This window comes from Equus quagga, chromosome 22 (assembly GCF_021613505.1).
Source record: "Equus quagga isolate Etosha38 chromosome 22, UCLA_HA_Equagga_1.0, whole genome shotgun sequence".
Taxonomy (NCBI): Eukaryota; Metazoa; Chordata; class Mammalia; order Perissodactyla; family Equidae; genus Equus; species Equus quagga.
In genome coordinates this window covers 18,841,925-18,986,103 of record NC_060288.1, presented here as the reverse complement: position 1 = coordinate 18,986,103, position 144,179 = coordinate 18,841,925, and the positions used below count along the sequence as shown (strand labels likewise).

Genomic DNA, 144,179 nt, shown 5'->3' with positions numbered 1-144,179 from the left:
TTTAATTCAGGGTATTTATTGATCCTCTTAAGCCAATTCAGGAACTCCTTAGATCAGCAATTCCTGCTTTAGAATCCCACCTTATTTAGGAGGCCAAAAAAATAATAATAAAGCTCTGATCAATTACTTCCCTTATTTACCAGCTTTAGCAGCAGGGACTTTGGAGTATTTCAAAAATTCAACTCCAACCTCAAAGAATAAAAACTTGTCAGCACTGAGAATATTCAATAGAATAGACTAAACGCTTAAAAGCAATTAATGCCAAAGGTATGGGTCTAAAAGGTACTTTGGTAATAGCAGTACTAGTACACGATAGTCTTCTAAGGTGACGCCTTCTAAGAGGACACACTTATGTTTGTTCAAGATGAGTCACCTTTTTATAAGCATATCCTGTAAAAGCCGCTCTTACAGGTTAGTAAAGAACAAACAGAGAATACGGTTCACTTGTAAGAATTCTGTAAACTTGATTTTCCAAAAAGAAAGCCACCATTAAATCAAACAGCATGCCACTCTTTCCTGTTAACCATCACAAACTGTCACCTTTTGAAAGTTCTGAACAAGCAGCACAATTGAGACAAAGAATCCAGAAACACCTGAAGTTCAATCAGCAAGAGGTCTCACTTTAGCCAAATGTATTTTGCAGTGAATTTGTCTAACAATAGAGTATCTGATTTAAAATTATTCTACACTATAACTTACTTGCTTCGGAAAAATTATTATTGTAACAGATAAAATGGACTCTAATAGTTTGGTCAACAGCAATTAATCAATTTTATCTCAGAATATACATTTTTTAAATGTATGAAAAATCCATTTTTAAAAGGGTTAGGGTTGTATGATGTTGAAATCTCTACATTCAAATACACGCTGTGACACTATTAAGAACTAAATATACTTGCATAATTCATAGAAAGAGGCAGTTCTAATTTCTGAAAATCATTAGAGGCCACAGACATCTGCAATATAAAAGGCTGCAGCAAACCAGTTTACAGTAAAAATAGTGGAAATAATTTGAATTGCAAAATATTTCTATTCTGACCATGCTGAAAATGAAAAACTCAGAGGAAGACAACAGAAGAATCAAGATGAGTATAAGTTTCCTGAGTGTGGAAACCAGAATAAAAGAGTGAGAAATATGCTGAGACTGGTAGTTGCCAGAGACGGGGAGGTTGTTGGAACAGGGTAAATCTAAAATTAGAGACTTAAGAGGATTGAGTATGTCACTCCCAGACGACAAGTCGTCACCGATGAAACCTCTGGCTTTCCTTTCCTTTGATGTTTCGTTTTTGTCAAAAATTTTCCACTCTCTGTGAAACTTGGAGATTACTCTTCGCAGTTCTTTTTCGCCAAGTACAGTATTTTAACATTTCTGCCAACACAGCGATCACGTGAAAGGGGAGTGAGGAAGAAGGGCAAAGCAATGGACGTTGGATATAGACTATGAGACAGATTACAGTCAGCAGCGATGTGTCAGGAGGGATGAGCAAGTCAGAATTAGAAGAGCTGGGCAGTGGTTGGGGCACGAGGGAGGGAGGGTGGGTCTGGAGGAAAACCCTGAACACGGGGCTGGGATGGGAGGGCAAGCGTGCGACCCAGGACGAAGGGACGTCTATCGAAAGGAGGCAGCTGGCGGGGAGTCGGCCTGCGTTGCTCTGAGTGTGGTTAGAACAGCCCGCCCTCCCGCCCTACTTTTTCCTCCTGTCGAAGAGGCAGCGACCAGTCACCTGGAGTGTGAGTTCCGGAGGGACTCGATCAGCCGCTGCTTCTGCTGCTGGAGGCTGGTGAGGCCACCGGGGGACCCAGCTGCGGAGGAGGAGGAGGCGCTCTTGGTCAGGGGAAAGAGCCAGCTCATCCTCCACGGGGCCCCGGGCCCGAGGCCCTAGAAAGCTCTGGCCTGCTTCTCCCAGTTGCTCAGCCCGGCGGTTCTCCAGCGACAGAGGAGCGGGACGGAACGCCCAGGACCCAAGTGCTGGGGGTCCGCGTCTTCTCTAAGCAAGCCCGGCCGGGGCTCCTCGGGTTCTAGGGGACATGCTCTGACTGCGGGCAGCCGGAGAGAGGAAAGTGGCCGCCCGAGACCGGCAGTCCTACCTTCACGACCCTGACGCCCAAACCAGCCAGTCAGGGAGCGGGACGGCGCAGCGCTCCACCACCCGGCCTCCGTCACCTGCGTGCCCCGCCCCCTCTGCGTGTCGCGTCATCACCTAGCGCCCCCGCCAGGACGTGCGAGAAGCGACGGCGCAGCACGGTGCGGCGCAGCTCCGGCTCCCCTTTCCCCTTTGCTGGGCGAGAGGTGTCTATGGGGCGCCCGCTGCCGCCGCCGCTGCCGCCACCGCCACCGCCGCTGGGTGCTGTCTCTATGGCGAGGAGGAGGAGGAGGAGCGCGAGCTCAGAGACACAAGTAGATCTTGCGTCCGCCGCAGCCCTGGGCGGGGGAGGGGCGGGTTGGGGAAGTAAAAAGGGGGCGGGAACGATCAACCTGAGAGGGTGCGCGATGGCGCCAGCCGGAGCGCCGCTGGCGAAGGAAGGAGCGAGGCGGCGGGTGGTGGGGGGAGGGTAACTGGGGCTGGGGGTATGTCAAGGGGATGGCGCGGAGTGATGACGTGAAGGCTTTGTACCTGGAGCTTCGCTGTTGTGGGACGGAAATTGGGAGTGGAGGGCGGTGGCCTAGATCCTCAGCTCGTGTTCCTTCACGCTGCAGTGCCTGGGAATTAATCTGGCTCCAGTAAATGGTTATTGGCACCTTGGCACTGGCTCTCTGCCAGGGAAGAGCGTTATCGATGACTTGAATACCTCTGTGCTGTTGTCTCGTTTCTTTGGAAACCTGCAGTACGGGGATGCTACCTCCAGTAATGAGAAGGCCCTTTGGTGCTTCTTCCGGGCTTCTGAAACTGTAGTAGACAGAGAGGTGGAGGAAGGCAGTGTTAAACAAAAGGGTGTTTCTGAAGTGTGTGTGTGATGTGTATGTGTTTAGCGGATTGGGGAGGGTTGTGAACGAGGGAGGCCCTGGATTTTTGGTTTTGTTCTTAGAGCCCTTGAGGCTACATTAGCGATTGCAGAATTTAGAAGGCAGGGGGTCACAATTCCCTCTTTTACCCTTGATTGTTGTGATCTTTTCAAACTTGTGTGAAAAATGAAGGAGCATTCGGAATTTCCCTGCCCAAGAATCAAAATGTTGGTCTGTACTCTTACCGTTATATACCGGGAAACCTGTGTTTATGGACCACAAACGTGAGATGTGTTTGGTGAACCAGGGAAAATGCTCTGAGTTTTAGGGAGTTAGAAAGAAACTATTGAAATGCAGACACTGTTGCTTCCCTCCCTTTTCCCTCCTGCAGTTATGGACATCCGAACAGTTGATGTGGCTGTTACTTATTTCTCAGAAAGAGCTTTTTTTTGTTTTTTAATTGGTTTACTTTTGTTTCCTCTAATCTGACTTAAGTAAATGCCAGTAAAGTAGATTTTGTAGTCAAATCAGATTTTGAATGATGTGTTAATGAGAAATAAAACCAAACACTGTCTTTATCCTAGTAACGTTTTATCTTGTCACATGTATATCAGTATTTAACGTTTCATTTTTATCGGAAATGGATGTCTTCATAAAGTTTTATTCAGAGAGTGAGTTGGGTTCAGAGCAATCATTAGTGGAAAGTTTTAGAAAATGATTAGTATATACACACAAAAAACACTAAATTTATGTAACATTGATATTAGAACTAGGAAACTTGTGTTGTCTTCTTTTTTTCCTACTGGTTAGCTGTGTGACTTTAGACAAGTCACTAAACTTTGATTTTCTCATAAATCAAGGACTTCAAATAAATAATCTCTTAGGTTTCTGTCAGTTCGGTTCTGTAATTCATATTTCTGATATAGCTGGGTTTTATTTTGGTTTTTATTTTGACAGGTACACAAATAAGGGATAAAGTATTTTATGAAACAAATCTTCAATCAAGTATAACATTTTGATGCTTGGCATCTAGACTTCTTGTGCCCTCACTATGCCAGCAGCAACTGTAGATCATAGCCAAAGAATTTGTGAAGTTTGGGCTTGCAACCTGGATGAAGAGATGAAGAAAATTCGTCAAGTTATCCGAAAATATAATTACGTTGCTATGGTATGCCTATGATCCAACCCTTAAAATCCTTCTTATAAAAGGGGAAGAGGGATTTTAAAAGTCTTCAGTTCAACCCTTCTGGTTGATCTTTTTAGGGATTAATTTAATTATGAAAAGAAAATTTCGTCAATGTGTTCCAACCAAAGACCACCAGAATACACCTGTAGTGTGACAAGTTGGATATATTACTAATTGCACTGAGGGAACATGCATACCGTTGGAACCATGGGGCATTTGAGTAAGAGAGTGTGAGAAAAAACTTTTAGGATTTGGGCCTGTGTGTGATAGTTTTAGGGAGGGATTAAGGAAGCAGAGCTTTGCTCTGGATTGGATGCTGTTGGGAGTCTGGGGTAATTCTGTGATAGGGTATTTTAAGTCTTAACTAGAGTGAATGAAGACTAGTATGAGGCTGTAGCTATAAAGAAGCAACAGTCACTCATATTAGCCAAGATAGAGGGATGTTTGGTCGTTTTTGTGGTTTGGACAATGTTTATGTTTTTGTCTGTGTCCAGTCATGGTTACAGAGTGGGCTTGTATGGTGATGAACTGTGAAATTGTTTATATTGAACAGAAGAACATTAGGACCTAGCTATGAGAGCCAGGTCAGGTCTTAGCAACACTAAGCCCTAACTAATAATACAAGATGAGCTTCTGGAAGCTAGGGAGCTCCTGGATATCTTTCTCAAACAAAAAATCATATTTCCCAGTGAAACATTGTTTATCTGCAGTGTTTGTTGTTTGTTTGTTTTAAATTATCAGTAGAGTTGCATGAACACACTGTGCTGTTAAGCATCTCTGCTTTTGCAGATACTGTTCAATCTGCCTAGACTGACTGTTTTTTTCTTTACTGTTGTACTTTGTACATCTGTTAAAGTTACTCTACTGTCTTCTAGATTATCAGCTCTGTCAAGTGAGGGGTTAGTATCTTAATCATCCTTTCTCCCCCCTGCCGACGCCTAGCGTAAAACATAGCATCCAGTAAAGTGGTTGTTGAGAAAGACTGAATTTAGAGAAGTTTTAATTTCTTTACTGTTTCACAGTGACTTGGTATTTAGGTTTTGTTCGTAGCTTTTTAGTTTGAATTTTAATACTAAACTGATGTATCACTATTTTTAATACAAATAAATAAATACACTTCTATGGGGAGGGGCAGGTTGATTGGTTACAATATGAATATTTGAGTGTCCGTAGATAATGTTCTATTTAATGAAGGTGTACTTACCCATAATTAGAATTGAAGTTATTTCTTATCCAGTAGAAATTCGTAATTGTTTATTTCTCAGATGATAAGTAGTGACAACATTAGAGATGTGATAACATTCTACAGGAATAACTGGGTGGCATGCAATTTTTGATGAGATACTGTCTCTGGAGTATAGAGAGAGTACTGTTTTAGTCCAAGAAATTAGGAGGGTTTTGGTGTTTAGATAAATCTTTTTATGAAGAAGTGATTGGAAAATATGATACATTTTCCATTTTTTTTAACCAATTCTTCATTGGTTTTAACTTTAGAATACTGGGAGCATAGTTTCACATACCTCTTGAGAAATATGAGTTTATGATTCTCCCTCTCCTTGGGAATAAAGTTCTTGGTTGCATTTATCATGTGTATCTTAGACCTAGTAATTTTTTTACTGATGATATTTAAAGTAAGAAAAAGTGATTAAGTTTGTAGAGTTTTATTTTATGGTTTGAAGAAGTAATTCTCTTCCTAGTTAAAAGTTACTTTGTTATTGAATATGAATGTGTAAAATGTCATCTGTAAGAGAATTCTTTGAGTTATACCCAAAATTATTTATTTATTCTAGGAATTTGTAGATTGTGGTTTTGATCATTTAGTAAATAATGAATCTTAAAACTATTTTACAGGACACCGAGTTTCCAGGTGTTGTTGCAAGACCCATTGGAGAATTCAGGAGCAATGCTGACTATCAGTACCAACTATTGCGATGTAATGTAGACTTGTTAAAGATAATTCAGCTAGGACTGACATTTATGAATGAGCAAGGAGAATACCCTCCAGGAACTTCAACTTGGCAGTTTAATTTTAAATTTAATTTGACGTAAGTGGGAAATAAATATAACCCAAACTTTTTTCAGTTTCATTTTAGGAATTGATTTTCCTCAAGTATGGTGAATAAAATTTGAACTGAATTTGGTGTAGTTACCCTGGAAATATTTAAAATCTAAAATTTCAAAATATTTGGTTTCTTCTTTTTATTATAAAAGGGACAAAAAATTAGGATAAAGAAGACTTACATTCAAATAATTTGAATTTTGGAGTTGTTATTTGAAAGGTATGACTGCCACTTTTTTTGAAGTTTGGAAAACTTTGGGCATTGAAAGTACTTCTTGATAAAGATAACCTTACAACATTAGTTTTACTTTCAAATGTTTTGTGCCATTTGAAATATACACATCTTTGTTGTGATAGTTACCTTTCTTGTGGAGGGTATTACAGTCATATTCCAGTTCATGAGTAGATTCCATATCAAAGGTGATAAGACATTTCTTGGAAACTTGATTGTGTTTTCCTTTCAAATCAATGTCATAAAATGGTTATATTCCCAGGTCAGCCCACAAAACTTATAACTTACATATAGGAGAAGTAATAGTATCCTTGAACCTGGTGTTTCTTTCAGAAACAATTCAGAATCTGGTAGATTCTCTTCTGGAATCTGAATTGTAACTCAAGCCCTGGGTTGAAACCCAGTTTCCTTACTTATAATACTTTTGTATCGTTGGTAGGAGTAGTTTTGATAGCTTAGGGAAGTTGAGAGTGTTTTTAGGTGAGGGCATATTCTTTACAAACTAACTGTAAGTCAGGGAAAGGTTTAATACATTCTAAATATGTTACAATATTATAGTGTCCTTGTATTTGACAGCCTCTACTTGTCTAATGTGATCTAACATCTGATTTTAAAGATAGTAAAAGAAGCTGAGGGACAAGTAATGGTAGTGCCAATGTAAGGACCTGCCATTCTCTATAGAATAATGAGATATTTAGCAAATAAGATCTAAAGAAAAGCAGGGGTGATGATTTTAGAGGGAGTATTGTCAGTGGTACAATTGAATGGCTTATGATTGCATTGTTTTAGCCTCATTCTCCATTTTACTCTGTTGGATTTAATCATGGATTCTCCAGAACCTTGTGAAAGGTAAAAAGTACTCATCTCTATTCAAACTGATGATAATCTTTTATAAGTACTCCAGCTCTGAAAAACTGAAAATTGCTCTTTATCCTTTTCCCAAAAGATAATGCTTTTTAAAATTAATTCTTTACCATTTGTTCCCTGCTACTTATTTTCCAAGCTGATCATTAGAACATTATTTTGTTTTAGTTTTATTGAGGTCATGTTGGCTTATAACATTGTGTACATTTCAGATGTACATTATTATATTTCAGCTTCTGTGTAGACAGCATTGAGTTCACCATCAGTAGTCTAGTTTTTATTCATCACCATACATAAGTTCCCCTTCACCCCTTTCACCCTCCCCTGCCTCCCCTCCTCTCTGGTAACCACCAATCTGTTCTCCTTATCGATGTGTGTGTTTGTTTATCTTCTACATTTGAGTGAAATTGTATTTATCTTTCTTTGTCTGACCTATTTCTCTTAGCATAATACCCTCAAGGTCCGTCCACGTTATCACAAATGGCAAAATTTTGTCTTTTTTTTAATGGCTGAGTAGTATTCCATTGTGTGTGTGTGTGTATGTATGTATGTATACATATATATAAATACACACCACATCTTTATCCATTCATCCATTGATAGGCTCTTGGGTTGCTTCCAAGTCTTGGCTATTGTGAATAACGCTGCAATGAATATAGGAGTGCATATTATCTTTGAATTAGTGATTTCATATTTTTTGGATAAATATCCAGTAGTGGAATAGCTGGGTCATAGGGTAATTCTATTTTTAATTTTTTGAGAAATCATACTGTTTTCCATAATGGCTGCACCAGTTTGCCTTCCCACCAGCAGTGTAGGATGGTTCCCTTTTCTCCATATCCTGTCCAATATTTGTTATTTCTTGTCTTGTTAATAATAGCCATTCTGAAGGGTGTAAGGTGATGTCTCATCGTAGTTTTGATTTGCATTTCCCTAATAATTAGTGATGTTGAACATCTTTTCATGTGCCTCTTGGCCATCTGTATATCTTCTTTGGGAAAATGTCAGGAACATTGTTTTTAACTAAAATACTATTGTAATCTCAGTACATGAGTAGGAGGTGACCCATCAGTGTCTCAGTTTTGGTAAAATTGACATTTTCCTTTTTTTTTATATAGAGAGGGCTACTGTATTTTGCTGCCAAGTTTGCTGCCATTTATATAAATGTTCATGTGTTGGGAATTATTTAATGGAAGATATACTGAAAAATATTATTTAGGTAGAAAAGGCAATTTGGCAGTTAAAACCAGTATGGTCTAATGTGGAGACAGAGCACCATGAACAGAATTTTGGATATTTTGAAGAAAGGTGAAAATTAACTTTTTTCTTGATTGCCTAGAATGAATTTGTCAGCAGCTATGCTAGGCACCAGGGATCTGTTTTGTAGATGAAAGTTGTCATGGGCATTATATCTTAGTGTTCCCATAACTCTTCTGTCTGCTCTCTATTGCCGAGGCCCAAGACTTACAATTGTTAGATACTGCTCAGTGTTATGAGAATTCTCTCCAAACTGAATTTGGAGTTGTTATGTACATGGAAGTTAAACTGGCATATTGATGAGCTATGAAGAAGAAAGCAAGCTATGGACAGAATTCCACCAAGAAGTCACAGGAGATGAGAATGAATTTTTTGAGAAGAGTCATCAATTTGATGATTGCAGTAATTCTTAATATTTGAGAGAATCATTTTAACAGTGTAGTAGAGATTACAGGGAATTGTGGATTCAGTGGTGACAGAAAGGAGGCTGATAATTCATTTAAGGAAAATGGCAGTGAAAGGGGATAGTACCATAAGTAGAAGGAGCGGCAGGAACAAAGGTGGTTTTTATTTTGTTTTACAGATAGTGCACAGGCATTTGAAGGTTAAAGGGCAGTTGTCAGCTATGGAGTTGTGGGCTGTTCATATTGTCTTTTGAAGCCTTTGCAGGTTTTTTATTTCTTCTTTGTGTTTGATTGGTTTGAGTTCATTGAATATTAAGTTTGGTTATCATCTGTGTATTTGTGACAATCTGTATTCTAGTTTGTTTGCCTTTTACCTTACTCATGATTTTAGCATAAATTTAAGTATGTAAGAGTTTACATTCTAAAAAATGTAAGATATGTGGTGAGCCAGGAGTGGTTTGAGGTTGGAGGCATTTCCAAATTGTAAGATCTTTAATCTGCATGTTTAAAAATGTGAATTTGTGTGGTAGGCTAAGTTTACATTTTTAGATGTAATTTCAATATATTTAGTGAATTTAGCATACCTAGTTGAGTTCGTTTCTGTCTTTCGGGTATTCCTTGAGATGGATAGCCTTGTATCGCTGCTCTTTTGGAAAGTCGTCTTTTTTAGAGATTTTTATATAGCTGTCATTCCTGTTCAGTTATTATAACTGGGTATTTTGCAACCTTACACTTCAGTAGTTAATTAATCTTTAGTGTTAGGAGCGATCGCGTGACTGTTCGTTGCTGTTCTAAATGTGTTGATCTAATCAATAAGTCACCCTCTGTACCTGCAGCAATTCTTATATTTTGACTAACCTATATTTTAACTACTTTTGAGATTAGCGTATTTTAATATTTTCTTACATCTGCCAGGATTTTTGAGGGTGAGGAAGGCGGGGTGGAATATTTCAAAACTTGAAATGGATACCATGGGAAAGGGACAGTCTGTTGATTTGGAGAATCGAATCATAACAATTGAGAAGTTTCCCTTACCACAGGAAGTTTTCTTCATCTTATTTGGAGATTATTTAGCTTACTTGTCTGGGGTTTCCAGCTTTCTTTTTCTAATGAGTTGGGTATTGTAAAGCATGAATTTGGTTCCAAATTTTTAAACACTAAGTCCAGTGAAATTTATATGACAGTGATTAACTTATCGGAATTTAGGTACATGAATGGTGCAGAAAAAAAAGGAAGGAAATAATCTATACACGTATTTTTGTTTGCCAAACTTAACTTGATCATGAAACACCTGACGTACTCATCTGGGTCTCTTTCCTAGGGATCGTGATTCAGTAGGTTTAGGTGTGAGACCTGGGAACCCCATATTTTTTATAAGCTTTCTGAATGATTGTTATCGTTGGGCAAGTTTGCGAAATAATGATTTAAACACCACAGCACTCACTGTTCCACTTCACATGTTTTTTTAATCTGGTGATATAACATTGAACAAAACAGACAAAAATCATTGCCCTCTTGAAGCTTAGGTTCTGCTTGAGAGAGAGAGACCATAAACTGAAAGTAAAGCGAGCATATGGCCCAGAATAATGTGAGCCTGGAGAAAGACTCTGTTCTGCCTTTGTTTGGTTATAATTGCTAAAGCATGCCTCTCAGTATGAGTGTTGGGGCCTGCTGAGTGAAATTCTACTTGTTTCAGGTACATGTTTTTCGTGTAACAAGGCCAATGATATCTGTTGTTTACTGAAAAAATTTGTAGTAGATTCATTCAGATATTCATCCTAAAGAGTTTTCTAGGGGAAATTTTGACTTAAAGTGATTATTGCAGTTCCCCTCTGATTTTAAATATTTCAGTTGCTAGTTACGTTATTTTTCAGACATTTAGAAACAGGTTGATTTTCAGAGAATAGGCCATAAAATGCTTTTTGGCCCAAGTGTAAAGTTCCTTTTCATTTTATTAGTTTTGTTAAAGCTTTTAATAGAATTTTCTTAAGCTAAGTGGTGGAAACAAGTATTCTTACAATTTGAAATAAAAGAAATATCCGATGGGCAATTCACAAAATACTTTTCGTTTATTCTCAGAAACATATACCTTAATTTTGATCACTTTTTTGATTTAATTTAATATTTTGGATGCCTGTGTGTTTGTGCTTAGAAAATAGAGATAGCTTCCTTTTTGGCTTGAGTAAAATCTTGAAGGATTAGTTTAGATTTAGATTTCCTGGCTTGGTTTTTGGAAGCTAATCTTTTAGGATTAAGATTGTTAGGAGAAGAAGTTATTGCTATTATAGCAGAGTTCTTCATTTTAAACAGTTTACTGCTTATTGGAGCCATTTGAAAGGCTTATCATTAGTGAGAGGAAGCATCTCCATTTTCTTTAAGACAGAATGTAGTTTAACTCAGCCGCATCAGATGTTTTGCACTTGGTCTCCTTCCTGGGGCTGCTGAGAGCATGGGAGCTGGACGTAGGCCCTCACTCCTGTGGCTCCAGCTCCATCTGGCAGCATTAAAATGGCTGCTGAGACTGAGAACCTCTGAAAGGAACATGTCTCTTACTTTGTGGTGGGAGTGCCTGGTGAGTAGCAGACCCTTGTTCTCAAACCCAGTTAAATTTAACTTGTATAAGGGTAATGAAATTGAGTTGATAGTAAAGATTAAAATCTCACCATTGGACTCTTGAATGATTATTTATTATATGAACACTTTACTGAAATAACAGCCTTTGTATTTAAATTGAATTTTCTTTCCATATATGCGAAGCGTTGGAATAATTGGGCCCAAGCCAGTCCTCTATCTTGTTGCTTCGGGCACTGTAGTTGTAGACGTAAGTGGGAGAAAAACTGTTTGTTTGAAGTAGGGCACTTCTGATTGTTGTCTGTCTTTCTCTCCTGCCAGGGAGGACATGTATGCCCAGGACTCTATAGAGCTGCTGACGACGTCTGGTATCCAGTTTAAAAAACATGAAGAGGAAGGAATTGAGACCCAGTACTTTGCAGAACTTCTTATGACATCGGGAGTGGTCCTCTGTGAAGGGGTCAAATGGTTATCATTTCACAGGTAAAAAGATGGCACTGAAAGTGGCATTTGTGTTACCATTTCCTAGCTGCTTCACACTTGGCTTGGGTCACTGTTTCAGCAGTTTCAGGCTTAGTTCCACAAAGGATTGGCTGCCATATAGCAGTCTCCTAACTCTTAAGAAGCTAATGTTGGTCTACTTAAAGGTTAATTTTGTAATATGGGATCCATTTTAACCTGTGAGAGAGACAGTATTGCATCATGGAAAGAGTAAGGGCTAGAAAAATAGATCTTGGTTTAAATCCAGCAATGCCATTTGGAATCTGTTTTATCTAGGGTTGTTTAACATTTCTAAGCCTTAGAATGAAACCATTCATTCATTAAAAAAATATTTATTTATTTTCTACTATATGCCAGGCACTGTGATAAGATTTTAGGAATTAAACTATGAACAGGACAGACAAAAATTCTTGTCCTCATGGAGTTTACAGTCTGGTGAGAGTAGGGGGAAATTTTTTTAAATGATGAAACTTTATTTTGGTTTGTGAGATGGTGATAAGTGCTATGGAGGGGAAAAAACAGCAAAGAGAATGTTAGGGGTGGGTGTATGTGGTGGATTTTAATTTTTTTTTTAATAGAGTGATCAGAGTGACAACACTTAGAAGAAATATCTTGCAGAATTGTTTTAATGATCAATAGTGCATGTTTAAAGCATCTGATAAAGTTCTAGGAGTCAGAGTCAACTTGATGGTAAAGTGCTTTACACACAGTAAATTCTCAGTAAGTGGTAGTTTTTAACTCTTATTATAAAATAAAAGTAGATTGTCGAAGAGAATTTCTAGAAAAGAAGTTAGTTCCATTTTGTAAAAGTAGACTTCCAGGTAAGAGAAAGTGTTTTCCTATCTAGGTAAACTAAGTTAAACTGGCAGCCCAGGGACTAAAACTGGCCCTGGGAATGATTTTATTTGGCTTTTTGTTATGTTTTTAAAAAGCATTGTATTATGCAGGTGGTAATGTTCTCATACTTGGTCCACTTCACACATCTTTTGAAAAATAAGTGTGTTCTGCATGCTTTAGACTTTCCAGCTCTAGCCTGGGGATGATTTTAATGAAGGACTGTTCATATTGTAATCTTTGATTCACTACTAAGTGTTTTGAGTTGAAAGTATTGGACATACTGCAGATGGTCCCCATCTTAGTGATGGTTTGACTTAGAATTTTTCAGCTTTACCCTAGTGCAAAAGCTATACGCATTCAGTAGAAACTGTACTTCGAATTTTGAATTCTGATCTTTTCTGGGCTAGCCACATGTGGTACAGTACTCTCTGATGATGCTGGGCAGTGGCAGCCAGCCGCGGCTCCCAATCAGGCCTGCGATCACGAGGGTAAACAGTCGGTCACTTATAATCGTTCTATACCCAGACAGCCATTGTGTTTTTCACTGTCAGTACCGTATTCAGTAAATTATGTGAGATAGTCAACACTTTATTATAAAATAGGCTTTGTGTTAGATGATTTTGCCAACTCTAGGCTAATGTAAGTCTTCTGAGCACATTTAAGGTAATCTAGGCTAAGCTGTGATGTTCGATAGGTTAGGTGTATTATATGCATTTTCCACAACTTATGATGGGTTTATTGGGACGTAACCCCAGTGTAAGTTGAGGAAGATCTGAAATTCTGACCTGTCGTCTTTTCTCTCTAGTCTCCTTTAATTGAGCATGTACCTCAGGAGACAAGACTTAAGTCTGTTAATTTGAGGAAGATTTTTTCTGTTCTTTTTCTATGTCCTGTCCTATCCTTTTACTATATTTGACATATTCTTTAATTCAAAAAATACTCTCAGCAAACACTATGTGCTAGGCACTGGGAATACTAAGATGAGCAAAAACAGAAAGGGTTCGTGTCTTAGAGTTTAGAGTCTGGGTTAGACTCTGAGATGTTTGAATATTTGTCAAGATGTGTTAAGATTTTGTTCTACTAGACGTCATTAAATTATTTTCTTCATGTTCTAATCTATTTCTAGCAGATAAGGACTAGTTTAAGAAATTTATAATCCTGAACTCTAATATAATCTTAATTTACTAGTAGTAAGCAAATGCTGTATTGACTTATATTGTAGGTAGACAGCAAAGTTACTTCCTTGCCAACTACCAGAAATTTAAAGGTTTCTGCTGTTAATTGCTTATACCTTGATATTTCTTAGTGGTCTTCAATGATAAAGCTTTTTTTTCTTTTTAAAATTACAAGTAAAATTCTGAACATTAAATAGAAATTTTGTATTTCTCTCAAAGTGTAGTACAAGAAAACAGAGTGTGTAAGAACTCTCTGAGATCCGGGCTCTTGAAGGAAAGGTAGACAGGGTGAAGAGTGGGTAATTGTGGCACGAGAGTGTAGGGAGAGAGGAAGCTGTGGAAATCCAAACAATGGAGCTAGGAGATCTTGATTTGAGAGTGTGGGAGTTGGTATTTTTCTTGACTACCTTTACTCCTTTCATATGCAACATTCCCGTTAGTATCTCTTGGGGAGCCATAATGAGAAAGAAACAGAATTCTGATGAAAGAGAGTATTATTAATGAAGTTACTTAATAGAAGTGAAAATACTGTGTTAGGGAATTACTTTTCCGATCTTTTAAATGTATGACCTCTTTATGTAAAAGAAGGGAAGACTTGCATTATTTTTACCAACTCTCCTGCTACCTTTTGACATTTTTGGCCAAGTTTTCATCCATCTTTATTTCTTCATTTTCGTGTTACTTAAATTTTTTTTGCGATGTCTACTACGAGTGGTTTAATACTCTTCTTGAAGAGCTCTCTATTCAGAGATCGGCAAAATAGTGGTTTAGTGAATGCAGGTTTGGGATGTAGCATAGATCTGTATATTGACATCTCTGAGTAATAAAGTGACAATTCTTTGCACTGTGGTAAGATGATGGCATTTTCCCACTATCGTTGTAAAGATGTTTGTTTTTTCTGTTCTTGTGTGCACTTTGTTTTTGGTTGATTCCTTTTTTGCCTACAATGTGACTCATTTAAAATTTGTGTAAGAAAAAATTTATTTTTAATCTCTCTGGTATTTATGTCTCCCTTTTCTGTATTCTTTTAATCCTTTTGTAGTGGTTATGACTTTGGCTATTTAATTAAAATCCTGACCAACTCTAACTTGCCTGAAGAAGAGCTTGACTTCTTTGAGATCCTTCGACTGTTTTTTCCTGTCATCTATGATGTGAAGTACCTCATGAAGAGCTGCAAAAATCTCAAGGTAAGGCTTCGAGTGACTGTCTGTACTCAGCACACTGTTCAGACTGAGCGACTGACAGCAGCTTCTAGGCTACGATGTTGTTTTAAACCATATTTTTAAATGTTATGTTAAATGCAGTTACATTATCTGGTAATTTGGTTCTTTTTCTTGCAAAAATAATTTATAGGAAATCCTTTTTCAGAGCTTCAATGTAGATTGATAGAATAAGTTTTCAACAAAATTTAAACCAAGAGTCAGATTTTTATCATTGCCAGATCGAATATCATAAACCTGAGCACAGAAATGTGAGGACTAATGAGGCTCTTATGCACAGAAGTTCAAGTTCTCACTCTCTCCCAACACACACATGATCTGTCCATGCGAGAGAAAATCGGAGGTGGCCAGCAGTGCCCTGATGCCGTTGGTAGTGTGACAAAAGTTTTCCTTTCAGTTTATCTTAGCTAGAGATTATTTTGTTGGTTCTAGTCAGAGGATAATGTTTCTAGGACTAAATTCACATAGTTAAAAGGTCTTTTTTGCCCCTGGCCCACAGATGTCAACTTGTTAGTAGTAGGTGCTAAAGTAAATGTATAGGTCCTGTCTAGACACTGCTGAACGTGTGTATAAGAATTTGTTACTTCTGAACATTAATTCTGCCAAAAGGAAAGTTTCTTTAATAAGGAAAAGTGCTCCTTCAGCTTGAGAAGAAATTCCCCTATGCTGGTGCTGGCTCAGACTCCTAAGGAATAGAGTGGTTTTATTTTTTTTTAGGTGTGTTTTATTTAAGAAGTAACTAAAAAAAACCCATTTTGGTAGAGTGGTTGTTTCTTAGAACCTACATAAAAGTTGATCAAGTGTTCTCACCAGGTTTTTAGAAGTGCAAGTAAAGTTGTACTTTCAGGAGATGGTAAAAACTTTAAGAGCTTTACTTTTAAGCAGAAAGAAAAAATTTTGGAATTCAATAAGGAAACTTTGCTTTTGACAAATGAACTGAAAATCATAAAATAAGTAGTCTTTTGACCAAAGTTTGCTTGCCTCGTTACAGGGTACGGCATATTACCAGGGAAATTTTTAAGAAAGGTTACTTTATGTTTGTAGCACCTAAGAGCAGCAGAATTCTGTGCGATTTGAAGAGACTTCAAGCTGTGACTCAAGTGAACCTTGCATTAGGATATTTTTGCTATTCTGGAAACTCAGTCCACCTCCTGAAAGTATCGCATGCTGAGAATCTATGGCCTAAATGTTTTAATCTGGCTTTGGAAATACTTTTTAAAATTTGACCTGTCTGTACAATGACAGTTTGCGGGAACAGAGAACCAAATTACTGCTCGTTATGTGTATGTTATTGGAAAATTTCTAAGTATATCAGATATTCTGAATATACCCCCAGTCAGCTGCTGTGTTAAAATTTAGGTTAATGACAAAGGTGCTTTTTGACCTGTAGTCACCCATACTGAATGGACCTATTCTGTTGCTCTCCTGAGCAGCTGCTAATGATACCTAATCCTCATGTTATTTTTAGCACAGTAGCAACTGGCGTGCAAAGCCCTGTTTTCAAGCTGTGGTGTAGAGAAGGGCTGGTTTGCTTGGAGAGGCCTTGGCAGTTTAGACAGGAATTTCTTTGTGTGTTTTTGTTTTGGGTTGGTCCTGATGTTCTTTCTTTACTTTCTCTCCATCATTCCCCCCACCCCCATTCCCCTTCTCTCTCTCCCTCCCTCCCTCCCTCCCTTCCTTCCTTCATCTTTTATTCTCTTTCTCTTCCTTCCTTTCACTCACATTACCTTTCCTTTTTAATCCTAGCAGTATTAACATAGGCAGATTTTTAGCAAACCCTTCTAAGGAGTTGTGTTCTTACAACAACACTTTTTAACTAACAAAACCATAGTTAAGCACTTAGTGAATTCTTAAGCATTTGAATATTTATAATAGCTTTGTTCGGTACAAATTATTTAGATGAAACTATTTACAGATAGATTGGTGGGAAGCTTAAGGAAATTTTAAAGTAACTGCCTACAGTCTGTCTTATAATATTGAATGATGGATAGATTGACTGTGAAGGTACTTGATAAAGGTTACCCTCTATACGTGTCACCTTGTTTACGATCTGCTTCCCCCATATCTTTAGGAAAGTTATTTGCCTGTCATATGCCTTAAAGCATACGATGAAGATACATTTTCCCAATTAGGATCTCATTTTCTATTAAATTTATAAACTTCTCCTTCATTCAACAAATACATTAGCAATTCACGTTCTCTTTTTTTTCCAGTCTTCATAAGGTCCATCTTTATATACTAAAATATTTTGGTCAGTGTCTAAGTTATGTAATTTGTGAATTCAGGCATGGCAGTGTTGCTCTCTTTTGACAGGCAATTTTTCTTTCTTCTAGGGTGGTTTACAGGAAGTTGCTGAACAGTTAGAGCTGGAACGGATAGGACCACAACATCAGGCAGGATCTGATTCATTGCTCACAGGAATGGCCTTTTTCAAAATGAGAGAAGTATGAAGACATCAGTACTGCCTTTTTATCAATTGGTGGTTAGATTGAGAACATTAAAAATCTTATGGCAAAAGTTTTTGGGCAGTAAGAGCTTATTAAGTGAAGATATAATTAGAGATACCATAAAAGTCATGTCTACCACACTTGAATATTCAAAAATAAGTCATTTTGAAATATAGTTCAGAAGGAAATGAAAATATAAGTTCTTTGTAGACTGAAAAATTTAAAAACTTAAACTACCTTAGACATCATGTAGGTCCAGCCGTATTATTTCTTAGGTGAGAAAACTGAGGTGAGGCCAGAGGCTAATAACTCACTCAAGGTCACACACTCGTGGGAGAGCTCCAGAGTCCTTTATACGCCACATCAGTGCTGCTTCTGCCCAGTCAGAGTCCGTGTGCTAAGTTTCCCCTGCGTTGTCTTGTCTCAGGCGTTAAACTGCTGGTAAAAATACTATTTGTTCATGCCATTTTTCAGTATCTGGGGATTTATAGATTAGGACTCGTGCTTTTTAGTAGATTGAGTCTTAGAGGTTTTGAATTATAAAGGGGTTCAATAAATCTGCAGTAGTAGTTGAATCAAAAATCATATTGGGCAGACCCTTCTTAAGCGGCAAAAAGCAGAACTAAATTCCTTAAATATAAAGAAGTTAGGTATGGAAGAATGAAATTTAATGAACCCAGGTCTACCCTTAGGGTTATGTAAATAGGTGATATGCACAGGTATACCTCACTGTAGGTAAATGTGAAGAAAAGAAAGTTGGTTGTGCAAAAAGAAAATAGAACGGACTTTTCTGCTTACAAAAACAGTTTTCCTTTTTGCAGAATATTTACTGTAGAATTCTTTTGAGTATATCCTCTTAGACATAAAGAATTGAATGAGAACTCTTCTGGGAATTTAAAGCTTTTTGTAGAAATGTATTACTAATAGAAAGCATAATAGCTGTTTTGCCAAGTGGTGTTGATTGAGAAATGATTTTGACAGTCTATTCACGACAAATAAATGTTTTGTACTTCTTCCCATTGCTACATTAGAGAATTAAAACAGCCTTTTGGATTTTCAGCTTTGCATTTTAAAAATGCCTTAATGGTTCAATTAATGGTGGATTCTCTGCTACTAATTCATCTATATTTTTCTTTTCTTCTTTAAGGATAGTAACCTACGTGAACGTTCAGATTTTACTGTCTAGAACCTGTTTAGGCTTTGATTGTCTTTAGCCAACTCAGCCTTGTACATGGACTCAAGGCTACTTAGAAACCTAAACTTTTCTGCCTTGCATTGGCTACTTTCGTTCATTCTTACTGTTGAATATTGTTAAATTAATGGAATAAAAATGTCTGCCATTTTTCCATGATACAAATTCTCATAAAAATGGTCTAAATGTTAATAGGAAAGACGTGTTTAAACATTTTTTGTAGTCTTTTTCTTCGTTTCTTTTGAGCTGTGTTTCTTGAGAACATCGGTCTTATTCACTGAATTTAAATGTGTGGCCTCAAAGGAGCAGCATAGAAAAGAGCTGTCATTATAGTTAATGAACAGTCAGTACTTACATTGCTGAAATATTACCAGTGGTACCTTTTGGTTAAAATTATCTTTTTTTTTTTTTCCAAAATTCCTTTTTAGATGTTCTTTGAAGATCATATTGATGATGCCAAATATTGTGGTCATTTGTATGGCCTTGGTTCTGGTTCATCCTATGTACAGAATGGCACAGGGAATGCATATGAAGAGGAAGCCAACAAGCAGTCATGACATGAAATAGTCCTTTTATTTTTATTTTATTTGAGCTACACACATACTTGTATATAGGTTTTATCTCTGGTTGAATCCCTTGAACAATAGACAATACTTTTTTTTTCTTTCATAGTCCATTTTATTCTCTGCCTTTGAGTACTAAGTATGACCATTCCTATCTCAGATCTTAATAAATAGAAAAGCATTCAGGTTAAATTTGGCCTTAACTTAATATACTTGTTAGCAGGCATGTGTGACAGGGAGTGGGGAAAGCTACATCATATTGCATATTTTGATAAACTTCACTTACTTGAGCTTGGTTTGTTTTTTCCTTTTCTAAATTAACTAGCACTGACTATAATTTATTTCCCTGTTTTTCATGTCTCCCTTCCATTCTGCAGGAGTTTTAGCTAATTGAGATATTGTGGACCATCAATTTTGCACTTTAGAGAGTGATTCTGACTCAAATCCTCTGTTTTATCAGAAATTTTGGCTTTTCTTGCTCTTAGCTGGAAAATGACCATCTGCCAACTTTATCCAGTATTTACTTGTTTTTGACCCACAGAATATAGCACATGCATTGTGCAAACGGTTGATTCAGCAAGACTACAAAAAAAAAAGACAAAAAACTACTGAGGAGCTTAGTAACTGCTGTTTCTGTACGTAGTGTTTAATCTTCTAAGCACATCTAGTGTCTGTCGGTTTCTAATTGGCATGTGTAGGCTGCTCTGTGACTGAAGAACTTTTCAAACCAGCTTTACACCCTTCAGGAAAAATCCCTTGTGATTGGATGTTCAGTGTCTGCCGGGAAACTGGTGTCCAAGATGTTGAAGCTGCAGTTCTTTCATGATCGCACACTTCCCTTGATCTGCTGCTTTTTATCCCGTCACTGTTGGCCCTTATTTTTAGTTTTTAAAAAATTTTATAGCCATGCTTATAATGTTCTTGATTTGTTGATTCCACAAATCAGTTTCATTAAAGTCCAAAGATAGCAGGTCTTTAGGTTATTTTGTACCCAATTAAATTAGAAGACAAAAAATTGTTCTTTCATAGTTGATACAAAGATAAATAGTGGAGAGATTTGGTGCAAAACAACAAAATACAAAAAAAATTGTGTATATATAGCATATTAGCTATATATATAGCTAATTAAATTACCTGAGGAGTGTAATGCTTGTTTATTTTTTGTGTATATCTTTGCAATCTATTTTATATATGTTGACAAAAGAGACTGTGAAATATTTAGCCATGCAGAATATGTGACCAGACCAGAGCATGTGTAGGAAGGCATTTTGGTAATCATTAACTCTACCCTGAAATGATTGACTACAAGTTATGATGTGTGTTATCTACACTTCAACCAGTAATATTAGCAAATCTCCAAATGTTAGCCACATTGGTTTGTTTCTCTTGTACATTCTTTATTCATGATATTACAGTGCTGTAACTGGGTGGTCCTTTTTAAACAAAACATTATTTGCAAAACAGAGGGTATTTGTTTTTAAAGCTTTTGTAAATAAAGGCTTCAGAAATGTTTTCTTACATTTGTTGATGACTTGTAATTTTGATTCAGAAATATTTATTTGGGTGGTATTTTGTTTTTTAAAAAATTGGGGCAACTGAACAGAACTCAGTAACTTCATTAACTGTAGCTAATGATTAGTCTCTTAATTGAAAAATCAATCTGAGCCTTTTGCATTTCAACCGTGTTGGCTTATTCTTTATGAATACCTAAATTAGATATTAAGAATTGATTCCTGGGGGCTGGCCCATTGGTGTAGGGGTTAAGTTTGCGCACTCTGCTTCGGCAGCCTGGGGTTCACCAGTTTGGATCCTGCGCCCAGACCTAGCATTGCTTAGCAAGCCATGCTGAGGCAGCATCCCACACAGGAGAACTAGAAGTACCTACAACCAGGTACTGAGGCTTTAGGGAGAAAAAAAAATTGATTTCTCTCCTTTCCAGGAATGCATTTATTCTGAAAGACTTACAAAGTAAATACACTTAGTATAACTTAACTGTTGCTTTTGTTTAAAGCTGACATAAAATAGCAGGGATCTAATTGGTTTCTTTTTCTTTGGATCTTCATTTCCTTAAAAAAATAGGAGTTATAAAGATTGCTGTCTGAATAGCCACATAGGTGCTGAAGTTCATAGTTTGTATCAATTTTGGTTTCTTCCTCTAAGAAGTAATAGATTTTATAACCTTATGTAAGAATAACATTATGACCTTTACTGAATCTCCCTTTTGGATATAAGATATCTGGCTGATAATTTTATAGTGTTCCTGAGCTATTAATTCTGGACTCAGCATCTTCTGTTAAATCTACTAGAGCAAGGCTCAGCAAACTATGGTCTGCAGGCCCAAACCAGCCTGCTCCCTGTTTTTTTTTGGCCAGTGAGATGAGAATGGTTTTTAGAGTTTAAAAATGGGAGAAAATTCAATTTTCTTTTTTCTCCTGGAGAAGATTAGCTCTGAGCCAACATCTGTGCCAGTCTTCTTCCATTTCTGTATGGGTCACTGCCACAGCATGGTTGACAAGTGGTGCAGGTCAGCACCCAGGATCCAAACCCATGAACCCAGGCCACCAAAGCAGAACATGCCAAACTTAACCACTATGCTGGGGGAGGGGCTGAAATTCAAATTTTAGTGTTAGGAATATTCATTGGAATGTAGCCACACTCATCATTTGTGTCCTGTCAATGGCTACTTTTGCACTACCATGGGAAAGTTAAGTAGCTACTGCAGAAACTGCCTACTGCATTATCATTTCACATTTCTGCTTGGTGTGCTACAAAATCAGTGGTGCACTTATGACCTGACAGCATTTGGAGTGCCATTTCTCTCTCTGTACCACAACATTTTATTATTTTTTCTGTTACCAATTCATACCCATTTTGTCAAAACAAGAAAAGTGTACTTTTAAGGCACAGTAGAGTGTGGATTATCTTATCAAAATATGTGGTAAAATACTGTGTTTATTATACAATGACACCATAACTGTGCAAAAAAATACAATATATGTTGACATAACCAGACTAAGCACTCATCACAATTTTCCCAACTCATAGATAGGAAAGCAAGAATCAGGAGAATTAGAAGTTTTAAAATGGAGTCTCTCCTCACAGCATAATTTCTTCACAAAAATAAAAAATGAAAATGAGGTTGCAACCAAAGTATGTTTACAAGTAGCCCATGTGTTAGCCAAGCAAAGCCATTTACCAATGGTGAGTTTTATCATGTTTTTTGAATGCAGTAGCCCTAAGAAATGTGTCCAGAGAAAATAAAAAGACTATTAGTCTTTTGATGAGAACAGTTGCTTGAACAGTGAGGACACTGGGCACAACATTGACAGTTAATTATAAAATAAGACTTGATTTTGAGTTTCTTTGGTTCTTAATCGGTCAGATGTTACCAGTACTGCCCAGCTGTTACTCTGTATTTGAAAAATCAATGCTGAGTTTGAAATGACTTAAGAATTAGTTTCTGCTAATAGTCTGTGTGGAACAAGTATAGGTGAGAATATTTTTAAAGAAGTTGAGAAACCACTACGTCAGTACAACCTGAAGTGGAATCTACTAAGATGTGATACAACCAACGGTGGTAAAAATATGCATGGAGCAGAAAAAGGGTTAGTTGACGGTCAAATTTAAAAACTTGTGAAGATGTAAGGTGTTTTGATTTGGCAGGGACCCATTTCACTTGTGTCATACGGCTTTGTTTTCTTTTTTTCTAGCAAGAGCTAACATTGTTCATTGTTAGCTGGTGTTACACCACTGCAAAGACCATGTAGAAAGAGAATAAACAACAAAATACTTGAGCTATACATATGCACACAGACTTCCCTTCAGTTCGTTCTTTCTAGTCATTCTGGGGCCCATCCATAGCCTCTACTTGCCTAAGTATATTTTTAAAAGAACTTTAAAACATGTTTGCATGTTACACTAAGATTAATACGTAATTAAGGTTGCTTTTTTTAAATATCCAACTTTCACAAAATAAATGTTTGATTAGGTCATTTAAGGTGCTTTTAATACTAGGCTTTAGAGGGCTGTCCATACTGACAGAAAAAGACAGGGAATCTAAACTGACAAACAGTCCTACTCCCATAGCTGAATAAAAAAAAACAACAGAAGAACTGAAGCTTTCTCTGCTATCAGTTCTTTAATTCAGCATCAACAGAATTCTTTGGAGTATTATGTTTTTTCTCAATTTAATTAAGCAACTTTATCTGTCAAACAAGAACTATTAAATATTAATAAATTCAGGGCAGGATTGAGCTCCTTACACTGATAAACCTTCCTTGAAAAATGCAACATAAATCAGTTTTCATAAATCATAAAATAGTACTGTCCTTTCTGAGCAATAAGAAGCTCCTATATGTAACATAAGCGAGTGCTTTTAAGAAACCACTTATCAGAAGGCCCTTTTGGGTTTAATTGATGCTCAGAAATAAGTCAACTCAAAAGATGAATAATATTAACATTTTTTCCCAACTGTAAACTAATAATACAGAAATACTGAATACTGGCTATGAACAAGAAGGTCAAAGATGTATCTTTGGGCATTGTCACCAGTTTTGTTTTTGCTCTCACTTTCCTGCAGTGAGAAAGGGCTGCAAGTGATTTGAAGTGGTCTCTCTTGGCATTGCCCAGACTATCATAGCTGAACGTTCTGTTGCTCTAGAACAGGTCAAGGGTGTCAGAGATTGAGCTCTTGGTAAGCTGGACTACATTATGATGGAGCATCCTCTTTACCTACATCCTCTTGTTTGAGGCCTCCTGCTACACTGAACATTGTGCTGGGAGATGCTTCATGTGCACAGTTTTTGATCCACAGATATTCAGTCTCCTCAACTTCATCCCTTCAGTGATGGCCGCCTGATACTAATCGGGACAGTACTATAAAATAATAATGAATCCATCGTGGCAAAGAGAAAAAGGACAGTGCACGGTCTGGACCATTAGAACACACTTTCCTGTGTTCTCTAACAAAATAAGATTCTTTGGTAATAAATTCTAAAGGAAATCTAGTGGGGGAATAGATTGCTCAGTTTTAAAATCAAGACTTTTCTAAAGTTGGCTGTGTTTAATGCTTTTAGTGACATGATCAAATTGCTAAAATTTCAATAAAAATTAGAATCTCCGAATTTTTATCAAGACAAGGCTAAAAAAATCCCAGTCGTTTAACAAACACATAAAAGTTTAACAAACACATAAGGTGCATAATGCAGTCTGCTTCCACCTGTAAGAGGAAATAATGGTCTAAATTGGCTAAATATGTGGAAAAGGAGCGTAGGCTGCTAAAACATTTGGGATTAAGCCGAGTAGTTTTTTACTTAGAACAGTTTTCTGCAGAAGGAACTTACCTAGAGGCATGTTGTTTGTGAAAATCCAGTCGAAATGTGTCACTTCAGACAAAACGTTAGCAGGAGACCAGAATCTGTAGTCCGTGGAGGTGGGTGAGAGGGTCGTACCGGAGGCTACATTCATCATGGTTTACAGCATAAGTGGATGTGCATGCACCATTTACGTGGTTCACATATGTGTGTGGGTTTTAAAATTCATAACAGTATTAGAACTATCACTTTTACAAGTAAATATCTGATACTATGATAAGTGTATACCAATCAGCCCAGCAAGTTTACATGTATTTCTCCAAATGGGGAAAATTGGCTGGTTTATAATAAGAGTACAAGTTTTTTCACAGGTGGTTTACTTGAAGCATGAATCACATGATTACTAGCTTAACTTTTTTATGGACATGGTTTATGAGTCCTTTGTATTTGATTTGCCATGTGAATATAGTTTTTTGTCAAATGTGCCATATTTGGTAGTTATCTGTTCCTTACAGTGTACTCGAGTTTGATAGTCTAATTGTCCTCAGAATCATTTACTGAGTAATTACCTCATCCCGTCATCCACATCTTCTCAAAAGACCTATGTTCTGACCAGGTTGTAGACATGAATTTTGCCTATAGTAGCTCTGGTAGACTATTAGGAAAAGTATATCTTTAAAGCAATTTAGATTGTCAGTGCAAAGGCGTTTTCATATAGACGGCTAATAAAGGTGATCAACCAGACTTTATTACAGTATAACAGGAGGGGGTATGTGGACAAGCACTTCCTGGAATGTCTCCTCATTGTATTTTGATGCAATTTTTCCTTAATTTGTCTTTGAAAAAAACAAACCCTCTTTCACTGCACAATGGCAAATAGTTAACTAATGTATATGAAACATTTGTACAATATTTTTTAATGAAAAACTTCTTAAATATTGATACCTATATGGTAGAATCTCTAAGAACAGGAAAAATCAAAATATCAGTGGACTATCAGGACCGGTGAAATATGTGTCTCTTTAAGTTTGTTAAGCAATTAAATTTTTTAAAGTAAAATGTTTTTAAGGTACATTTTATAAATATGTACAAAATCTAGGTCTATTTGATGCTTTATTCACTGAGATGAAATTTATACTTCATATCTAATGGGATATGCCATCATCTCCAAGAATTATAAACCCCTAGAATTAAAAACAAAACCAAACAAAAAACCCTTTAAAGATTATTCAGTTTGAAAACAAAAAGGGAACCATTACAACTTAATGAAAAAAATTTTATTTTTAAAAATGCTTTCAAATCTGATTCTAATGTGTATTGACTACGTATTTCAATAAATACATGAAAGACCTAAAGGGGGAAAAATTAACAGTACTCTAGCAAGGTAAAGAACAGAAATCTCTCTTTTTTCCCTAGCTTCTAGTTTGACATGAGGGAACACCTAACAGAATCCCGTCTGTAAAAAGAGCTGTAGTAATGTGCTTTGAAAAAACTCTTGCTGCATATAATTCTTAATACATCACGTGATGCTGTTGCCCTTAAGACTTAGAGCAACAGCTATAGGTTCCAACCTGGCACTTCAGGTAATGAAATATGATGACCAAAAAGTGCTTTAAGTTAAAACAAAAGTAAAAATGTATCATATCTTCTGAGCTTGCACGAAGCAGATTGTCAGATCAAAATCTTTAGCTTTAAAAAAAAATCTGAAAAAGACTGCCATCCTGTTGTCCAAATAACCTCACTCAAACATCTATAAAATGGACTGGGCTGACATTCGTTCTTCCATAAACTCATTTAATATAAAACTCTTTGTATTTTTAGCAAGGATGAGTAATTGCAAGGATCTTTTACTCCATTATCCTCTGGTCTTCTAGTTTATCTTGTGTTGAATTTTTGTCTAACTCGGATTTTGAAAAGTTTAACACCATCTTCTCTTTAATTAAATACTAGTTCCTTAACTGTGTAGATTTAAAAGGTGATCTACTTTAAATTCTCAAAATCAGTACCCAAAAAATGTATACAGCTTATTCTAATCACTAACATTTACAAAACTTACACTCCATCAAATTAAAAAAGAATAAAATAAAACTTTTTTTTAAATAGTGCATACAAGGCACAAGAGCTTCTTAGTATATTTACTGAAGCCGAACGTTTTGGCATCAACAAACACACCATTTTAGTTTATCTTAAACTCAATTTCCAAACAGCACACCTTTTAGTTCAGGTTGAACTAAATTTCCAAGAGTATATGATTTTTGTTTGATGATTTGCATAATTTAATCTTAATAGGTATTCGAGGACCTATATAGTTTAACTGTCATACTGTTGATGAGAAGACAAAGAATATAGATATCAATGGAGGATTAATCTATTGGCCCATCAGGAATTCTTAACAGAAATTCAATATTTTTGCTATGTTCAATAGGAGAAATAACGTAAAAAGAGATTTTTAAAAAGCTAAACCAGCAAAAGAATATCATAGACCAATCTTCATAATTGTTGTTACAGATTTTCCCCTAATTTTCAGATGATTAGAAGAGATGAAAAATATATTTCTGATGTAATAGGAATCTATTAGTTCTGACATAAATTTTCTAGCCAGTTGAGCTCAAGCCTCAATGATCATACTTCTTTTCCAGCAAGGAACAAAAGCTAGAATTAGATTAAAGTCAGGCAAAAAATGGATGGTGATCTTCAACTGTAGGCCATTTGAAATCTGTAATGAATTCATTGTACAATTCACTCAGTCTGAGGCTGAATTCACATCAGAATAAACAAGTCTCATTTGCTACCTCCACCTTCTCGTAGGCAATAGGTTTTACAAACAAAGCTTCTTATCATCATAATGTGACTTGAAATCTCTTAAATGTCAGTATCTTAATAGTGTCAATTTTCTGAGTTGGAAAATCAGATGATTAATGGGCTTTTTATGTGATAAATTGTGCTACCCAAACATTTGGGTGGAAACTGGCCCATGAGTTTATTCCCAGTTGTTATGATAGAAGATATTTTTGCCCTTGATTCATAAACCATAACTTAATATTTAACAGGAATTTGTGTTAGTTGAAACAATCTATCCTGGATTAAAAATGTTATGTTTTAAGCAACGGCTTGGAAAGAACTAATCAATTCATAGTCTGCATATCCAGCCAAAGGGAAATGGAACAGCTGGCCAGTGGTGCCTTCCTGTGGGAAGCCTCTTCCATCCATCTACAGTATTGATACCTTGAAATGAAACAGAAAACATGGAACTAGTATGTAAACAAAAAACAACAACAACAAAAGAAACTAAGCAACTCACTCAGCGTTTGTTGCAGTAACATCCCTTGTTCAAAATTAAATGTTTTCTACACTATAAGGTTCAGAAGATGAGTTCTTGGATATAGACCTCCACGTCAAAGCTTCTCAAATTATAATATGCATACACAAGACCAGAGGATCTTGTTAAAATGCAGATTCTGATTCATAGGTCTAGGGTAACCTATTTTGCATTTCTATTATGCACTTAGGTGATGCCAGTGCTGCTGGCTTGGGGCCCCGATTTGAGTGGCAGGGTTGTATGTTATTCTGCATTTGTCAGAGACCAGTAGCAGTTTAGGAATGACAACTGAGTTGGAAGGGGGATTTAGGGAAATAATTTTGAAATTTCATGTGCATAGAAGCACAGCATTTTTTATTTCTATTGTATAAGAGGGAAGGTTGAGCAAGCTAATCTTTTTTTAAAGATTGGCACCTGAGCTAACATCTGTTGCCAATCTTTTTTTTTTTTTCCTCCTCTTCTCCCCAAAGCCCCCCAGTACATAGTTGTATATTCTAGTTGTAGGTCCTTCTGGCTGTGCTTTGTGGGACACAGCCACAGCATGGCCTGATGAGCGGTGCCATGTCCATGCCAAGGATCCGAACCGGCGAAACCCTGGGCCACCAAAACGGAGCGTGTGAACTTAACCATTCGGCCATGGGGCCGGCCCCGGGCAGGCTAAATTTAATCTACACTTCAGCACTACTATGTAGGTTTAGGCACATTATAACTATCTGGAAACTATGCTGAACTAAGAAATATTTTATAAAAAAGCCACAGGTCGCTTACTAATGTAGTTCCCAAAGAGGAAAAGCAAATCTGAAGATACTGTTTAGTAATATAATTAAATTGGCATACCAATATTAGATAATATTTAATATAAATGTTATTGAATAGATTGCAAATCTAAGATGTAAAGCAGGAAAAACTATTTTAAAAACTGTTAAAAACTATTTTGACTATCTACTAGCTACCTTAGAAAAATTCAGTTTTTTAAAGAAATTTTACTGTCACTGGTTATGTCAATAGAATGAAAAACATTACATCAGAAAATCATTTTTTAAGTCAATACAGCTGATTCATGCTGCTATTTGTTTTGTATAACCACTAATGTCATATATTCAAATGTAATAAAATCAAGTTTCTGTGAGATTTTTAATTTCAAAGATGTTATTTTATCACTTAGTTACCAGATGTTTATTTAGAACCTACTATGTGCCTGGCACTGTGCAAAGTGTTGAGAATAATGATGAACAAACACAACACTGGTCTTGTGTCAAAATGCTATCACTTATCATGACTTATACATGATGTTGCTATGTAAACTTGTAAAATATTTAAGACGTATGACCTCACAAAGTATGGTTTACAACTAATTCAAAATACTGGAAAAAAATGGAAAATCCTGTGAAACTTTGTATGCTTTACAGAATTATGTTCTGTAAAATATTTTACTTGTGGTATTGTTTAGTGATTCTTTATTTGTATATTCATAGTTACACTTTGAGAATTTGTTTCCAGAAATTTAACACTGTCTCTCTGCTATTCAACCAAATTAAGAAGATTAAATTTTCACTGTCCTAACCATGGTTATGAACAACTTGATCTACAAGACCATCATGTACAGTCATCCAAAACGCAAACATCAGTCAACTGGCAAAGAGAATTACATAGCTATTCCTCAAGACCAAACCAAAACCAAACAAATAAAAAACCAGATGTCCATGGAGTACTTTAGAACAAATGATTTTGTTTTAGATGCTACTTTCTTGCTTCTCTTAGATTTTAGGATTCTAGATTGCAGTTTTGTAAGTAGAGAGTTGCGTGATAACGTTAATGTTCAACTCTTTATATTGTGTCTATTATAACAAGACATAGTCGTTAGCTTTGTTTAGATGTTTATGGCTTTGTTCCAAAGGGACTCTTTACTGTAGCTTTTGATTGACTGCAGGCTAATAAACATTGTTTCAAATAAACTGATTTGGAACGACAGGTTTAAAAAATTATGGTTTACTATTTTATTACTACAAATGGACAATTTTCAGGAAGAGCTTCCTTTTTGAGAAGGCCTCTCTCATTTCCACAGAACTGCAAGGATTTCAGTTGTGAGTAAATGTGCCAGTCAGATATTGCTCTTCATTCTGATGGGTGCACAGCAGGCACCTAATTCATCCTGGGTCACTAAATGCAGGGCAAGCATACGAACAGAGGTACATTCAAGCGTCTAAGTATTTAAAAGCTATAAATCAAGCTAACAGCTGTTAAATAAAATTTGCTTTTTCCTCCTACATTCATAAATGTACCGTCATAATGACAAAAATAAAACATGTTTAAAGTGATGGTTTTTGTATGACAAAATTATAGTTTAAAGAAAATGATTTATAATATGTATTATTTTAAGGATGACACAGGCTACGGGGTCCTACTGTGACCAAAAATAGGGATGATTTGTGCTAACAAGATATGATTATCTTGTACTTAGACCCAGTGAGATTCTGCTAATGGATGGTCAAGCATATGATCACTGTATATCCGGAAGGATAGAAAAAAAAATAAGCATGATCCTATCAAATGACAAGATAATTGTTACGTAAAGTTCAGTATTTTAGGATCAATCTTTGCCATGAATGCATTACCATAAAAAGGAATTTTTATCAAGGTATTTCTATAATTTATCTAGTTAACCCATATACTAATACTGAAGCTAATTCCATGGCCATGAATGCAATCCCAAGGGTCAGCTAAGACATCTTTTGAGTCACTTAAAAATAATTATGTTTATGGAAACTATTTATCCTAAGAGAACTGGAAAACTGTTAGAAAACAGAACAACAAAGGAAAGACGTATCTTACTTTCATAAAGTATGAATTTATTTTGTTTGAAGAGCTAAGTCTCATTCTCCATGGTTAATGCAGGATTGCTCATACCTTGAAGAGAGAACATAAATTAGCATTTTTTGTTGTTGCTTTTGGACAAAGAGGCAGAGACACTTTTATTCATCCACTAATCCCCCAGTCTACTTGCAAAGGTGGCTTGTATACAGTATGGGTGTTTATAAGATGGCTATATAGAAGCACACACACACGACACAGTGTTCACCACAACCAGTGTCACAAAAAAAGCCACTCTAAAAATAAAGCTATACACCTCAGGAACTAGGGGCGTGAACAAGAAAATGAAAGATACAACGAACCTGGCACTGCTCACATCACCTTAAATCATCGTTTCCTAATTCTTCACCTACCTACCTCATTCTAGTCAAACTAATCTGTGAGCCCTTTCTCATCTCATCCTTCTCAAGTTTCTCTTCCATCTTTTACATCATCCTTTAGACTTTATCAATTCATCTATCAAAGTAACATAAAAATTAATCTAACATGCCAAATAATTAACAGCATGTAAAAACCAAGAAATCTCTTTTATGTTAATGTAGAACTATAAGATGAAACATAAATCCCTTCTGAAAAAAAGGGAGCTCTTTGTCTTTCCATCGCCCAAAACTGACCCGCAACTATACACTGCTGCTTTGCCTCTAAGGAAGCAGATGGATTCAAGGGGCAAACAGGTGTCGCCAATGCCTCATCCTTCCCATACGTTAGAAAATGGAATGGCAGGTTTAAAGGTGAAGTGAGACCAAATTATGAATACTCAAATGATGGGGATCTTTCGAGGGTATATATATTCTTTAAGAATGAGACTCTTTAAAGAAAGCCTATATTTTATAAGAATATGACTGATTTTACATATATATATATATATATATATATATAAAAAATAATGACCTTAGAATTTTTACTCAGGACTATCCGTTTGTTTTCACTATCACCAGATCCCAAAGAGATTTCAAATAAATCAGTAAATGCTTTAAAGTGCAGTGACCCAAAGTTAGCAGCACTAGGAGGAAGTTTGAAGAGAAGACTAGAAATGAAGGAGAAAGGTTTGAGGAATTAAATTAGTCAACCTGGAGATTTTCTGGCTAATAGTGCCTTAATCATGGATGTATGGTTTTGTACTCCTTTATAGGGACGCCACACATATATACTCAGTCCTGAATGTATGACCACATGTTTTACTTTAATCCTTACTAACCCTGAGAAATAAGTAGTATTTTAAACATAAGAGAGCTAAGTCTAAAAGAGCTTAGGGAACTTAATAAATATCACACACTGACTACGTGCCCAAATTGGGATTTGAAAACAGGTCTGTCTGACTTCAGAGCCTTGCTTGTTCTTAGTCAATAAACTGTAGTGACTGAAGCAATCAAAAGATTAGAATCAACAACAATAACAAGAGAAATGTGAGTGGGACGTGAAGAAGGAACAGGTCGCTAAAGTCCTAGTAATTATGCAATTATTTTACTTCAACATTTTGAAATTGGATAGAAATCTTAGCATAAAAGAACTACACAATTTTAGATCTTTTCAGACATTTTTCAACCTTTTGTCTGAATTTATTGCATTTTTTCCATTTTTTCAAAAATTACATTTTGAGTTTATTTCTGTCATTTTATTTAATATGCAATAATAATGGTTTGGTTTTTCAAACTGGAAAAAAAGCAATGTAGCTCTTTCACCAAATTATTTCCTACAGCCAACAGACATTAATCCAAAGACTTCACAAATATAAGTTCCCGACAATAATTCTAAATTTACATGGGGCGTCCGACGCCAAAGCAAGATAAATCTTGTAGGCAATATAATAGATTTTTTCACCACTTTTACCTTTTAAAAATAAAATATATCAAAATAGCCAAACAAGCACACTCTTACCAGCTTTGTCTTTTCCTAGGTTTGTGCTGCCCTCTGTCCAAGACTGAGAATCAGTAAGAAGGTGGCTCTGGGACTCTCTCAGTGGCTTTGCAGGAAACTGATGGTTTTCAGGACTGAATAATAATCATCATCATCAGAATCATCACATGAACTCTTGATAGTACTGAGTGTTTCTCAGAATAGAACTCAAACCCCTTGTGGTGCAGGACAATCATGGGAGTTTACCCAGGAGAATTTGGGGATGGGGCACAGGCACTAAATCACACTGACCCACAACGAGAAAGGTGTTCTCTCTCCAGTGCTCTTGTCATTCTGTCCTCTACACTAAGCTGACAATCTCTGACTTTGGCAAATCTCCATTTTTAATACAGAGAATAGACCTCAGCTTCAGACTGTAGCACGTATGGGAATCCAGTTAGAACTCAACAATATTTTATTACCAACTTTATTTTTTAGAGTTATAATCTATTAATGGCAAATTATACTAGTTTCTCATTTATGACAGAGACATAAAGTTTAGTTTAAAAATAAATTTAAGTGCCAATTTAAATAAATAAAATTATTAATTTTGTAAGTGGTAGGTGGATATGGAAAAAATACATGAAGGAGATGGTAGAAAGACAAGTTTGAGAAAAACTGGCTTAGTGTTTCTAACGTGGCTTAACTGGTCTTGAACAAAGAATTCTTTATCTTCCTCTGTAAAACTGAAACAACAAATTTGAACATTATCTTGCAGGAATGTTGAAAACATCTGACATTATCAGGTCTTACAAACATGATGTTTAATTTGGGGAATGAAGAGTCTTAAAAGAAGAATTTAAGTTTTAAAATTAAAGAATACATGCCATCTATTGATATATTGGATGGTATGAAAAAATATACATAAATTAAAATAACATTTCACTTAGAAAAAATATTGGCATAGAAACTATTAGTGCATTTTTAGAACACCCTGAAATAGTAATTATAATAATGTTCAAGAGAAAAAAACCTACTTAAAATTTTTCCAAGATTAATTTCACATATTTCAGTTGACTATAACTATTTTTTTTAAAGAATATGCTTTTGCTCCTTAATAATTACCTCATATCTAAAATTTGAGAGTATTTCAATTTTGTGCAACCTTTATTAAAATTTTTGAGGTAAATCTTTTAAGGAAAAAAACCCATGTCTCCTATTTATATGGAAAATCTCTTTTACTCTAATTCTTATTATTCCTCTGGAAAGGGACCTTATACCAGATATACTAACTATTAACTAGCACACTAACTAGGTTCTGGTTTAGGGACTCCTTGCAGATTCATTACTGCTAACAGGACTCTAACAAATGCAAGGATCCATTCATTCAACGATATTCATCGAGTACCTATTACATCAATGAATAAAGTCTTTGATCTCATGGAAATTTCATTGTAATTGAGGAAGAAGAAGAAGAATAAAGAAATGAACAACTATATAATAAGTCAGGTGACAATAAGAGCTATGAAAACAGAAAAAGTGTAAGGGCAAGTGGAAGAGCTGGTTACTTTTTTATGCAGGGGTTTCAAAGATGGCCACTCTCATGAAGTTACACCTGAGCAGAATGAAGAGAAGGTACAAGACCGTTGAGATATCTAGAGGAAGAACAGTTAGGAAGAGGAATTGGCAAGTACAAAGGCACTGACTAAGGGACATGCCTGGTATGTTTGAGGACCAGCAAGATGTGTGTGTCAGGATTGTGAGTGACAGGAAGGTGATAAGGGATGACATCAGAGAAGTCTTGGTGCCCAGATGAGACATGATAAGGTAAGGACATTCATTAGCTTTTATTCTGAGTAAGATGGAAACCAATGGAGGGTTTTGAGCAGAAGAGTGACACAATCTGATTTATGTTTTAAAAGGATCACTCTGACTTCTTAATGGAGAATAGACTTGAGTAGGGCAGAAATGGAGTCAGAAAGATCAGTAAGGAAGGTATTAAAATAATCCATGTGAGAAATGATGGCTTGGACCACGAAAGCAGCCATGGAGGTGGTAAGAAAGTATTCAGATTATGGATATATTTTGAGAAGGCATCTGACAGGATTTGCAAATGGAGTAAATACAAGGTAATCGAAAAAGAGGAATGCAGGACAACTCCAAAGTTTCTGGCCTGAGCACCTGGGAGAAGGGAGGTCACTAATACTGATATATGGGAGAACGGAGGAGAATCAAGTTTAGTGTGGGGGTGAGGGTCAATGGCTGGGAATCGAGAGTTCCACTTCGCACCTGTTCAGTTGGAGTCGGCTTTTAGACACTCAGTGGGAGTGGTGAGTAGACGGTCAGATATAAAACTCTAGAGTAAAGAGGAGAGACAGCACTCACCAGAGAAATTTTATACAGGCTAATCAGGGGAAATTATAGAATTCTGTAGAAGAGACTTTAGCTGTCAAAATCCAATCTCAACATTTAAAGGAAAGCGAAGAAAAGCCTAGAGAGGTTACTTGACCTCTTCAAGGTCACTAGTTGGGTAACAGTGCCAGAACTAGGATTTCTCCCAAGGCCCATGGTACACTTAGTAGGAGAGACACTATCTATAAAACCCAAATAGTCTTAAACTACAAAAACCACTTAACAAGGGTAAAAAACATTACTGAAGACTACTATTGAATTTTATAAAAGCTTGAAAACATATTCCAAACAATTTATTACAACTAGATTTTTCTGCACTGACATATGAGAAAAACAATTAACATTTAGCTCTGTGGAATTTTCAAGCCAAAACTCACAGGGCACGACCCAGTTAGACTCTGGTGCCTTTGGATGTCTCCGTGAAACCCATCAGGATGGCCTCCTCATTAACTGGGAGAGTCTGGTCTGTACATAGCTCATGCTAGGGATGGGGTGGCAAACAAGTTTCATCTCGTGGCAATCTAAAATGATTTTGGAATGGCTGCCAGGATCACTGCCTCGAGATGGATTCTGGGGTCACACCACACTTCGCAGGAGAAAGAACTGTGATCCGTAAGAAATATGCACTAGACAGGAGGAGTGTAGGGAAAGATGCTGTGTACTTGGCATTTCGGCAAATAAGAAAATCTCTAAAATTGAATTAAGAATGATATTATGGTTATGCTTTTGCTATTGGCTTTCATTTAAAAATTAGAGGAATGGTCACGTCCAAGTAAATCTGTCTTAAAGATATAAAAAGTTAGTGTTTCAAACTTAAAAAGTCATATGTAGCCTTTTAAAAGGTTAAGCAGTTTCGCCTTTGGCCAGTTGGTAGCAAAGTCAGAATCAAATTTCAGGTCTTGCTCAAATTCTTGCTTTTGTTTGTTTGTTTCCTTTTTTTTAAAATTTATTTTTTAATTGCAGTCAAATTCTTGTTAGACTGGAACCAAAAGTGACCTAAAACAGCGGCAAAGTCTCTAGACAACGAATTTCCCAAACCCTTCCCTTCTCTCGCCACAGAAATGGCTCAGGTAATGCTTAGAGGTCTTTAAAAAGTACCAAGAACATGGCCACATTGCTAATGGAACTGTCAAGCAGGGGTCCGGGATTCCATTTGATCTCCAGAGGCCTGATCCAGGGAAGTCCTTCTGATCTCTTTATAACAGTTACCCACAAGGAGGAAGGATCTGGAGCGTCAGAGGGAGAGTTACCCAGTCTGCTCACCTCATTGCTAGGGAAGCTCATCTGGACTTACACTGTTTTCATTTAAGCACTACATTTAAAAAATCATAATATATTTCAGTCAACCAAAATGTATAGAGAACTAACACCTGTCTGCCCACCACCCAGATCGATAGCAGAATTTTATAAGTATAATTGAAGCTCCCTATGTACCCCTCCCCAATTATACTTTCCTCCTTCCCTCATTCCAAGTGGAAATCACTGTAGTAAATTATCTCACGTTCTTAAATTTTTTTCAAAGGAACATATAACTGAAGGACACAAGAGAATAAAATATATTATTTAAAAGCAAAATAGAAAAAAAGATATGGGATTACTTCTTAGATGTTGAGTTCAATCCTGCAGGAGTAGATGGTTGTTCAGGATCCTGGTTAACAAGGCAAGTTGGAAAGGAGCAGCCATCACCTAGACTATAATTAAAACAAAAACTTACAATTCAGCAGTAAAAGACACAATAGAGTGAAACTTTGTTACAGTGCTGATGTCCATGAGCAGAACACAGTAACGTCATGGACAGAACATGTATATCACGCATCAGCTTCAATACAGGATGTTTACAAAGATGAATCAATTTTTATTTCCACCCTGATACAATAGTGAATCATAAAATAATACTTCAAAAAATAGGAGTCCCTAGGCAGAATTACAGAGATCTTTTGTTGGGTTACTTTCATTAGTTTAAAACGTAAAGTTAAGTACCTTGAAAAAATGGGTAGTAACCAGTACTTCTCCTCATCACCAAAGACTTGTCGCATGTTTTTACTGAAACCCAAGCTGAAGCCATTCTTATCTGTGCCATGTCGAAACACTGGACTTCTAAATGCCTCTACAAAAGATGGGAGACCAATACTGTGAGCAAAGGACATATCAACCTAGTAACCCGTATATTTAGAGATGACGGAATTCAGAGGAGACTCTGAAAAGCCTCCTGTGAGTACTTATGTGCCTATCAACAGCCATATGATGTAGATTGCCTATTCTGTTTTTAAAATAATCATGATATAATTATATTTATTTCAACTTTTAAGTAACCCTTTTATTATTACAGCAGCACATGTGCATTGCAGAATATCAGAAAATACAAATAAGCAAATAAATTAAAACTTTACATCTTCTAGATCATTATTAGATAGATAGCTGGCTGGATGGATATGGATATAGATGCAAATCTACATAGTTTTGTTTTTGTTTTTTTTTTTTGAGGAAGATTAGCCCTGAGCTAACTACTGCCTGTCCTCCTCTTTTTTTGCTGAGGAAGACTGGCCCTGAGCTAACATCCGTGCCCATCTTCCTCTACTTTATATGTGGGATGCCTACCACAGCATGGCTTGCCAAGCGATGCCTTGTCCTCACCAATCGCACCCAGGATTGGAACCATCGAACCCCGGGCTGCCGAGAAGTAGAACGTGTGAACTTAACCGCTGCACCACTGGGCCGACCCCTACATAGTTTTTTTTAACCAAAGTGAGACTATACTTTACAAACATTCTACAACCTGCCTTTTCAGTCAATAAATTCCACTGTCCAATTTCAGTAAAATTTTCTCTCATCCAATCATAAATTTTTTCCAGCTGACCAAAAATGTACTTTAAAGCTCTTTTTTACAAACCAGGATCCAAAGCAGAACCATACATTGTATCCAGTTCTGCCCACTCTGCACATGGAAGTTGAGGTGCTGAGAGGCTGTGGGACTTGCCTAAGATCACACAAAAAGTAAATGACAGAAGTGGAACAAGGCCATCAATGTTCCTTCCATTATGCTACATTTTCCTCTTAAATAATGCTGAGATGCAAAATCTAAAATTTTATTTTTGGAATATGAATGAACACTGAAGTATAATGATTTTTGTCCATCATAAAAAAAAAATCTAATTAGCAGAGTCAAGGTACTACGAAAAAAGGTGGCAATTTGCAAGATCCTTAGCATTTGTCACCCTAGGTTATATAGCTTTTCCTAAAACATTTTTTATAATTATAGGACCACATTGTCTAGAAGATGTCCTTTCAGTGTTACAAGTTAAATCTAGAGGTTTCTAGAAGTTAAAAGTTTCTAGTAAATTCATTTACATTTTAAGAATAATTTAATTGCTCAACATATAATTTGAGATAAGATACTTCGTTTAGAAATTACTTTATTATAGCAATATTTTCACCATAATAGTACTAGCTGTAACAAGATTTCACTTGAATATTAAAAATTAACATTCACTGACTATATACTACAACTAATTTTCACTGACTATTATAATAATTGAATCTCATAGCTCGAAGTGTCCTTTGAGATCACGAGGATTTCTAAGTCCTGATGGCATTCCCAAACTCCTATTCATAGTCTAGAAGACTCTACTTAGCTTAGTCCCTGCTTACTTCCCAAACTTCATAGTATATTTTCCGTTCTTTAGGTTTCTAGTTCCAGCCACAGGGATAGTTTCTCAAACATTTCTAGTTCTTTTTCTATAGGGCTTTTTAAAAATAATTGAGATGGAATTCACAGAACATAAAATTAGCCATTTTGAAGTGAACAATTCAGTGGCATTTAGTACACTCACAATTTTGTGCAACTACCATCTACATCAAGCTCCAAAGTCTTTTCATCATCCCAGAAGGAACCCTACGCTTGTTAAGCAGTCACTCTCCATTCCCTCTCCTCCCCACCTCCTGGAAACCACCAAGAGGCTTTCTATTCTATTCTATTTCTTTCTATTCTCTTCCGGATAGTTCATATAAATGGAATTATATAATATGCAAGCTTCTGTGTTTGGCTTCTTTTACTTATGTTTTTGAGGTTCATACATGTTGTATCAGTACTTCATGCTTTTCTAAGACTGAATAATATTCCATTTTATAGGAATACCACATTATCCATTCATCTTTTGATGGGACTTGGGTTGTCTCCATCTTCTGGCTATTGTGAATAATGCTGCTATGGACATTGAGGCACGAGAATCTGTTGAGTCCTTGTTTTCAATTCTTTTGGGTACACATGTAGGAGTGGAATTGCTGGGTCATATGGTAATTCTATATTTAATTTTCTGAGGAATTGCCAAACTGTTTTCACAGTGGCTGCACCATTTTATATTCCAACCAGCAACATGTGAAGCTTCCATTTTTTCCACATCCTTGCCAACACTTGTTTCCTGTTTTTTTGATCATAGCCATCTTAGTAAGTGTGCATTGGCACTTCACTGTGGTTTTGATTTGTATTTCCCTAATGACTAATGACGCTCAACATGTTTTTATGTGCTTGCTGGACATCTGTATATTTTCTTTTGGAGAATGTCTATTTAAATGTCTATTCAGATCCTTTGCCAGTTTTTAAATTGGGCTGTTTGTCTTTCTGTTGTTGAGTTGTATATTCTGGATATTAGACCACTATCAGATATATAATTTACAAATATTATTCTCATTCTGTAGGTTGTCTTTTGACTTTTTTGATAATGTCCTTTGATGCACAAATGTTTTTAATTTTGATAGTGCCCAATTTATCTATTTTTTTTGGTTGTTGCTCATGCTTTTGGTGTTCCATCTAAGAATTCATTGCCATATACAAGGTTCTGAAGATTTATCCCAATGTTTTCTTCTAAGACTATTATAGTTTTAGCTCTTCCATTTAGGTAATTGAACCATTCTGAGTTAATTTTTGTAAACAGTCTGACTTGGAGGTCCAATTTCATTCTTCTGCATGTGGATACCCAGTTGTCCCAGCACCATTTTTTTTAGGATACCATTCTTTCCTCCATTGAATGGTCTTGGTACTCTTGTCAAAAATCAGTTGGCCAAAGATGTATAAGTTTATTTCTGCACTCTCAATTCTATTCCATTGGGTTATATCTCTGTACTTGTGCCAGTACCACACTATTTTGATCACTGTAGCTTTGTATAAGTTTTGAAAACAAAAAGAACTTCATTTTACTTTTTGGTGGATATTGTTTTTGCTATTTAGGGCCCCTTGAAATTCCATAGGAATCGAGAATCAGCTTTTCCATTTCTACAAGATATGCCAGTGAAGTTGTAATAGGGACGTTACTGAATCTGTCAATCACTTTGGGTCGTACTGCCATGTTAACAATCTTAAGACTTCTAATCTCTGAACATGGGAAGTCTTACCATTCCCTCAGGTCTTTGCTCTCTTTCAGCCATGCTTTGTAGTCTCAGTGTTCTAGTGTTGCACCTCCGTGGATAAATTTATTCCTAAGTATTTTATTACTTTGCACGCTTTTGTAAATTGTTTTCTTAATGTCCTTTTTGGATGGTTCATTGCTAGTGTACAGAGTTCAGCTAATTTTTTGCATATTGATCTTTGCAGACTGTATTAGCTCTAAGAGTTCTTCTATGGATGCTCTAAAGTTTTCTACATATAAGGTCATGTCATCTGCAAAAAAAGGATAGTTTTACTTCTTCCTTTTCAATTTTGATGCCTTTCTTTTTCTTGATTAATTTCTCCAGGTAGAATTTCTAGTATAGTGTTGAATAGCAGAAGTGAAAGAGGGCATCCTTGCTTTTTTCCTGATCTTAAGGAGAAGATTTTTGGTTTTCACCATTGAGTATCACAGCAGCTGTGGATTTCTCATTAGCCCTTTATCAAGTTGAGGAAGTTCCTTTCTATTCCTAGGTCAAGTGTTTTTATCAAGAAAAGGTGTTGTATTTTGTCAAACATGTTTTCTGTATCAGTTGAGATGATCTTGGGTTTTTTTTCCTTCATTCTATTAATGTGGTAGAATACCATTGATTGATTTTTGTATATTGAACCATCCTTGCATTCCTGGGATAAACCCTACTTGGTCATGGTATATAATCCCTTTAATATGCTGCTGGACTTGATTTGCTAGTATTTCATTGAGGATTTTTTGCATCTATATTCATAAGGGATATTGGTTTGTAGTTTTCTTTTCTTGTGATGTCTTTGTCTGGCACTGGTATTAGGGCAGTGTTGGCCCCATAGAATGAGTTAGGAAGTGTTTCCTTCTTTTCTAAGTTTTGGCAAAGTTTGAGAAGAAATGGTGTTAATTCTTCTTAAAAGTTGAGTAGAATTCACCAGTGAAGCCATCTGGTCCTGAGGTTTTCTTTATTGGGAGGGTTTTTTGGTTTGGTTTGGTTTGGTTTGGTGAGGAAGACTGGCCCTCAGCTAAATCTGCTGCCAATCTTCCTCTTTTTGCTGAGGAAATGTGGCCCTGAGCTAACATCTGTGCCCATCTTCCTCTATTTTATATGTGGGATGCCTGCCACAGCATGGCTTGATAAGCAGTGCATAGGTCTGCACCTGGGATCCACCCTGGCAAACCCCGGGCTGCCAAAGCAGAGCATACAAACTTAACTACTATGCTACTGGGCCGGCCCGTATTTCTTCCTTTTTATGTAAGCATTTGTAGCTATACCTTTCCCACTAACCACTGCTTTTGCTGCATCCCATCTCTGTAGGGCTTTTGAACATACTGTTTTCTCTGCCTGAGATGTTCTGGCTCTTTCCATGACTGACTTCTTAGGTTAAATACTCTTTGTTTTGGTAAGCTCTTCCCTGACCATTTTATCTAAATAGGGTCCCTTCCAGCCTCCCCAGCCCTTGATTCATAGCTCAGCATCCTGTCTGTTTCCTTTAAAGCACTTTGCATTTTGTAATTACTTGTATGTTTGGTTATTGATTTTCTGTGCCCCTCACTAGACTGTTTTGCCCTTGCTCACCACTATATATACACAATGCTTCACACACAATGGACAGTCCATAAATATACAGAATGAGTGAATATGTATGTGTCTAAGTCACATCCCACAAAACAGTGTGAGAAATTATGATTTTTACCACTTCAGGACAGGTTGGCATTTAATCATATGGCAACTTTTGACAAATATCTACTGATGTACTTAAAGTTCTGTTAACTACAATAATTGGATACTCACCTAATGTAGATTTATTTTTGCTGACTAGCCAACAATGATAGCCAAACAGAGAAGACAAGCTGACAGAAAACATAGCTGCAGCAAAGAATAAAAACATAATATGGAACTTGGCTTGAGTATCAGGTAGGCCATTCTATAAAGAAAGGAAGAAAATAAAATGTTTTGTCAAAGGGATAAGTATTCCCTACTTCTATAAGTATGTAAGATTTTCTTTTTTGCTTTAATTTTTTAAAAAATTTAGATATGGAGAAAGATACATGGCTTTATGTAAAAACTTTCAGGAAAAAATACATATCATCATTAAAATAAATGTTTACTGGAATATGAGTACATATACGGAAAAGATATTAGAATTTGGAATATTTATTTTGCTTTACATAACTGAATCACAGAAAAATTATGGTATCCTGTGGGTAAACTATAACAGGAAGCAAAACTATAAAACAGTTTTTCATTTACTTCCTGAAAATGTTTTGTTAACATACTATGGATTTATAAGTGTTAAAATAGTTTTACTATAATGCCTGAAAATGAAGGGTAATTGGCACAATTTGGCTACTATTCTCATTCATGTTTTACATCACTACAAACAACAGCATCAACTCAAGAACACATACAACAACACATTCACAATAATGCTGCAAGCTATTTTAAATAACAGCATCACAGAAAAGATCAACACTAGTGCATAACACCTGCCTAAAATGAACCTTACAACATCCATGGGCTGAAACCACAGGCCATCTCAAAGGAAAACCAGTTTGACTGTCATTGTTTGTATTGTCCAAGGAGACCCAGACTCGCTCTAGAATGGCAGGCTTGGGGCTATGGACACTTAGAGAGGCACCAAAGCTGCTGGGAGGTGTCCCCTTCTGATAGAAGGTTGTACTGTTTCAATATCCTGGAGTGTCTGTCACACTGACACAGGTCACAAGATCTTACTGATAGCTTTTGACAGCAGAGTCCTCGCAGTAGAAACTCTGGTCATCCCTTTACAAATGTATTTGTGGTCTGGAACTAAAACCATCCACAGAGATGAGGAGCAGTGAGGTAACATTCTCTCGGACTTTCATTAGGGATCATTCTTCGAGCTGGATGCTGGGGGTGGCCTTGAATGCTAGGAGCATGCCCATGCACCTGTGTGCTCCTAGTGCTTATTGATGTAACTGGCACATGGCAGGCATTCAAGAAATCTTCAGTATTGAATGTAGCTCAAAGCTCACACAAATGATCTAGCCATTCAGAAAGTCTCATCCTAATAAAGGATAATTTAATGAAAATAATAAAGCAATCCTGGCAGAGGAGAACTGTTTTTCACCATCGTTTGCTGTTCACAGGATGTATCTTTCAATATTGATTTTTTAATTTTGTTTTGCTTCATTGAAAATATACAGTGCAGAAAACAAATGAGTCACCTAAAGCCTGTACTTAATAACAATTCAGAATATTACAGACTAATAGCTAAAAAAAAATCTTTTTACACATAAAGAAAACATTTCTAAGTACTAAAAAAATCTTACACAGTCAATTCTCATTATTCGCAGGGGGTGTGTCCTATAAACTTGCCGTGAACACTGAATTCGTGAATAGTGAATCGCTGTTCCTAGGAAAATACAGGGTTAGGGTTCTGCAAGCCTCTGGTCACAATATTTTCATCAGCTGATAAATAGAGAATATTTTATGTGTTTCTGCTTAAAGGTACCTTATTGATACCTTATTTAATATATATTGTCGATTCATTAATGTACTCAGCCAACAGCACCCTAATTCATGCCTGAAGGAAGCTTATCTTAACACATATTTTCTCCATAAGGCACATCACAGTCTTCTTTTTCTTCGAAACACGAGACAGCACTTCAGCACTATGCGTGAAGACCATTTTCAACAGCGAAATCACCAACAAAGAGCACAAAAATGCAAAAAGTGTGGCACTAAATAGATTGAAAACCACACTTGTTTACAGTATGAGAGTTCAAACAAGAAGGCAGAATGTCGCCTTGTCTGATCTCAATGGGGAATGTGCACATGAAGCGACTCAAATTCTTTCAACTCTGTGCAAACAGCCACAAAAGCTCTGTGACTACTGACTTTGGGGTTACAAATAAATGTCAGCAAGTAGGTGAATTCACAAATACAGAATCTGCGAATAATGAGGACTGACTCTATATAAATTAGCTCTATTCTATAAAATTAGTGTCTGAAATAATTTACTACTGAAAATGTCTCTATTTTTGTATACCAAGAAAAAGTCACCAAGGTAATGACTTACTGTCCAAAATTTGATAAAATACTGTAAATCTGTAGCAGCAATAAAAAGGCAGTACAGCAGGGAATAAGCCAAGAAAAGGAGGAAAAATTTATAGTTTGAAAATCCAACACAATTGTTCACCCTGTTAACAAAACAAAAACAACATTTTCAATGAGTTGTACATTTTCACCCTAGGTATACATATGCTCAACGTTAACACAGCGTTTGGTGTCCTACCATTTAAAACTTATTGGCATTTCTTTAAGCATAACTCCTAAGATTTCTTTACACATGCAGACATTAAAAAGTCCATTTCACTAAAAAGGAATTTCTGTGTTTAGATTTTAAAATTTGATAGGTAATATTGGTTTAGTCAATCATCAACCATGTAACTGTATTTCATGTCCAATTATACAAAGAAGCTCGTGCCTAAAAGCATAGAGATTGTGAGAAACCTAACAAAGTCAGGCAGACATGAGGAATTTACTAAGCGCTTCCTCCATGCTAACTGTAGGTTTGATTCTAACTATGATTAAGTAATTTAAAATCTTTCACGTTTTCCCAAATTAGATGAACGATCTTCACAAACTAGGTGGATGCCATCAGCATGCCACTGAAGCAACCAGATGATCAAAGCACGTTAAATGGGAGGTTTAGGAAAAGAAATAGGACCGGAAGCCAGACAGCCAGGGTTGTAATGCACTTTGACACTAAATAATTATGTGGCCCTGAGAAAGTGGAATAGTCTCTAAGAATTTCATTTTCCTTATCTGTAAAATAAGCATTCATTCTGACATCCTTTCTGAGAGCCAGCTCTATATTCTATATTTCTGAAAGATTTATAATTCTCAGTTCTTACTTTAAAATCATTATATTTGGGGGAGGGGTAAGAATTCAAACTATTTTATCAACAAATACAAACACAATACAATTCATAGTTCATAGTCACATTTTTTTCTATCAGAGTTTTTTCTTTTTTTCCTTTTCATAAAGACAAGGGAATTCCTGGACGACCTTGTGCAAATGCGACACAGCACCTAAGTGGCATTAGCTGCCATCTTCACTGGTTAACTTTGTTAACTGGTATAAAAAACCTATTACATAGAACATACAATACTGTTTCCTCTCCTCAAACCTCTGTGTTCCTACTCTACTGCTGGCAAGGTAATTCACTCTCTATTGACTTTGCTAATAAATGGAAACATTCTTCTTTCCAAATGGTTAGTGAAACTACATTCATAGAAAAATATTTACTCAGTTATACAAGTTGAGTAAGTTCTAAAGATCTGCTGCACAACACTGTGTCGACAGTTAATACTGTATTGCGCACTTAAAAATTTAAGAGGGTAGATCTCAGGTAAGGGTTCTTACAATAAAAAAATAAATTTTTAAAATTAAAAAAATAAAAAAGGGAAACATTTACCTGGCTTATGAGTAAACCAGAAATTTGGGGGGGAAAAGGAAGAAAATGTTTATATCTTCTACCTCAAAAAATATAAAGTAAAGGGAACAGCATTAGATTCAGGAATTTTTGGACTTAAGGGTATTCTATATGGAAAATAAATTCCTAACGAAGGCAAAATTGTGGGTGCACCGTGTATGAAAAGTTATATTTGCAGCCTTAGAGACTCCAGGGTAAGGGCAAAGCAATTACTGAGACTGCCTTTTATGGCATCTGAATGACAAAAGGGCAAGAAATAATACTGCAGACAGTTCCATACAAGCCTAGTCTAACTATATTCTGCCTCAGAAGGATCCAGATATTCCCTTCGCTTCCCTGAGCTGGTTTCCAGAGGAGAGAATGGGGGGACAAAGGCTGGGGTGCTGCAAGACTTGGGACTTTGTGGGTGAAGACAATGTCACTTCTGTGGACTAGGGGAAAACGAGAAGGGATAGGCAAGAGGATTCCTCTTCCCATACAAATGGGAGAAGCAATTTTTGTATTAAATGACAAATAGCATTTTTATAGAAAGTAAGATGATTTTGATCACAGATTTTATAACACCTAATTTAGCTTAATTTAACTTCCACTCAGGAGCATGGTGCAGTTTGCCATGTCAGAGCCAGCAGACATAGGAGAAAGGCAGTATATAAAGACCAAGTATTTTAGAGTTTGATACAGACTTTATACTTCAGGAAATATAGTAATAATATTTATTTTTAATAATACCTTACTCTCTTCATGACACACAGCTTTGGGTGACATATTTTAACTGCCTGCTGCTTTGCAGACTCAATTTGAAAAGGAAGAGGACATACTCTGAGTCTGAATGATTTTATGGGGAGAAACAAAACACGTTCTAGGTGAATATCCCTTACACCTTGTTTAAATTCAGTGTAAACGGCTGTTGCCTCTGTTTCAGGGTAATTGCTTTCTGAGTCTAAATTAGAAAAGGAACATAATACAGGCAAAAAAATGGAAAGAATGTGGCCTTTGAAGTTCAAAAATCTTGCTATGTGACTTTACGCCCAGTCTTTAACTATTCGCAGCCTCACTTTCCTCCTCCTTAAAATGGGACGAATAATTTCTACTAATTTGTGTCATTGTTGTAAGGATTACAGATTTTACATATATGTATATATAGTCTCTAACATATTATAGGCACTCAATAAACTGAAGCTGACATTATTTAATTAGTGTTACCTAACCCTTTGGCAAGCATGTCAAAGTATATCATTAATATAATTAATGAATAAGTGAAAATTGTATATTAAAAGAAAAAATGCTTCTCTGATAGGAAATCCAATAAAGCAAAAACTGCAGGATCTCTCCTTTAGTTAAAACAGTGTGAGGTTGACCCCTGCAGCCTGATGGTAATCTTAACCCGCCACAGCAGATAAGCTCCAGTCACTGACAACAGAGAAGCGCTGTTCTCTCACTTTTCAAATGCTTAAAGTTGACAGATACTGAACTTCAAAATCGTATACAAAGACCAGTATAAAAAGGTTGCCCCACAGCTTGGGAACATCACAGAGTTCTTTTAATAAGTGACTTTTATATTCATTTTATTTAGAGCCTTTTATAATGGCTATGTAAAATGGCTATAAAAAAGATTTTTAATATATTAATATGGAAAATTTTCTAGGATACATTAAGAGTAGGGAAAAACAAAAGGCAGAGATTCAGTCCATAATGGAACCACTTGTGTTTAAAAAAAGTGTGTCAAAAAAATTTTTGTGTGTATAAAAATAATTTAACACACACACATTTATATCTGAAAAGTACACATGACATTTAGCAACACTGGTTTCCTATGAAGAAGGGAAGAAGGAGAGGGGGCCCAGGAAGAACACATGGACTTTTTTTATTTTTTAATTTAGAACTACGAGTATGTGTTATCTATAAATTTTTTAATTTAAAATTTTAATTTGAAATTTAAAATAAATAGATAAAATGGCCACTCTACTCAGCTGGCACAAGGTGAATATCAGGCCTTTGACACTAAGCCCTTCCCAAATCGACCTGGCACTGCTTTCTGCGAGGGAGCGCCCAGAGCTGAGACGGGGGCCCGGGACAGCGGCTATAGCAGGGGAGGCAACAGTGCAGAGAAGCAACAGCACAGAGGCTGAAAGGCACTGCCGTCAGCTCCCTCAGCTCCTTCCACACTGCCTCAAAGGGCGAGACACCAACAGGCGGTACACAGGTTTGCGATTTGAGTCCATTTTTTAAAACTCTCGAATCTTGCATCTGTCCCCCTTCACTTATTTAATAGGGTCTGCCAAAATGTGAAAGATTGTCAAATTACGCTATAAGCTTCTTATAAAGCCAAATAAATTGCAGATTTAGAAAGATTGCTTCATCATAAATTATTATTCTCTACTTCCGTAACTTTGTGAGGATAGCAAGGGCCTGGCAAGCTTTACAGGGGTGTGCTAGCTTGGGATTAATCCTGATTGTTTCCATCTCTCCATTCCTTATCATCACAGTGTCTTATTACTTTAAGGCATAAAAAGTGGAGTCACCTCTTTGCCCTTGATTTCTTTCCCACTCTGCTAAGTCATACCTAGAATACACAGTTATCCGGAAAGGAGGGTGTCTTGGTATGGGCTCCCCCAAAGGCAGACCCTGAGACAAGAACTTGGATACAGTTTATCTGAAACAAGGAAGGGAGGAAAGCCAACAAAACACATGTTCTTGGCCAGTCCCTCACCAGTTGAGGGTGGCCTCTGGAAGCACTAATGCCTTGGCACTTCTGGACGGCCCGGCTGACCAGCTGAACAAACTTCCCAAGGGGGAAGAGAGCCCTCAGGCAGAGAAGCAGAGAAACAGCGGTGCCTGAGGTGGGGAGCCGTCAGCGGGCAGGGGAACTGTCCACTGCAGGTGCACGGACCTCACCGGTGCATCACAGGCTATGGGTGGGCACTGACGGTGTGTGCTACTGGCAGGTCAACAAAGAACATAAGGAGGATGAAGAAGACTTATAGTTAAAGATATCAGGGGAAAAAAACCACTTGCTGAGAAAGGAACAGAATGAATGAAGAGAATGAAAGAATGAAGGAAGCATAAGAATGACTACAAATGAAAATTAATACAAAGGGAGGTTATTTATTGAGATCTTTCTTTGAGAAGAACATTATTCTCACATGAGTTAACTAGCCTTCACACTATAAAAGAGAAAATCTAGGTGGAGAAAAGGCAGAAGAATCCTGGAGAAAGATATAGAAGATGGTAAACCCGACATTCCCCTACCATCCCTTACAGCTAAGATAACCATTGTCTGCATATGTTTCAACCTACACCTAGTGCAGATTTGTGGGCATGTCTACCCTTCTCTTGAGCCACCTCTGAAAGAGATAAGGCTTGGAGAATAATCATGCTTAAGGTCCAAACCCAACCTGGCTGGCAACCTTAGCGTGGCTGTCACAGGTACGGGCACACTGAGAGGAAAAATTACAGGGAAAAGTAGAAAAATCAACCTTCATTACTTAATTAGACCTTTCAAATAACCCTCTTTCAAGTTACCTAATTTCATGACTTACAAATGCTTTTAGGTTTCTTTTTTGTGTGTGTGTGAGGAAGATTAGCCCTGAGCTAACATCTGCTGCCAATCCTCCTCTTTTTGCTGAGGAAGACTGGCCCTGAGCTAACGTCCGTGCCCATCTTCCTCTACTTTATATGTGGGATGCCTGCCACAGAATGGCTTGACAAGCGGTGCGTAAGTCCACTCCCGAGATACAAACCAGTGAACCCCGGGCTGCCGAAGCAGAACATGCGAACGTAACCACTGCGCCACCAGGCTGTCCCCAGAAATATTTTAAAAAATACTAATGAATTCTAAGTGGCAACCCTTGTTTAATGTGTATTTGGTAATTTCAGGAGAAATTAACTTCTAGACTGTTAACCTATTGGTTCTAAAATTATTTCATGGGAATTCTCCTGAATAAAGGCTCTTTTTGAGTGAAATAAACAAACACTAGAAACTAAACCTGAAAGTACCTCCTAGGTCAGCTAAGGCAAGATTTCATTTATAAAATGATTTAAATAGATAAATGATTTAATTTAAGTTATAAGGACAGAAACTTGTTTACGTATAGAGCCATACTCACCATGGGCAATGATGATCCATCTTCAAAATACATCTAAAAAAAACACACAAAACTTAACAGCTCCTAAAATTTTAATCCCATTAAATTATAAAAAGGAAATATAAAATGGTTATTTCACAAAAAGCTGTGGCAAGTAAAATATTGCAAAATCATTGACTTATCTAAAAATTGAATAATAGCAAAAGTCCTGATCTATAATAAACACTATAGCCAATTCTAGTTACGACATGATAATAGAACTTTAAATTCAAAATACACATGCTTTAAGATGCAAATCAAAGAGCTCATTTTCTAAAAACAATGCAATGCAATATGTTAACATACAACTATCTTATGCTAAAGAAAGTGTAAAATGTCAAGAGATCAACAGAATGTCTGTATAAAACTTTTCCTTTAACATCAATCCTTAAGCCAAGCAGTACTGTCCTTTTGGTATATTAAGTATATAATAACATCTGACATGTCATGAAGTCTATACATCTCTATAAAGATGGCAAAGAGTCACAGAAGTATTTGTTAAATAGGACTAGCCAAGTCTGAGCTGCTAAAAATCGTGCACATCATGCCAGTGTGAATCTAGGGAAAAAGGGACAATTGATTGGCACCCTAAGCCACATTCATATTAATGCAAGTGACTGTGCCAAATATATTTCCTAAATAAAGGTGTGAGAAGCATGAATAAGGAGAAAAGGAAACAACTTGGAAAAACAGTGATAAAAGAAACATGTTAAATAAAAAGCCCACCAGCACGTAGACATTTTAGAAGTGAAAAGTTTTCTTACTTATCACAGACGGAACAGTGATGGCAGCGATCTGGCTTTATAAGTTGGCATCTGTCACAATATCGGATTGCTAGGAACAAAAAGCTCCACTTAGACTTAAATTTAACAGTGAACTGAATATACAATTAAACGGCTTCTATCATCTATCCAAATTTAAATTTCAAGAGCACACTGAATTTAAATTTGGTAAAAATGAGATATTCGACTCTGTAAATAGCAAAATGGAATGAGTCGCCCCCAGCCTCAGCTCTCTGGAGAGGGTTCCCAACAGTAGAGGGTCTTTTGGGGAAATTTCTCTAAGCCATTCTCAATTGCCAGTAGTCATAACAAGGCTCACAAGGGTGCAAATGTGTCCATTTCTCTCAAAGTAAACAGAATGTCTCCCTCCATTAAATCAGTTCATTTCCTGCACCCTACTGGGATAACCAGGTGAGGAGACAGCCACATTTTAGAAATTTGTGAATGATCTTGATTAAGTTGCTTAAACTGGGACATCTCTGTTGGGTGAGATACAAGACTAGAAGTGAGCACTGGAGGAGGTACTTCCAACAGAGAATTTTAATTCTCGTAACTGAATTCCCAATCCTCTCTCCTCTAACACAGATATCAGAGACAATCATGGATGTCTGATTTGGAGATGCTATTTCAGTACACAGATGTCTTACAGGATGCAAGCAAGCTACCAAAATTACAGGAAAGGAGTTATGAAGTGGGCAGTCCAGTAGCAACCGTAAAACGGAACTAATGAATTGAAAATTTGGAAAAAATACTTGCCACAAATAATTACCAATATTAGATGAGCTAATATTATAGTTTCTGAAACAGGAAACAGTTGCTATAAATTAAGAATAAAATGAGACAACAATGTGTATATGGAGTTGTTTTCAATACTGAGAGAAGTTCTTAATCGTCCCCTTACAGCTTTCGTTCTCTGGAACTGCAGAGATGAATGGCATGGCCTACCCATCTCCTGAGTGAACAGGTCTCTCAGGTACATTCCAGGCAAAGCTGTCAGGTACCACTGGCCCATGCAAAGTATTAAGTGCAAGGCAGTGTTGTCCAGAAGAAACAGAATGTGAGCCCCAGGTGTACTTTCAAACTCTCTAGGAGCCACATGAAAAGAAGGAAAAAGAAAACAGGGGAAATCAATTTGAATAACATATTTTATTTTACCTAATACATCCAAAATATTATTTCAACATATAATCAATATAAAAATGTTAATGACATATTTTATCGTTTTTCATACTACGTCTTTGAAACTTGTTCTGTATTCTACACCTACAGTCGTATGTTAAGTGTTCAAGAGCCACGAGAGACTAGTGGCTACCATAATGGTGGCATGGGTCTAAAGTCATAAAATTTCTAGGCGAGTTTTGGTGGGCAAGGCTAGATTCTCTCCAGATGGTGATTATCTTGCCTTTAAAGTACACCAGGAAAACACTTTTCAAATCAGAGTGGGCAAGAACTCACAGGAAATCAAAACAGTAGAGCAATAAGTGTTTTGTGTATAGTCTTTCATAAACAGAAATTTAGTCTTTTAATAAAAAAACACTCCAGGTGTCAAATTATGTTCAATGAAAATCATCCCAGTGTAATTTAAAATGAACTGTCTGATTATCATTTAAAAACTCCTAACAGTTGAGGGGGAATTTTATTTTAGCTGTCGTGCTTGAATTTTTTGAGAATTTATTCATATATTACTCACGTAATTTAAAACCTTTCTGGCAAGTGTTGAAAAGAAAACAATATCAACATCTGTGTGCAAAACGATAAGCTAATTACATCACCTCTAACTGTTATCTTCCTGGTCAAAATCGACAAAAATTTTTTTGTAGGAAAGGATGGAGGGCAAGAGAGAGCTAAAAACGTAAATAGTCCTAATTAATAAAAATAAAAACAAGTAATAACACAATAAAGTTCAGAGAGCCCTGTAAGAAAGCGGAAGATGGCTGGATCAGAAGAAAGCACAGGAGAAACAGAAACGAGATGAACAGGCTTAACTCCCTGCCTTCCCACACCCCACGCCCAAGTCTGTACACGGTTGAATTTGCTCTCTGCACAGCAGTCCGGTTAACCCAGCCAGCTGGCATTTTTCTCTTTCGGGTTTGGAGAGGTACGGTGGATTCAGAATGGATGCTAAAATCCCAATGTATATTACCACTCACTTTCTTCAATTCTCTCTAAGTGTGTGAACATCAACTGAACCTTTTAGTTGCTTCAGTCCACAGACTTTCCCAGAGTGAGGAAGGAAGTTATCCACAGAACATGGCGTCTTAGAAGGGTGTGGCTGGGGGGGGGGGGGGTGAGAAGGACCCCCTCCCGTTCCTGCCTTCGTGCTACTGTGGCTGCTCCACTGAACGTTTTTCTGCATTGTGCTCATCGTTACATTCTACACATTCCAGAAGGGGATCAATCACACCAGCATTATAATCCATTTATTACACTTTGTGGAATTTAATTTAGTCAATTCCTCTAGTTAGTTAATACTGATTTTAGCAGGCATGCAGAATTTTTGCACTGAAAGTATAAATAAAGATCATATTAAGAAATCCAGATTCTATTCCAGACTGTCACAAATATTTGAAGTCCTAAGTTCATCTCAGGAAACAGGCATACAATACCTGAGAGGAACAAGAGAGGTCAGTCTTAACGTTATATAAACTACACAAGGAGATGACTTATAAATACAAAGTGTAGCGGTTATTATTAATGAACATGAATACTTTGTTCTGGTAGGACTTATGCTTCCCCCTTTCTCATCATTCGGTGTATCAAGGGGTATGGTGGGAAAACACTGCACTCGGAAGGAGGAGATGAGGTTTTTGCATCTTCTGCCATCATTAACCGGCTTTGGAGACTCAGGAGTCATTTACGTTTAGGGGGCTTAAATTTCCTCAGTGCTCATTTAGGTTTATATAGGGGAAATATACACAAACACTCACAAGCCCATCTCTGGCTTTGCGGGATAGAAGCAGTGGCATAACATTAAAGCAGAAATTACTACTTGCTCATTGAGAAACGGGGAAAACAAACACGAAAAAATTGTGTGAGAGGCAGAGTTTGATTCAATTATGATTCTAAATGTGTTAGAAACAAATACAAGCAATATAAAAATATTAATGAGATATATATTCTTTTTTTCGTACCAAGTCTTTGCAAGTTGTATATTTTACACTTAAAGCGCATCTCAGTTTGGACCAGCCACGTTTTAAGTGCTCAACAGTCACATGGGGTTAGTGGCCAGACAGGTCTAAAGTCACAAAATTTCTGGGTGAGTCTTGGTGAGTAAGTAATCAATAGCCCATGTGTGCCAGTTTTTAAGACAATTCTTTAATTAGATAGCTGTTAAATTAGCTAAAAAATCTGACTCAGGTAAAATAGTTTTATTAATTTAGTTGCATTTGCAAAAATATTAGCATAAATTTTAAAGATAAAGAAATTGCAACAATACCTAAATTAAGTTTTATGTAATTTATATAATTTGTTTTAAATTTATGTAACGGCCGGCCTGGAGGCGCAGTGGTTAAGTTTGCACGTTCCACTTTGGTGGCCCAGGGTTCGCCGGTTGGGATCCTGGGTGTGGACATGGCACTGCTTGGCAAAAGCCACGCTATGGTAGGCGTCCCACATATAAAGTAGAGGAAGATGGCATGGATGTTAGCTTAGGGCCAGTCTTCCTCAACAAAAAGAGGAGGATTGGCAGCAGTTAGCTCAGGGCTAATCTTCCTCAAAAAAATAAATAAATAAAATAAAAAAATAAAAAATAAATTTATGTAAAATTATCAATGTTATGTTCATTGTAGATTTTGCTCCTTTAAATTAAATAAGAATAGGAAGGTATATAATTAAAACTTTATTTATTTATTTTCTGCAGGGGAAGTTTTGTCCTAAGCTAACATCTGTCAATCTTCCTCCTTTTTTCTTCCTTTTTTCCCCCTGCAAGCCCCAGTACATAGTTGTGTGTAGTCTTAAGTTCTTCTGGTTCTTTATATGAGCTGCTGCCACAGCATGGCTGTTGACAGACGAGTGGTATATTTCCACGCCTTGAAAACAGAACCAAGGCCACTGAAGCAGAGCACGCTGAGCTTGAACCACTAGGCCATCAGGGCTGGCTCTATAGTTTAAACTTTAAAAATGAATACAAGGGCTGGCCCCGTGGTCTAGTGGTTAAGTTTGGCATGCTTCACTTTGGCAGCCCAGGTTTGGTTCCCAGGTGGGGACCTACACCACTCATTGGTGGCCATACTGTGGTGGCGATCCACATACAAAATAGAGGAAGACTCTCATAGATGTTAGCTCAGGGCAAATCTTCCTCAGCAAAAAAAAAAAAAGACTACAACTATAAATCAAGATTTCAGCAATTCTAACATCTCTACTGAGTCACAACTAAGCAGGCAGAACAGAAGTTAACTCAGTTCTGATTTGGTTGACATTGCTGTGCCACAGTGTTATTCATGTTTCCATTCTGTTTTATGGAATTATACAGTACAGATTTCAAAGTAATTCAAGCTATTACACACTGTGTCTCAATGAGTGTTTGGTAGTTTCAAGAATATAAATCTGCTTTCTAACAGTCACCACAACCTATTGTACTAAAGCACTCATTATCGACATCTACCTCCAGACATGGTCCTGGTATAGATGGGAAGATCTTTGGCTGCTCGCCTAAGAACTTCCTGATGGGCTTCTCCTCTTGGCTCTCGCTCCAACAATTCTTTCTCTGCATAAGAGAGATGGAACTGTGGAATAAATTTAAACTTTAATCAGTATTTTCAAAGAAATGATAACATATTGGTCCACTATACCTAGAAAAAAGTATCTATAAAATATTAATGGCATATAGCATATATATTCAGAGAGGTAAGAGAGTTTGAAATCTGGGCAAGTCTCTTAACTTCATGGATCATTTTTTATGCCTGTGAAAGAGGGAATGATTATAACAATATCCACTTTCTCAGATGTTTGTGAGACTCAAAAGGAATAGTATGTAAAAATGTTTTACTAATTGTAGAATTCTATCCAAGTATTAGTTGCATCAGGTCCAAATAAACCCAATACAGGTTGATAGAATTGTTACTTGTATAATATGAATGTCAAAAAAATCTACTTCTACCAGGAAATGAACCAAATATACAGTCTCCTCCCTCAGAACACTTTTATGTACAAAGGCATGTCACAGATTTTAAGAAAGATGACATTTGTAGAGATCTGAAGGAATGGAAAATTGCCTAGGGTGGAAAAGATAACATACCTGACCTGCCACCAACCTCGAGAGTGTGGCAGTCCTTGGCCGGCTGACACATCCTGTTTTCTTTTTGTTTAAATAGTTTTTTATTTTTAGAACACTTCAGATTTATAGAGAAATCGAGAAAATTAGTACAAGTTTCCACATACCCTCTCACCGAGTTCCTCACATTATTAACATCCTATTTTAGTATGGCACACTTAGCAAAATGAATGAATCAATATGATACATTATTATTAACTAAAGCCTATAGTTTATTTAGATTTCCATAGTTTTGACTGAGTATCTTTTTCTGTTCCAGGATCCCATTCAGGACCCCCCAGTACGTTTATTTGTCATCTCTCCTTGAGTTCCTCTTGGCTGTGAGAGTTTCTCAGATTTTCCTTTTTTTGGTTGACCTTGACAATTTTGAGCAGTGCTGTTCAAGTATTTTGTAGGATGCTTCTCTACTGGAATCTGTCTGATATTTTTCTCAAGATTAGACTGGGGTTACGGGTTTTGAGGAGGAAGACCACAGAGATAAAGTGCCGTTCTCATCACGTCATATCAAGGGAAGGTACCATCAACATGACATCCGTTTATGTGGACCTCGAGCAGCTGGTTAAGGGAGTTTTGTCAGGTTTCTCCACTGCAAAATTACTCATTATTTCCCCATTTCCATCCTGTACTCTTCAGAAGGGATTTAGCATATGAAGCCCACATTTAAGAAGTGACAATTTATTCTTCCCCTCTTTGAAGGCAGAGTATTTGCATAAATTATTTTTCTATAAAAGAGATTTTTCCCTCTCTCCATTTATTTACTCATTCAATCATTTATTTATATCAGTAGATTTATAGATATTTATTTGATACTTTGGGTTATAATCTAACACTATTTTATTTACTTTGTTGCTCGAATTTTTCCAGCTTTGGTCACCGGGAGTCCTCAGTTGGCTCCTGGGTCCTTCAACATATTACCATCAATATACTTTATTTATTTTTGGAAGAGGAGCGATTCCTTACTTTCTGGCACTGCAAGTGCTCCAGGCTCATCTTGAATATTTCCTGCCCGAGTTCTAGAAAAACAGACATTTCTCCAAGGAAAGCCATTTCTCCTTCCTTTTGCTGGAGAATGGTGTTAGAAGCCAAGATCTGGGCTCAAATCTAAGTTTTCAGATTAAAGGAGAGTATAATTTTAAGAGGATACAAATTAAGGAAAAAAACCTAAAATCTAATGGCAAATAAACAGAAAACTCAAAGAACTGTATTTCCTTTTTTGCTAGTTGTTTTCCACTTAGGACAAAAATAAACATATAATCTCACAGTATCTAAAATGTACAACTTAAAACATAGAACTTTTTTTGCTTATTAAATTGGCAACCATTTTCGTAATAACAAGATGCAATGTCAAGAGTCTGATGAAATCGGTGGCATTGCAAATTGCTACAGTCCTTTTGGGAAACAGTTTGGCAAGTGACTTAAATTTCTTTGATCTCGTAATTCTACTTCTGAGAATTTATATTAAGGAAATCATCCAAAATAAAGTTACAGGGGCTGGCCCCGTGGCCGAGTGGTTAAGTTCGCGCTCTCCGCTGCAGGCGGCCCAGTGTTTCGTTAGTTCGAATCCTGGGCGCGGACATGGCACTGCTCATCAAACCACGCTGAGGCAGCGTCCCACATGCCACAACTAGAAGGACCCACAACGAAGAATACACAACTATGTACCGGGGCGCTTTGGGGAGAAAAATGAAAAAATAAAATCTTAAAAAAATAAAAAATAAAAAAAATAAAGTTACAGTTCTATGTACAAACAGGTTAATATTATTATTTATAATATGAAAAGTTGGGATATGACTAAGGTTTACACGTTTCAGTAAGAATATCATGCCATTATTAAAGATTACGATAAACCAATGATGGGCTATCACATGAAAAAAAATTGGAATTTGTGCACTCTGGATACAACTAGGAAAAACAACAAGAAAGAAATTCAGAATGTAAACTGGCTGAATTAGTGTGGTGGCATAGTCTTTCTTTTTTCTTTTTCTTTTTGCCTAGACTCCATTTTCAAAATATAATTTAGTATGGTAATATTACTTTCATGTTGAGAGAAAAACTTACAAATTGAGAAAATAGTATCTACTTAACAACTTGCTATGAAAAAGGTAAATTTTAATTCATATGTTCCAGAATTCTTATATTCTCTCAATAGTGACAAGAAAATATTAACATTGCTTTCTTATATTATCTCCTCTCCTACTTTTTTAGTCCCATTTTCCAAAGATCTTTAGCACTTGAGAACACATTATTGTCAATTTAAGGAGCCTCATTTTATAAGTAAGGGATTACTTGTAAATTAATTAGATTAATTAGAAGCTGATTAATTAGAAGATTAGCCCAAGATCTTGCATTTTACAAATGGAATGACCTTAAAATTCTTAACCAGCAATCAAGGGCTCTTTCTTTCACAATAATGGTCTTCAGACTCTTTTGATCATGTACCCCTGGCAGTGAAAAATAATTTGAGGCTGCACTGCCAATATATGCATATTTATTTGTTTATAAATATACTGTTAGCTAATATATTATGGACCTTATGTATGAAATGTTAAAAAAGAGAAACATTAAAAGAATAATAGAGAAACAGAAGTTGTGCTATCTTTTCTCCATGCTCCAATTGATGTCCTGGGCACATCCACCCACGTGGTGTCCACTCTCCATGCTGGAGTGTGGGGTAGTGACAAGAGTGTAGCCTTGATGGTCAAAACAACTTTGGTTTGAATGTTAGCTCTACTAGACACTAACACTAGATGCCTTAGGATAATTAACAAATGTTCAGAGCCTACTGCTCCATTTGTAAAATGGTAATAAATAATATTTGTCACACAGTTGTAGAAATCGAATAAGGTATGTATCTTTTGTAGAAAAATCATCCAACACAGCCAGGCACAGCTGTCAATTCACTGTTATGAATCTCGACTGCTGCCACAATACTGTGTTATTTCTTCTGTGTTCTGTATCATTTCACTTTTCCACTCTCTCCAACCACTATTTCAAACCTTCTCTGCTCCCCCAAAGCTCCAACAAGCCGCCTCCCTCATTATTAGCTGATGATCTCACATATAACTTTAGGGAGAAATCAGAAGTCACTTCAACTTCCTGCCAAAGTTATACATACAAACCTGCATCTGTACATATAACCTCTTCCCCACATTCAGTCATTCAACAAACATGTACTGAGTACCTTGTATGGGTCAGAGACTGCTCTAGGTAGTGGAGATGGATTAGTGAACAGAACAGATAAAGTGCATGCCACTGTAGAGCTTACATTCCAGCAAAGGTATAAAAAATGAAAATGCAATGAATTATAAAATTATATGCTCTGGAGAAAAATCCAGCAAAGTAAGGTTTATAGGGAACGCCAGGGAGAGGGTTTTGCTATGTTATACAGAGTCATTATGGAAGGTCTCCAAGATAAGGTCCCACTTGAGCAGAGATTTGGAGACAGGAGGAAAATGAGGGACCTGGCCACGCAGTTATCTGCAGGAAGAGAGTTCCAGGTCAAGGGGAAGTTGCAGGTTTCAAGGCCCCTGAAGGAGGACCATGGTTAGCATGTTAACAGAACAGCAAGGAAACCAATGTGATTAAAAGAGCATTAATGAGGGACAGAGAGGTGCTGTGGGGCCAGGCCATGTGCAGTGTTTTAGCCTGTAGTAGGGAATTAGGTTTTTACTCTAAGTGAGCTCAGATATTATAGGAAAGTTCCAAGCAGAAGAGTGCTATGATCTGTTTAGTGTTTTGAAAGGTTTACTCTGGATACTGCGTTGAAAATATACAGAAGAGGGGAAGTACGAAAGCAAGGAAACCTGTCAAACGGGAACTGGAAATATACAAGCGAGAGATACGGGTGGTTTGGATGAGGGTGGAAGGCGTGGAGGGGCATGAGCTCACACCACGGGTACTCTGAGGGTATGGCTTACACCGTAGGTACTCTGAGGGCATGAGCTCACACCATGGGTACTCTGAGGGTATGGCTTACACCATGGGTACTCTGAGGGCATGAGCTCACACCATGGGTACTCTGAGGGTATGAGCTCACACCATGGGTACTCTGAGGGTATAGCTCACACTGTGGGTACTCTGAGGGTATGGCTCATACCATGGGTGCTCTGAGGGTATGAGCTCACACCATGGGTACTCTGAAGGTATGGCTCACACCATGGGTACTCTGAAGGTATGGCTCACACTGTGGGTACTCTGAGGTTATGGCTTACACAATTTGCTGACTGACTAGATGTAGGGCTTTGGAGAAAAAGAGTAGCCAAGGATGACTCCAAGGTTTTTGACCTGAACAACTGGAAGAATGGAGTTGCCATTATTGAGAAGGGAAAACTTTAGGCATAGGAGGATTCAGGGAGTGGATGGCAAATCAGAAGTTTGCTTTCAGGTATGTTGAATTTGAAAATCCTACTGGATGCCAAATAGGTAACTGGGAATGAGTTTGGAGTTCAGGAGAGAGGACCTGGCTAATGATATTAATTTGAGAGCTGTAGCAATGAGACAATATATAAAGTCATAATGTAGATAAATAAGAGAAGAGTTCCAAAGATTGAGCTCTGGGACAATCCAATGCTTTAGAGGCTCAGGATATACTGAAGAACCAGCAAAGAAGACCAAGAAGGAGTTGCCACTATGAATAAAAATAGAGTTATTCGGATGAGAAAGGAGATAAGAATATTCTGGAAAGAAAATAATGGCATGGTGTATACAGGAAACTACATGCATCTAAGAGCTACCCAAGTATAAAGAGGAAGTCAGAAATTTAGATGAGTCATTGTTGCCAGACCAGGGAGACCGGACTTCACCCTGTGGGACACGTGGAATCACTCAACAGATACAAGCAGTAGAGTGAAAGGGTTAAATTTGTTTTTGGATGAATCATTCCAGCTTCAGGGTGGAGGAGGAATTTTTATAGAGTTCTGGGAAGGGAATGCAGGCAAGTCTGCAAACAGGGACACCGTGTAGGAGAAGAATGCAACGTCTCAGATGAAAGAGATGATTGAGACTCTTAATTAGGGCAATGATAAAAAAGAAAAAGGGGTTGGACCTAAGGAGGAAAAATTAGGAAGTGAAAACATCAGCAGGATTTGGGTGTTGGGGGAGGGGCAAGGAAGCGGGAGGACTCAAGCTTGGCTACCAAGCTGGACAAAGCCCCATCAACTGGTGTAAGAAACAGATGAGTCATGGTTTGGGGGAGGAGAGGTGGTGACTTCGGTTTTTGATGTGCTGTATTTGAGGTGTCAGTGGACTGATCAAGGAACTATGTTTGGCAGGGAGATAAGTAAGTTTGAAATTCATGGGAGAGGTCAGAGCTACAAATAGATTTGGAAATTGTCAAGACAGAGGTCATGATAAACTACCAGAGTGGAAGAGATCATCTAGGACAGAAGTCAGCGTTTTCCTTCAAACCTACAACTAAGGCCAGGATGGGGGTAAGAGAGATGATAGAAATGCAGCAAATATGATAGGAGGGAGGAAAAAAGAGGTAGGAAAGAAAAATCAGTAGATATAGAAGAAAAAAAAGGCTATATCTAACGCTTTCTAGGCCAAGCATACCATTAATTCTGTGCAAGTACCTGTGGTTTTGTTTTTAATATCCTTTCCCAGGTCATATACATATTTATTGGCATTTTTGACCCTGGGGCATTTCAAACAGATTATTTCAGGAAACAATTCACAGTGACATCTAGATCTTTTTTTTTCACTTGGCCTATTAAAATGACACTATTGTTACTGGAGCAAAGTTTCTTTCTATTCAACAAACATGTATTGGACTAAGTGCCAAGGATACAAAAATGAGTAAGATGCAGTCCTTTGCTCTAAGGACACTTAATCAGGGTGAAAGACCCAGAAACAAAGAGTTAGCCAGAATGATCTATTCAAAATGAAATTTGATCATATCACACTACTTAAAGCATTATGTAGCTAAGACAGCTAGTTGTCCCCCAATATCCAGGCTTTCCTTCTTCTAACATGCTTAATATGGCGACTGAGAATAAAGACTACACTCCCAGCCATCTGTGCAAGTAATTGTGGTCTTATATCTAAGTTCTAAATTTAAGTGGAAATGACATCAGCAACTTCCAGAAAGTGTCCTTAAAAGGAAGAACATTTACTTCTACTACTCTTTCCTACTTTCTCTGGCCTGCTGGCTGGAATGTAGACACGATGGCTAGAACTGGAGCAGCCATCTTAAGACAAGAGGGTTGACGCTGGGCATGGAGGCTATACATGTCAGAGCAACAAGATAGAAAGAGCCTGGGTCCTGTGCAGCTATGGACTAGCTACAGATTTTGAATGTAGAGAAAACTATTAAATCGTTACATTGTTGATGTTGTTGTTGTTTCTGGTGGTTGACAGCCAACTAATATACCACTAGTATGATAATTATAATAGAAGCATGTCTACCTTCAGTTCTACCCATCCTAATGTCTGACTCTAAAGTAGAAATGGAACACATAACAGATTTAATATTGGAAATATAATGCTCTGCCAGTGCAAAAATAATATTTGCCAAATGAAAATTCAAGTATTTACTAATACACATATTAATAAAAAAGAAAATCACTACACTCAGTTTCAACATTAATAAAAAGACAAAGTTCATTCTTCAGACATCAGTATTATTGATTTCCATCTTTAGAATAACTTTACTAGCATTTTAACTTACTTCTTTTGAAGGATTCATTGGTAATGTAAAGATAGTTTTCCAATAGGACCACACAAACATTGCAAAAAGTAGATGATAAGCGATCAGGCACACAACTACAATGAGAGAAACATAATTAGCATTGTAATATGCAAATCCATACTAAAATCATGGTATTTACAAAAGATCTGCCTGTTCTAACATAACAAAATTACCAATTATAATAAATACATTTTATTTTGAATTTTTATTATTGTAAATAAGTTCATTTATATCACACTGGAATAAGCACAACTCAAATAATAAGTTTTTATACCTAAAACCAGGAGTTTTTAAAAAAACTGTAATAATGCATAAATATTCCATGCATAATTATGCCCATGATTAGAACCTCCATCTGTAGTCAAGCCCGTCTATTGGCAAAATGGCCAAAAGGGACCTTTCCTAAATAGTCAAAATAAGGCAGTTACGCCAATGAACTTAAATAATAAACACACCATTAAACAAATGTTACAGCAGTCAGGCTTTAAGAACTTTGCTTTAGGGGCTGGCCTGGTGGCACAGTGGTTAGGTTCGCACGTTCTGCTTTGGCAGCCCAGGGTTCGCCGGTTCAGATCCTGGGTGCGGACCTATGCACTGCTTGTCAAGCCATGTTGTGACAGGCGTCCCACACATAAAGTGGAGGAAGATGGGTATGGGTGTTAGCTCAGGGCCAGTCTTCCTCAGCAAAAAAGAGGAGAGGAGGATTGGTGGCAGATGCTAGCTCAGGGCTAACCTTCCTCAAAAAAAAAAAAAAAGAACCTTGCTTTACTGACAAAGAATAGCCAAAGCACTTCCTATTTCTGTTTGCTTATTTGCTCGGGTTCTAATCAAATTTGGTGGCCCTCACTGTTTTAATGACAACATACTTAAACAGAGACCATTTGGACAAAGGGAGACTTCCTCCAACAGGAGTTCAAGGGTCTTATTTATCTCATGAGACAGTTGTTAAGAAAAGCATTCTGAACACTTTTTTCAGATAATGGATATAAACACACTCTGTGTTGTGTTTCAGTCTTGAAGTTCTATGCAAATAAACCATATCAATTTTGTACACAATGATAATGATTAATCCTGGATAATACATTAATATATAACTTAATTCTGTACGAGAGAGTTGAATAAAATACGCTAATTTGAAATATAGCATGTTTGGTATTTTAAAACTTTAATAGGAATTCTAAACATTTTTAAAGAATGATGATACTCATATTTATAGAATCATTAAAAAATGAAATTATTCAATCAGACACTTAAATCAGTGTGAGATGACTAGAGCAATGATATTTTTCATGAATTATGTAGGCAACTCAGATATGAGGTAATACTCTGAGCTGACACAGGAAATTGTTGATATTCCCATATCTCAAAGCCACAAGGAACTTGGCACCACGACCTCCATTTAGGGTAGAGTTCTCTGCCAAGCGTCTGTCAGAATTCAGTCCAGGGACTAAGAGAATGAGGTGCCTTTAACCCCATCTTATCTCCATATCCTCAAAGTATAATTTCTTCATTCCAACCAAATCTGAATGCTATTTGTTTTTCAAACTATTTTTTAAATTTTATATCTAAAATAATAAAATAACATATCTCACCTTGTTCTCCAATGTCTTCCATGGACACTACAGAAATAAACAGAAAAAAGAGTTAGGTTATAGGTTATAGGAAGCTTATGGCAAACATAGGGCCTGTCAGAGACCTAGGGTACCTGAGTAGGTTAATAATTTGGCTCCCCTTCAAACCAACGTTCTGTAAATATTTGTTCAACTTTCTTTAGAGGAGAGGTGAGCACTGCGGGAGAGAGGGTCGAGAAGGCAGACTGGTGGCCGCATTCAGACACGCCTGCCTCTGTGGGCCCTTGAGCCCTGGCTCCCACGCAGAAAACAAAGACCCTCAAGCATGCCCCCTTGTGGGTCTTACTCCTGACTCAGCTGGCTTCTCGGTTTTTCTTCCAAAGACAGAGTTCAGATAAAAGCAATGTTCTCCAGGTCACCACGTTTCCAGAGACACTATTGCTCTTTAAAACCTGGCAACCATCTAGTTAGCATTCCAGAAAGAAAAAAAATGTGTCCACGGCACACACGCTTCTTTTCAAGGTTTTATAAGGACAAATTCTTGTGCCCAATGACTAACTGCTCCCTACGCACAGCGTGCCTGAGAAACTTGCATCTCTTAGGGGCTGTTGTAAACGTCCCAAGGTGGCAGGTAGATTAGAACAGGGACCACAGAGCTAAAAACAAGCTGCGACAAGAAATTGTAGTTAGTCACCTCGGCAGTTTTCTTACGTTTTGTATTGTTTACTTGTTGTGTTTCCCATTTGCTCTTCCTCCATTTGTAGTAAACACTTTTGGAAGTTTTGCCCTTTCTCAGTTGTAGCAAGGAAGATTTGACTTTGTTTATTTACATATTTTTGTTCCTATTCGGCTTTTCAAAGAGGTGTCGTGTTCCAGGCCTTAGTCCTGGAATACACTTTCACTGCCTTAAGAAGCACCGGAATCAGAGAGTAATGTTGTGAGAGATTTTTAAGATTACCTGATCCACTAACCTCTTCCCAAGAGAGCTAATGACTGTCAGTTTAGGCGTTTCTAGAGCCGGCAGGAGCCCACAGTTCTGGAGAGCAGCCCATTGCATTACCGGATTGCTCTAAGAATGACTGTAAGATTACAGTGTGCTGAAATCAGCCTCTTTGCGCTTCCGCCTATGGTATCTGGGCTTCCAATCTGTAGCAGTAAACAGAAAATCTGAATGACAGACCTTCACATATTTGAAGTTATTGTTTCCCCCCCTTAAATGTTCTCTTTTAGCCCAAATAATACGTGATTCCCAGATCTCATCAACCTTGATGTGGCTCCTTTAAACGTTTCCTGGGCTCTTAATTTCCTTCCACATTCCTGACCCCCAGAATGGAAAGGCAATCACAGACAATCTTTGACTTACAAAAGGCCTGTTCCACGAGTGGGCCTGTAAATCAGAGGCTAGAGAGTCAGAGTTCACTCACACAGAAGCTCTGAAGTGGTCAGTCTGAGGGCATAGGAAGGACGTGAGGCAAGCTTGTCTTTTACATCTGACCCTGTTGCTCCCATTTTACGCATTTCTCTCCAGGCACTGACTTCCCTGTCTTCAAAAGTGCTAAGGCATTGACTACATACAAGTCTTCCTTGGATCAAAATGTCCAGTCATTCAGCTAATCTAAGGACATGGAAAAGCAATTTACTCCATTTGTGCATTTACGTATAAAAGACCCTTAACGACCATTCCAGGGGTGCTGGTGATTTAAAGAAAATGTATTTGTTATTAACCCATGACTCTAGCTGTCAGAATTGAAAATAGTCAAACAAAATGACATTGAAAAAAGAAAAAGTACACTTAGGATGAGCTGACAATCTTTTTGACCTGGACCCCGTAATGGCTGGATGTGCTTTCAAAGACATGTTTTTTAAAGCTATTTTTGCCCTTCAAAGTTTTTTTTTTTCCATAACTCTACTTCAAAATCCACAGATCCTCTATTTTTTTCTCAATTCAACAAGTTATATATGGATGCATGCTTATGGTAAACAATTCCAATAACGTTTACAGAGTAAAATATGAAAGTCCAAAAACACTGTATCAATTACACTCCCACAACATTAGGAGCCTGTTCAATGTCCTATAAATGTAAAATAAGTCTTTAACTTTTGTTACTATTTTAGCCCAAAACAAAAATTATTGTTTTAGTATTTATTTTCCCGATTACTAGTGAAGTTTAGCATTATTTAAAAAATGATTGGTTTTTCCTATCTCTTCTGAGTGAATTATCACTTTCCTGTTGTCTACTTCTCCTTTACTTATTGAGAGGATTTTTATATCTTCTGGATAGTAATCCTGCATCTGTTACATATGTTGCAAATAAAGTTGTATTTAACTATTTTCAAATGATTTAGTAAATACTACAAAACCTTATGACTTATCTTTGATTAAATACCAGTATCAAAACTTTCAAATTAACCTATTTCACTAACAGATATATGAACTATAATATACTAGGTTTTGCTTTATATTGAGGCAATTAATGTTCTCTAACCGTGTTTACCTAATTAGTGAGTCAACGACTCATCTGGTAATTTTCAATTCAGTGGAAGAGTTGTCAATTTCAACATTTCCTTTCTCATAAAAACACACCAAATACAAGGTGATTTTCAAATGCAAATACTTTTGTTCATAAATGACTGTTTAAGAAAAGGTTGCTATTTAGCCACATATATGTTTCTAATATATATACGTACATAAAGATATTATGGAAAATAAAGGTTCATTTTTGGAAAAATATAGATGGTAAGTCAAATCTAATTTGATTATTTATATCAATATGAGAATTAAACAGCAATACTGAACATATTTATGATGGATCTTCCAAAAACAAGTGGGTTGTAATGTAAATTTTGAGTTTTATCCAGTATTATTTAATTTTATTATTTCACAGAATTTCAATTTGGTCTACTTAAAATTATGCTGATATTTATTCTCCAACTGTACACATATAGAAATTTCAAATGTTTTATGGCCCTCTTTATCACATTTTCTTAAAACCAGCTAAACCAGGTAATTAATAGTTATTTCTTTTTTAATTTCTTTTGAGGAAGATTAGCCCTGAGCTAACATCTGCCGCCAATCCATCTCTCTTTGCTGAGGAAGACTGGCCCTGAGCTAACATCTGTGCCCATCTTCCTCTACTTTATATGTGGACGCCTGCCACAGCACGGCTTGATATGCGGTGCATAGTTATGCAGTGCATAGGTCCGCACCGGGATCCCAAACTAGTGAATCCTGAGCCGGTGAAGCAGAGCTTGTGTACTTAACTGCTAGGCCACAAGGCCGGCCTTCTATTTCTGTTTTTCATTAAAGTAAAATGGAGGCAAACGAGCTTTACTCAGTCACAGTACACAGGACATTCATTAATTCTATCCCAGAAATCCTTTTATTTTCAATTTTAAAGTTTCACGCATGTGACAAAATGTTATGACTTTGGGCTCTACTGGATCATATTAAAATTAGTTCCTCATTAAAGCACAACAACGGGCATAGAGCATCTGCCCCATAAAAGTTGACTGAATCAAAAAGTGGTTTAGACAAACAGAAGGAAACACAATTTGAATCACTTGAAAGTGGAATACCAAAGCCGACCTATGAGAAATGTTAATTCTTTCTTTTGTGGGCTTGAAAGACTCAGGAAAGAAGTCATTTCTTTTACACATCTAGCAAACCGTAGAAACTCAGCTAGTAATTTACAAAACCGAAAGTAATCTTATCTGTATTCCCCTGCTGGTATGTATATTTCTCAGAAGTGAAGACGATACCTGTACCTCATTCATAAAGAGAGAGAGCAGAAGACACATCGGTCCATGATCCTCTAAAAAGCAAAAGGTGGAAGAAGATGCTGGCTTCAAGCAAGACAGAAGATTTTATAAGTTTGTAGGGTTTTTCTCTCTTAGTTTTGGTTCTTCCTTAGTATTTTACTTTTTTATAGTTCAATTTATCAAAATGAAAAAGATCTTACTAAGCCTGACAGCACTAAAGAGCAAATGCTCTGGCTCAAGACAGGCAGAGCTCAATCCTCTCTCTGCCACTTGTGAGTTCAGAGAAGTTGTTCCACCTATTCCATCACAAAATGAATGTAATGCTGACAGTAGCTGTACCATTAGAGCTGTGGCGAGAATGAAAAGAAGTGATCTATGTCATGCACTTAACACAGTTCCTGGCACGCAGTAAGCCTCTCGAATATAAAAACAATTATAATATACAATGTTTAACTTTGCTAATACTAACTGTACCACATAACATACAGGAAAGGGGACTAAATATGAAAAAAAATTACAACAGAAAAGTAATTTTTTTGTACAGCCTTTTGAAAGAAACAAATGCAAAATTTTGAATGTGAAAATAGACTTTGCAAGTGAAAATAAAAGCTGAAAAATAACTTCTATCTCCATATCTTGCCTTTTAACAAAGCTATGTCATTCCAGAAACTTGCTTAGTATAAACAAAAACAGTGGTACTCATCCTTAGCATAGAGTAATAATGAGACATAAAAACTTCCTTCTCGATGCGGCAGTCCGTGTGAGAACTTCTCTTAAAGTGAGAAGATCTATTTTAGATGTGACACCATCTGTTTAACTTAACGAATAAAAGCAATTACTTTTTTTTTCCCCCAAGGCCTAAATCTTACATTCATCCCAAAGAAGTTAGATGCAACTGACGCTTGGGAACAACAGCAGTGCTGTTATTACACTAAAACATTTACCATTCATACATCTGGTTGACCATCCAATTGCATACAATAGTAACGCCGTGGGCCACAATTTTAATTTTCATTTCAAAAACTATTTGCCTAGGGGCCAGCCTGGTGGTGCAGTGGTTAAGTTCACACGCTCCGCTTCAGCAGCCCGGGGTTCGCAGGTTTGGATCCTGGGTGCAGAACTATGCACTGCTTATCAAGCCATGCTGTGGCAAGTGTCCCACATATAAAGTAGAGGAAAATGGGCATGGATGTTAGTTCAGGGCCAATCTTCCTCAGCAAAAAAATAAATAAAATAAAAGAGGAGGCTTGGCAGCAGATGTAGCTCAGGGCTAATCTTCCTCAAAAAAAATTATTTGCCTAATTTTATCATGGATTAGCTTAATTTCTTTCTGATCCACAGTCTATAATGATCATATTTTGCTTTAGAGATTTCTAACATTCCAATATGCCTCCAGAACTTAAAATTCTTCCCTGATTAATTGTGGCACAGCTAGGCAGCAAGGAGTCTGACTTCTTGAAAGATCTTAAGGAATCACAGCACTTTCTTGGCACTGATAGCGTAGAGGAAGAGAAAAAGCAAGAATGGTAAATTATTACCAGAGTTACCAAGGGTGTTCCTGTTTGCCAAGAGGAAAATGAAGTCCTTTAAGGATTACAACCTGGAATCTGGAACAGTCATAGACACTGCATGGCTGGTAGTCGGGTTGCCAGTTCTATTTCCTCCCTCACTAATCATTCCTCTGAGAAACAGAGTGGGGCATTAGAGAAAAGGCTGATTGGTCAGTCATCAGTTTTGATTTGAGAGGAGCAACACTTTTTATTGTAGTAGTATGTTTAAGAAATTCTTGTGTAAAAATAAAACAGGCATGGGGCGAGCCCTGTAGCCCAGTGGTTACGTTAGCGTGCTCCGCTTCAGCGGCCCAGGGTTCGCTGATTCAGATCCTGGGTGTGGACCTACACACCGCTCATCAAGCCATGCTGTGGCGGCACCCCACACAGGAGAACTAGAATGACCTACAACTAGGATACACAACTACGTACTGGGGCTTTGGGGAGAAAAAAAAAAAGAGAGGAGGATTGGCAACAGATGTTAGCTCAGGGCCAATCTTCCTCACCAAAAATGCATACTTAAAAACAAAGAAAACCATTTTGTAAAAAAAAATAGTAAAACAGGTAAAACCAAAGCTGAAGAGAGAGACTGTTAGCCAAAGTAATCAGCCTGAATATACAAAAGGATGACAAACTGCTTCTTGATCCAAACCTGGCTTGAATAAACATCCTTAGAAATGTATACCCCCCTCAAAAAAAGTATCCCCCTCTTACCTCTTTTGCATAAATTATCAAGCAATCATTTAATCCAGGGGTCAGTAAACTACAGCCCGTGGTCCAAATACAGCCAGACACTTGTTTCTGTAAATAAAGTTTTATTGGAACACAGACACACCCATTCATTTACACGGCTGTTTTTGTGCTACAATGGCAGAGCTCGATAGCTGTGACAGAGACAGTATGGCCCACAGAGCCTAAAAGATGTACTATCCGGCCCTCTGTAGAGTTTTCCAACCCTGTGTATTAGAGTTCTCCAGAGAAACAGAACCATCGGGGGGGGGTGTGTATGTGCATAGAGACACAGAAAGAGAGATGTATTTTGAGGAACTGGCTCACATGGTTGTGGGGGCTGGCAAGTCTGAAATGTGCAGAGCAGACTGGCAAGCTGGAGACCCAGGGAGAAGTCAATCTTGCAATCTTGGGTCCAAAAGCAGTCTAATGGCAGAATTCCCTCTTCTTTGGGGGACCTCACTCTTTTATCTTAAGGCCTTCAACTGATTGGATTAGGCCCACCAACATTATGGAGGGTAATTTGGTTTACTCAAAGTCTATTAATTCAAATATTAATCACATCTAAAAAATACCTTCATAGCAACATCTAGACTGGTGTTTAACCAAATAACTGGCCACCATAGCCTAGCCAAGTTGATACACAGAACTAATCAATACACCCTAAATCTATAATTGAGTTTTATTCTGGAAATCTTCTACTAAGAGACTGATCTTTTAAACCAGTTCTCAAGCCAAGTTTATTACATATTATATATTAATAAATTGGAATTATATATAGCAAATTAACTATAGTACATCTTTATGTATCTGCTAGAGAGAAAACAATAATAAAATCCTTAGTCATACTCTAAAAACCTGACTACAAATAATCCGATCCAAATTAAGTTTATTTATACACCCGTATGATTGCTAAGAATGCCATCAAACCTTATTCTCTAAAGAGCTCTAAAAATATTAGAGCCGAGTTAGTCCAGATTGATGTAAATTCAGTCTTGATTAAAAGCAGGGGATCATCTCACAGATTATTCCAGTCCTATATTTTTACCAACTGATTTTTTAAAACTTGGCTTTGGCGACGCTACATTAATCCTCAAACATTAAGAGTTTGCTGTCAAAAACTGTATCTATTGATAAGCAGCAGCCCAGTAAACTGCTGGTCACTTCAATCTAGCTCGACTTTCAGTCATCAGTACATCCAACATCCAAAACTTCAGATACCAAAATACGCCTTCAGAGTACATAAAAAATGTACTTTCTGCCTTAAATTAGCAAAGAACAGTTACATAATTGTTGCTAGAACAATTTGGTTTTTGGGTGCTTTCACTGCAAATGTATATTGCTGTGATCTTTGATTTCTTTTCTTAAGCTGAATTTTCTTGCCTTCGAATTCAAACTCTCTCTTTTGGAGGAATAATTTTCCTATATTGCATATACACAGTAACTTTTCTAAATAAAGCCGCTGTGCCTCTTCCAAATTCAGTGTGACACAGACACATCTTAGGCCCATACATGCAGTCTGATCATCGAGAATACCAAAAATAAAGACTTGGTTCTAATAGATGAATCTTAAGAACAGCTTTACAGCCAAGCTCTATTTTTTTTTTTCCTGCTTATCTTTAACTCACTGCAAAAACCTTCACCGACTATACTGTACTCACACTGTTGAGGATAAAATGGTAAAGGAGACTCCGTCCCTGTACTCAAAAAGCTTAAAGCTCGTGACATCATTTTCACCAGAAGTTCAAACTAACTGAGAAAACAAGGACACGGTTATTAAAACATTTGCAATTAATTAAAGCCGCAGCTCAGATTCAGAAAATTAAGACAAAAGTAATAGAAGCAGTACAGATGTTTTAGTATCTCCCATCCTAACAAAATCTCCCCTCTGACCTCATGTCTGTAGCTGCCATCCCATTTTTCTGGCCCTTTCACAGGAAAACTTATTTTCCCATCCATCCAAATGCACTGTGTCTACCTTCTCTAACTTCCTACTACTTCCTTAATTAACTCCAACTGGTCTTTTCCTCCCCAACATTCCAGGGCTGCCCCTCCCTACTGCTAATTCTCGGTACTCAAGTTACTCTAACAGAATTACTTATGCTCCTTTTGAAATACTCTGTCGAACTGACAGCGAATTCTTTGACTAAATTGGCCAGTGGGAACCGGCTGAAGCCGATCTTTTGTCCTTTCAGCTACTTTCCAAGAAGCTCTAGTTCATTTTTAACGTATTGGAGATAAAAATTTGGGCAGTAGGAGGATACACTATAAATCATTCCCATGCATGTGGGTGGCATTGCTGCTAGACCATTTTAATGACAAACCTAAGAAAAATATATTATTCACATTGATATTTCCAATTGAATTCCAACTGTATGCTTTTCTTCCTAATAAACGTTTTTGAATGTATTGCCTTTACAACAGATCTGCTTACATTTTTAAGCCTTTTTATCAAACTGTGTATTCCTTTGTAATCCCCAAATGTCCTTGTAATTTTATTGACAGCTGCCATCCCTGCCTTCGTCACTAACCTCATCTCACACCTCTCCCCGTCTTGCGCATGATGCTCCAGTGATGCTGGGCCTTCTTGCTTCTTAAACATGCTAGCATGGTCCCCACCCCAGATCCTCTGCGCTGGGTGGTAAGAGACCGGGACTCTAGGCCAATCCTCCCAATGTGTGTCACCTCAGTCGCTATATTCAGCGGATCTATGCTATGATTTTATTATTTAAACAAAAACTTGCAGTTTATCCTGAAGCTTCTTCTGGCTCTAAAATTATCTTCAGTCCTATTCTGATGTATTCCCCCCAAAATATTGACTTTTAAAAACCTAGAGCAAAAGTCATTCTACAAATAAATTTATCAGTGGGTTTGTAAGAACCACTCTGTCAAGGACAGATAAGCAGCTTCAGAATAGGAATGAAGAGTGTCAAATAAAAATGGCAAGTAATAGGATATATTGGAATATATGAGGAAGCCATTTTGTGTAAACCTAATTCAGCCTGACCTTGTCTTTCCAAAAGAGCCTGACCGTGGCCGTTGAGCATGCATTGTATATCTGCTTTAGAGATTCCCTATGGCAAGAACAAAGGCCCTTGAGGTACGGGTGCAACTTCTCTCCCCCTCCCAACATTGGCATTTCTTTAAGGATTAAGCACCTTTCTTTGGGCTAGGAACTGATTGCTTGCGGCGCCTGCCTGTGACCACCCAGCTCAAGACAATGGATTTGTCTCCTGCTACGCCCTCCGAGATAGCAGACCACTACCTGCTGTGCCCATCAAGTGCGGTGCCCACAGGGCAATCTTGTGACTATCGTGGGAGGGACATTTCAATCATATGTGAAACACCCTCTTTGAGGGTATATAACCACCCTGTGTACCCCACTTCTTTGGAGTGCTCTGTTCCTTTGTGGAAAGACTCTCTCGGGTTATAATCCTAAAATTTAAGCTCAGAATAAACTCACCCAAATTTTCATTTATAGATTGGTTATGGATTATTTTCGTCGACAAGAGCAAGGATAAGGCTTCAGAGCACAGAACTTGGACCCCAAACCCATGGTTATCAATTTGGGCTCTCTCAGTTACCATAAGAGCCAGACCTGAGCTTCCTGACAGCCCTGACCACAAACACTGTGCCAGGCAATCCTCACTGGATCCCCACACACTTCCTTAAAAACTCACTGTACAATAAGCAAACCATGATCTCTTTTAAAATGTAAATCGATGATGTCATCTCACTAAAAACTCTCCCATGGGGGCCAGCCCTGTGGCCGAGTGGTTAAGTTCACGTGCTCCACTTCAGTGGTGCGGGGTTCAGTTTGGAACCCGGGCACAGACCTACACACCGATCATCAAGCCATGATGTGGCAGCATCCTACATAGAAGAACTAGAAGCACTTACAACTAGGATATACAACCACGTACTGTGGCTTTGGGGAGGAAAAAAAAAAAAGATTGGCAACAGATGTTAGCTCAGGGCCAATCTTAAAAAGAAAACAAAACAAAACAAAAAAACCCCTTCCACAGCTTTGCACTGAATTTGCATAAAGTCTAGGCTCCTTATTTAGACTTCACTGGTCGAATATGATCCGGCTCCTACTAAATTCTCCAAGATCCCTTCACGTCACTCATCCTCTTGCTTACTAAGCTGCAAGCAGGCTGACCTGGCTGTTTTTGGAACACGCTAAACCTTAGTGTCTCTGCCCCGTCTGAAAAGCTCTTCACCCGGCTCCCTCTTGGCTCCTTCTTGATCGTCCTTCAGGTTGCACCTTACCTGTCAGTTTCTCACAGAGTCCCTCCTGTCTAGGTCACCCCAGCAATCATTATCACAATATGCTGTTTGTTTCTTAGCACTTAGCACAATCTGTAATTATCTCAGTATTGATCTCACCAGGCTGTTTTGAGAATTAAACTAGGTAATGTAAGCAGAAGCACCTAGGACGGAACCTAGCACTTATTAGGGGCTCAGTAAATGTTAGCTGAATATGGGGCATAAATATATCTTTATACAGTGACATGTTAACTGCAGGAGTTCCCCAAAATTTAGGGTTAACAGTTTTATTAACAATCTAGAGACAGAAGTACACAGTGCATTTTTAGCTTGCAGGAGTGCTACAATTTTTTAGAGAGTGAAATGCCAAGTTGGTGGGAAATAAATTGCTGGAAGACCTTCTGAGTGTGAATAAGCAGAAAGATGCAGGTGAGTTACAATATGAGCAAATTAACATAATAAGAAAGCATTAAACCAGTGAATTTTTTTTTTCTTGAGGAAGATTGGCCCTGAGCTAACATCTGTTGCCAATCCTCCTCTTTTTGCTTGAGGAAGATTGGCCCTGAGCTAACATCCGCGCCAGTCTTCCTCTATTTTGTATGTGAGTCACTGCCACAGCATGGCCGCTGACGAGTGGTATAGGTCCGCACCTGGGAACTGAACCCAGGCCACTGAAGTGAACACTGAATTTAACCACTAGGCCACAGGGCTGGCCCCTAAATCAGTCAATTTTTAAACTACATTTTCTTTTCCCACCCCTCCCAGAGCTCTATTCCTTTCAAATCCACCCCGACCCGTACCCCACCATGGCCCGTCCAGGTTCTGATAGGGCCTGACATGCATCGGAATCTCAACAGGAGGAGTGGAGGAGCTGTGGAACTGGGGGACAAAAGGACTTCCCAGGTATTTTGATGCATTCCTCCTGCCTCTAACCCAGAATTTATATCTAACAAACTATATTGATCTAAACTATGTGTTAGAAATTGTCAAACAACCATGTAAAACGGTCAAGGAATTACTGGAGACCTTTTCCTGAAGAATGGTACAAGCAACCTCAAAGACAAAAATGAACAACGGTAAGTGAGGCAATATAAACCAAGACACAGGAAGTCTCTTACTTAAGAATTGGTTATAGTCCAAAAGGTTATGTAAGTCATTTGTTATCTGGGTGTTTAGGTCTCCAGTTTGGTCACCAAAAGCCTTTCTAATGCATAAGGCACCTGCAACAATATTGCAAAACTATAAATGAACAATATTACAAAAATTAGCTACTCTGTGTTAAGGGAAGTCTTTTGAGTTTGCAACATCCGAACTCATCTCCCTTCCACCACAGTAGACAACAGGCTGCTCTCACTCTCTTCCCCTACCTGCAGGGCTAGGAGAGCAGCATCCATCCCACCCCAAGGCTTCAGTGATGACCCCTGGATTAGTCTGCTTGGGAAAGTACCACACACTCGGTGGCTTCAACATCAGACAGTCATTTCCTCACAGTTCTAGAAGACGGAAGTCCGAGATCAAGGTGTCAGCATGGTTTCTTGAGGCCTCTCTCCTTGGCTTATAGATGACCTTCTTCTTTCCATGTCTTCACATAGTTTTCTCTCTCTACATCTTTATAGCCAACTTTTCTCTTCTTTAGGGACACCAGCCATACTGGATTAGGGTCCACCCTAATGAACTCATTTTAACTTAATTACCTCTTGAAAGATCTGATCTCCAAACACAATCACATTCTGAAGTCCTGCAGCCTAGGATTTCGACCTCTGAATTTGAGGGTGACACAACTCAGCCCATAAGACTCTTCGAAATAAGACTGCAGCCCGAGTTGGGTGAAGGCTGGATGGGGGGAGAGGACATTAGCAGAGCTGGTGAGGGGTGGGAGTCGGATGATGAGGGGTGAGAATAAACTAAAAGAAGGAGCATTTGTTGAATGTTTACTACATGTCAGAGATTGTGCAAAATTCGTTAAATGCTTATCTCATTTAAACCTTAAAACAATCGGTGAGGTAGGTATTATTATAATTTTAAAAGTTGGGAAGATAGTCTTACAGAGGTAAAATGACTCTTGTAATGTCATTCAAGTCATAACAGATGGAGCTAGGATCTAAATATAAGTCTGCCTGACTCCAAAAGCCTTCAAGGATCCTACACGGCCTCCCAGGATTTGCGACATCTGGTACCTCCTGCCTGCGTACCCCTCTGGCTTCTTTGTCCTGGGCAGATGGTCCTGCTTGGGTTGCTCTCACATACTGGCCTGTCTGTGATTAATACTCATGCCTCTACCTGTTACTTCTGATTGGGGATGTTCTGGAGAGCAGGGTTTAAAATGTCCTCCTTTTGTCACCCTCCTCCACCTACCAACTTAAACATAACCTGGATGCAGATCATTTTACAAACTTTGGGCATACACAATTCAAATATTTGGTCATATTTCAGGGTAGTACTTGGAGCTGGGCTTTCCTGAGCTCTCAGTTCAAGAACCAGGGAAGGCATGGAGCTCCAGGTTCCTAGAACAAGAGTGAGGTGGGGATACAGGGAAGAAGCTTAGGCGATGGGACAGGTTTCCTGACCTCCCTTCTGAGCAGTAGAGGGAAGGAAAGATAATGCTTGAGGTCCGTACTGCACAGACACACTCCTAAGGTACACGCATCACTTTCAGAGACTGGCAACAAAGAGAGATGGAACATAAATCTGTCCTGGAATAGGAATTTGTAAGTCTCACAGTTACCCAAACCTTCCAGGGTAGAACTGTTTCTCTCTCTCTCAAGATTTCTTTAGCAACTTGACCAAATCATTGCTTGAAATATCTAACTAGGTCTACTCTACAGAAACAGACGTGTAAAACCTGATGTATCGACTGAAGGCTAGAAACACACTCAGTGAATGTTTGTGCCTAATCTTTAGAGATGTGTAGATCTTTCAATTTATTGGTTTTGAAAGGGGAGTGAAAACTTTGTCTCATGAGTATGGCCCTGAAGAACTCACTGCCACTTTCCCCTTGGCAAAAGGCAAGACGATTCCTGAATCACTGACTTAGTAAGCGGTGCAGTTAAATAAGGAAATCTGATCTCATGGCTGGTCCCTTGTTCTCAGTGTCCTCATTTCAAAGCTTACTCAGTGGAATCCTATAATCCTTCTGTCTCAAATGAAAATAGAAAAGATTCCCAGTGTCAGCAAGTTGGGCAGATTTCAGTGCAGGTGAGTTTACTTATCCTGTTTATAGAGATGTATGGGTCCTCCCCTTCCACACACGGCTACAACTCAACTCAAGTTCCCACCATGCCTGGATCTGTCAGCTTCACCAGCTTCCTTGCCAACTCCAGATGCTCTTCTTTCAGTTTGGCCTGAGAGGCATGACTGACTCTTCTGAACCATGCAAGTCTGTAGTGGACACTACACCCTCAGCAAAGTCCTGCCTGGTTCTCACGTAATGGCTGTCTACTCTCAGGGGGAAGGTGAGGTAGGGGTTTTAGGTCCTGAAAACACTTCCTTTATTAGTTAGAACCAAAATTTTAGAATTGGAAGGGCCTTCATGATTATCTTGCCCATCTTTCTTATATATATATATATACATATGCATATAATAAATGCATACACACATATGTATATGTGCATTTATTTATTGGTAGCAAGCAAAAATCCCACTTGTATTCTGGTTATTTTAGCACTTAAAAAATACATAAGATCAGGGGGCTGGCCTGGTGGCACAGCAGTTAAGTTTGCATGTTCTGCTTCTCGGTGGCCCGGGGTTTGCTGGTTCAGATCCCGGGTGCGGACATGGCACTGCTTGGCACACCATGCTGTGGCAAGAGTCCCACATATAAAGTAGAAGAAGATGGGCACAGATGTTAGCTCAGGGCCAGTCTTCCTCAGCAAAAAAAGGAGGATTGGCAGCAGATGTTAGCTCAGGGCTAATCTTCCTCAAAAGAAAAAAAAAAATAGATATATTTATATATAAGATCAGATGGAAACAATTTTTGTAGTATATTTTTTAATGTCATTAGATCCATCTCTTATTATCTGGTATACTCAGAATTATCACAAAGGACAATACTTTTTTTTTCACTACCAAACATCAACTGTCTGATTTATTAAGAAGAAAAACTAATGCTTCTTGTTTGCTTCCCCAAGGAAACAACCTTCTAAAACTACCTCCTAGGATTAGCAGCCACAAGTTGAGTACTATATGACCAGGGTACATATAACAGAGCACAGATAGGACATTTTAAAATTAAACCAATATTTCTAGGTTCATGTAAATTATTGGACACTTACGTAGTACTCCGGAAAAAGGAACTGTCTAAAGCTGTAATGCCAACCTTTGTGTTTATGACGCTCCTCAGAACAGAATTTACAGTGGCACACTGGAAGGGATGAATGATAAGCTTTAAAACAACACTAGCACCAGCAATAATTACTGCAGTCCAGCACTGAGTCGCAATCTCTCTTAACACAAGGAAGACTGTCACGCCATTCACTGGCTCACCCTTCAGTACTGGGTCACCGGAAAGCACCATTTTCTTTTGTAACTTCATTGTCATATAGCCAGGAAGTAAACTTTTCACATACACAATCTTTCTTTGATCTCAGCTTGAATTCCAGCATGCCCTTCCCTTCTTACTTGCAGCAAAGAATCCTTTTGCCCCACACTGCGTTTACCGACAGCTCTAGCACAGTCTACCTGACAGTAATTGCAGTAACAGTATGTACATTCAGTTGCAGCCAAAGCAAATTTGATATAATCATAAACTGGCAGCCACAGATGAAAGATCTACACTTTAAGACACAGTGTATTATAATAGTGTAATGTTATACAAATACCACCTAATTATATACTAGATGTCACTAATTTAAGTGGGAAATTGTAAAACATTGTGTACAGCATTGAATAAGCTAGTCGTCAATATTTGGACTGAGTGTCTTCCTTTGCTCAGTGTGTGAGCTGCATCTCACGTTTCCTGCCTGGATCTCTCCCTCAGTTATATGTACTTATCTCTGCTTTCTAGTCCTAAAACCATTTTCACTTACCATAGATCCGCAGGCAATAAAAATACCTGCTATTCATTCATGAATCGTGTTCAGTCCCCGTGCTGTGGATAAAGGTCTCGTTCATGATTAACACCACAGGTTACTGACGCATCCACAGAAACATGTGTGTTTACCTCCTCCTCCCCACCAGCTCTTTTTAACCCAGTGTGTGGACCATTTGGAATTGCTAACATGTTGCTCTTTAAAAATTTCTACCAGCTAGCATGAGTGCTCTGGTTACTCAAACTCTACTGCTGAATTTTAGACTACGCACTTAAGTAAGCCAGCAGCTCTCAACTTTTCTGTCCTAGGCACAGCTGATGACCAGTGTTCTCATGAAGGACACCCCTTCCCCCTCCAATAATGGAGGCTGCTGCATGGGCAAAATGGAATTATTCACAATTCCCTGACCATCAACTTTCCTGCTGCATCATGAAAGGACAAGGTAGCTACCAATTGCTGCAGTGACATTAATGTGGATATCTCTAGAGACCTGCAAATTTGGACATACTTACAAGGCTGTACAAAGGATGTTCTGAAATCAAAATTGCATCAAAAATCACCTGCTCCAGGAAAACAGCATGGAGGTCCTCAAAAAACTAAACACAGAATTACCACATGATCCAGCAACGGCACTTCTGGGTTTAGACCCCAAAGAATTGAAAGCAGGGACTCAAATAGATGCTTGTACAACAATGTTCATAGTAGCATTATTCACAATGGCCAAAAGGTGGAAACAACCAAATGTTCATCAACCAATGAATGGATAAGCAAAATTCGGTTTATACATAGAATGGAATCTCACTCAGCCTTAAGGAGGAATGAAATTCCGACACATGCTACAACATGAATGAACCCTGAAGACACTACGCTAAAGGGAAATAAGTAGACACAAAAGGACAAATATATGATTCCACTTTGTAAGAAGTGCCTAGAATAATCAACTTCATAGAGATAGAAAGTAGAATGGAGGTTGCAGGGGGCCAGGGGAAGGGGAGAATGGGAAGTTATTCTTTAATGAACATGGAGTTTCAGCTGGGGAAGATGAAAAAGTGCTGGAGATGGATGGTGATGGCGGTTGCACTGCAATGCGAATGTGTTTAATGCCACTGAATTGTACACTTAAAAACAGTTAAAATGGGGGGCCAGCCCGGTGGAGCAGCAGTTAAGTTCGCACCTTCCACTTCTCGACAGCCCTGGGTTCGCAGTTCGGATCCCAGGTGCAGACATGGCACCACTTGGCAAGCCATGCTGTGCTAGGCGTCCCACATATAAAGCAGAGGAAGATGGGCAGGGATGTGAGCTCAGGGCCAGGCTTCCTCAGCAAAAGGAGGAGGAATGGCAGTAGTTAGCTCAGGGCTAATCTTCCTCAAAAAAAAAAAAAAAAAAGGCAGTTAAAATGGTAAATTTTTGATATGTCTATTTTACTGCAATAAAAATTAAAAGTTGCCTGCTCAGAGCCTATTCTCGTACCACAAATTATGGCAATATTCAACTTTAGCTAAAATTTTCGTTCTCACTTCTAGTTATTTCCACAATGAAGGCTTCAGGGGCTGTTGTTTACTCTCTTCAAGAAATCACCTCAGAAGTGATAAGTAAAGAAAAAGAAAGCTTTGCTGAGATGTAGATGTCTAGCCAGGCATTTCCCTGAAGTGGCTCATTCATGAGTCTTCCCAGATTCTCAGTGCCTCTGAGTCAAAAGGATGCCTAAGCAAAATTACAAATGCCATTCTTCCTTGACCTTTTTTAGTCAATAGGAAATAGATGAAACCGTGCATGTACAATTCAAGGACTTCAACAGTCTTGGGTATCCTTGGATGTTGTTCTACCTGCAACCTTCTGCCTCTTGGCTGATCTCATCCTTCCAGTTGTTCAGGCCAAAACACTGGAATCATTTTCACTTTTTTTCCTTCCTTCCTTCCTCTCTCCCTCCCTCCCTCCTTCCTTCCTTCCTTCCTTTCTTTCAAGATTCACGTATGTCTGTGAGGAAATTCTGTTGTCTTGTGAAAGATGTTATGAGTGGTGTCAAATTAAAAGAGAGCCGGAGCAGCCATTTCAGAGGAAGTGCCTTGCACATCTTTTCTTCTTTATCTTCCAAAGTGGACCAAACCACCAACATTCCAAGAGTTCAGTAAGGACAAGAATATCCTTTTGTAGGGACTGATGAAACTCGACTTTGCTGATGACCGAAGTGCTAATAAATCAATGAAGGACAAGTCTAGCCTTCTGCCTGACGACCGAATTTCAAGCCAACCTATGAAGCACAAATCAGCCTTCCCTCATCTAGCACCAATGGACTCTTCTTTAATACAACTTACCTCATCTTCCTCCCTTTTCCTCACAAAAACTCTGAGTCCCTCTCCTGTAATTGGTACACTATTTGGGTTTCTACCTGAATCTGTGCTCCCGGAATTGCAATTCTTTGATCCCAAATAAACGCTTTGCTGCTTAAACTGGTTTCTCTAGGCTGACAGTCTCCACTTTAAAAATACATCTAGAATCTGACTGCCTCTCGCCATTTCCACTGCCCCCACCATGGTCTGACACACCATCATTTCTCACACAGATTGACGAAGTCACCGAGATTACACTGCAGCCAGAACAATCTTTTTAAACATAAGTCATAGCATGTCATTAAGCTACTCAACATCCTGCGATGGATCCTGATTTCACTCCAAGTAAAGCCCCAATCCTCATAATGGCCTATAAGACCCTGTATAATCTGTACTTTTCCCTTGTCACCTCTGACCTTGTCATTTACTTCCCTTTCCTCTGCTCACTCCACTCCAACTAAAATGATCTCCTTGATCCTCCTCTAACAGGCTCGCAAACTCCTGCCTCAGGGCCTTTACACCGACCAATTCCTCAGATGCATTTCTTCCCAATACCAGCATGGTAAAACCCCTTGGCATCTTCAGGTCATCACTTAAATTTCATGACCACCCCCTCCCCCACCCCCGCCACCATATTCAAAAGTAAACTCTTGCACTGGCATTCCCAGTCCTTCTTGCCTTGCTCTTTGTCATGACACTTATGACCCTCCAACAACTCATACAAGCTACTCACGTATGCTCCTTACTTGTTCTCCCTACTGCTCAATGAGAATGTAAACTCTAAGAGCAGTTAATAAATATTTTTGAATGAATGAATAAATCACAAGGGTATTCAGTAAATTATGGGTGGTTGAAATGCATTCAATTCTTGAATTTCGTAATTATTGGTTAAAAAGCAAATCTATGGGGACCTATAATGAATCACCAGTCTCTGCCCCCCTCCAACGGACAGGCAGCTCTCAGTTCTATATATCTTAGTTTTTAATATGTTGTAGTCCTGGAATAAGCTGCATTTCATCAAAAACATGCTATAATTAAAACCAATGAAGTCAAATTGGTCTCTGCCCTTCATCCTTTCACATTAATTGACCTCCCTGGAAATGTCCTGGATAATCACTAGCCATAGTTAAGTACATAAACCCCTTCCTGCCTTTCTGTCTAAAACATGTCACATGGAGTCGCCACTTACTAACAAACCTGATCGCAAATTAGCCCCTGCAATTTGGAGCAGGCTTACGACTTTCAGTTGGAGGCTCATAATTGAAATCTTTCTCTGTAAATGGTATCAGGTGTTGCTCATTATAGCTCAACATCAGCTGTTTCGGAGGCTGTTTTTCCCACTGCAGAACTCCCTGTGTAAATTATATGTCTATTACAGAGATGGTACTTCATGTCACCATCTCTCACATCTCTACACATTTTGTGAAAAGCCACACTTCAGATTCAGCTACCTACCTCTTTGAGATGACCTTGGGTCCCCAAAGGATCAGAGACACAACGCAGACTGAGTTTTAAGGTGCCTCATTCTAAACACACCCTTCAAATATGGTGAAAATCCTTTTTTCACATAATGCAATAAGTAGGGAGACAGAAACTTAATTTTATCTGTATATGAGAACATAGATAACCATGACAAAGCATTCTGGTTTTCCAAATTTCACTGAATTATAATCAAATAACTGCTTTTTACAAGGATTATATCTATTATAAGATAACCATGAAGACAGACAAACTACCCTGAAACTATTGTACTCTGGTTATTTGATTTTAAAGGATGTAAAAAAAAAAACCCCAACAGATTTTTTTGTTTATTGCTTGACATTTATTTTGTTGATGCACCGCTCTGGACCTCACATTCTGCTCCTCTCGAGTGGCAATGCCAGTGAAGAAATCCAAAGAGGTCAAATTAATTTAAGGATAGGAGGAATGCTACGGATTTACAGAGCACTTCACGTGAGGAGAAATTTCAGGATACCAGGACAAATACTGGCAAAGAAATAAAACTCAGTCATCTATCAAAGCACTTCTCCTTCATTTGCATTTTAAAAACGTAATCAACAACATATTTTAAATGAACTACCAGTGAGAACACATTTTAAAGTGCAGAGAAGAGCTAAGACGATAAAGGCAGCCTTTAGTTTTGCTCAAGAGTGCCTCCCAAAGAAAAATGGATTTCGTAACATTTCTGGCACTAATATTTATAATTGAATTTAAAAGTCATAGTCAGATGAAAAGTCAAATTAGGAAAAATGCTACACAAATGTTTCAAAATATAGTATAATTTTGAAAGGGAAAATTTCAAGCAATTGTAGCTTGTTACTTTATTGCTACCATATGCTTCTTAGGAAATCAGGTCATCTGCCTCCTCCTCGCTGCCCTCACCCCTCCCCCTGGCCTGCAAATTCCACCCCTTTCCACTCAGCATTTGACTGAGATAACAATTAAGATATTATAATAAAATTACCCGTAAAAGAATTAGAAAAAAAAATTTCAACAATTTTCTAATGGACTATTAAAGAAGTTAATTCAACGGTGTTAGAGCTTTATTATTAGTTCCCTGTGGTATATCTGAATGCTAACATAAAATCATACGATTTCGCATAATATGAAGACTGTCTTTCTAGACGATCTTTGGAAAACTGGTTCCCCAACAGAGAGCATTAAGGATCTAGGCCATGTTCTAACCTATCGTTCTGCAAGTCAGACGAGATAGTATGTCTATAGCCATCACAAACAGTGCTGGAGTCCCACGGGAACCATGAACTCACCACTTCCTAGAGAAAAGAAGGCTGAGGGATGCGATACAACTGTCAAAATGAAATCAGCAGGATAAATTATAAGATGCAAGTCATGGTTTTATTTTTCTGAGAAGAAAAGCCACAAATTTTCCATCAAGATGAGAAATAAAAACAACAAAAAAAATCAATGAGAATCTTCTCATTGCGAACTCCTCACCCATACTAATCTCTGAAATATTTGCTGTCTTTTCTTTTTTCTTTTTCTTTTTTTCTTTTCTTTGGTCTTTCTAGCACGTCTTCCTACCATGGAAGCCAAAGAGATCAAACACCAGCTCTTGCTGAACCCTGCTGCCTGGGACGTGGGCACACAACCTCAGCTCAGCCAGCTGCTGCTCCTGGAACCATCTTCACAAAGTCACAGGGCACAGGGGTGGCTCCAAGCTCTCTGATGGCCAGGAGCAGAGAAGCAGCTCCTTTCAAAGGCCTTTCCTCTAGTATAATGTCAGCTCCACTTCACCCCTCTTCTCTTCCTTTCTGTCCATTTTCTAAGCTGGGTTCTCCCGGCTTCCCATGGATTCAGAGAGTTGTATGAAACAGCCACCCAGATTGTAGCAGGGGCAAAAATTGCTGGTCATCTTCTTACTCTGAGATACTTATATATGGTAAGATTTACAATATAATTAGAAATTCATTAGTACTGAAGTGCTCTGCATCAGCTCTTTCTACCTGCTTTATTGATTATTCTTTTATGTGGGTCCAGCAACCAATTCACAGGGGTGCGGTGTTTCATTTTCCCTTTCTGCTTTTCCGCCACTCTGCCGAGGGAGTGGCGTTCGGAACGGTAACAACCCTCTCCTCACGCTCAAGCCAGACAGAAGGCTTCAGGGTTTGTTTTGGTATTTTTCCAGAGAGAATTTTTTCTTGGCTATTAGGAAAAGATCTCTTTTAAGTTCTCCTCTAAGTCATCTCTGCGGGGGAGATGCCTGGCACATGACAGGGGTCAATAAAGGCTTTTGAAGCTGACCTCTCTCTAACCTTGTGGCGATGCACCGTCTCTAGAGACGATTAATTATCTTGATTTAAGAAACCATCCTTTCAGCTTCTGTTTAATTACTGGAAACTCATGAGTAAGTATTTAATTTAATGGCATGGATGACATTCTCAGTAAGCATTTGAAAGCAGCCTTTCTACAACAAACCTTAGTTTAAACTGAGTTTTGGCTGCTGAATCCTGTTCTCTCACTTATTTACATTATACAGTTGCATGGTTTCATATTAAAAATGGATTGAATAAGACTTAAAAATCAGAGAGATCAATTCATTCAACAATAATTGAACCCTCTCCATGCTAAGCACTGTGAGAATTGCTTTACATATGTTATGTCTAATGGAATTTAATAGCAAACAGTAATGCTGCAGCGTCCAATACATCAAAAGAAAAAGAATTCTCTGGCTCACTCAATGGAACCAAGAGACCATTAAGCAGAGTCGTCTTTTCTCCTGCTTTCCCAGGGACCATTTATATTAAAGTCAAATGGCAGCGCCAATCAGGAGTTTGGAGCATATCACATTTTATACATTAGAATTTTAGATTTGAAGGAATGTTGAGTTTTTATTCCTCTATTCAGATAACTTCAAATCTTCAAAATATTGATAATATCAAGAAAAGCCAAAGAACTAATATATTTAGCATCATTATTGTCAACAAGAAATAATGTCTAAGCGATTTCGGAATTAAATGTTTTGCTTGCATCAGTTTTCTATGGATGTGCCTTCTATGTCACTTAAAACTATTTTAATAATTATAGATAGTATCATTTGTATTCCCAAGGTCATCTGTCTGTAGTTTTTTCTAAAAAACCTTTAACTTACTGCATAATATTTTAAATGATAGTTTACCAATAACAAGAACACACTTCTTTCTCTGTGTGGCTCAAATTCATTTCAGGATGGAAGGTAATTTAGAGTCCCATTCAGTCTCCAGCCTTGAGCTTGCAATGGCCTTGAATCGACAGTAGATCTTAGCTTAAAATCAAGTATGAGCTTTTCTCTATTTTATCCTTAACGATGTTTGTTTGTTTAAAACAAGGAAAACATGATAGTACATCTCCCAAATTGATCCCTAGGTATGTAGACTAATTCTTTTAATTCTTGAACATCTTCAGTAATTACTGTGGAATACAAGAGGTGCAATAATTTCTGAGAGAGGGTTATTAATAAAGATGCAAAACTGTGAGGAAAAACTGAATATTCTAATAGTCTAACTTCTAACATACTCCAAGTGTCATCAAACTACTGCCTAAGGGCCAATCTGGCTTGCCAACTATTTGTGTAAATAAAGTTTTATTGGAACCCAGTCACGCCCATTTGTTAAAGTATTGTCTGAGGCCATTTTTATGCCCCAAGAGCAGAGTTGAGTAGTTGTAAGCGAGACCATATGGCCTGCAAAGCCAAAAATATCTACTATCTGGCCCAAACCATAAACCCTTCTAAAACTCTGAAATCATTGTGTGAAGGCTGTTGGCTCACTCTCAGAACTGTATTTAACTCTTATTAAACAACAACAACAAAGTTTAACAGATTTTCTAAACAACTTCATCGAGCTAGAGAGATGTGGGGAACGGATTGAGGGAAAAGAAGCCATTTTAACATTTGTACCACCACAGCTGAAGTCATAGGTGACACCTTCATTGGGTAACTTGCAGAAAGGACTTAGAACTTGTAGCAACACTGGAACATTTAACTTCCTCTAAAAATGCCGGAGAGGTTGGCCTAGATGATCTCTAAGCTTTGCAATCTTCATGACTGCTTGAAATAACTTAAGTAAAGCCATAAGCAAACTCGGAACCATACGAGTACACAACTTAACAAATGTTTCATAGCACTTGCCTAAGATGAGAACAGGGAAGTAATGCATTTTTAAAAAATGGAAACCAAAATGGTTAAACAAGGGTATGGACAGGTTTCTTGTACCCTTCTTGAAACTCTTCTATAAATTGAAAATTATAACAAAATAAAAAGGTGTGAAAATAGTTAAACCAATTTTAAATGTTAGCATTTAAAAGGGAAAACTTCAGTTACCTTCTTCAACAAGCAAAGTTAACATAGTAACTGCCATGATGGATCTGTAAACATATAAACCAGGTCGAGTAGCTCCATTGAGCCAAGCATGCCTGAGGCCACAGACTCACTTACTTCCTCTAATTCTGCCCCCTAAAGGACCACCTTACAAATTTTACCCTTTGAATTTATCTTCCTCCATGGAAAATGAGCTAACTAATAATTAAAGGGATCAAAAGACAGATAAGACACAAAGAAGCTGGGGTGGAGAGAGCAGTAGGAGGGAGAGTGAAGGAAAGAGGAGGAAAAATAGTATGAATAATAGAGCCTAGCTAATAAACAAACTAGATAAACATGTTCTGAAAGGTCAAAGTATTAGCAGTCCTATTTGACCTTCTCTTTGGTAGAATGGGAAGGAAACTTATCCCAAACCCTTGACTCTTAATACAATATATATCCATCGCATATATTTTTTATATGCACATATTCCAAAAAGAGATGAGTTTATTTTTATAAAATATAAACACTAAGCAAACATTATGCTAACAGGAAAAGTGCCTAGAGAGCCACAAACATCCAAGATGTTAAATATAGAAACTAACTGTAAAGACAATCATTATCTCCAGTTTCCAAGGTTACCAGGATAAGCACTACTCCTAAATTACAGTTCATTCAGCAGAGGGCACAGCATAATTTATATGCAGGATCATCCCCAGCTGACAGCAGACACAGAAGCAGGACCAGGGTAAATCACCCTGTTTGTTCTATCCTGCTTGGTACCCGCTTCAGTTCTTAGGCCCCCACTCCCACTCTCTAGTCTCAACCCTGGCCAATGTTTCACAGGTGAAATTTGGAAAATCTGATTGTAAACAGCAACTTCCAAGAGAAAAGAATCCACAAAGGGCAGGGCAGTCTGAGATGTGCTTAACGCTGGGCGGGCGGGTAGGGAAGGTTGGCATTCCCGTTTGCTTTGTTTGTCAAAAGCAGAGGAGGCTGGTTTTGTGTGTCTGTCATCCTAGTCCCAGTGTCTATAAAGGAACTACAGTTAATTTCAACTTCCCACCAAGGCTATCCCAGCTTTTACAGCTTACCACTCCTAACCTGCCATAGCTTCTAGAATCAAATTCATTTTCAACTTGTTCTGTCTTCTAGACTCTACAATCTAGAACTTTCACACAATGACTATTTGTTTCCATAGCAATACAAATATAAAAACTACTTTCTGACAACCTCAGAGACATTGCCTTTGCGTCATTTATTTGTTTACCCAAAACCATTTATTGACTGCTTTCAACATGACAGGCATTGTATCATTGACCAGGCTCGGTAGGCAGTGACAAGAAGCGACGTTAAGACTTCACTTTTGATCACCAGGTGCAGTACCAATAACAGGCCATGTCACTCAGGCAGTTTAAGCAGCGGCATTCTCTCTCAGTCAAATTTTCACTTACTAAAAGAGTAGTGTAGATTTCACGGATACTTTAGATTTACGTTAAACTTACAGAAAGTATATATAAAAATATGATCCAGACATAAGAGTGATTTTCCAATTAGTTCCTCCCCCATCACCTGTCTATCCAATACAGTAAGACCTCCTATGTGGCACCTCAGCCAGAGGCAGTTGTAAGGGAAGAAAGGCTCTCCCGGCCTTCACACGCTTCCTCCTGATGGACATGAGACAGCGGATCAGCTAAGCTTCTTAGCTTGATGTGATAATACAGGAGAATAAGCTGCCTGTTTCGACAATAAGACCTTCTGGTACTTCCTTCTTTTGCACCAGTTACATTAACTGAAACTGTTCACTGTTTTGAAGAAGGCAAAAGAATAAAGTACAACCCAGGTTTCTAATAGTTATGCAACATACACAGTATATCTCAATAAGGCAAGCTATCTTAATATTAAGTTAATAAAAAATTACAACGTTTCTAAAAGCTTTCCTCCTATACATTTTAGCTGACTTGAATAACGCATATGGAGATGCACTGTCTTAACGATTTCAGATCAACCCAGTCCTTTTTTAAAAAATAGACACTTTTTTGTACTGAAATATTGTTTCCAAATTCAATAAGCAAAGGCACAATATCCAATCTAAGAACTATATGAACCGGGAAGTTAGTCTAAATTCTCTTAAAGTTATATCAGTAAGTATTTTGGTGTATTATTCTGACACCTATTATTTCTCACACGGGGCAACATTTTGAGGTAAGATGGCTTCAGACAAGATTCTACGTCTGAATCTTGAATCTTTGAAAATGCTTAAGTTGAGAAGGTTCAACTAAACAGGCCACTATCTAACCTTTCTCTGGTCCCACCCAAGGCTGCTGCTTCGTAGGGTAAAAAGGCAGACGCTTAGGGGGGACCACAAACACAGAACGCATTTCAGGCACTGGCAGAAAAGTCATCGTCCTCTATTTGGATATCTTTTCTGATAATAATGATCAGTTTTCACAAAACCTCCGCAGGCAGAAGCCTGCTTACATTAAGGGACAGAACTGTATTCCCTAATTATGCATAATTAGCTTTTTTTCCCCTATCTTCAGCTTTGAAAGTACCCTACTCACCAATTCAGGAGCCTAAAACTTGGACTTGAGCCACTTGGCTCTCTGGATGAAAAAACCTCGGATAGTCAACTCTTTTTTTTTCCCTTCTATTATTCCAACCTCTAAATTATGGTCTTGCGTATTGCAAAAGTCTTCCAAAATACTTTCTAGTACCTCATTCCCCTCCACCTCCTTTTAACTAGAAAGTGTCCAATTGGCGATCCTTGAACCATAAAGGCAGCAAAAACACCCCTGAGTGCTATCACAAATTTCAAAAAGTGGATTAAGGACAGCCAGAATGGGCTAGCTCGGACACCCGAGGCCGAGGCCACCATCCCCCGCGCGGGTCTGGCGCAGTTCGGACGCTGGGCCCAGCTCGGAGCCCTCCAGCCTCCAGCGCAGCCTCCCCGGGCCTCCCTGCTCCGCGGAGTCTGCTGGCAGCGGAGCCCACCGCTCTCTCGGGAACCGTCCTGCCGAGGGAGGGGGTGTGGCCGGGGTGGCGGTGGTTAGTTAGCAGCAGGCGGAGGTGGTGTCTCGGCTGAGTGTGCCTTGGGGTGGGGGGGACACCGGAACCGGAGAGTTGTGATGGGGAGGGGAGGGTGTGCGAGCGCAAGGAGGCTGCCCGGAGGCTGTTGTCGGCTGCGGGGATGCAGCGCGCAGGCAGCGCCCGGCGTGCACGGGGGTCTCCGGACCGGGGAGAGTGGCGCGCGGCTGTGCGCGCGGGTCCCAGCGTCCCGGGACTGTCGGGCTGGGCTGCGCAGGGGCGCGGGGGCCGCGGGGTGGGCCCGAGCGCGGGCAGGCGGGCGCGCACTCACCGATGCACAGCTGGATGGCGTAGGCGTAGTAGGACCAGCCGAGCAGGAGGGTGATGAACACCACCGGGATCCAGTACAGCACCCGCCGGCACCGCCGCCTCACGCTGCCCGGGCCCGAGGGCGCCATCTTCCAGCCGCATCCACCTGCCCAGCTCCGCCGCCGCCGCCGCCCGCGGGCCTGGCTCCGGGGCGGGCTGGGCGCCCCCGGGGGGACGGGCCCCGGGGCGGCGGCCGGTTGCGCTGCGGCCACTGCCGCCGCCGTGGCGCTAAGTCCCCATCCCGCAGCCCCCAGCCGGCGCCGCGGACTCCCGCTCCCCAGCTCGGCGGAGGCGGTGGCGGCGAGAGCAGGACGCGCGGGAGGAGGACGCAGAGGAGGAGAACAGGGAGGAGGAGGATGGAGAGGAGGAGGCGGGAGCCTGCGCCCCGCCTCCGCCCGTCCCCCGCTCCCCGCCCCGGCCGCCTCCCCCGGCGCGGCCGCTGCGCCCTCGGGCGGGCCCTCCGCGCACTCGGCGCATCAGCTGCGCCCGCGCCGCCGGGCACCGCAGGGGGCAGCGCAGGCGCCCACCGCGGCCCTTCCGCCGCCCGGCTGGACCCTGGCTCCGGGGTCAAGCGGAGGAGGCGGGTCCGGGGACAGATCTGGGCGCCCGCGCGGGGAGGCGAGGAGTCGGGCGGGGGCGAGGTTGGCCCCGGGGGCGCCGCCCCTCCGGCAGTTGGGGGGCTGGCGCGGCCCGCGAGGCGCAGGGAGGGGACGGAGCGGCCCCGGGGCTGACCTGCGCCGACAGGACCCCGCCCAGCCGAGGCCACGGGGCTCGCGTCCCCGCCCGGGAAATGCGCCCCTGGAAAGTCTGCAGGCGCTGAGGCCGGTGCCCCTGCCTCCGGCATGGAAGCTTCTCGCTTCAACTCGTAGGTCTGGTCACCAGGCGGGGGGCAGCGGGGCGGGGCTGCCCTCCCAGACCTGAGGGACTGCCGGGTCGGGGCGAGGACGCCGCCTCGACTACTCGGCTCTTTTGGGGGGAAGCGGGGTGCCCCGCTAGGAGGGGGCGCGGAGCCGTCTTCTGACGGGGAGGGGACGGGGGAGCGAGGAAGAGCACTTTTGGATGTAAAGCCAGAGACCGCTGGAGTTAGGAAAACAACTTGCTCAGAGAATTTGAACTCAGTTAGGTTATTTAGTGATTATAAGAGTAACCATCCCCCGCCGCCTCCCTGGGTCCGTTGTTCTTCCCTGTGCGCGTTTCCCCCCTTCTTACTACAGTGTTTCCTTTTGTGGCTGCAATTCTAGTTTAGCGTATGGCTGGTCCTACAGTGGTTGCTAAACATCCTGAATGGATCCTACAGGTAGTTTAAGCAAAGCCCTGACTTTATGATTGATGAAACAGAAAAAAATACGACTGTTTCTGAGATTATTTGCTTTTTTTTCCTCATCTGATTATGAACGCACCTGATTCCACATGGAAACACCTCAATAAATGTGTCTCTGAATTATATACACAATTACGATGTATAATGTGCACAATTTTAGTTAACATTAATGAATATATATTTACACTACACAACTACCATGTTGAATGAAATTACTTCATATTCATATGTGTAATGAAAAGATTAAAAAGTGCTAATTTGCATTAAATCAGTCAAAGATATCTGCGCTCTTATGTCTTCGAGATTATCTTTCTGTGACTGGGTTGAATGGCAAGCTAATCTCTACTATAGCTACTATATTACACGGTAAATTTCTTTGCACTTCTAATAAAAAATGCATAGAAATGTCAGTCAAGTTTCTGTGTGACTTTAAATAATTGAAATGACAAAGTTTCTGTCCCAGTGCATCACTTTATTTGGGTCTAACACCTTACACCCTTTATTGGCTATCCTGTAGGGTAGTTTAGTAGGAAAGCCTAACTTACCTGGAATCCTCAACCTTTCCCATGGCTATCAACCTCATGCTCCCAATCAGAAGCGTCTAAAAACAAGAGATAAAAGTCCCTAAAGGAGTGAAATAGGCCCAGCAAAATAGTGATTGAAGGTTGCTCAAGACTGCTAAGAAATGAAGAGTAAGGGATCAAATTTCCCACAGTGGAAAAACTGTGAATTGTGCCTCTTTAGATAGTTGATGCTACAAAACCCTGGACCGCTTTTCTTCTAACAGCCTTACAGGGTCTTGAGGTCGGAAATGAGATAGTATTCCACACAGTTGTCCCATCGTTTACTCTTTTGGAAGAATATGCAGGTGTAACATCTTTGAAGGAAGCTTACATTTTTTCACTTGTCTGAAATGTTATTGTTCGTATTTATAATGAGTATTTGTGGAATGATGCAACCTATTTTTAGTCATTTTAAGAGTTCTACTATTACTGAGTTCTCCAAGGGTATCACTCTTTCTTTAAAAAAAAGTCTAGCTCAGGAAGAATCATTCCAAAAGACACGATGACAGCATTTATCTCTGCATAGCCTCTAATCGTCATAGACAATTAAAAAGAAACTTCACTAGAGACCTACTCGTCGAGAGAAAGGCAGAAGGTTCAACTCACCAATTTTAGATTTGCAATAATCACAACAAATTGTGAATTTCATGTGACAATTTTGATAAATCTGCTAAGGCCATTTATGAACAGGAGGGTCAGCCGCAGCAAAGGAGCGAGAGGGCAACACCAAGCGGAAGAAGAGGAAGCAGACGGGCAGGCCAGAAGGAGCGCTAGGGGAGCATCGCAGAAGAGGAGAAAGGCCCCCTCAACCGGCGCAGCTGGTCCCTAAGAACAGTAACTCCCTCCTTACCAGGCCTCCACTGGAAGCTCCACCCACTCAGGAGTTTATCAGTCATTAAGCGCTCAAAATTTCAAGATGCCCAGTAACAGACGCTGCTCCCACAAAGGAAACTTGATCTTCCTCTTCTCCCTCCAGCCAGCATCTACATTGAACCAGTCCCGCCGATTCGTCAGTCCCCAAACCTCAAATCTGTCTTGCCGTTGTGGTAATACTCCACATCTTCCTCCTACTTCCGCATCCGGATTAAAATTTTCTCTTACTCCCTTTCATGGTCTGCATCAAGACTAGCATGCCTACCAAGCTCAGGAGCCACCCTCTCTCTAGGGAGCATGGACTTCCATTCGTGCTGCCTGTACCAACCTCCCCTCAGCTTTTCAGCCAAACCATCCACTAGAAAGTTTGTTAGGTCACTTGCTTGAGAGTTACGCTTTCCTTTTGCAAGTGTGCTTGGACGGAAACATTGCATCTTTGAAATATAAGGTCAGTTTTATTACTCTCAGATATGTAATCAATTGGTTGTGTTGATTTGCTTTAAGGTATAGTACTAGACAAATACTGCTTTCTAATCTGACAAGGACTGGAAGGAATGAAGCTGAGGTCTGGATCTTCTCTTTTACTTATGACTCCCATCCTTACTAGAACAGTCTGCGAAATACTGTTAGATCCTCTTTCATTGTTTTCTTAAACTAAGCTTATCATTCTTTAGGGGGAAAATCCCTTTAGAAGTCAGCAGTCCGTGACATCACTGACTCCAGTGTTAATTTGCACTTTGATAGTAGCGGCCAAGATGTTCTCTGTGGGAGAATAATAGCATGCCCAAACCACATGATGTTTGTGGACACATGTAAAATAAAAGCAGTCTTAGAAAGGAAACTGGGTTTAGGGAATGGGTGACAAAACAGTGCAAAGATACACTTTGGCTGTCCGAGATTTATGGTTTGCAGTTAACCTGAAATGGAATGGAAGGTAACTTCAAAGGCCTAAGAAGTGTATGGTTGATTGGGTCAAAATATTGGAAAAATTGTGAAGCAGGAAAAATCGTTTCTGACAAACCTTGCGTTTCAAGCACGCGAGGATCTCTGTGAGGGTATTAATGCATCTCACCCCTAGGTGGCAGGCGCACACCAAGCAGTGCAGCTCTCCCGGCATCTTTTCATAGATTTCAATAGCATCAACCATTAGTTTAACCAAGCCAATTATAAAGTATGAATTATAACTTCATGACCAATTATATATAATTATACTTAATTATAATTATATAACAATTATACAATTTTATGCTATAATTTAGTGGCTAATGATTAATTAATAAAAACCATATTCAGAAAATTGAGAAGAATTAAGAGGACATTTTTCTTATAACAAATCACTCTGATTCTGCTTGCACTTCTTTACAGTTTGCACTAAGGTTAATGTCTTTAGAAATAAAATTGGAACTTTTCATTTAAATGAATGTTTTTGCCTACGTGACCCCCTCTCTTTCCCCTAAATGAGGAGAGTGTCTATGAACCCAAAAGGTGGGCAGATGTTTCCTCCTCATCGACTGTCAAGATCTATAAGAGGTGACACAGTGGCCAAAGTTCAATTAGAAATTATTAGAAGTGGCATTGTGGAGCTGAGAGTTCAACGGCCAGCAGAGAGTGATCAAGGGCAACAGAATCCTGCAGTGTGATGGCAAGTGTCCAGTGGTGTCAAGCCAGCAATGGCAGCCTAGGCAGACTGTTCTTGGTGGCGGGATCTTGGCCATGTGTCAGCTTCACCTATGCCAGCTCAAGCTTGATTCTCCAGACTTCCTGTTGATTCTATGGGGGGTCTATACACCTACAAAAACATTTTTTTGTGTAAGTCAACTAGCGTTGACTTGTGTTTGCAACCAAGAACTTTGATAGGAACATAGCTTTAATTTCATTCAGCATCCCATTTCTTAAAGGGTCCTGGAGACTGAGGCACTGTGAGAAATCAGGATACAGGAGTTTGGGGACAGAGGAGCCCACTGGTACTCTTCAAGTCGGACTCTCTAGGCCTGCACTGTCCAAAAGGGAGCCGCTAGCCACTTGTGGCTATTCAAACTTAAATTAAAATTAATTAAAATAAAATAAAGTAATTCCATTTCTTTAGTTGCAATAGCCACATTTCAAGTGCTCATAACCGTGTGTGACTACTGTATTGGACAGGGAAGATCTAGAACATTCCCATCATCATAGAAATTTCCATTGAACAGAACTGACTAGAGTTTTAATCTTATCTGAATATTCATGAAGCAGGCTTTATATTTATAAATGCAAGAGACAAAAAAGCCCCCTCCCTAATTATATCTCTACTGTTTTACAGAAACAAGAAGTAAGGGGTAATAGGAAGTTGAAGACACTTGGGTTTATAGAGTAGGAGCTTTCTTCCTTTGAAGACATGAATCTAAAAAGTAAGAGACCAGCTGGATCATCGTAGAGGGGTCAGAGATAGCTACAGATTCATCAATCTGAGGCTTGTAATAAAGTAATACAATGATTACTTTCAAAGGATATGCAGGGAGAAACTCACCAGAATACTGTACTCAAATTCCTATACATAAAGCTAAATCTTGGGTTTAGATTTTCACCCAACAGTGCTTGAAGAGATGGCCTTATTCCTGGGTAATTCCAGCCTTAAAGCGCAGAATCATCTGTCTTCAGCCAGTGGCCATCAAGCACCCTTTCTGCTCTGCTGGTTGAGCAGATAATCATTGGGGCACCCAAAGGATAATTGCTTATATTCAGCTCTGTCTCTGCCGAGCTGTAGACTAGATTAGTCATGCTGGATTTTCTGTATGGCAGATGTGGGGGGAGGTGGAATTAATGCGTCTTTCCCAGAGGTCTGCACAAACCCACTTTGGCTCTGGTTCAAGACACTCTCTTCTCATGCAAAAAACAACAACAACAACAATTCTTTTTTCAATGTACATTTAATGCTTAATATTAATAAGTATTTCCGAGTGTTGTCAAAGACTTTAAGTGTAACTTAGAGATCAAGCTCATGTTGAAATTTATCATTGTAGAACGAAAAAAAGAAATCTAACCAGGGTTTCTCAGGCCTTCAAAAAGAGCAGGGGAAATGAAGAATAAATATTTAATGATGACATTTAACAAAAAGGCATGTTGGCTTCAGATTTGTAGTAGAAAAAATTTGATCATCAGCGATTCTTCCATCAGCCAGAATTTATCCAGTGTAAATTATGTCTTATACCTCACAGTCTTTGAGTCTATAATTATTTTCAAATGGTAGTTGGACACTCCAGATGCTGAATTTCTTTGGATTATTTCACTGGTTGATAAAACCTTCCTCCACATGCTCATATTTCAGTCTCTTTGATAAGGAGTCCTGCTATGAAATGCTAGGTTGACACTGAAATATCAATAACCTTTATATCTGGAATATGAGCCAACATGGGTTTTTGTTTTTCAAACACTCAGTATTGTGGTTGAGGGTTCAGAATCCAAATAATTAGGGGTTTTGGATTTTCACCTTTAAACCAAATAATAGGATTGTGTGATAAATTTTCGTTCTTTTAAGCTTTCCATTGGATTCAAGAAAATATTAAAGATAATATTTTGTAATTTCCAACACATAGAAAAGATTTTACAACTTGGCATAGTCACTTTGTGAATTATTGAAAAAATATGTTAATTTAATTATAATGTATAAATTATTCAGTTTAAAAATGTGTTTAATGGATAGAAAAGGTAATTAGGCTTTATTTATACATGATGTAATAATGAAACTTTTTAACGTTGTCACTGGAATTTGCATTCAAATATGTGTATTCATATTCCTAGATGCTGCTAATTAAAGAATAATTATAAATTCCTGTAGATAACTATCTTTACCACTGGAAAACATCAATATTCCATTATTTTGTTAAATATAGTAAGCACTGCAATGACTTATATTGCCTCCAACACTGAAGTAAAATATCTAGTTTGGCTAAAAGTACTAATTAATTTTCTTCATAAAAGGTCAGTTATAACTGTCATCGTTAGAAAACAGCTAAAGTTTCCAAAATGTTAACAAAATTTTAAAATCGTGGACTTATTGAGGCTGCTTAAATATCACTAGGGACTTTTCAAAATTTCTGTAGAGTATTATTTAACAAATATTTATCAATTGTGGGCTGTGTGCCCAGGTACCAGGGATATTCAAACTAAAGAACATGGTCTTTAGGCTCAAGGAGCTTATGGACTAGTGAGAAGACCAGTGTACAAACCGTTGTGGTGCTGTACCAATTACAATAAAGGAGAAATGAGTCCCTGTGCCTGGGACAGCCAGGGAAGCCTTCAGAGAACAAGTGGAATTTGTGCTAAAGCTTAAAGGATGAGATGGAGTTTGCACTATGGAGAAATGAAGGGATGGTCTTCTTGCACAGGGAATGCCTTCTCTCCTTGAGAGGCCTATTTTGGGACCTAGAAGGAAAGGGAGTATTAGTCAAAGTCCAGCCAGAAAAGCAAAACCCACGCTAGGTAATTCAATGGGAGGAATTTAATACAGAAAATTCAATTCAAGGATGTTAGGAGAGGTGAAAGGGCCACCAGGGAGAGGCGAGACAAGCAAGATTAGCAACTACAGGGAGCCACTGCCACCCTGAGGACTGAAGGACAGAGGAAGGTGGTGTCACTACACCCCAACATGATGGGTGACCTGGTAGCTGCTGGGGACCATGAGATGATTTAACCACTGCTGGAGACATAGCTTGAGGGAGGGAGAGAGGGAAAGAAATACCAAATCTAGTTGTCAGCTCCTTCAAACAAAACCAAAGAAATTTGCCTTGTACGCCATTTAGAGGAGTCTGAATGTTACCCAATAGTCACTAGAGAACTTTTCAACAATTTTAAGCGGGAGAATGAGATGCTAAATTTATGTTAGAAAGATAATTCTGAAAGCACAATAGTGTGTAAAGTGGAAAGGCAGAAAAAAATAGCATAGAAACCCTTGTCCACTTGAAAGAAAATGAAATCCTAAACTGGGACAATGACAAAAGGGATGGAGGGAAAGGGACCGATTCCCGGAAAGGCTGGAGGAATAAGAAAGACAGGAAAGATGAGAAGTTTTCCTAGATTTTGGAATCTGCAGAATGGAAATCCAGGGGAAGGCCCAGGGGTTGGACGGCCCATCACACTCCATGTGGCTCAGAGTGGACACGAGCAGGGCCTGAATTCATTTTTGAAGTTCTGGGATCTTCATTTGCAGAATCCCCCTGCGTTTCTTTCGTGACCTCTAGTTTCTACTTCACCACAGTCAGCTAAGGAAGTATACGTCTCTGGCTGCCACAGCTGCCGTTAACCATAACATTTTTGAAAATATCCCTTCAAAGTAAGATGCATGGGAGACCCCCAGTGCTAGAAAAGTGGGCATGGTTATTTCTTTCTGCCTCACAGGAGTCTACACTTACCCATTCCATCTGGATAATAAGTTAGGGCACATCTTAAAGGTTTTTTGTATTTTATCCTTCAGTTATTTCTTCATGTGTAACAACTCGCACTCTTTGGTTTGGTTTGGTTTGGTTTGGGTCTGCTCCTTATTCAGAGGGCGTTGGGGCTGCAGCTTGGGAAAATCATTTTGTTAGCCTCCATGTTAGAGATGAAAAAGCAGAAGCACAGGGGCTGGCCCCGTGGCCGAGTGGTTAGGTTCGTGCGCTCCGCTGCAGGCTGCCCAGTGTTTCGTTTGTTCGAATCCTGGGCGCGGACATGGCACTGCTCATCAAGCCACGCTGAGGCAGCATCCCACATGCCACAACTAGAAGGGCCCACGGCGAGGAATATACAACGATGTACTGGGGGGCTTTGGGGAGAAAAAGAAAAAAAAATAAAATCTTAAAAAAAAGAAAAAGAAAAAGCAGAAGCACAAAGAGCTTAGATGACCTGCCCAAGGCCACACCACTCTCCGGTCAAAAAGCCAAGAACCCAGGCCTCCTGACTCCCAGCCTGCTGTTCTCTGCGCTCCACTGCAAACACAAACGGATCAGCTCGGTTTCTTTTAGACTCCAAGCTTGGCTAGGAGTCTAAAAGCTAAGCCCAGGAATTGAAAGTGCGCAGGGGAACCAAGTGAAATGCCATTGTTAGATCTTATTAAAAGAATATTAAATATACGCAGGGTAAGTAAATACTCTCGGGTAAAAGATCTAACCTAGAGAAAGTGGAAGAATCACGCAGGGGCTCAGATTTTGTTGGCTATTCATTGTGTGAGACTGTCGTCCAGCATCTCTGGCTCCTCTGCACACTAAGCGACAGGCCCGCCCCCTTTCCTGGGCATCTGACGACAAAACCATTCTGTCACTGGGGCTGGGTGAGGAGGGGAGTTGGAAAGGCAATACCACCTTCGAGACAACCACTGTTCGACTAAAGAATGGTACAGAAGCTTCTGTCTTCAATAGACACTAGTAGGTGGGATTATTGTACCATATAGAAAAAGAGTAGACTTGTATAGAACCTTGTATAGAAAAAGAGAAGAGAATCTTGAGGAGGAGAAGAAGTTTTATCACATTTGTATTGCAAGAGCAGGGTCATTTCTCAGGCTGGATATTTAGAACTATAATCGAAGTACCAGCATTAGAGTTTGGTTTTCCTCAGGGGGTTGAAAATGGAAAAATCTGCATTGGAATTCTGGTTCTGCCACCTACTAGCTGTTTGATCTTAAGCAAGTTACTGAAATTCTCTGACATTTCTTGAGGATATTTCTTGTTTCCTGAACAAGAAAAGGGGGAAAGCAACATGTGAAAGTCCTTTAATAAATACATTCATTCATCCAGTCAATAAATTGTGATGGTTCCTGTGTTCGAGGTATTATTGCTAGGTGATGGTTATGTGGGGGGCACAAAATCAAACCAAACCAAACAGAAACACAGCAAGGGGCTTGCCTTACCAAGTTCACAGTGCAGCTCAAGAAAATGTCCGCTTTGAGGTCTCTTGTTTGAATAGGGATAACTTTAGGTTCCCTGGAGGGGCTGTCATCGAAAACGTCCCGCTGGTTTGTATACGGTCTATGCTTACACAAAACCTGGTACAGATATGTGCATCCAGATTCAAGAATCCATCTGAATTGCCATGATCTAAAATGCAGGCAGTCTGTGTCTAAAAGTGAAAATGGCCATAACTGGCATGATATGTGGACATGTTAATGTGAATAATTTGATCCCAAAATGTCTATTCCTCAAACATTGCTGATGTCAATTTGTAGTGTATACTGTATGCAAGAGCTCTGGAATCTTCTCACCAAAGCAGAGCATCCCCTGTGCTGGATATCTCTCTTTGCTCTTGCAGATCCATTCTCTACCCTTCTTTGTGCTATGGGGAGGCTCACCTTTTAAGATCTATATCAAAGGATTCCCTTGCACTCTGGGTTCTGGTGGGTTCAATCAGTGGAAGGTGGGAAGGTGATCAAGAGGGTCAGATGATTTCATGGGGGTGTGTTTTACCTCCTGCAGCCTGATCACTGAAGATCACGGCCTCTGGGAGCTCTCTACGCTCTCTCTTTGCCTCTTCAAGCCTGGCGTAGGGCTAATCCCCAACTCCCTGGGGTGCCCAACCTGACTCAAATGTCTTTTATGTTACTCTACAGGCTCTCGAATCCTTTTGAATAGCTACAAATATTCTATTCTGTAGAAGTACTATAATTCATTAAACCGTCCCTCTTTTGCTAGATATTTAGGTGTGTTTTAAAATTTTTCATCGATGTAGCAACATAAATAACTTAGCTCATATAGTATTTTCCTTGTATTTACTGTTTTCTTTGGTTAGAGTCTCAGAGGTAAAATTAAATCAAAGAGTCAAAGTTTGAAAAAATTATGCAGCTGTAGTGATTTTAAAGATGTCCACAAATTCTTTGATACTCCTTTCTTTTCTTTGAAGATTGGTCCTGAGCTAACATTTGTTGCCAATCTTCCTCTTTTATTTTCTCCTCAAAGCCCCAGTATGTAGTTGTCTATCCTAGTTAAGTCATTCTAATTCTTCTATGTGGGATGCCGCCACAGTATGGCTTGATGAGTGGTGTGTAGGTCCACGCCCAGGATCTGATCTGGCGAACCCCTGGCCACCAAAGCAGAGGCCAGGAACTTAACTGGTATGCCACCAAGGTGACCTCTCATACTCTTCCTTTCGAGAAGTGGAGGCTAATTCCCCTCCCCTTGAGTGAGGACTGGACTTGGTGACTCACTTCTAATGAGTAGAATAAAGCAGAATTGATGGTGGGTAACTTCAAAAACTAGGTTAAAAAGACTCTGTGACTTCCTCCTCTCTTTCTCTCTCAGACCATTTGCTCTGGGAGAAGTTAGCTGCCGTGTCATGAGCAGCCCTATGGACGGGCCCTCCAGCCAAGGAGTGAGATTTCTTGGGAATCGATCCCCCAGTTACAGTCGTGCCTTCTGCTGACTACAGTCCTGACAACTTGACTGCATCTCATGAGGATGAGAGACCTTGAGCCAGAATCACCCAGTGAAGCTCCTCCTGAATTCCCGACTCTCAGAAATTGTGTGATATGATAAATGTTTCTTTAGGCCACTGCATTTTGGGGTAATTTGTTCTGCAGCAATAGAGAACTAATACAGCAGCAGAGGAAATACTGTTTTGTAGCATTTGTCTAAATAGGTTCAAATATGAGGCACTTAGTGAGCATCTTAATTCCAGGTAATCATGGCAAATTACTGCCACTTAAGGTACACGGAAAGAGCCAGTGAGAGATGTGGGGAGAACAAAGAGGAGGAGAAAGGGAGAAAAATAGGAGAAAAGAAGGAATAAAAGAAAAAGTAAGAGAGGGACCTGGGAAGGGTGACGTACGTCCTGGGCAGCCCCAGTTTGTGGTGGTGTTCTGATGTAATTACAAATAGAGAGCCCCCTTTCACTTTCAAAAGTGTCCTGGTTTGGATGCTACCTTATATGACTGTAGATGTAGGCGAATATTTCCACCCAGTTTTCTGTCTTGATGTTCCATCTTTCTGCCATGCCTAGTGGACCACACAGCCTCTCTCCAATCTTCTCAGAAGCACTGGCTCACAGGCCTAAGTGTCCCACGAAAGCAGAGCCTGTCACTAACACCTCTTCTAGGAGTTAGAAGTCACCTCTGTCCACTTCCTAGTGTTCTTGCATCACCATAAAGCAATTTATCATAGAGGTTAAGAGATCGACTCAGGAATCAGGCAAACTTGGGTTTGAATCTTGATTTTATTCTTAATGGTTATTTGACTTTAGGGGAATTACTTAACTCTTTTAAGCCTCAGATATAAGCTGGGAAATAAAATATTATCTACTACCAGATAGGATAGTTTAGGATATTAATGAGATTATGTATGTAAAATGCTTAGCCTAGTGCCCACATATATAGAGAGGCTATACATATATGGCATGTGTCCACATGTAGAGTGTACTAAGCATTTATATGCATAATACATATGATGCATATATGTTGGCTACTATCAGCATTTACTGTCACAGGAGGCAAATTCATCTCATTGAAGCTGAAATTCTTTGTGTTTTTTATTTTTAAATTTTAAAATAATATCTATCTATCTCAAGGGACTGTAAGTATTAAATGCGATAGTCCATAATAAGAGCTCATCAAATACCAGCTCTTTCTTTCACCAACGCTTCGTTAATGGGAGTTAAAGGTAAAGGCTGAAGCACTGCAATTGTTGGGTTGTGTATTTTCCTAGGAAACTCTCGAGTATGGGAGTAATTGCATTTGTTAGTTTTAATATGTGAAGGCAGAGACATGGTTTTGGAAATGTATTAAGTAAAAGTCAGGCAGAGACTGTGTTTGCTCTTCAGGCTTGATATGCCTCACTCTGTTTATTCGTTCATTTACTCATCCATCCATCCACCGATTCTGTCAGCAGATATGCAGTGGTTATCTACCAGATCCGGACACTATGCTAAGCACAGGATTGAGCCGTGCTTTCCAACAAGAACAAAGCTTTATTCCCACTTCTTAAAGGAAAATATTAGATTCAAAAAATAAAAAATGGTGTTGTGGGGGCCAGCCCGGTGGTGCAGAAGTTAAGTTTGCATGCTCCACTTCGGCAGCCCGGGGTTTGCTGGTTTGGATCCTGGGTGTGGACCTACGCACCACTTGGCAAACCATGCTGTGGTGGGCATCCTACATATAAAGTAGAGGAAGATGGGCACGGTGTTAGATCAGGGCCAGTCTTCCTCAACAAAACGAGGAGGATTGGTGGCAGATGTTAGCTCAGGGCTAATCTTCCTAAAAAAAAAAAGAGGTGTTGTGAGGGAATATGAGTGACTGGGGATCTGAAGCCAAAGTGAAAATATATATATATGTATGTTTTTCAGGATGACCAGATTTTTCTTTTTGTAAGGAAGATTTTGCCCTGAGCTAACATCCATTGCCAATCCTCCTCTTTTTGTGCTTGATGAAGACAAGCCCTGAGCTAACATCTGTGCCAATCTTCCTCTACTTTATATGTGGGATGCCTCCACAGCATGGCTGATGAGTGGAGTAGGTTTGCACTCAGGATCTGAACCTATGAACCTGAGCCTCTGAAGCAGACCCCACAGAACTTTAACCACTCAGCCATGGACTGGCCTCAGATTCTTTTTTTTTTAATTTTGAAGAGTTTGTTTGAGCAATCATCGATTCAAATCAGGTAGGACCAGACGGAAAGTTGTTAGGAGCCTGAGATTTTATTTTAAATTAGCTTTGAGCAATAGAAGCAGTTTTCTGCTATAAAAGGAATGTATTTTAGCTTTTGAGTTAACTTAATGTTGTTTTTTTAATTTAAACTAAGAGTGGAGAATGCAAATTAAGTGAATATATGATTTGGAATCCTTGAGATATCAGCAGAAGGAGCTGACAAGAAGATAGACTTCTATTTTTTTTTTCAGCCGTAGGCATTCCTCTTTTCTGTTTTTAGGAACAAGAAAAACTAGTAGACAGAAATAATCCTAGGTACATGGACTATATATTTCACATGCACAGCATAAAATATGTAATGAAGTTAAGTAGGTGCCCAAAAACCAAGAGAATTCAATAGATGAAGATGGTGACAACAATTAGAAGATGTACGGGATAGGTTTAAAGTATTTGGCAATATTTAACAAGAGAAATTTTTTAAAAAATATTTTCTTTTCACGGTTTTTATTCCACTTTAATAATCAGTACATTTTCAATTTCCCATGAATTTTTACCTTCACCTTAATCTTCAAGGTCAAGTTCATGAACATGATTATAAATAAGTTGATTCTAAATGAATTTTATTCTTTGTGCCGTTGAGTGGATTCTGACTCCCAGTGACCCGGTGTTCAGCAGAGGGGAGCCCTGCCTGGTCTTTTTGCGCCGTCCTCTCTCCTGGTGCTACATCAGACAATGCTCTGCTGCTATTCATGGGGTTTTCATGGCCAATTTTTCCAGAAGTGGGTGGCCCAGTCCTTCTTCCTGGTCTGTCTCAGTCTGGAAGCTCTGCTGAAACCTGTCCACCAGGGGTGACCCTGCTGGTATTAGAAATACCAGTGGTGTAGCTTTCAGCATCACAGCAACACATAGCTGCCACAGGATGACAACCGACAGATGGGTGGTGTGGTTCCCTGACTGGGAAATGAACCCGGGCATGAAAGAGCCAAATCTTAACCACTAGACCACTCTAAATGAATAGGGATATTATTTTAGGAATAATAATAACTAACATTTATTAAGTGATTGCTAAACTCAGCACTTTCCAGGCAATGTCCCATTTAATTCTCACAACAACCCTAAGACTCAGCTGCTGCCATCATCTCATCCTACACGTGAAACAGCTGAGGTGTGGAAAGCGTAAGAACCTTGCGGAACTACAAAGGCAGGGAGTGACAGAGCCAGGATTTGGACTTGGCGAGTCTGACTTGGAAGCCTACGCCTAACGATGCTATTCTGAATGGATAGGCTACATGTACTTCGTGAATCACCTTAATGAGAAACTGCTACCACGATATCAAGCACAGAGAACCTCAGACAATTACTTTTTGAAAAATGCTAATCAACTACATGTTCCTCTTGAATGAAAATACCTCTTTAGCAAAACATTGTTTGAAGACAGTAATCACTGAAGTATCGGACGTGAGAACCATTTCAATGGCTTTTAAAGAATTATCCCTCATTCTTCTGAAAATGATGATGTCTGTTTATTATTAAAAAGCAAGGAGACCAGTATTCTTTCCAGCACGGAGTAAAGACAAACAAAGTTGACATCATTATTTGCTAATTCTTGCATTTTTTCTTAGCAGCTGCCATTTATTATTTCCTTCCCTAATTTGGATCAAGCCTAGGTGATCTGTTCGAGCAGTCTGGCCACTCTGCCCTAACAGTTGAGGGCATGTTGTGTGTGTCCTTTAAACCCTCATTTTTACCTAATTTCTGCCTCATGTAAAATTTAAAAATATTGTAACATCTTGCTATTATTTGTTCTTTATAAACTTACATTCTGCTAGAGTTATAAGCTTAACTTTGTACTTTCTTTTTTTAAAGTGAACCTATTTGGAATTTGGTTGTTAAATAGAGTCCCTAAGTCATGTTGATGACACTCAAGCAATCAGTTCAAACGGCTCATTGTAACTGCTCTCCAGACATCAAATTCTCCTAGAGCTTAATGCCAGGTTGTTGCCATGCACTTGGGGGTCATGAGCAGCATACTTACCACCTTAATATTCTTTTCTCTTATGTTTTTTCTAATACAGAAACCATTTTCTCCATTATAGTTTTGAGAAAATCAATACCCACTTCCAAGTAGCATAAAATATTACTCTTTTCCTCATTTGTTTCTTACCATCATGTGTCTCATCAAACCCACAGACACGCTTGCACACTGGCCCAAATGTCCATATCCCAGGGCAGGACAGGCTACATAATTTTTGGAGCCTGGTGCAAAATGAAAATGCAGGGAAGTTTGTTCAAAAAGGCAGGAAAAAGTTCTATGGTATCAAAATACAAAGCTTTTTTCTTTCTTCCATGGTCTCTCTCTCTCTCTTTCTCTTTCTCTCTCTCAATTTGTCATGATGTTTCTTATTTGCTATTGAATGTCATTTTAAGTAAGCAAAAATTTTAAAGTTTAAATTATTAGCATGACTTTTACCCTTCATCTTTATATTGTGCAATGCCAGTTTTAAATGCACATATCAGAGCCTTTAACTCCTCTGTGAAATCACTGAAATTACGTGATTTGTATTTCATAGCACAGCTTCTCAGAGTGCTTCCAGTTGGTCAGAAGAGGCATCACAAATCAGACACAGGAAGGCTGGAAGGAGGAAGAGAGGATTCGCCCAGCCTGAAGGAAGCCAAGGGTATGCTCCTTCGGGCGTGGGGATGTTTACGTGGTGAGTGTGGACCCCCACAGGTGCCCGGGGACCCCATCCCATGACTCAGAATGCACGTGCATTTGCTCAGGCCTGAGGGCTGCCAGGTTCCTTCTCATGACAGCTGCTGGACTGCTGCTCATGTTCCACCTGGGGGACACCCTGGGGAAGTCCAGTCAGACACCTCTGTTTTCCACAGGCGTGGTACCCCAACGAGCATTGGATGAGCAACCCCCAAGAGTAGGGCACCCTCTGAGTTAGAAAGCTCTCAGTACTGGGATTAGGAGTGGTTAAAGGCTTATTTCCACTGACTTGTGGCCTTTGGCTGGCTACCAGCCGATGCACCATGGCTCTGTTAGCCTAAGGCAGGATGGCCTCCTCATGTTGTGCCCCAAGACTCCATGGGGCATGGGTGTCCCTCCGCATTCCTACCCGTACCTGCACCCAGGGCCCTGCCAAAGGGCTGGAGGGTGGAGTCAGTTGCTGGGCAGGCGCAGGGAGGGTGAGGCTGGGAAGGCAGAGGGTGGCCAAGAACCCATCCTTGGGAGCAGGAAGAGAACCAGGTGTGAGCAGAGGCTCCAAGCCCCTGCATAAGCTCCATGGTCCCACTGAGCTCACGGACAAAACAAAAATTCAAAGACAGCATTATTAAGAATTTCAAGGTGGTGACTGCAAAGCATTAAACCCCAAGTGTGGGGCCCTTCTGTCGTGGAGCTTTGTACACCTGTGCAGGTCACACGACCATGAAGCCAGCCCTGCCTGGGAATACCACGAGGGAGTCATCTGACCCATAAGAAGGTAGGTGTAAACAAACAACACAGTTTTAAAATAAAATGAGAAAATAACTCTTTTTATTGTTTCTTCCCATGATTCCTACAAGAATGCTATTAAAATGCTATTTTCTTTTCTTTAAGAAAGAGAAACATCTCACTCACAAATATAAAAAATCCTACAGGATATATAACTTTCTCCACTCAAATGATATTCAAGCCTCTTGGTTCATAACAATAATAATGGTAATATTAGCTGAACATAGCCTATGTACCAGGCATATGCTACGCACTTAAATGAATTTACTTTATGTAAATTATCTCATCTAATCTCTATAATATGGGGCAGATACAATTTTTAGCCCCAATTTAGAAATAGAGAACCTGATATAGGAAAATCAACTTGTCTAAGACCAGGAAATGAGAAGAATGGTCTTCCATGACCAGAGTTTATTACAATAATATTAGGAAGCCTATAAAGCAGATATATCACATCTGGGGGTGAAATTGGAAAAAAGTATAATCATGTCACTGGGAGCTGAAAAAGCATCTGAGATGATTCAATACTCATTTCTTTTTCCAGAATCTTCTAAATCCAGGAAATAAAGGATACTTTCTTAACAAAATAAAGTATTTGTCTCAAATCAACAGGAAAATATTATGCGTAATTTGAAACATTATAGATAATCCTATTAAAACAGGAAATCAAAAGATTTCTGCTATCACTATTAGTATTTTACTTTGTCCTGGAAGCTATAATCAATGCAATAATACAGGAAATAAGAGCGATAAATAAGAATAAGAGAAATGGCAAAGACGCATTTACCATTATTTGCATATAGTATGACTGTCCACCAGAAAACTCAAGAAAATCAAGAGAAAAAAATGTCAGAACTACTGCGAGTTCAGTTAAGTGGCTGAATAAATCAGCTGCTTTTCTATATACCAACAATCAGATAAAAAATCTAAGGGGGAAAATTCCCATTCTTTTTTTTTAATTAAAAAAATTTCTTTTAAAGATTGGCACCTGAGCTAACATCTGTTGCCAATCTTTTTTTTTCTTCTTCTCCCCAAAGCCCCCAGTACACAGTTGTACATTCTAGTTGAGTGCCTCTGGTTGTGGCATGTGGGATGCTGCCTCAGCATGGCCTGATGAATGGTGCCATGTCTGTGCCCAGGATCCGAACCGACAAAACCCTGGGCCGCCAAAGCGGAGCGTGAGAACTTAACCACTTGGCCATGCAGCCGGCCCCTAAATTCCCATTCTTAAAAGCAACAATAATTATGTAGGATCTAGAAAAGACCTGTGAGAAGTGCTATGACTAGATAATGAAAGCCATAAATCTTGAGAATAAATAACTGGAATAATTGTTCCTGGATGGGATCAAAACATTATCAACATGTTGTGATGGTTAATTTTTTGCATCATCTTGACTGGGCCATGGAGTACCCAGATATTTGGTCAAATATTATTCTGGGTGTTTCTGTGAGGGTGTTTTTGAATGAAATTAACATTTAAATCAGTAGACTGAGTAAAGCAGATTCCCCTCTATAATGTGGGTGGGCCTCATCCAATCAGTTGAAGGCCTGAATAGAACAAAAAGACTGATCTCCCCCAAGTAAGAGAGAATTCCTCTTGCTTGAGTGCTTTGAACTGAATCATTGGCTCTTGAGCCACCAGCCTTTGGACTGGCACTAAGCCATCAGCTCTCTTGGTTTTCAGGACTTCAGACTCAGATGGGAACTCCATCATCGGCTCTCCTGGGTCTCCAGCTTGCTGACTCACCCTGCAGATCTTGGGACTTGTCAGCCTCCATAATCTCATGAGTTAATTCCTTACCATAAATCTCTTTCTATGTATGTGTACATCCTATTGGTTCTGTTTCTATGGAGAACCCTGACTAACAGGTGTCAGTTCTTTCCAAATGAATTTATAATTTTAAAGTAATTCCAACAAAAACCCTATTTGGAGGAGATGTGATTAAACAATTCTAAAGTTCATCTGAAAGGATAAATAAGTAAGAAGAGTTAAGGAAATTTTTGGAAAGAAGAGGAACCTAAGTGTGGCTATCGAGGGAGAAAATATATTAGTCTTATGGAATATGAAGACATTCTAAAGCTAAAATAATTAAAACAATGTGGTTACGAGGTTAGCCAGACAGTCCAAAGGAAGAGAAGAGTATCTGAAAACAGATTCAGGTATGTAAAAATATAATTTTCATTATATTGGGTGGCAAATATAACGAGAGGTTATATTTAATACACACAGAAATTGAATGAATAGATTTTTAAAAACTAAGATTTCAATATGTGTGACAAAGGACATGAACAATCTATAAATGATAACAAAATTATCAATGGCAAGCAAGTAAAATGCCAAAACCAAGGGATTTCTAGCTTCTGGTAATGGAGGAGCAGCTTGATTGGTCTAATTCTCCCATAGAAAACAATGACATGGTGCTCTCTCCCCACAGAGCCAGAACACATGGGTTCAGGAATGAAGGGGTGGAAGCAAGACGGGCTCCTCTCATTATTACACCCAATACCCACTTGCAGAATATTTGCTTCTTATTTTGGCATCTTTGAGCTCTACCAGTTTAGAGGTCTTAGTCCTCAAGTGGAGCATGGTCCCACCAGGGGACATAACAATGGTTCCATTTTTTGGAGAAAGAAGAGATTGCCATCTGGCTACTTTGACGTTCTTATGCCACTAAACCAACGGGCAGAGAGACGGGTTGCTCTTCGAGGTGGAGAGATTGATCCCTATTACCAAGAGGAACTGGGTTACTGCTACACGTTAGGGGCAAGGAGGACAGTGTCTGTAACCCAGGAGACTCTCTGGGTTTCTTAGTACTCCATACCCAATAGGAAAGTTTAATGGAAAACCACAGCCACTGAGAAAAAAAGCAGGATGGCTGACTCCAACCCTTCAGGAATGAGGGTTTGGATTACTTGACCAGGCAAAGAATCCTGATCAGCTTGGGTTCTGGCTGAAGTTTGGGGAAGTAAAGAATGGACAGTGGAAGAAGGAAGCCATAGATAACAATTAGGGCCTTGTGACCAATTACAGAAACGACTATAGTTGCTTTTCATATTTTCTTTTTGCTTCTTATAGGTCTGTGTTTATGGGTATATGTTAGCTATTTTCCTCTTCTTTCTCCTTTCAATTAAAAACATTTATATACGAGTTAGAGGTTAATTCTACAGTTTATAGTCATTAGGCAACAAAATATTCAGTGGATCTGTGATGGATTATGAGGGGTAATTAAAATAGCCCAGGAGGCGTATGCAATGATTGTTGGGCTGTGCATCGCCTCATTTGAGAAGATGGTGAGTCTCCTGTCGGATGAAAATACCGAGTTGCTTCATTGTTGTATGGCGTTCAAGAGCGTGTAGAGGGTACATATGGAAGCTGAGTGGTGAAATGGGTGGACCATGCTCTTTATCAATTTATTTTCTTTCAGCCCCAAATCCACCCTTTTTGTCTACTCTGTAACAACAAAGCTGGATTTTGTAAACATTTCTCCTTTTTAGCCAGCCTGGTATTGAACCTTGTCACTAGAGGGTTCTGGAAGGACATTGGAGGAGGAGGGGATTTTCTCTTCCTGGTTCTGGTGTGACTTACTCTCTAGGATCTGACAGACTGCACTTTTCCCCCACTTCTTGATCCCTGCCTGGTCTCTCCAGTGCTAGGTTCCTGCAGGGGGCAGCTGTCTCCAGCATTTAGTGACAGCCCGCGTTCTGCAGTGCTCAACTCAGGCAGCCGTGGTGCATTTGGGATCCCCAGATAGCATGAGACTTTGTCCCAAACCAGATCACGGCTCCCACATCCTCTCTTCAGCCCTAGAATCCCAGAGCCACCCTGCGAGTAAGCTGGGCTCCTGCAGAGGGCTGCCTCTCCAGATCTGGTTCCCGAACTGCCCAGCCACCAGCAGCTCCCCCTGGTACTAGTGAGTCCTGAGGCTCACCAAGGATTCTGATGATGATCGAGAACTCCACTTCTATGTGGATGGCCTCTCCTGCTATCCCAGAGACTTCCAGAAAGTCCACTTACGAGGCAGCTCAGTGACTTCACCATCCAGTAAGCCAAAGCTGTGCCCTTCCCAGACCCCGGTCTGGGTCTCAGCCCTGGGAGGGCAAGGACTCTGCCTTGGGAGCTCCATCTCAGCCCTGGTGGTAAGCGTTTGCTCCTGGTATCTGCTGCTCTCATGTTCATTAGCATTCCCTTTCACTCTCACCAGTCTGTTCCCCCTTATTCCAATAATTCTTTGTGTTAAATTATCCTCTTTAAATCATTCTGTTATTTTTGTCTCCTGACTGAAGCTCCACTAATACATCTGGCAATATTCCTGGCCTTGACATCTATTTTGTTTGATATTAACATAACCGCTCCAGTTTCTTATCATTAGCGTTTGCATGGTATTCTTATCATTTTACATGATAGAAAAAATCCTATCGATGTCTTTATATCTAAAGTATATCTTTTCTAGACAGCAAATGACCTTCATAAAAAAAACCAGTCTGATCATATCTAACTGTTAATTGAAATATTTAATGAATTTACATTTAATGTAATTATTAATTGGTTGGATTTATGTAATCACTTTGCTATTTTTTCTATTCCATCCTAGTTTTCTTTGTTTCCCCCTTTCCTGCCTTCTTTTGGGTTAGTCAATATTTATTATTGCATTTTTTTCATCTATGATTCTATGGGTGAAAATATGTGTTAATTGAATGAATATTATATCATTTCACCTATAATGTAAGAATCTTACAACAGTATATTTCCATTTACCCCTTTCTGTCCTTTATGATATTATCAAAAATTTCAATGATAAACTCCACACTGCATTCTTACTATTTTTGCTTTAAACAGTCGATTACTTTTTTATACATTTAGGAGAAAAAAAATTTATATTTACTAAAAATTTACCACTAATGGCAAACTTCATTATTTTGAATAGATCAAAGCTTCAGCCTGGTTTCACTTCCCAACAGCCTGAAGAACTTGTTTAACTTTTCCTGTAGTGCAGGTCTGCTGGTTGCATGTTTTGTAACCTTTATCTGAAGGTGTCTTTATTTCACCATTATTTTTAAATGCTATTTTGCTGAATACACTATTCTAGGTTGACATTTCTCTTTTCTTCTCTATACTTGAAAGATGTTATACCACTGTCTTTTGCCCTCCATTGTTACTGAGGAAAAGTCAGCAGTTATGCTTATCACTAACCTTGTGAATAACATATCTTTGGTCTCTGGATGCTTTCAACATTAAAAAAAAATTCTTTTGGCTTTTCAGCACTTTGGCTAGGATATGACCAAGTATAGGTTTCTTCACTTGGGGTTTGTTGAACTTCTTGAAATTCTGGTTTACATATTTCTTCAAACTTGGAAAAATTTTGGCCATTATCTCTTTTGATATTGTTCTGGCCTGCACCCCATCCCTGACTTTCTCCTTTTGGATTTGCAATTACACTGATGGTAGACTGTTTTATGTGGTCACTGAGGCACCCATTTTTTTCCTCAGTAATTTCTTTGTGCATTGGTTTGGCTAGTTTGTATTTCTCTGCCTTCAGGTCAGTGAACCTTGCTTATTCTGTCTCTAATCTTCTAAGTTCACGCAATGAATTTTTTATTTTAAATATTGTATTTTCCAATCGGTTATGTTTTTCTGTATATAATTCCCATTTCTTCTCTCATTATGTCCATCTTTTCCTTTAAACCTTTGAACCTATTTATAAGAGCTCTCAAAGTGTTTATTTGCTAATTCAAACCCCTGGGCCACCGCTCATTTGTTTCCATGATCTGCTTTTTCTCCTGGTTAAGGGTCACATTTTCCTGCTTAGCATCAATAATACTTGTCCACCTTATAGTGGATGTTGTGGATACAACATTATTGAAAACATGGATTTGGTTGTCTTTCTCTAAAGAGTACTGAATTTGTTTGGGCAGGTAGTTACTATACTGGCAGATCAGCTTGATCTTATCAAGGATTAATTTTAGGTTTTAGTAGGTTAGATCTAGAGTTGTCCATACTCTAGAGTAGCGTAAGCTATGTCCTTAATTTAGTTCTTGTTGTTTGGTGAGGCCTTTACACTGTGGCTGATTAGAACTCCAATGTCTCCCAGTGCTGCATGACCTCCATCAGCTGTCTGCTGCCATGCCTCATGGGGTCTCACCCTACTTATGTGCAGCTTAGTATTCAGCCAAAGACTTAAGAGTGCCCCATGCAGATTTCTGGTGCTCCTTCTTTGCACAGCTCCCTCTTCTCTGGTACTCTGTCCCATAGATTCCAGCTATGTGAGCTATCCTTAACTCTGGGCTCATTTCTTCCATTCCATGAAACTTGTTTTCTGTTTAGGCTTCACTTCCCTCTGAAAGCCAGAGTGAATGTAGAGGTCACCTCATGAATTTCCTTTCTCTCAAGGATCAAAGCCCTCATGTGTTTGTTGTACAGTGTTGTAGTTGTTTATGAGAGAAGGATAAGTCTAATATCAGTTACTGAGTCACGGCTGGACCCAAAACTCTCCACTGAGGTTTTTTGTTTTTGTTTTTTAAAGATTGGCACCTAAGCTAACATCTGTTGCCAATCTTCTTTTTTTCCCTTCTTCTTCTTCTTCTCCCTAAAGCCCAGTATATAGACATATATTCTGGTTGTAGGTCTTTCTGGTTATGCTATGTGGGATGCCACCTCAGCATGGCTTGACGAACAGTGCCATGTCTGCGCCTGGGACCCAAACCCACAAAACCCCAGGCTGGCAAAGTGGAGTCTGTGAACTTAACCACTTGGCCATGGGACTAGCCCCCTACATTGAAGTTTTGATTTGAGCAATTACATTTTTTATTTCTGTAAATTCTAGCTGGTAAGTGTATCTGTTTAATCTCTATAGGTTTTTTTTTGAAACTCATTTGTGCAATTTCATAGTTTGTTTCATACACAGCTCTCATGCATTCTGTATTCAGTTCAAACATTGGCATTCTTTGGAGTCTAAATTTATTGTCCCCGTTGATTCTCACTCACGCTGTCTGGTCTTCCCTGGATTTGGTTGTCTTTAAGAGGTTATTCTTGATTGTAATGTATGGGAGTCTTGTGGGACGGTTTCTTCTGCTTTGGCCAGTTGTGTGTGTGTGTCATGTGTGTGTCTGTACACTCATTTCAGGACCCTTCAGGACCTCCTTGAACGTTTTAGCTCAGCAGAGGGGGTCTCAGATTCAGGTTCTCCTCCTCATTGCTCTTTCAAGGCTTAACATACTCACATACTGTCTGTGTAGAACTCTGACCTCAGGGCAGTCATACCCCTCCACAAAGCCTGCAGGCTCCCTATCTTTATAGTTTCAAGGACCTGTGAGCTCTGTTGTTTTGGCCTGAGATCTCCATCTGTGTCTCTGGCTATTGCCAGCAGGTCTGCTCAGGCTCTAAGCTACCTGGTCTACATCACTGGCTACTTGGGGCTCAGCTCTTTAACTTTTTAAAATTTATTTTTACCTTTCATTTTTAAAGTTTATTTTAATTTTTAAAGGAGAAATCCATGGAGACTAGAAATGCTTCAGCGTATGTTGTATTTGGGAGTCTAGCTATTGTGGAGGAGAAGTTAATCTCTGAGCTTCTAAACCTCAAGTATTAGGGAGAGAAAACATATGTATTAATTTTATAATTAGAAAAATAAAAAAGGCAACAAATATCTGTATCTGAATTACTAATGTACATATTTATGTGGTAATTAATCACTGAGAAATTGAGTTAACAGTATAATCTATTTAGCATTTTCGTGTTGCTTAATTTACTTCTTAAGTCCAAATACTAGCTAAAGGATACTTGCCATTGACTGAATCTTTGTAAATTTTAGAAAAACATATTTAAGTTGACAAATGAAGGCTGACATTTGGCCATGCTTTAATAGGCTGAACACCAAGCAAATCCTACTTCTTTATTTGTTCATTTTGCAATAAGTCTTGACATCTCCTTCTCCTCTTTCTTACATTTGCTTACTTAGCAGGGCACAATGCAGTTTTGATGTGCAATCTGATTTCAAAAGAATCTTTGAGACAGCTAATCTTCTGTACACTCATTGTAATTAAATATTATAGCACAAATGGTATATAAGATACTCAATTTCTTGAGAACCTCTTTGCACCAAAGAGCAATGACATAAAAAAAGTATAGATTTCCAGAGTGGTTTTTTGTAGATTTTTCAGCTTGAACTTTTAACTCTTATGGCACCTAGAGCTTGCAAAGAGTAAAGCATTATATACCACAGACTGGAAATATCTTTATTGTCTTTCATTCTGCCCTACACACTCAACTTTACCTCAGTCTAAAATCTGCTAGTAGACAAATTTGCTGACCTTCAAGCCGTTCGCTTCATCCTTGAAAATATGCAACAGGCAATGCCATACTGAATTGGACTAATAATCAAGTTCAACTGTTTGTCTGTTATGGTAAACATCACCAAAATAGGTTTTGTAAGGAGGTATGGCTGCTATCTTTAACATTTTTAACCCAGTAACTGATTTCCACTGATGCTCTTTTGTGAATTAATCTCTTTCCCATCCCTACCATCCAAGCTTAAACCATGTGATAGTTCCATAAATTCACAATCACCATTATATTTTTATTTTTCTTAAAACTATCTCCATCGCTTCAGGAAGAAGTAACCTATCTCTGGATTTGGTGACTAAATCCACCTAACACATGACCTTCATGATTCAGTCCCCTGTTTCCAGACTGAGATGCCCAGTTTTAAAAACGTGCTTTTCTTTAAAAAGTAAACAAGGACATAGTAAAAACATTTTACTATGTAAAAATTTTACATAGTAAAAACATTTCAGTAACAGCTCCTTAAATATATTATACGAGCTTATGGCCCCCTTCATTAAATAACCCATAGCAGGGGCCGGCCCTGTGGCATAATGGTTAAGTTCGTGCACTCCACTTCAGCAGCCCGGGCTTCGCCAGTTTGGATCCTGGGTGTGGACTTGCACACCACTCATCAAGCTGTGCTGTGGCGGCACCCCACGTAGAAGAACTAGAAGGACTTACAACTAGGATATACAGCTATGTACTGGGGCTTTGGGGAGGGGAAAAAAAGAGGAAGATTGGCAACAGATGTTAGTTCAGGGCCAATCTTCCTAAAAATAACACAAAACCCATAGTGCCATCTTCAAAGGGCCTTCTGAACAAAACAGGGGCTAGGCTTTGAACTACGAGGCAGGAGAAATTTGACCAAAGAGAAAAAATATATTGATACTGATGGTCCAGTTTCCTCCCATGAAACGGCCCAGCCAGAACAGCAGTGAGAGGAACCCGTCAGTCAGAAGCTCATTCCACGCATGCAGAGCTTCCAGTTTGTTTTAAAATAGGAACATATGGCAAAAGATTACCAGATAGTTGAGAAAAACCTCTACTATGAGACAGCTAAAATACAAACAGAAAAAAGGAATGAGGCAATGAAGGAAGCAGAAGAAAACTACAAAAAAACTGAAATTAAGTAATCAGAGAGAGAATAAAAGCTACTGAAAACACAAAACAAGAATAGGAGACAATAAAATGGTAAATTCAGAGAAAAATTTAAAAAATATGATGGAATAAATGAAAAACAAGAGAATGGGTAGAAGGTAAGAAGGTTCTCAAGAAATCTTTTAAAAAGGTACATTAAAAAGACAAAGAGATAAACAGTAAGAAAGAAGAAAAGAAAAATTCCAGGCTGAGCATAGGAGATTCAATATCTGAGTAATAGAAGTCCCAGAAAAACTAGACAGAGAAAACAAGGGGGGGAGGAAGTTCTCAAAGAAATATAGATGGTCCTTGACTTATGATGGTTCGACCTATGATTTTTCGATTTTATGATAGTGCAAGAGCGATATGGGTTCAGTAGAAACCGTACTTTGAATTTTAATCTTTTCCCAGGCTAATATGCGGTACGATACTCTCATGATGCTGGGCAGCAGTGGTGAACCGTGGCTGCCAGTCAGCCCCATGAACACCAGGGTCAACAACTGATAATCGACAGTGTGCTGTGTAGCCAGCGCTTGGACGAGCACCCATACACCAATTCTGTTTGTCACTTTCAGTACAGTATTCAAGAAACTATATGAGATATTCAACACTTTATTATAAAATAGTCTTTGTGTTAGATGATTTTGCCCACCTGTAAGCTAATGTAAGTGTTCTGAGCATGTTTAAGGTAGGCTAGGCTAGGCTATGATGTTCGGTAGGTTAGGTTTATTAAAAGCATTTTCGACTTACAGTATTTTCAACTTATGATGGGTTTATCAGGACGTAACCGGATCATAAGCCCAGGAACATCTGTAATTACTTTTTTTTCCCCCAGAATTGAATGCCATAAGTTTTCAGGTAGAAAGGACTCTTGAGTGCCCAGTACAAACAATGAGTAAAAGACCTTTGCCAAGTTACAGCAATGAGCAATTTTAGAACAGTCGGGATAAAAAAGAAGATTCTACTAACTTCCAGAGAGAAAAAATCCAGCTCAGAAATCAGATTGGCATCTGATTTCTTGAGAACAACACTGAAAGCTGGAAAACAATGGGGCAGTGCTTCAAAGTTCTGAGGGAAAAGTGTGCCATTCTGGATTTCTACCTCTGGACAAACTGTCACCCAAGCATGAGGGGAGAATAAAGGGCAGTTTTAGGCATACAAGATCTCGAGCATTTATTTACCATGCAGCCTTTCTCAGGAAATATGGAAGATTGTGCTCCACTCCAAAAAATGAAATGATAAAAAAGAGGAGGACCTGGGAGATAGAGAAGGTAAAATAGAATCTGCAAGAGATGGAGAAGGGAGATTCTGGAATGACGATTCTGCATCGGGACTACAGAACAACCATTCTAGATAGGACAGTGAGACGGAGAGCGCCAGGAGGCATTTCTACAATTATAATGAAAGTTTACATATTACTTGATGTGTTAGAATGTATCAACAATGTATGTTTAGTTCTGGAGATGAGTCTGGGGATAAATCAATGATAGGTAAATGAGAAGTACATAAAAAATTCAGCAAACTGTAAAGGAGAAAATGATGAACTCTAGAGAAAGTAAGAAAATCTTTAAGGAAGGAAATATAATAATTGATGATGATGAAATAATTGACTTAACTAAAATTATGCTCTAGCTATACTGAAAGGCTGGAGAAGGGGAAATGTGTGTCTGTACATCTTGGAGGGGCTTGTGTAAGAGCCAAATCCTCATCTTCCATTATAGGAAGTTGACAATTAATAATCTAAAAATTAAATGAATCTACAAATATTGGTATAAGCATATTATCTTGAAATATGAAGGCAGACACCAAAAGAAACTGCTAAAAGATTTGAAAGATTGCCTCTGAGGAGCAGCAATGAGGGAAGAGGTATGCTGGTTTTCATTTTAACCCTTTAGAGCTCTTTGCTTTTTAACAGTATGTACACATAACTTTGATGAAGATATATTAAATATAATTCTATGCAATGAAAGTGTGTTTTGAACGCACACAGTAGCATATCACACACTCTTTGGTACCTTACTGCACTCCTGTAAAAATATCCTGCAGATCATCTAGTATCAGCATGATAAATGGACTTTGTTCTTTTTCATAGTTACGTACTAGTTCATTGTCTAAATATATTTGTTGACATGCCTATTTATAAATATGTTTTGGGATATTACAATCCCAGAAGTAAAATTCTAGATCAAAACTTTTAGATATTTCTATATTGCCCTCCAAAGACGTTCGACTCAAATTTATAGCCTTACCGACAATTGGTCCCCACACTTACCAACACGATATACAACAAAACCACTCTATCTTTTCAATCTGGTATGTGAAAGGATGTATTGTCATTACTGATTTAACTTGCATTTCTTTACATTTATTTCTCTAAAAACTGTCTACTCAATCCCAATTTTTAAAATCTCTCCTCATTCAGCTCCCTTCTCCATTCTCATTTTATCTATTTTCTATTTCTCATAAACACTTGTCTTTCTCTTCTTTACAATACTGGACAAAATTTATCTTTTCCAAAAAACTTTTATAATAATGTTTTTACTTCCTGAGCATTGTATATTTATGTGCATATAGTCACAATTATAGGTATATTCCTCAGTTTTTAAGATGTGTGACCAAAATACTGTGTTATAAAGAGAATTATAAAGATATAAAGAGAATTATATCTTTTTGTTGGTTTTCATTATACAATATTTCACAGAATTTAAGATGTGATTGATTGCAAGATGCACCATTATTTCATGAGCTACTAAGAAAGTAAAAATGCTGCCAATTAAAAGAAAAAACCCACAATGTTTTCATATCATTTAGAATTTTTATTTTTACGTATAGAATATTATACAATTCATGTTTTTACATCCTTTGGACTTAAAAGCACTATAAAAATGTTAATTTATTGTAAGGCTATAAAAAGTAGGATAATTAGTGGATTTTGAAAACTGGTAAATTTCTAGGAGTTTTCTTAGTTAAGATGATGCCTACAAAATACCAACATTAGTAAAACAGGGGCTGCTGGTTCTAATTACTTTAAGCCATTTAAACTATTCAGTTCTGTAAAGCATAACTGATAGTCCATTACGTCTCATGAAAACTTTCGGAAAGCTTTCCAGTACCTACCAATGACCATAATTCTATAATGTACGAATTCCTACTATATACTTAGACAAGGTTTATAGCTCCATGATTTATCTAGTGTTGATGAGATTAACAGTGTTGATGAGACTGATGTCATTAGCATGCATTGCTAAAGCAGAGGGTATAAGATCAACAGAAGTTTGGTAACCAAAAAAGATCAGCCAAAGTTTGGAGGTGATACTTTTTGGAAGGACATTAGTTCACAGATTTACATAAAAACAAAGTACTAAGTTTCTTGATTCAAGAGCAGGTATATTTATTTTAAGATAATATAAGAATGTAACATAGTCTGCTTTACAATTATATTTTATAATAAGAACAATAAACTGGAACTTTAAGTTAAATGAATTCCTTAATATGAAATGATTCTGAGAGAACCATAAACCTTTTATCAGGGAGACTTTCTGTAAAGAGTATGATAGTAAAATTTTACGTATAGCTTCATCTTTCCAAAGAATAATTGGCAGACGGAAATGCTGAGAATAAGAGCATACATGTATTTAGTATATTACTATTTTCAAAGCATTTAAATTTTTTTAATTGATGTAAACAACAATCCAGTGAGATATTTTACCTCCATTTTACAGATGATGAAGTTCAAGAGTGATAATATAGGGAATTACTGTAATTTACTACTCTTTTCCATTTTAATTGATTAGAATATTTCATTTATTCACATTTTAATATTATGCTGCAGTCTTACAAACAAATGAATATCCATTCACTCTGATAAGCAATAAAGAATAAAGATTGCATATGTAGGATTCCTTGGGGAAATGGCAGAATTATAAAGAATTTTAATGAGCTAATTCAGTTTTTAATCTATATTTATAGGACTGTTCTAAATAGCAGTTTTTCCATGTATGCAAGATAATATAACTTACAGTCAAAGATAAAAGTAAACTGGATCTTTTCAATGGTTTTAAAATAGTCCTGGGGCATGTTAATGAGTGGGTAGGCATTTTCATTTAGTCAGTCAATTGAAGCAACCTTCAAGCAGGTGAAATTAAATTATTATACTCTATGGAATCTTCAAATTTATGCATCATATATTTCTATAACAATGTAATAAATACTATCAGATAAAGAATGTAAAAAGTCTAACAAATACATAGTCAATGTTAATAATAACATTTTCTTGGAAATAACATTACTTTTATAAATAGACTGATGGAGAACGACCAATTTCACATTTAGTAACATAAAAACAAGTCAGTGTTTCCTATTTTCATGTGCAAAAGCAAGGTAATAGTTGGAGTGTGTGCAATTTACATTAAATACATCTTAGAAAAGAAGAAAAATGAACTTATCTTCCACATACAGTATATAAATATATTAAACTCCTTGTTCTATTTTTGTATAGTACCCTTTCATAACCTATACTTTTTAATTGAACAGATTTCCATTAAGTACTATTGAATTATTTTCTCCATGTGAAAACCCAATTTTGTTTTTCAATAGAAAGTTTTCCCTTTCTTTTTTATGATTTATTATTTTGAAATAAGGAATTATATTTAAATTATTCATTATTACTGGTTGTGTGGCATCACTTTTGCATGTGGTCCTTTTACAAGAAACAAAATAATAACTTTTACCTAATATATACATCAGTCTTCTAAACCATTTTATACTAGTCTTTTATAGTACTCATTTTGACACTACAGACATATACTAAGAATATGCAATAAGTTACCAAGCTGTAAGATATTATTTTTAGTAGTGTTATTAACATACACCATGTGCAATCAGGAGCAGCATCATGTTTAAGATGATAATGACAATGACAGTGACTACTGCTACAACAACTACCAGTGTTTCTACCATCAGTATATGACTTATTTTGAGGAAAAAAATCTACGTTTTAAATTTCTTTACACAAAAGAATAACAGACATTCTGTTACCTTTGGTAAATAAACAAAAACTTAAAAAATTTTTTACATGATTCAAACAATATATGTTAAGTACTTTTAAAAGTTAAAAGTACAATGTAAACCATCATCTTTTATAGTAGTTTAATTTCTATTTGTTTTTCAAAATTATTTCCATGTAACTAAAAACCTGGCAAGTAATGAGGATTTATTAACAATTTTAAGAGCCCTGAGATAAATCTCAAGGAATAGTCATTTTCTGAAAATAAGTTCACAGTCTAAAACCAAAGGAAATATGTTGTTGTTCATTTTTAAGTGATCTAGATTCCAGAAGTCATACATTATTTTGAAATGAGGCAAATTTCTAATAAATTAAAAAATATTTAAAATACATTCTGACATAGTCATTGGAAGTATCTATATACTTCTGAAGGGAATGAAAAAGTGCAGAGAGTTCAGTAAATCAAGGCAAAAGCTCAAGTTGATAACATACAACATTTGTAGTTAGTGAAGATCCATTTTATCTCTTATGTTCAAGAAAAAATTATAGTCAGCGTTTCACCTTCTCCTTCAATTCTACCCATTCTGATCCCAGACCTCCTTCCGCTCTCTGAAAGTTTTGCTTGTTGCACTTGTCATGTAGATAATAATGCTTTAAACTTTGCTTTAGAAGTACCTAATTAAAAAAATATACATTTATAAGCAATATTTATTTAAGATGAAATTCAGAGGTGATTTCATCAATCAAATATTATGATAATATGAAACAGTCAGGTACATAATAAAAACACTCGGAAAATATAAGATTCCAAGACAATAATAAAATATTTAATTTAAAAGCTCAGTGTTTTCTTTAGTAACTTGTCTAATCCAAGTCTTATAAAGGTCTAGAATAAATGTAGTCATTTTTATCTATGGTTCTATGTACGACTACATAGAAACAACAGTGTCAGTGTGACACTATTACAAGTTGGTTGGGAACACCACGCATATGGACATAATATAAATGGTATAGTCCCACTTTTTTTAACGTTTACCTTCTTATAGGGCACTAGAAAGTTTCTCAAAACAGGGATTAAGACCTGACTTCTTTTGTTAGCTCAATCACAGCAGTTACCACCTTAGATAAATAAATAAACCTACTTGCCGATAAGCATTTTAGACCAGCATTTCCCAAATGGGTTCCATAAAACATTAGGCCTCAAAGCTACTTTGCAAAGTACTGAATACTACAGTTTTCCTTTACAGAGACAAACGAATAGTGGCATATTAAGATCTGATATGTTCTAAGGGGGAAGGAACCTATTTAACCATGTTTATTTTGGTATTTCTCAAACTTATGTGACTAAGCAGCTTCTCTTTTTCTTTTAAAGAATAATATGCATTGACAACCTATGGAACCACTTTGGGAAATATTGCTATAGGCAAATTTAAATGTTTCAAGCTTGAGAGAAACAGCAAGAAATATATATTTCCAAGTATGTATAAATGAACAAAACCTTCACCGCAGAGATCTAACTAGTCAGAATCCATAGCTGACCAAAATTTTATAGCTACAGTGGACTTTTAAAAGAAAAAAGGAAAAACAAACCCTTCATTTTGGAGATCAGCAACAAGTCTGAGATATTTCTTTGGGTTGATACAAATTGAATGAATCTCCTGTATCTTCCTCACCTACCGCATTCTATGGTGCTAGTGCAGTAAATACTAAGAGCTCTGCCATCAGACAGAATGAGGCTCAGACCCTAGCTGGTCACTGACTAGCAAGTTATCTTGGGCAAGTTACTCACTAAGCCTCTATTTTCTCTCCGGTTAAATGGGACACCTCTCTGTGAGGATTAGCTGAGATGCTGCCTGTGGAAGAACACCTAGCAGAGTGCCAGGCTCCCACTGTACCTCTAAAAACATTAGCTGCTATTATTGTGGTGGATGTTTGGAAGCATCATCCTAAAAAATGGTACCAAATTCTTCTTAGATGCTAATGAGCCTAAACTATAAAAATCCAATTTTTAAATATTGTATCTGTACAAAACTGCAGGTTAAACATAAATTTTTTCAATAAAGACACTGCAAAAGAATGCCAGTCAGATGAGTATTTATTCCAGTTCATTTTTAGATGATACCTTAGTGTCGAACTAATGATGGCACTAATTAGGGGCAAACTAATGTTTTGTTATAATGACTAATCCTTAAATTGAACTACTACTGGTCAAAAATCAAATCATTAAAAGATTAGTTCTTAAATTGAATTAGTGGCTTAAAAATTAAAAATAAATTATAATTCTATTTCTTTCAGCTATTTTCTAAATGTCATAATAGAAAAATAAATTATGACCCTTCCTTTATTGTTACTGGACAAATTTAGACAGCAAGCCAACATACTTATCTGCTATGAAGTTCCTTCTTCAGACAGGATTTGAAAGTGGGATACTTCTGAACAGTTTTATTATAACCCTGTGGAACAGAGGATTGAAAGTGTGCAAATGTAAATAAAATATTATGGGGCCACAGGTGTGCAATAAATGAATGAAGCAAAAATAACACAGAACACCTAAGACAGCAAAACAGTGCCAGAGGTTTATAGCATAGTTCATATTTTAATTTGATCTTGCTACTCTAAAATTTTTGAGGAGAAATACATGATTTTCAATGTCTGCCCTTCCAGGTACCTGTGCCATCATTGCAAATGTTAACTAACCACTAGGTGGCAGTTAAGTACACAGTATCTTCACCAGGACAACTTGGATTTTAAAAAATCTTTAAAAATACGGTGTAAGATGAATCTTGTTCTTTTTTGTATGTCTAACTTTTCCCCTTTCTAAATGTATAATACTTAGGGGTATTCTTACCAAAGAGGGAAGACTGAATATTCTGGCTGTTAATAGAAAAACGTTTTTCTTTTCCTATTCGTGGCACATCCACAAGTACGTTAGGTGTAAACACATTTATTGATTCACGCTATATTTCATTGTTTAAAACATGTTTCTGAGAAAAAAATCATCGAATTTCTAGTACTTGACTTTGTAGTATAAAATGTTAATGGAAAAGAGTTCAACAGACTAAAAACATTTTTTACTTTATTTTCCACATAGAAAGTACTAAATATGCAGTGACTTAAGAGCAAGTTGCCTAGTGGAAATGCGTATCATATAAAATGAGAAATAGTGATATTTCTCATATACTAACAAGTCTGAACAGCCAGTGTGCAGACTGAATCTATCAAAATATTTGGCAACATTCCCTCTCCCCCAACCTGAGATGAAGACATTAAAGTAACAATATGAAAATAAGTTATTGAAATTCAAACTGATTTTATATTTTAAAAAAGTAGTATCTTTTATCACCTTAAATTGTCTGAAGGTACAAAGGCCTTACGTTTTTTTCTTTTCCAATATAACTTTTCAGTTTATATCCTTAAAAATTTATATAACTTATTTCTGAAACTTAGATGGATTTTTTTCTTTCAGATTTAAAAAAAGAATATCAATAGGCTTGAAATTTATAGGTTTACCCGGAATCCTCTATGGAGTCTGTCTTTCATAATTCCAATAAATTCTTTATAACTTAATTGATCATCTTTGTCAACGTCAAAAATCTTGAAGACTGTGTTCACTAAATGTGGTGAAAGTTTGAGGCCAGTAGCTACATAGACGGCACGCTTAAATTCATCTAGATAAATGTTACAGAAAAGGAGTAGACTGTTAACATTATTTTTATAATATGTGTTAATTTACTAGAAAGGTTATTAAAGTTTTTTTCTAAACATGGGTAATGAACTTATGTAACACAGGACTTTTCATTAACCACGCTATCTTCCAGGGAACAAAAAATTTTTGTGGTTTTAAGTAAAAGGCCAAGTAGCTGTATCTTAGGTTAATAACGCATTCATATCCAATGAATTATGCTTAACGAGCACCTAATATCAGCAACAGACACTTGAGAGGTTATTAAGATGAGTAAGTTCTCAAGAAACTTAGAGTTCAGGTGGGAGACGAGACACCCGCCCAAAGACCCATTACACAGGACCACACAAGAAGTACCAACAAAGCACTATAAGAATTTGGAAACGAGTGATTGTTTCTGTCTGTAGTGTGGAGTAGGGAAAACAGAGTGAGAAGGACAGTGATTAGGAAAGGCTGGGGCTGGCCCTGTGGTGTAATGGTTAAGTTCATGTGCTCTGCTTTGGCGGCCCAGGTTCACAGGTTTGGATCCCAGGCATGGATTTACACCACCTGACAGCCATGCTGTGGCAGTGACCTATATATAAAGCGGAGGAAGACTGGCACAGATGTTAGCTCAGGGCTAATCTTCCTCAAGCAAAAAAAGAGGAGGATTGGCAAAAGATGTTAGCTCAGGGTGAAGCTTCCTCAAGAAAAAAAAAAAATGAAAGGCTGAAATTTTGAATATAAGCTGAGTGCTGAAGGATAGAGGACTTCAGCTTACAGGGATGGGAGAAATGGCAGATGAGATAACATAAAGGCACAAAGGCATGGGGGAGACAGGAGAGTATAAGGCACATTGAGAAAACAATGAGCGGTCTGGTCTGGGTAGAGCCCAGGGGACAGAGAGGGGCTGGAGAAGCCCTGCAGAGAGATTTTGAGGCAAGGAACCTGTGCATTCTTCAACAGGTAACTGGGGAACTGAAGAGTTTTCCATAGCAGCGTGTCATAGAAAGGTTACTCTGTATTTTAGAAATATTATTCTGTGAGTTGTCTAGAAACATCGGAGATGCAAGTGGAGAATGGCAGGAATACCACTGAGCTGGCTACGGCAATAGTCGTTTTGAGAGGTGATAACCTGAATTAAGGTTCTAGCAGTGGCAGCAGAAAAGAGATATATTCCTAGCACTTGCAGGAGTAAGCAACTGATTGCTTTCATTTCCCAGTTCCACAAAAAAGCAACTTTCCATTGTGAACCAGGTATGCAGATACTGACTTTTATTTTCTTTTTAAGGTTGATTAGTAGGTTTATCATGGTAGTTAAGGATGGTCTGTGAAGGCAGGGCTCCCAAAAGTTCTGGTTTTTAAACGCTAAAATGGATTGAGTTGAGAAGATACCCTATTTGAACATCTAGGCTAGACAAAGGATAAAATATGAAAAAATTTCCAAGCTTCTCTTCCTCAATGAATAAATGAGTGAAGCTATCTGAGGGAGTCAATATCTACATTTCCGGGAGAGAGACAATTATCATTAGCACTTACAGGCTGCAGTTTGGCTCCTCCTTAGAACTTGGTCATAAAATAACAAGACTGTCCTCTGAGATTTAAGCTCGGGAACCAGCACTTATTAGATCATGGCAGACACAGGTAAAATCACGTGAAAGACATAAACAGAAAGTCCTCATACGGCAAGAATATTAAAAAAGGATATGGTCATGCAGGGAGGGAAAGTGGTCATAGCTACAGAATCCTAGCAAAAGAACTTGACTTGCTAGTGTACCTACAGGGAAAGAATGAGCTGCTCCTGAGCACAACAGCACTCTGAATTCTATGACAGTTGTATTTCTTTGTAAATTAAGCAAAATTGACATTCAATTTTGTACATCATTCTTAAAACTTGGCTCATGTAAGTCCACAGGTAAGAGGTAACTCTGTTGACAAAATTCAGGTTTCTGAGCCAGCAGGGATTGTGGGTAAAATCAGTAATATAAATAGCATCCTGTGAAGATGTCTGAGGCGTGGCCAGCTGGCCCTTCTCTAGATAGATACGTCCCTCCATGCCATCAAGTGGCCATGAAGCTTCTTCCTCTTTGAACCTTTACAACATCATTAGCTTTTTCCCGTTATACAAAATGAAGGGCAATAATAAATTTAATACAAAAATTTAGTATATTTCCCTAAACTCTACTTAGGGAAAACAGATTTCCCACTGAAGTATACATCAAACTTACAGGCAAGGTGATGGCTAATATGATATATCTAATTAATTTGTTGTGAAAGTCCCTAGAAAAAAATGTAGGATTATTTTTCGCTTTTAATTTTTGAAAGAGGCTTACTTACCTTGCCCTATAGAACGACTTGCAAAGTTATACATGTTCAAGGCAATTGCAAAGTCTTCTAGGTTGTTCAAAAACTGGAAAAAAGACCTGAATTCATCAAATGTGATGCCCTATATTAAGAAAACACATGTAAATATATTTGGTATTGCCAAATTTATTAAAATAAGTATCTACACTTACTAGAAATAAATAGATTAAGCATCTGCAATATATCTTGTAAGTAAACATTTCCAGGGTACATTCTGACACCTTTTTCCAAATGGAATGTAAAAGTCACTCAGATTTATTTCCACTGGGTAGTGTTGCTACCATTAGAAATGAAAGGTGAAAATATTTTAAAAACACTGCCATGTCGGCACAAATTTCCTAAAAATGAATTTAAAAGTTTCAATTTTGAAAACTTTGTATTTCAGGTCTGAATTATTTAAACCCTGAAAGCAAATATGATGATTAAGAGAAAAAAAAAGAGTAAAAGAATCTAAAAAAACAGTTTTTGGGGCTGGCCCCATGGCCTAGTGGTTAAGTTCAGCATGCTCCACGTTGGTGGCCTGAGTTCTGTTCCCAGGTGTGGACCTACACGACCTGTTGGCAGCCATGCTGTGGTGGTGACCCACAGGCATAATAGAGGAAGATTGGCATAGATGTTAGCTCAGGGAAAATCTTCCTCAAGCAAAAAGAGGAAGATTGGCAACAGATGTCAGCTCAGGGTGAATCTTCCTCAGCAAAAAAACCTCAAAAAACAACAGTTTCCCCTCTACATGTACTCCTTAAATATAATTCAGCATTAGGTCACTAATGTCTTTACAATGACTATGCAAAATCAAAATGTTAAATAAGCCAACAGTAGTGTCTTCTCCCTAGTTCCTGCCATGATAACACTGCCAGGACAGCAGGAGGAAGTACAATGACTGTGTACGCACAGCTCTGGGAGGCCCAGCACCGGGCTTGGTGTGGGACCACGGAAAGGACCCTGGAATGTCCTTTACATAAACTGCAATTATGGCTACTGCTATTACGTCAATCAAACAGGAAAGTTATTTGAAATAAGCACAATGTATCTCAGATAATACAAATTGGGACATGAAGAACTGCATTTAATTAATGTGTTCTCCTTAGCAAAATTAACATAATTGAGAAAGTAAACAGAAAAGAGCAGAGGGCCAAGAGATTAGGCTTAACAAATTCTGACCTTAATACAATGCAGGGGTAAAAGGGGAAGGGAAGCTACCAAGGCAGCATTGGAAAGCTAGGGCAAGAACCAGAAGAGTCTATTTTCATATAAGCCAACTACTGATTAAGTGATTTATTATCAAAATAACATTTATTATTGAAAAAATAATACCAAATTTTGGTATACATTATTTCCACTTCAATTACAACCCCTCTTTATTGCAAGGAGAATCCTCACTGTCTTTTCTCTTAAGATCTTCTCTTTCTCTTTCCTTATATTCATTTATGGCCACGCCTCCCCTGGAGTCTGCCTGCCGTGTCTTCCAGAGAGGACTGTTTGAATCAATCAGGGAGACTGAGCCAGAAGCGGTTTGTCTCCATGAGTAGAGCTTGTTGCCAGGGAAACCGGTCACTGCTCTGCTTCTCAATCAGTTTATGCTGCGACCAGCTGCCACGGCAACAGTCTCTGTCTCAGGGTGACAGCTTAATGCTGGTACATTAACAGGAGGATGGGGTATTTTTAAGCAAAGTGTAAACAAAAACGTCAATAATTTTAGGGAGTATAAAATTAAAAAGCAAATCAAAGAATGACAGGATACAATGTTTACCATTTGAACCTTTGGAGTTTTCAAAATAGGCTTCTCATTTTTGGAAAGACAGGTCAAATTCAAAATTGTACACTAATTCTTTTGTGTAGATTAAACTCTTTGTGTTTGGAAATATGGAATCGTAAATTGAAAAACAGGGCATTCATTTTGATGGAAATAATTTAAAGCAATCAGTTCTTAACAGCACTGAGGGAACGATTGTCTGGGGGAATGGCAGGAAGAGCGGGTATGGCCGTTTCTTCTCCCTCCCCACTCACATCCTCAGAATCACTTCTGTAATGAGCCACTGGGACTTGAATGGAATGTGTCCTAATTGTTAGGTGTGCAGTGAAAAGAAGTAGCTTATATTTTAACAAAAATAAAATGATGATAACTGAAAAATTTAAAACATCAAAAATACATACATACTGAGAGTCCAGAAATAAACCCAAACATCCATGGTCAATTGATTTTCAGTAAGGATGTCAAGACCATTTATTGAAGAAAGAACAGTCTCTTTAACAAATGGTGCTGGGACAACTGGATATCCACACATAAAAAAAAAGAAGTTGGACCTTAACTTCACTCTGTATATAAAAATTAACTCAAAATGGATCAAAGACTAAAATTTAATAGCTAAAATTGCAAAACTCTTACAAAAAAACACAGAGGCAAAAACTTCATGCCCTTAAAATTGGCAGTGCTTTCTTAAATATGGCACCAAAAGCATAAGCAACAAAAGAAAAAATAGATAAATGGGACTTCATCAAAATTAAAAACCTGTGTGCATTAAAGGACGTTATCAAGAAACTAAAAAGACCACCTACAGAATGGGAGAAAATACTTGCAAATCATATATCTGATATGAGTCTAGCATCCAGAATATATAAAGAACTCTTAGAAATCAATAACAAAGACAACCAATTAAAACATGAGCAAAAGACATGAATAAACATTTCCCCAAAAAAGATATACAAATGGCCCAAGAAACATAGGAAAAGATGCTCAACATCATTATTCATTGGGGAAATGCAAATCAAAACCACAATGATACCACTTCAAAGCCACTAGGATGACTAAAATTAAAAAAGCAGACAATAACAAGTGTTGGTGAGGATGTTGGGAAATTAGAAACATCGTACATTATTAATGCGATTGTAAAATGCTGTAGCTACTTTGGAAACAGTTTGGGAGTTCCTCAAAATAGTTAAACATTAAGGTTACCACATGACTCAGCTATTTACTCTGAGGTATATACCTAATTCTCTGGAATTCAAAACATATTTCCAATCAACTTACAAAAATCAGTTGCCTTTCTACACAGTAACAAACTAGCAGAAAGAGAAGTCAAGAATACAATCGCAACAAAAAGAATAAAATATCTAGGAATAAATTTAACCAAAGAGGTGAGAGACCTATACACTGAAAACTATAAGACGTTATTGAAAGGAATTGAAGAAGACATAAAGAAATGGAAAGATATTCCATGCTCATGGGTTGGAAGAATAAACATAGTTAAAATGTCCATACTACCTAAAGCAATCTGCAGATTCAGTGCAATCCCAATCAGAATCCCAATGACATTCTTCACAGAAATAGAACAAAGAATCCTAAAATGTATATGGAACGACAAAAGACCTTGAATAGCCAAAGCAATCCTGAGCAAAAAGAACAAAGCTGGAGGCATCACAATATCTGGCTTCAAAACATACTACAAAGCTATAGTAATCAAAACAGCACGGTACTGGTACAAGAACAGACACACAGATCAATGGAACAGAATTCAAAGCCCAGAAATAAAATCACACATCTCTGGATAGTTAATCTTCAACAAAGGAGCCAAGAACATACAATGGAGAAAGGAAAGTCTCTGCAATAAACAGTTTTGAAAAAATTGGACAGCCACATGCAAAAGAAAGTATACCATTATCTTGCACCATACACAAAAATTAACTCAAAATAGATTAAAGACTTGAATGTAAGACCTGAAACCAGAAAACTCCTGGAAGAAAATATAGGCAGTACACCATTTGACACTGGTGTTAGCAGCATCTTTTTGAATACCATGTCTGCTCGGGCAAAGGAAACAAAATAGAAAATTAACAAATAGGACTACATCAGACTAAAAAAGTTTCTGCAAGGCAAAGGAAACCATGAACAAAATGAAAAGACAACCCACCACCTGGGAGAAAATATTTGCAAACCATAATCTGACAAAGGGTTAATATCCAAAATAAGTAAAGAATTCATACAACTCAACAACAACAACAAAAACAGCCCGATCAAAAATGGGCAGAGGATATGAACAGACATTTTTCCAAAAAAAGATATACAGATGGCCAACAGACACATGAAAAGACATTCAACATCACTAATTATCAGGGAAATGCAAATCAAAACTACAATGAAGTATCACCTTACACCAGTAAGAATGGCTATAATTACCAACACAAGAAACAACAAATGTTGGAGAAAAGGGAACCCTCATACACTGCTAGTGGGAATGCAAACTGGTGCAGCCGCTATAGAAAAGAGAACGGAGATTTCTCAAAATATTAAAAATAGAAATACCCTATAATCCAGCTATCCCACTACTGGGTATTTATCCAAAGAACTTGAAATCAATGATCCAAAGAGATTTATGCACCTCTATCTTCATGCAGCATTATTTACAATAGCCAAGAAGTGGAAGCAACCCAAGTGTCCTTCTACGGAGGAATGGATAAAAAAGATGTCATGTGCATATACAATGGAATACTATGTAGCCATTAAAAAAGACAAAACTGTCTCATTTGCAACAACATGGATGTTCCTTGAGGGTATGACGTTAAGCAAAATAAGCCAGAGAGAGAAAGACAAATACTACATGATTTCACTCATATGTGGAAGATAAACAAATACACATGGACAAAGAAAACAGATTAGTGGTTACCACAGGGGAAGGGGGCTGGGGGTGGGCAAAAGGGGTAAAGGGGCACATATGTATGGTGATGGACAAAAATTAGAGTGCTGGTGTGAGCATGATGAAGTCTATTCAGAAACTGATAAATAATAATGTACACTTGAAATTACACGGTGTTATAAAACATTATGATCTCAATAAAATTATTGAAAAAAACTTATTTTCACACAAAATATTGTATACAAATGTTCACAACCACATTATTCAAATAGCCAAAACTGGAACAACTAAAATGCCCACACTAACTGACAAATAGATCAAACGTGGTATATCTATATGATGGAATATTACCTGACAATAAAAAGGAATGAAGCACTACTATTTGCTGCAACACAGACGAACCTTGAGAAAGTTATGCTAAGTTAAAGAAGCCAGACACAAAAGGTCACATACTGCATGATTCCAATTGTAGGAAACGTCCAGAATAGATAAATCCATAGAGACAGAAAGCATTTTAGTGGTTGCCAGGGGTTGCGGGGAAGGGGAGTGAAGAATGGCTGCTTAATGGGTATGGGGTTTCCGTTTGGGATGATGAAAAAGTTCTGGAACTAGTACTAGTGATGGTTTCACAACACTGTCAACACACCTAATGCCACCAAATTTTACTCTTTAAAATGGTTAAAACGGTAAATTTTGTTATGCGTATTTTACCACAATAAAAAATTACACATACTCATTGACATATGTTATTCGGGATGTGAACATGCCTATATAGGTGCACTTGGATTGAACTGCGGCAAAGCATAAGTGGACAAAACTGAGATAGTTAATAAAACATAATTCAATAAAAGACAAACCAGAAAATGCTGTGGATGTCAAACTGCTACTATAATTCACTGGTTGCACTGGCTGATAATGTGCTCTGTGTGCAGCCATGACAGCGCTCTCAGTGTGCGCTCTTGCTTACCTCTGGGTGAGTTATAGAAGCTGGAAATAACTGCTATATGGCTAGGAGAATGGGAGAGTGGTGTCACGGAAAATGGGAGAGTAGGGTGTTTAAAGAATTAGTCCCTCCACTGAAACAACCATAAACCGGGAAAGACTGATGACATCAACTCTTGTGGAAGTCTGGAATCTAATCCAAAGTGTACAGCAAGCAGGGGACTGATTAATGAAGAGAAGGGTGGCTGAAATTCAGTGAGAAAATTTCAGTTGTGGTGTTTTTGTCCACTGAACTACTATTTTTATCTTTCAGTGCTGTGGCAGCTGTGGGAACGGCAACTGGTGTTCCTGGTGTAGCTTCCTGGTGCCAGATGGCTAATACGGACCTTGTTCTTAAAATGTTGTAGTGTGCGATTTGACCCATCTGGTGGTTCCCTGAGGAACCAGCACAGAGGCTGACTTTTGTTTCATCCCCTTTCCCTTGGACTGGAGCAGCTTTCCTGGTGACAGCAACATCTATGAAAAGATTTAAAGACATACACACTCTGTGCCAGCCTGGGGCAAGTGGCAGACAGAACCCAAGAGTCTGGGAAGGAGGAAGCTGAGGAGAATGAACACTGGAGGAAGATGGGCTCAAAGGGCCACTGCATATACCTGGGAAATTGGATGTGCCCAGGAACTGATGCTTGCTTTGAAAAGACCTGAGAGGACCCTAGGTTACCCCCTCTGGCAGATCTGTGGACTCTGTGGAATCAGTAGGTGAAGCCGAATGAAGAAACTTAGGTAGGAAAAAACTCAAATGCCCATGGACAGATGAATGTATAAACAAATAGTGGTATATACATACAATGGAATGTTATTCAGCCATAATCAGGAATGAAGTACTGATACAAGCTACAATGTGGATGAACCTCAAAAACATTATGGATGAAGCCAAACATGAAAGGTCAACTATTACATGATTCTCTTTATAGAAAATAGCCAGAATAGGTAAATCCACTGAGATAGAAAGCAGACTGATGGTTACCAGAGGCTGGGGGAAAACGCTTAATAGGTACAGCGTTTACTTTTGCTGGAATGAAATGTTCTAGAATTAGATAGAGATGGGTGTGAAGTGGTAACTATGTCATTACCTTTACTGGAATTCTTTATTTCTTCATATGGCTTTGATTTAGTGTATAGTTTCCTTTCTTTTCAGCCTGAAGGACTCCCTTTAGCATTTCTTGTAGACAAGTGTACTAGTAATAAACTCCCAGAGCTGTTATATATCTGAGAATGTCTTAATTTCTTCATTTTTGAATGACAGTTTTGGCACATACAGAATTCTTGGTTGACAGATTTCTTTCTTTCAGCGCTTGAAACATCCTACTCATTTCTGGCCTCCATGGTTTCTAATGAGAAATCAGCTGTTAATCTTATTGGGGCTCTCTTCTATGTGAAGAGTCACTTCTCCCCTGCTGCTTTCAACGTTATCTGTGTCTTTGGCTTTTGATAATTTGTGGATATCTAAGAGAAGAGCATTCAGGGCTCAGAAAAGAATATATATATATGATTCCTGAGATAGAAGATTGCCTAGTATTAAGAAATAGGAAAGCAGCCAGTATGGTTGGAGCAGAGTGAGAAAAGGGGAGAATGGTAGGAATGAGGTCAGCAGTAATGAGGGAGCAGCCTGTGGAGGCCTCGTAGGCCATTGGAGGGATTCTGGCTTTTACTTTGAGAAAAATGGGTTATTACAAGAAAATCTGAATCATGGTATAAAGCATTTCCTTAAATGTTAAATGGAGAACAAATTGCAGGGAGGCAAAGCTGGAAGCAGAGAGATGATGTAGGAGGCAACTGGAATAATCCAGGCAAGAGAGAACGGTGACTCTGTTGGTAGCAGTAGAGGTGGTGAGAAGCGGTCAAATTCTGATAGATGCAGTATCAAGAGGATTTACTGATGGATTGTATATAGAATGTGAGAGCAAGGAGTCCAAAAATTTTGGCTAGAACAACTAGGAAGAATGGAGTTTCCATTAATTGAAACAGAGAAGACAGTGTGTGGAGCAAGAGTTTTGGGGTGATAAGGAGTTTCGTTTTGCAACTAGTAAACCTGAGATGTCTACTGCATACCCAAGGGAAGAGGCTGAGGAGGCAGTATGATGCGAAAGTCTGAAACTCAAGGGAGAAGTTTAAGCTGGAGACACAATTTGGAAGTCTATACACAAATGATTACTAAAACTAGTCGTGACTGCATCTGATTGCTAGAGTCACATATCCAATTGCCTGCATAATTTCTTCACTTAGATATTTCATAGGAATCTCAAACTTGTCCAAAATAAAACTATCGATTCTTTCCTAACCTCAAACTTGTAGTCTTGCTTAGCTCAGGAAATGGCAATGGCACCACTGTTTCACCTTGTGGTTCTAGTTCTTTTTTTTGTTTTCTTTGGTAAGAAAGATTGGCCCTGAGCTACCATCTGTGCCAGTCTTCCTTTATTTTTTGTATGTGGGATGCTGCCATAACATGGCTTGAGGAGCGGTGTGTAGGTCCATGCCTAGGATCCAAACCTGCAAACCCCAGGCCGCCAAAGCGGAGCACGCAAATCCAATCACTAGGCCCCTGGGCTGGCCCACTTAGGAGTTAGTCTTGATTCCTCTTTTTCCTTCATTTTGAAGTCTAATCCAGCAACAAGTTCTATTAGCTCTACTTTTCAAATGATCCAATATCTGACCACTTTTCCCTACTTTCACCCTGGTCCAAGCCATGCTCATATCTTACCTATACTCCTATAAAAACACCCTAAGTTGTCTCTTTCAAAGCTGGGCCAACAAAAGTCTATTCTGTATAAACCAGCTAAGATGATCTTTTGAAACATGAATCAGATCATTTTCTAGTACTTGAGTCAGATCACACTTAACTGTCATAGTAGACAGGAAATACTCACTGAATGTGTATTTGTTGAACTAACAAACATCACACCTATGCTCGAAAGTAAGCTTGGCAAACTTTTTCTATAGAAGGCTGGAGAGTAAATATTTTTATTTTTGCAGGCTACACGGGGTGTGTAGCAAATACTCAACTCTACCATTAATAAGCAAAAGCAGCTCAGATGATACATTAAAAGAATGAGTGTGGCTGTGTTCCAAGAAAACTTTATTTACAAAAATAGGAGGTAGGTTGCTGTTCCCTATTTTAAAGTGTAAATACTACGGTAGCTTCCCGTCACTCTTAGAATCACCATTAGAATAAAATATAAACTCCTTATCTGTAAGACCTAATACCTTTCTATCTCTCCATCTCCTACTACTTTTCCACTCACTTATTTTACCCTTTTGGCAATTTCTCAAATAAATCTAGCTTTGTCTGTCCCCAGGCCCTTGGTATTTGCTGTTTCCTCTGCCTGGAATGTTCTTCATCAAAAGCTACCTCTTCAGAAAAGCTTTCCCTGACAGTCTATCTTCTTTTCTGTTCCCCTCACTTTTGGTCCTCTTCGTAATATTTATCATTATCTGAAAGTATATCATTTATTTACTTTTTGTTTACTTGTTTATTGTATCTCTCCACTAAGATGTATTTCCATGAGAGAAGAATTTATTATCCTGTCACTTTATCTACAGTGGTTAGAATAAGGCCTAGTAAATCGCAGATGCTTAATATTTGTTAGGTAAATGAACGGAAATTAAAATATTTTAGAAATGTAAAGTGCTATTCAAATAGGAGAAGATATTACCCTTTTGGAGAGATGGGGCTGAGAGGTGGAGGGAAGGGAAGGACATAAGTAGGGTGTGGTAGGAATGTCACTGGCTTAGAGTCTTGGGTTTGAATCCTTGGGCAAGTGTCTAAGTACCTGAGGGCCTCAGTTTCCCTGTTTCTAAAAGGAAGATGTCAATATCTGGAAGGTTGTTCTAAGTATTGATGAGGGAATGCCAAAAAAAGGGCAAAAAAAATCAACGAGAATCAATGCTGGTTCGTTTGCCAAATTTTCCTTTTTTATCGTAATGCTTTGTAGTGCTTAAGATACTTCCATCAATTAGAAGTTTTCAGGAGCGGAATTTAACTTAAAACTTTTTATTCTGAAATAATTTTAGATGTAAAAAATAGTTTCAGAAGTAGTACAAGGATTTCCCATACACTCTTCATTTCCCATTCCCATTCCCTCTTCATGGGAAAGATTTCCCATTCACCCTGGAATTGGACTTTTTGAGTTACATATTTCTCAGTTTCCATTAGATAAAAGAAAAAAAAGGTAGATTCTTTAAGGTCCTGAATAATACCTTAGCAGCTTGATAAAGTGGTACAACATCCAATATTTATCGTTAGGTGAGTGTCTATGAATTGGAAAAATTCAGTTTAACATATAAAACAGATAAAAGACCCCTGATTAAGAGATTATGTAAACTAATAGCCAAATGCATCAAGTCCTTTTTTCCTATTCCTTAGGGGACCTGTAGAATTGTTAGCATTGTCACAGTGTAACCATTTTAAAAAAGGTCAAACTATTTGCAAGCTTTTCTTGGAAAGATTAACTTGATCCTTCTACAAACACAAACAGAAGGCAATATATCCAAAACATCCCATACTTGAAGGGGTACATGTAACACCAGTTCTATTTGGTTGCAATGCTGCATTCAAATACCACTAGATAATGCAACTGCTTAGAAGTGCTGACAAAACATTTGCTACTAAATAAACAGACAATCAGTCGTCCCAGGTTCTTAACCATTCACGCCATCCAAACCCTTTGAAAACCTCACTTTAACTGCTGATAAGATCACTCACTCCCTCATCAGTGGCCGTCTTCAAATGAGCTTTTATTAAAGATATTATAGGAATGACTAAAGTGTGACTGAAATGAAGTCAATATAAACTGTTTTATATGAGTTGATGTTTATGTGGTAGTCAAAGCATATAGCTAGGCAGAATTTTCTTGAAATATGATATTCATAATTTGAATAAAACAATTGCTAATAACCTTAAGTGTTTTCAGCATATCTAAGAAAAATACAGATATCTACCCAGAATTTTAAATTAATCAATTCTTAAAATTTAGCCAGAGCACTTAGCACACAGAGTAAAAAAAAGAATGAAATATATCCAAAGTATCTGTTAATCTACAGAGGAGCAAAAGAACTAACAAAAAGACAATATATTTTAAAGGCCTATATTATTTCAACATTATAACACATATAACAAAGTAAACATGGGGATTAGATACCTTTTCTTCAGGTATACTGTAACGCACATTTTCCAAGAATACTGACGTGTTTTCCACATTTGTATATCGTAAAAGAATATGAGCAAAATCTTCTTCACTGATTGTATTCATCCCATTAGAGTAGGAAAGGAATTCTATTTCAAGAACTTCTGTTTGCAGGTTATCCATGAATCTACGACAAGAATATATGGAGAATGAACAAGACAAATGAAGAGTGATGGTAACAGATGGTACTTAGCCTCTCAGGGCTTCAGCTTCTTCATCTGTGAAAACACCTTGCAGGGTAGTGATGAGACGTAAAGGAGTTAATGTAGTACCTAGCAAACACTATGTACATGCTTACTGTCATTACTGTGGCTTAATAAGACTAAGGAATTGATAATATACTTTCTTCTGAATATACAGGAAATAAAAATCAATCCAGATACCCCAATTTTTTTCACTCAGTAACTTCCCATTATACTTATCAATATGACCACTGGTACACAGGTACTGAAGGAAATGGACATTTGTTACAGTGTATCTTCAGGTAAGGTGACAGCAGCAAAGAGCTGAGTATCATCACACTAGATGATTCCTAAAGATCCTTCTGATTTTAGCATGTCAACATTTTTCAATACAAATAGAAAAATTAAGCTCACCTATAAAAATCTTCAAAGTTGAGCTCAGCTTTTCCTTTCTTTCCAAAAAAGTGTACAAGAAGTGTAGTGTCTGTTACTAAACTTGTAATGTCATCAGCACGCTTAAAAAATCACAATTTAAAGGTTAGCTGCAATAAAACAAACAGAATAGGGATATCCAATATCCCTCAAAGAATTTTATCAACATATAAATATCAAGAACATAAATATATTAACATTAGAATAAAAAGCATAAGGCTGTATTAATAAATGCCATTACAGTTAAAATGAAGTTCAAAATTTGCAAATAGAAATAAGAATGAAATTGCTTTTTACCCTCAAAAAAACTTTAAAGATATGATTATATTTTAAGAAGTTTTCAAGTTCTAATTATGCATCTAGGCTATCCATATTTTAAATTATCTAAAATAATTGAAACCCTTTAGTAATCATCAATTATTTTATTTTTACTTATTCAGTTTGGTTTTTCCTAATGAACCTGAAAAATCCATTCATTTAGGATGTTCAAAAGAGGTAAATTCTTCAGGTGTATTGAACACATGGGGCTGACAAAACAATGGTCTCAAGCTTCACAGAATAGTTTCCTTGACCCATGATACTTTAAATAGAAGATAGTGTATTTGAAAGAGAAATTACAGAAACACTGCCTTAGAATTTACATCATCTATAATTTTTTTCAAATAAAAGTCTCACATTTTTTTAACGGATAGGAAATTAATTCCAGAAGATTTTTCCTTCCCCACTTAACTTTATAAACCAAGCTCCAACAAATGTAATCTTAAATAGCTTAATTATAGTCCTTATAAATAGTTTAATGGCCTATGAAAATCTTCTTTCTTCCTTTACGTAGCTTTATAGGTTTTCCTTTCTTTTCCCCCTCTCCCTCCCTTTCTGTTTCCTTTTCTTCATTCTCTTTCTTTCCTTCATCACTTGGCCATTAACTCATACCTATCTTATAAACTCAGGTACAAAAATCATAAAATTCAAAGGACTCTACCTCTCCCATATATTATCCTGGGAAATGTAAAGAAAAACAAGAGGTTAAATAATAACCACCATTTTCTGTATTAAAAAAAATAGCTGTAAATGTCCACCTAAAGGTACATATTTGAAACATTACTTCTTGGCCAGACTCCTCATAGTACTCCATAGAAAACATAAGAAATAGAACGCATATACTTCTCTACAAACGGTCAGTCGTCTTCTATGTCCCCTGACAAAAAGTCCCATCTTATTCGTCTTCCACACACTAAATTTTGGTAATCTTTAGACTCCTCACAGCCCTCTTCCCAATCTTTCATGAAGATAGCTATTTCATCCTCCATAACATTTGTTGGATCTTTATTTCCCTTCTCCCTGGACCAATATTCTTCTCTTCTAATGACTAGTATGTAGAGACGACATCTTCTGATTAGTCTTTGCCCTCCAGCATGCCCTCCTTTAATCCATGAAACTGTTTTTCTAAAGTGAGCTCTCTGCCACTTTGAATATTCATATCTCTCTTAAAACTCCAACATCTAGGGTATCTTCTACTTTAAATAATCTAAAATTGTTGAAATTCTTTAGTAATGATCTATTTATATTTCACTAATTTAGCTTGGATTTTCCCAAATAACCTCTAGCATAGAACCTCTGTATAACTGGTGTGGAAGAGCTCTACTACTTGTCAGTTTAGTTGGCTGACCAGTCCCGGGTACTCTCTGGAGTTGCAATAATTGAGAAGTTCCCGATAACATAACCAACTCCTTTGAAGATCTGATTGTGGTTTGATCTGATTGCTAGGGAAAAAAATAACACAGCCAGAAAGCCAGGTGTCACATACTATCTTTTAAATATACTTTCTTGAACAAGCTTCTTATGGATGTTGAAGAATATTAGGGGTGCCAGCCAATCAAGGCTCCATACGTGTCAGTAGACTAGTTTAATTTTGGTTTAGATCGAGGAGGCAGACTGTGGTAATGGAAAGAGGATAGGATTTAAAACCAGAAGACCTGAGTTCACTGACTTTTTTGACCTTCAGCTTCCTTATCTGTAAAATGGGATTAAAGTGATCTATAACTACAATTTTGAGGATAAAATTAGAATATGAGTGTAAGTGAAACATATAAATATTCTTATTGGTAGTCATAAGATGCTGCAGAAAAAATTATTATGATCTTTGGGGCACACAAATATATTTCGTTAATTACAGACATTCTTTTGTGATTGTGTATAATCAAGTCTAATCAGTTTATTCTCCATGGAACAGCTTAAATTAGTAGTAGGAGGAAACACTTGAGAAGGCATGCCTAGATGGAGTGTAAGGGGGAAGGCTCTAGCCAATTAGAAGTCAGCATGAAGAACTGGGGCATCTATCTGGAAGCTAGAGGAATGGGATGAGGGCGAGCGACAAAGTGGAAACAAGTGGAGGGGGGATGGTGTTTTAGAAAAAACCGCTTACTTCACAAATAAGCAGTAGTGTGGTGAGCAAACAAGATGATGAGCTCAAAAGTCAGATTTCTGGCTTTGAATCCTGACTTTTTTCCTTATTCCTTAAGTGACCTAGGGGAAGCTAATCTCTCTGAAGGATATTATTATCCACAGGAATAGCAGCAGTGCTCCCTGAAAAGGTTGTTGTGAGCGTTAGGTAACACATGTAAATCATTCAGCACTATAACTGCATATTGTAAATGCTCAATAAATGTTAGCTATTATTATTCATTTTTGCCAAATCAATATATTTCAAGAAACTGAAATAGGACTAGACAAGACAGAAAAGATAATAACGTTAAGCTTAATGCAAAACAGATTTTTACATAGTACACTGTTTTTTGTTATTGAAACTATACACATTATATAGATCTGAAAAAAATGACTTAAAATGAGAGCTTACAGGAACACCAAAAGTTAGTGGACTCAGATAACTTAATTATGGAGTGTTTCCTCCAGGCTGTGATGTCCTTTATAATACACGAAAATGAGAAGGCTTTGTTTTACACGGGTTTTAAATAATGACCTCATTCAGCCAGTTTTTCTCATGCCCATTGAGCACAGCAGATCTTCATTTACAGTCTTTCATCATCAAAATCTTATTAGACTTAGGTTGCACTTATCCAGATAATCCAGACCCACACAGGCATAAGTAACAGTTTGACATTAGAGGAAAAAAATTAGAAAATGAAAATGGTGAAAACCTTCTCCCTCCACTCAGTGAAACAGAGCACAGCTGGGAGTCACTGAAAACTATACCAGTGTCCTTGGTATCCCAACAGTGTTATATAACTTAATTCACAGGAGAGCTGAGACAAAAATAAGAGACTTTATCCCTTTGATTCTTGTGCTCATTGTTAAAATAAAACGAATCTAAGTGTTTTCATAACAAAGCAAGAAAAAGCCACAAAAAGAACCCCATAGGCCACTTACATGAAAGGCCATTATCTAACTTTACTTTGATTAAAAATTACTTTAAATGATTTCATCAACAATAAAACAAATTAATAAATTTGCATGAAATAAATGTCAAACTATTAAAGCATTTTAAGATATTATTTCAACATATTTTTAGTGATTACAATGTGATAATAAACTGATCAAGCTCTATCCAAGGGCTGGAGGAAATCTTTAAACTCTTGATTTGTAGTGAAGGTTCTGAATAATCTACTGAAACTTATTAAGGATAAGTAAAAGTTTAAAATAAAAACAATTAAAATTTCATCGGTAAAACTCAAAACAATTTTTGTAATTTGGGTACTCACAGACTGTATTCAACAATTGCATGATAGGCTTATACTGTACTATGAATTTATTATCTATTATTTTGGTTAGAAAGTGCTGTCAGCTATGGCATATTCAAATTTTCATTATAACACGGTTTTACTAAAACTGAAAAAAACCTATGGTTAGAAATAGCTCTGGAATAAGAATATAAGAGGCTAATCTCAAATTTACCTACAATATTTAAAGAGAATTGCTTTACCTCAATATTCATATTTTAAATATACGAGAAACAAAGAAATACAAATACAAATAGATTTCTAAGCTTTCTTTCTGAACTAATTTGAATCCTGAAATACTGATACTATAAACAATTCAATGTTAACTGGCATCACT

At 38.1% G+C, this 144,179-nt stretch overlaps 4 protein-coding genes across 5 annotated transcripts in view; 1 reads left to right on the top strand and 3 right to left on the bottom strand.

The window, feature by feature from the left end:
* VPS37A (VPS37A subunit of ESCRT-I) overlaps positions 1–2,111 on the bottom strand; it is a 42,014-nt gene extending 39,903 nt beyond the window's left edge. Inside the window, exon 1 of the mRNA XM_046648426.1 lies at positions 1,725–2,111. Within this exon, the coding sequence (XP_046504382.1) occupies positions 1,725–1,852 (128 nt within the window). The 5' untranslated portion in view covers positions 1,853–2,111. The remainder of the gene's footprint in view (positions 1–1,724) is intronic.
* Positions 2,112–2,245: 134 nt separating this feature from the next.
* On the top strand, positions 2,246–20,970 carry CNOT7 (CCR4-NOT transcription complex subunit 7). The gene is made up of 7 exons (XM_046648427.1): positions 2,246–2,398; positions 3,902–4,112; positions 5,982–6,175; positions 11,839–12,000; positions 15,073–15,217; positions 17,584–17,694; positions 19,318–20,970. Exons 2-7 carry the CDS (start codon positions 3,996–3,998, stop codon positions 19,444–19,446), a joined length of 858 nt encoding a protein of 285 aa, XP_046504383.1. The 5' UTR covers positions 2,246–2,398; positions 3,902–3,995; the 3' UTR covers positions 19,447–20,970.
* A 5,056-nt stretch (positions 20,971–26,026) lies between these two features.
* Positions 26,027–91,599, bottom strand: ZDHHC2 (zinc finger DHHC-type palmitoyltransferase 2). Of its 2 annotated transcripts, none has more exons than XM_046648682.1 (13): positions 91,322–91,599; positions 64,526–64,552; positions 62,913–63,007; positions 55,577–55,697; positions 50,956–51,025; positions 50,174–50,206; positions 44,648–44,768; positions 42,379–42,511; positions 37,183–37,309; positions 36,801–36,893; positions 32,833–32,945; positions 30,916–30,990; positions 26,027–27,989 (listed from the first exon to the last, which is right to left on the bottom strand). In XM_046648682.1, exons 1-12 carry the CDS (start codon positions 91,446–91,448, stop codon positions 30,950–30,952), a joined length of 1,101 nt encoding a protein of 366 aa, XP_046504638.1. In that variant the 5' UTR covers positions 91,449–91,599; the 3' UTR covers positions 26,027–27,989; positions 30,916–30,949. The 2 variants fall into 2 exon arrangements, with proteins under 2 accessions (XP_046504638.1, XP_046504639.1); XM_046648683.1 differs by lacking the exon at positions 91,322–91,599 and adding an exon at positions 64,639–64,813.
* Positions 91,600–120,524: 28,925 nt separating this feature from the next.
* MICU3 (mitochondrial calcium uptake family member 3) overlaps positions 120,525–144,179 on the bottom strand; it is a 100,101-nt gene continuing 76,446 nt past the window's right edge. The window contains exons 10-15 of the mRNA XM_046648796.1: positions 140,091–140,191; positions 139,450–139,621; positions 128,652–128,760; positions 126,164–126,321; positions 125,035–125,106; positions 120,525–123,328 (exon numbers count right to left, since the gene is read on the bottom strand). Of these exons, the coding sequence (XP_046504752.1) occupies positions 125,035–125,106; positions 126,164–126,321; positions 128,652–128,760; positions 139,450–139,621; positions 140,091–140,191 (612 nt within the window). The 3' untranslated portion in view covers positions 120,525–123,328. The remainder of the gene's footprint in view (positions 123,329–125,034; positions 125,107–126,163; positions 126,322–128,651; positions 128,761–139,449; positions 139,622–140,090; positions 140,192–144,179) is intronic.

Coding starts and splice junctions, on each gene's coding strand:
- CNOT7 (XM_046648427.1), top strand. CDS start 3,996: ATGCCAGCAGCAACTGTAGATCATAGCCAAAGAATTTGTGAAGTTTGG. Junction 4,113..5,981: donor AATATAATTACGTTGCTATG/GTATGCCTATGA, acceptor ACTATTTTACAG/GACACCGAGTTTCCAGGTGT. Junction 15,218..17,583: donor AGAGCTGCAAAAATCTCAAG/GTAAGGCTTCGA, acceptor TCTTTCTTCTAG/GGTGGTTTACAGGAAGTTGC.
- ZDHHC2 (XM_046648682.1), bottom strand. CDS start 91,448: ATGGCGCCCTCGGGCCCGGGCAGCGTGAGGCGGCGGTGCCGGCGGGTG. Junction 55,698..62,912: donor CAATGAATCCTTCAAAAGAA/GTAAGTTAAAAT, acceptor TTTATTCCACAG/TTCCATCTCTCTTATGCAGA. Junction 37,310..42,378: donor CAAAAATAAATCTACATTAG/GTGAGTATCCAA, acceptor CATCTTTTGTAG/AGGCATTTAGAAGTCCAGTG.